The sequence below is a fragment of the Rattus norvegicus genome, chromosome 7 (assembly GCF_036323735.1).
Source record: "Rattus norvegicus strain BN/NHsdMcwi chromosome 7, GRCr8, whole genome shotgun sequence".
In the NCBI taxonomy this organism is placed as follows: domain Eukaryota; kingdom Metazoa; phylum Chordata; class Mammalia; order Rodentia; family Muridae; genus Rattus; species Rattus norvegicus.
The window spans coordinates 8,811,433-8,927,961 of record NC_086025.1 but is presented as its reverse complement, the minus strand read 5'-3'; the positions used below and the strand labels follow the sequence as shown (position 1 = coordinate 8,927,961).

The 116,529-nt window shown below is 53.4% G+C and overlaps 5 protein-coding genes across 23 annotated transcripts; all 5 read right to left on the bottom strand.

Annotated features, from left to right (window-relative positions):
- Positions 1-26,883: 26,883 nt before the first annotated feature.
- Celf5 (CUGBP, Elav-like family member 5) lies at positions 26,884-51,411 on the bottom strand. 15 transcript variants are annotated; one of them, NM_001135603.2, is given in 12 exon segments: positions 26,884-30,015; positions 30,393-30,495; positions 32,266-32,346; positions 33,713-33,775; positions 34,607-34,753; positions 34,832-34,973; positions 35,722-35,868; positions 36,953-37,032; positions 38,677-38,805; positions 39,351-39,402; positions 44,737-44,819; positions 51,154-51,377. In NM_001135603.2, coding segments are annotated over 12 exon segments (1,188 nt in total). In that variant the 5' UTR covers positions 51,299-51,377; the 3' UTR covers positions 26,884-29,999.
- A 3,851-nt stretch (positions 51,412-55,262) lies between these two features.
- Positions 55,263-65,638, bottom strand: Ncln (nicalin). 2 transcript variants are annotated; one of them, XM_006240943.3, is made up of 14 exons: positions 64,928-65,638; positions 62,239-62,429; positions 61,949-62,093; positions 61,719-61,813; positions 60,861-60,941; positions 60,069-60,172; positions 59,140-59,228; positions 58,716-59,034; positions 57,376-57,463; positions 57,254-57,292; positions 57,023-57,183; positions 56,685-56,738; positions 56,522-56,600; positions 55,263-56,440 (listed from the first exon to the last, which is right to left on the bottom strand). In XM_006240943.3, the coding sequence occupies exons 1-14, from the start codon at positions 65,109-65,111 to the stop codon at positions 56,381-56,383; spliced, it is 1,689 nt and encodes a 562-aa protein (XP_006241005.1). In that variant the 5' UTR covers positions 65,112-65,638; the 3' UTR covers positions 55,263-56,380. The 2 variants fall into 2 exon arrangements, with proteins under 2 accessions (XP_006241005.1, NP_001014104.1); NM_001014082.1 differs by having other exon boundaries at positions 57,023-57,186; positions 64,928-65,192.
- Positions 65,639-67,157: 1,519 nt separating this feature from the next.
- S1pr4 (sphingosine-1-phosphate receptor 4) lies at positions 67,158-69,434 on the bottom strand. The gene has a single exon (NM_001108075.1). It carries the CDS (start codon positions 69,119-69,121, stop codon positions 67,880-67,882), a length of 1,242 nt encoding a protein of 413 aa, NP_001101545.1. The 5' UTR covers positions 69,122-69,434; the 3' UTR covers positions 67,158-67,879.
- A 2,258-nt stretch (positions 69,435-71,692) lies between these two features.
- On the bottom strand, positions 71,693-92,566 carry Gna15 (G protein subunit alpha 15). 4 transcript variants are annotated; one of them, XM_006241021.5, is made up of 7 exons: positions 91,925-92,554; positions 83,682-83,866; positions 81,726-81,877; positions 81,305-81,433; positions 78,236-78,365; positions 77,276-77,429; positions 71,693-72,335 (listed from the first exon to the last, which is right to left on the bottom strand). In XM_006241021.5, the coding sequence occupies exons 1-7, from the start codon at positions 92,067-92,069 to the stop codon at positions 72,109-72,111; spliced, it is 1,122 nt and encodes a 373-aa protein (XP_006241083.1). In that variant the 5' UTR covers positions 92,070-92,554; the 3' UTR covers positions 71,693-72,108. The 4 variants fall into 4 exon arrangements, with proteins under 4 accessions (XP_006241083.1, NP_445994.2, XP_063120419.1 ...); NM_053542.2 differs by having other exon boundaries at positions 81,726-81,880; positions 91,925-92,338; XM_063264349.1 differs by lacking the exon at positions 71,693-72,335 and having other exon boundaries at positions 77,276-77,520; positions 81,726-81,880; positions 91,925-92,566.
- A 6,767-nt stretch (positions 92,567-99,333) lies between these two features.
- On the bottom strand, positions 99,334-113,677 carry Gna11 (G protein subunit alpha 11). The gene is made up of 7 exons (NM_031033.2): positions 113,310-113,677; positions 103,674-103,858; positions 102,030-102,184; positions 101,235-101,363; positions 100,092-100,221; positions 99,855-100,008; positions 99,334-99,751 (listed from the first exon to the last, which is right to left on the bottom strand). Exons 1-7 carry the CDS (start codon positions 113,443-113,445, stop codon positions 99,561-99,563), a joined length of 1,080 nt encoding a protein of 359 aa, NP_112295.2. The 5' UTR covers positions 113,446-113,677; the 3' UTR covers positions 99,334-99,560.
- Between the last annotated feature and the right edge of the window lie 2,852 nt (positions 113,678-116,529).

Here is a 116,529-nt window from a genome sequence, read left to right as displayed (position 1 = left end):
GATCATATAGTCCAGGCTAGCCCACTCACTGTGTAGGCAAAGCTGATCTTCAATTGAAGAACCTTCTGCCTGGGCCTCAAGGCTGGGGTGTCAAGTGTGAGACACCGCGTGAATATGTGTCTCGGGTGGGTGGATGAGCTATCACCACCTGCATCCCCTACCTGTGGCATCGCGACTCCCGCAGCCTCAGCTGACCCTGCAGTTATGGGCAAGGGCCCCCGGGGCATGGGCTGGTGCCATCAGACCCATTTCACAGACCGGAAAGGAGAGCTGCAGGTGCCGGGCCTCGGAGGAATATTTCCCGCGTGGCAGCAGCAGGTATTGGCTGCGAAGGGAGACCAGGCTCCGGGGTCACGTGTCTGTCACCCCAGCCTGAAGGATACGGAGCTCAGGGTCATCCTTGGCTACATAGTTGGAGGTCAGCCTGGGAAAAGTGATTCATAAATCAAAAGTGTGAGAATGAATGGATATGAACCAGGCACAGATGTCTGTCTACAGCGGGGATGGAGGGTTGGGGGTGGGAGGTGGGCTGAGCCTTACACGTGTGCTGCGGACGAGCCCCGCCCACTGCCTATCACTTGGGGGCGTGACCAGATGCCTCAGAACAGTCTATTGGCTGGGGTCCTTCTGTCAAGGTTTCTGATTGGCCAGACTGCAGCTCCGCCGTGTCTGACTAGCCGCCGGCGGCAGCTGCCCCTGACGCAGGCGATTCCATGTTTATTTTTGGCATTGCCCTCAGCTGCGCTTGTCTCTACTGTGTGACCCCGGGATTCACCCTTGTGGTCTCTGAGCCTCCCTGAGTGGGAGCTTGGGCGGACTCTGCGCTATAGGTGGGAAGGGTTGATCAAGTAATTCAAGCACCACTGCTTCTCTTTCAGATAGGGAAACTGAGGCTGGGTGGACTCCAGTGCTCAGTCTGCTCAGTGTGCAGGCAGATCACTCTGGCTTGCACATGGAGACTGGGCAGACCCCACACCCCCGAGGCCTTTTTGACCTCCTTTGTGAGACTCCCCCCATCCCTTTTCTGGAATTTTCCAAACTTCTGGGAAACTAGAAGAAGCTGGACAAGAGAAACTCAGTTGGACAGCTATTAGAACTTCCAGCTTTGGGAGTGCCTGAAGCGGGAGAGAAATTGTTACTTTTCTCATCTCCACACCTTTCTCTACAGCTGAGGAGCTGCTGAGCTGAGGCCAAGCTCATCTTTCTGACATGGCTGCCCGGAGGGCCTGGCACACACACAGGGGCGTGGGCACAGAGCCTCCCGGAACGGAAAGCTGCCCGCACACGCTGGGGCCTGGGCCGCCCAGTACCGCTGAGGAGTCCCGAGTCTCCTCACCCCAGGGAGAAACTGAGGCAAAAGACACAGGAGTTTTCTAGGTGGGGTGCTGACATGACGGCTAGAACGCTACAGGGCCTTCGCTCCCCTGACCCCAGCTGTTGCTCTGCCACTTGAAGGCTGGGCTCTGTGCCTCAGTATCCCCATGTATAACTGCGGCTATCCTGTCATCTGGTGGTCCTGGCAGATGACGCAGGACGCAGGACCCTGGTCACAGCCTGTGTTCTGGTTACTTGGTCAGTGCAGGGTAGAGGCCACTGGACACAGAACACAGGTGTGTGTGTGTGTGTGTGTGTGTGTGTGTGTATGAGTGTGTGTGTTTGTGTGTGTATGAGTGTGTGGGTATGTATGTATGAGTGTGTGTATGTATATGAGTGTGTGTTTATGTGTGTGTGAGTGTGTGGGTATGTATGTATGAGTGTGTGTATGTATGTGAGTGTATGAGTATGTGTATATGAGTGTGTGTGTATGTGTGTGTGTGGGTATGATTATGTATGAGTGTGTATGTGTGTGTATGAGTGTGTGTGTCTGCACTGAAGCTGGGGGAAGGCAGGCTGGGTGCTGGCACTGGGTGAGTGGTAATGACAGGAAGTCGAGGGAGGAGGGTGCTGACCCGCAGGGCGGGAGCTGGCACTCTGATTTCCGGCACTGGTGTGGCTAAGGCAATAGTAAGAGACACCATGACTTCCAAAGCTTCCAAAGAGGAAAACCTGAAGCTCCTGGGGGAATGTGGCTGTCAATGTGCCACCACCCCTGGAGACCACCCTGCACCAGGCAGAGAGGTGAAGGACAGGTGACACTCCAGGCAATGCTCAAGGCTCTGTCGGTGAGTTGCTTTGACATAAGTCTCAGTTTGTCCAGCTGGACAGTGGGACATTTAATCCCTGATACCTGAAAGGCTGTGCCCCCAGCCTGCACAGTGAGGGATTTCAGTCAGTGGCTCCACCCTTACCATGCCCCCAACCCCTCACTGGAAGATTCTAGGTGGGGTCCCACCTCTGATCACTCCCCCTCTCATCAACTCCCCCAGCCTTCTTTTTTATTTTTGAGACCTGTGCCTCTCATAGGCTCAGGCTGGCCTTAAACACATGACCTTCCTGCCTCAGCTTCTTGAGCAGCCAGGAGGAGCAGCCTGGTTTCACGGGGTTGCTTTCATCTCCCACGGGGCAAGCCCAGCACACACTCAGGGAGGAGCTGTGGCTCTTGAGGGCTCACACAGGGACCTCGGGGCATAGAAACACCCAGACTTCCTTAGTGGGACAGTCCCAGAGCTTCATGTCTGTCCCCATCTGCACTGTGGTGCCGGTACAACTTTGGGCCAGCTATAACTTCTGGTCCTCAACCAAAGAGCTTGGAGGTGTACAGGTGATCCTGCACCTGGGTGTCATGGGCCACGCCTGGCCCGAGGTGCACTTCTACCCAGGTGTCCTACCATGGGGTGGGGATGGGCGTTGTCACATCCTGGGGTTAAGTGAATTCTCACCGTGTGGCTTTTCCAGCTGCCTTGTTTGGACAAGCCTGGCATGCAATTGCTACTGAATGTGCGTCAGGAACATAGGTGGCCTCGACTCGGTGATCATCAGGGATGCAGTTGGTGCTAAATAATCACCTAACCACTCACACTTCAAGGAGGCTGGACTCAGGACTGTTAAACATGTTTTCTCTTTGAGGGAAACCGAGGCTTGGACATAACGGGCTGGAGGGGCTACGGGGCTACCGACGCCCTGCTTGGAACAGGGGAGTGGCCAGAGCATGGAGGGTGCCCTCCAGAGACCTGGCAGGGTCAATCAAACAGTGGCAGGCTGTGGACACTGCCCTAGAGGCGGGAACAAAGGACAGGGCTGGACTTCTGCAATGCACACAGCTCATCACAGAGGCAGATTCGTTTGGGGTTTCCTAGGCTGGGGGAGGGCAGGTTCCTGGGCCCTCCGCTGCTCCGGCAGCCTGCCCTCCCTCACCTTTGGCGATGTTTGTGCAGAAGGCTGAGCTGGGCTTGCCAGATTCCAAGTAGGAAGGCTGGGCACAGAAGCATGATGCTCTGGGAACTGTTTCTGGCGTCTTAGCATGCAGGGCCTTCAGAACAAACTTCTGGAGCTTTGAATCAACCCCAGCCGAAGTCCCTGAGAAATGAATTTGTGAGAGGCAGGCATGTGGGTAATGAATTTGAAGAACTTAGTGTGAGCATGGTGCTAAATGATTGCAGATAGGGTATATAGTTGGCACTAAATAATAGCACAACCCAGAAGCTTAAATTGAGGTGACAAACATGGCTACAGGGAACTCAACTGCTACAATGGCAGTTGAGTGACATCCCATTCAGTTACAGGTGTGAACGAGGAACCCTTGAATGTGTAGGGCAGAGTGTGGGGCGCCATGTGTAAAACTATAGTCCCCAGGGTATGCTCCAGCCAGAGTGCTGATAACTGTTGCTGGGTGAGACCACAGTGCCCAGGGTTTTGGTTACACATTTGTCTCCTTGTTGCTGCCAAGGAGCACTATGTATGTGTGTGTCCATTGGCAAAGGACAGGAAAGACACAGCTAACCCTTGAAGGGGGCAGTGGAACCAAAATCAGTGAGACCTTACCAACATAAACTGAGGTTTACCACAGAAGACGAAATGGACACTCAGTTTATTAATAAAGTTTTGTTGGTAAATGGCCACACCCACAGGTTCCATATATGGATGCCTGCTCTCTGCAAGAGCCCAAGTATGGTTGTCATGGAGACCATTTGGCCCACAATTATTCTTCCCTTTAAAAATGTTGCCTGGTGGTGTGGACCATGCCTTTAATCCCAGAACTCAGGAGGCAGGCAGAGGCAGAGGCAGGGGGCAAGGGGCAGGGGGAAGGGGACAGGGGGAAGGGGGCAGGGGCAGGTAAATCTCAAAGTTCAAGGCCAGCTTGGTCTACAGAGTGAGTTTCAGGACCTAGGGCTATACAGAGAAACCATGTCTGGAAAATCCCCCCTCCATGTTATTAAATGTGTGTGAATGTTTTCCCTACAGGCATGTTTGTGCTACATGCATGCAGAGGCTAGGAGAGGTGTTGGGTTCCCTGGAACTGGGCTTAAAGATGGTGATGAGCTATCATGTGGGGTCCGGGACTCAAACACAGATTCTTTGGAAGAAGAAGTGCTCTAAGCCATCTCCCACTGTCCTGATCACCTCCTTTAAGAGAGTTTTCTGACACTCAGCTTACAAGCAGCAGCAGGCTTCAGGAAGGACATCGTGTCAATGATTTAGGAGGATGAGGAAGGATGATTACCAATTCTACACTAACCTGGGAAAGAAGAAGAAAATGGAGGCATAATTCAGGAGTAAAGGCCCCACTTAGACTCCCTCATTGAGGGGCTGGGGGCGTAGTGGAGCTCATGTCTAATATGAGGGAGAACCTGGATTTATGCTTAGAATTGCAGAAAAAGTTAATTCCAATAAAAACTGTGCATGTGAATTAAACATTCACCTGAAGCCCCCTACAGTCACTTAAAATCACTCGCAGTCACCGACAGATACATACTGTCACTCACAGACACCGTCAGGCACATACAGATTCCTACAGAAACTTACAAACTACTACAGACACCTACAAACTCTTATAGAAATCTATAGACCCACACAGACACATATATATACTTAACTCCTACAGAAACCTGCAGAAACATACAGATTCCTACAAACACCCACACTTGCATATTGACATCTACACCCCCATTCAGACACCCACAGGCCCCTAAGACACCCACAGATTTCTATAGTAACTATAAATTCCTACAGAAACTCACAGACTCAGAAAGTCATCTACAGACACCTACAGACTCTGAAACACACATACGGATTTCTACAGACATCTAGAGATTCGTACAGACACTCACAGTCACTTAGCGTTGCCTGGAGTCACATACAACCACAGATACCTATAGACATAAACTCCCACAAAAACCCCGACTTTTGCTGTCCTACAGACACTCACAGATACCAGTCACCTACAGACTGCTACAGATACTTACAGACACCTAAAGAATCATCACAGAGGGGCTGGAGAGATGGTTCAGCGGTTAAGAGCACTGACTGCTCTTCCAGAGGTCCTGAGTTCAATTCCCAGCAGCCACATGGTGGCTCACAGCCAACTGTAATGGGATCTGATGCCCTTTTCTGGTGTGTCTGAAGACAGCTACAGTGTACTCATATATAATAAATAAATCTTAAAAAAAAAAAAGAATCCTGGGGCTGGGGATTTAGCTCAGTGGTAGAGCGCTTACCTAGGAAGCGCAAGGCCCTGGGTTCGGTCCCCAGCTCCGAAAAAAAAAAGAAAAAAAAAAGAATCCTACAGACACCTACAAATTCCTACAGTCACCCACCCACATATAGGTATGTACATTACTTCTGGACACCTACAGTCACCTACAGACTCTTTCGGACTCCACTGACACCCACAGATTTCTACAGACAACATTAGTCACTTACAGACAGCTATAGATTCCTAGACACTCCTCACAGACTTTTATAGTCACTTAGAGACACTTATCTACACTGACAGAATCCTACAGATACTCACAGAGTATTAGAGACACTACCATCACCTGCGTATACCCATAGATTCATAGAGACTCCCACAGACTACCGCAGACACCTACAGACACTACAATCACTCATGGTCACCTACAGTCACCTGTAGTTACCTATAGTCACAAACAGACACCTACAAACAGAGACACCTACAGACACCTTCAGACTCCTACTGACACCCTACAGACTGTTACAGACAGCTATAGTCCCCTAAAAATCCACCAGACAATTGCAGATTCCTACAGAAACACATAGACTCCTGCAGACACCTCCAGGCTCCTATAATAACCTCTACAGACACACAGACTCCTGCAAAACCCTCTCGAAGCCTCCAAACACACACAGAAGCTTGCAGACACCATAAGAAATCTACAGAAATGTACAGATACCTAAAGACACCTACAAATGCGTACAGACACCCACAGACGACTAAAGACACCTAAAACCTTGTACGGACACCCATATACTCCTTCAGATACCTACAGTTCCTCCTGACACAGACAATATCCTATACACGCATGAAGTGGAAACTTAAGGTTTCTTTGGAAAGTCAGTTGTGTCAAATGGTGGTTTGCTGGGTGCAAACACGTGAAGGAGTATTTTCCTGAAGCAGACACAGGAGAGAGGATGTTCTACTAAAGCAAGCACGTGAAAGGACGCGTGATGAAGGACTCTTCACTAACAACACACGTGTATTTATTAGTCTGCCTTACATTGCATGACTGAGCTCCCTTTGTTGAGACTCCATAGAGAGAAACACACACACACGTGCGCGCACACACACACACACACAAAACTGGTGGTGCGCTGAAGGTTTCTTGCCTTTACGGAGGAGTCAAGCCGATTGGCAGAGTATTGTATGAGTATGAGTCTGATACAGACTCATGTGGAGTTTTGTTGTTGTTTTTTAAAAGATATATATATATATATATATATATATATATACTGTAGCTGTCTTCAGACACACCAGAAGAGGGCATCAGGTCTCATTACAGATGGTTGTGAGCCACCATGTGGTTGCTGGGATTTGAACTCAGGACCTCTGGAAGAGCAGTCAGTGCTCTTAACTGCTGAGCCACCTCTCCAGCCCTTCATGTGGAGTTTTGCTAAGACAGATTTACATGCTGAGGCCAGACCCAGGGAGGACACATGAGGTTTAGAGATTGTGAGAGGGGCTTTGCTTGTAGGACTAGCTCTGCACTGCTTCTTGAACTCGTGTCTTCGCTGATCTTTGCTTCATTGAGAGAGGCACAGCCAAGAACTCCTCGTGTTCTTGGTAGTCCTAATCTCTCTTACTGATTCATGGCGATTGGGCTGAGCCCTGGCTGCTCCTGCTAGGTCATGCTACTGCTGCTGCTTTCCCAACTCTACTGAACTGGGCTGCTGGTGTATCTGTAAAGGATTTGCAAGTAGATCGAACTGCTTCTCCTGGCCTCTGAACTGAACTGCTGATTTCCTGACAGCAGAGATGGGATTTGCCCCCAAAGAACCATTTCTAAACAGGTCCACTTCCCCCATATCATAATAACCTTTCTTTTCCTCTACCTGGCGGGTGGTGGGCTAGAAAGGAGGTTGAAACATTTAAGAACATCATTAAAAGTAGGTTTTAAAAAATCTAAAACAACACACACATACACACACACAGACATCACAGACACAGACATGTACAGTCTCCCACAGACATCTGTAGATTCCTGAAGACACCTATAGACACCAGCCATCACATACATACACCGACAGATACTTACAGACTGCTACAGTTACCAGGGGTCACCTACTGTCATCTACAGGTACCGGCAGACACTAACAGTCATCTAAACTCCAACAGACAGCTACAGTCACTTACAGTCACTCATAGTCACCTACAGTCACCTGTGATCACCTACACTTACCTATAGTCACCCACAGACATCCATAGAAACAACCAGACATTCACAGAGTCTTATAGACATCAATAAACTCCTACACACATGTAAAGATTCTTACAGGTACCTGCAGACTTCTGCAGACACCTAAAGATGCCTAAGATATCCACAGACTCTGATAATTACATACAGACACCAACAGAACTAAAGACCCCTACAGGACCCTACAGATGTGTACATACACCTGGAGACTTCTACAGAAACAACAGACTCTTGCAGACCACTATAGACCTAGAGACCTTGAGCCAACTACAGGTCCCTACAGAGTCATACAGACTCTTACAGCCACCTACAGACCCCATTAGAAAGGTACAGATACCCACAGATGCCTAGAGACAACCTCAGACACCTATAGTCACCTTTAGACACCTAAGAACACCTATAGACTCTAGGGAAACATACAGTCACCGTCTTCCAATGTTATCTACAGTCATTCATGGTCACCTTCACGTACCTAAAGTCATCTACAGATATATATTCCCAAAGACATCCACAAACTTTTACAGGCACAGAGATCTACAAACACCCACAGACTCCTACAGTCACCTACATTCTACTGTGGCTATCTACAGCCTCCTACAGGCATGTACAGATTTCTGTAGAAACCCACAGACCTGTATAATTACCAGCAGACACCTATAGACACCTAGAAACACCTACAGATGTCTACAGGTCCCAAAGACCTACAGACACCTACAGATTCTTACAGTCACCAAGAGACTTTTACAGACACCATGAGATGCCTACAAACTCCAAAATTCAACTACAGACACCCATGGATATGTATAGACATCCCACACTCCTTACAGACACTTACAGACATGTACAATTATCTAGAGGTGTCTACAGACTCCACAGACCCCCCAAACTCCTACACACGCATATAGACTTGTACAGTCAACTACAGATTCCTACAGACTTTTACAGACCCCAAGGGATGCCTACAGATACCTACAAATTTCAAGACTAGTACAGATACCCATAGATGCCTACAGATTCCCACAAACAACTATAAAGTCCAACACACATAAGACACTAGTTATCATCTACAAACTCCTACAGTCACCCTTGGCCACAAACAAGCAACTACAAGTACTTACAGTCACACACAGACTTCTCCAGTCACCTACAGACTCCTAAAGACACTTACAATCACTTCTGGTCACCTGCAATTATCCACGATCACCTACCATTACCTTCAGTCAGCCACAGACACCTACAGATATCCACAGACACTTGCAGATGCCCACAGACACCTACAGACAGCTTTAGTCACCTACAGATGACTGTAAATTCCTACAGATTCCTATATATACTCACAGACTTTCATAGTCACGAGACAGGCGCTTTAACCAGCTAAGCAATGGAGCCACATAGACTTTCATAGTCACAAGAGACACATACAGACTTCTACATAATACCTACATAATGCTACAGACACCTATAGACTCTTACAGTCACCTATAGACACCAGTAGTCAACTACAGATCCTATTTATACCTACAGACACTTATAGTCACCCATTGTCATCTAGAGGCACCTACACATAACTTCAGCCAATCACAGACACCAGCAGTCATGCACAAACTCCTACAGATGCCTACAGGTATCTACACTCACCCAGAGACAATTATAGTTATCTACATACACCTATAGCCTCCTACAGACATCCATACCTTCCCACAGACAATCATAGATTCCTACAGTGACTATACATTCCTACAGACACCCAAAGTCTCCTACAGTTACTGATGAACACCTACAGTTTCCTACAGACACCCAAACTTTTAAACATCCTTATAGATACATACAGACACATACATACAGACATTCTCCTCCACATACCTACAAACACCAAAGTCATGTATAGACACCCACAGACACCAACCATCATGATCAGATGCTTACAGATTCCTAGGGTCACTTGTGGTCACCTACAATCAAATACAGTCACCTATAGGTACTTACAGTCACCCACAGATACCTACAGTTACTCAAAGTCATCCCATAAACACTTCAGACACCCTCAGACACCCTCAGACACTCAAAGACTTCTCCATGCACCTACAGTCTCTAGAGTCACCTACAGTCACCTTTAGACCACTATAGACACCTATGAATTCTAAAAGACACCTACAGATACTTATAGACTCCTATAGACACCAAAAGAAAACAGCCATCACCTACAGACTCCTACAGTCACCCATAGTCACCTACAGGCCTCTGTAGGTGCCTATAGTCATCCATGGACACCTAGAGTATCCTACAGACACCCAGAGTCACTTAGTGTCATTCCAGGTCACCGTGATCACCTACCTTTACCTTCAATGACCCACAGACTTCTACAGACCAGTATAAATTCTTACAGTACTGTAGACTTCTACAGAAGCCCACAGACTTGTATCATCACCTACAGATACCTACAGACTCCTACAGATGGCTAGGACATCTATAAACTCATACAAACAGACCTGCAATTTCCTACAGAATTTTGCAGACACCCAGAGATAAATACAGACACTTACAGACTCCAACAGACATCTACAGACAGACACCCACAGATGCATATAGACACCCACAGAATTCTACAATCAACTACAGTCACCTATAGTCTCCTACAAAACCCTATAAACACTCAAAGATGCATAAAGACATGTACAAACTCTAATAGATACACACTAAGAAAACCTACAGAGTCTGACAGACACCTAAAGGAACCTACAGACATCTATAGACTTCTACTGATTTTCAAACACACCCATAGATGGCTACAGACAATCACTGACTCAACACACTCCTACAAATACTCACGGTCTCCTGCAGAAACCTACAATCTTCTATAACCCCCCTTCAGATGCCCACAGACACCTACAGATTTCTTCAGATTCCTATATACACCTAAAGACTTTTGCAGAACTCCTACATGAACCTACAAACACATACAGACTCTTCTAGACTCCTACAGACACCTACAGGTTCCTATGGGCACCACAGATGCCTACAGATACTAAATTCACCTACAGACTCCTACTGAACCTACAGACATCAACAAACTCCTACAGACACACTTAGCCTCATACACACAGAAACTTCTACAAACAGCTACAGTCACCTACAGACAACTTTCAATTCTTACAGAATCCTACATAAATTCAGACTTCCACAGTTCTCTACAGACATATACAGATTCTTATAAACACTTATATAATCCTACAGACACCTATAGACTCCTACAGTCACCTACAGACACCCACAGACACCAGTAGTCAACTACAGATCCTACTGATACCTACAGACACATGGTTACTAGAGTCACTTACATGTACTTTTAGTCACTCAGACATCAACTATCACCCATAAAAACCTACAGTCTCCTACAGACACCACAGGACACCAGCAGTCACAAACAAAGTCTTACAGACTTCAACAGATACCTGTTGTCACTTACAGTCATTTATAGGTTACCCACAGACATCTAGAGTTACCTGCAGAATCATCCAAACTGTATACTGACAAATACACCTAGTGATTCTTACAGAAACCCACAAACACCATCAGATTCCTACAGAAATATAGACACTTACAGACACCTATAAACTCATACAGGCTCTTTCATAAACTCACAGATTCCCATAGTCACCTACAGACACCTATAGACACCTATATGATTCAATAGATGCCTAGAGACCCTACAGACTCTCTGTCTGCCCTCCTCTCTCTCTCTCTCTCTCTCTCTCTCTCTCTCTCTCTCTCTCTCTCTCTCACACACACACACACACACACATTGACATATATAGATCCACAGACACAAGCAGTCACCTATAAACTCCTAAAAATACCTATAGACTCCTACAGTCAGTCATAGTCACCTAGAATCCCCTACAGGTACCTATAGTTACCCAGACACTGTTACAGTCACTTACACCCTCCTATAGATGCCTACAGATACCTACAGTAAATATGCATCCCTACAAACACCCAAAGACTCCTACGTACTACCTTCAGACACTTACAAAGTCCTACAGATACATAAAGACACCTACAGACTCCTACGAACATCATAGACTCCTGTAGTCACCTACAGATACCTATAGACACCAGCCATCACATACAAATACCTATAGATACTTACAGACTGCTATAGACACTAGGGGAAACTCTAATCACCTACAGGTAATCACAGACACCTGTAGACTCCAACAGACACCTACAATCACTTACAGTCACCCACAGTCACTTATGATCACCCACAATTATATCTAGTTGCACATAGACACCTATAGAAACCTACAGACATCCACAGAGTTTTATACACAACCACAAACTGTAGCTGTCCTCAGACACACCAGAAGAGGGCATCAGATCCCATTACAGATGGTTGTGAGCCACCATGTGGGTGCTGGGAATTGAACTCAGGACTTCTGGAAGAGCAGTCAGTGCTCTTAACCATGAGCCATCTCTCCAGCTCACACAACCACAAACTACTACACACATCCTTCAGGTAAAGCTACCCACAGACTCCTGCAGACATCTATAGATTCTTTTTTTTTAAGATTTATTTATTTTATCTATATGTTAGTACACTGTAGTTCTCTTCAGACACTTCAGAAGAGAGCATCCCATTACAGATGGCTGTGAGCCACCATGTGGTTGCTGGGAATTGAACTCAGGACCTCTGGAAGAGCAGTCAGTGCTCTTAAACGCTGAGCCATCTCTCCAGCCCCATCTATAGATTCTTAAGATACCCACAGACTCTGATAATCACCTACACACACCAACAGACTCTGATAAACACCTAAAGACTCCTTCAGAAATATATAGGCCCCTATAGACCATTACATACACCTAGCGACTCCTACAAAAACATCAGACGCCTAAAAATGCAGACTCCTACAGACTGCTGTAGACCTTGAGACCTATAGACTACTACAGCCACATCCAGATTTATACAGACTCCTACAGTCACCTACAGACTCTACCAGAAAGGTACAGACACACACAGATGCCTACAGACAACTAAGATACATATATTCACCTTTAGACACCCACAGACACCTACAGACTGATAAAAATGCCTCCAGACACCTAAGGACACCTACAGACTCCAGAGACACCTATAATCACTTACAGTTACCTACAGTCACCTACAGGTACCTAAAGCCACCCACAGACACAAATTCCCACAGAAAACCACAAACTTCTACAGACACAGACAGACTCCTACAGTCACCTACATCCTTCTAGGGACATCTAAAACCTCTTACAGACATGTACAGATTCCTACAAAAACCCACAGACTTGTATAGTTACCGCCAGACACCTACAGATTTCTACAGACACCTAGAGACACCTGCAGATACCTATAGATCCCAAACTCCTACAGACTTCTATAGTCACCTAGAGACTTTTACAGATACCAACAGTTGCCCACAGACACCTACAGACTCTTACGGACATCCTACATACCTCCAAATTCCTACAGGTACCTAAAGATTTCTATAGTCACCTACAGACTCCTATAGAAATACCTACAGATATCTACAGACTCCAACAGAAAACTACGGCACCCACTTATACATACAGACATCTACAGACCCCGACACACGTACAATTATCTGCAGACCCCTACAGACACCTTAAATCTCCTCTTGACACCCATAGACTCCTACAGACAACTAGAAATCATAGAGCCGTCCACAGTTATCTACAGACTTTTACAGACAACTACAGACTCCCAGTGAACTTATTCAGTCAACAGACACCCACATGATCCTTCATATAGCTACAAACATCCAGTGACTCCTACGAATAACCACAGACTCATGGATACCTATAGACACATATAGACTATTATACACACCTATAGACTCCAACATATTCCTAAAGACAGGTACAGACACTAATGTACTCCTAGACAAATACAGACACCCACAGATACTAGTAGTCAACTACAAATTCATTCAGATACCTACAGACACCTACAGATTCCTACCGCATCTACAGACATCAATAGATTTCTAAATACACCTACAGACACCCACATACTTTTTCATAAATCTACAGACATGCACAGACTTTTACAGACAGCCAGAGACTCATACAGATATTTAAAGACCCTTACAGGGGCTGGAGAGATGGCTCAGTGGTTAAGAGCACGGACTGCTCTTCCAGAGGTCCTGAGTTCAATTCCCAGCAACCACATGGTAGCTCACAGCCATCTATAATGGGATCCAATGCCCTCTTCTAGTGTGTGAAGACAGCTACAGTGTACTCATATTCATAAAATAAATAAATTAGTAAAAGAAAAAAAAGACCTTTGCAGACTTTTACAAATACCTTCAAACTACAGAACTCTTACAGACATGCAGACACCTACAGAATCCTATAGACACCTATAGAAAACTATACACCTTAACTTTTACAGACTCCTACATATACTTACAGATACCTACATGTTAGGAAAGACAGGTACAGCCACCTATGTACACCTACAGGCACCCACAGGCACCAGTAGACAATTACAGACCTGTTCAGACTCCAACAGACTCTATAAGTTACTCGTGATCACCTACAGTCACCTATAGACTCTTACAGACCACTACTGTCATGGATAGACTCCAACAGACACCTTCAGACACTCAAAGGCATCTATAGGCGCTGACAAAATCCTACAAACACCTACAGCCTCCTATGTAGAGAGAATCTCTTATAAGCAACACCTGTCAATAAAAAAGCTGATAGCCAATGAGCTGAGGTAGGAACTAGGAGGTGGGACACTGGCTGGAACAGAGAGGATTCTGGGAACTAGCCTGAGAATAAAAGGAGATGCAGAGGGATTTGAGAGGGGACGAGGGCGGACAGATGTAAACCAGGAGTCAGATGAACTTAGGCAGGTGCTGAGGAGACTCCACCGAAGAGGCAGGCTGGGACCGAAGGGGAGGTAAATGACCAAATGGTAGACATAGAGCAGATTGAAGGGGTTAAATACGCTAGTCAGGGAATGAGCCAAAGCTCCTGCCTAGGCATTCGATAATTAATAATTAGTCTGAGAGTCATCATTCCAGGAGCAGGACTGGGAAGGAAAATAGTTAAAAATTATTTTAACAATTCTACAACCATGTGCAGACACCAAGAAACTCCTATGAAGTCTTACAGACACCAATAGTCTCTTAAAGACATCTGCACACTGATACACACACGTTCATGTAACTATAGACTTCTACAGTCACCTACAGGCAGCTACGGGCACCTGCACTCACCCATGGACATCCACAGTCACCTACAGACTCCTACAGATGTCTGCAGTCACTTACATAAGTCAACCACTCACAAGCCACTCATGATCATTGACCCTTGTTTTCAGTCACCCACAGTCATCTACTGACACCTACAAATGCCTACAGAGACGTACAGACACCCACAGCCTCCTAAGGCACCCAAAGACTCCTATACTTCTCTACAACTATGAATTTCTACAGACAACTTTAGATCCAGCTGAAACTCACCGAATCCTATAGCTACTTACAGATAACAATAGATTCTTTAGTCACCTATAGACACCCACAAACACCTACAGATGCTAGGAGTTAACTGTAGATCCCACTGATACATACAGACTCATGCAGTCATCCATGGTCACTAGAGCCTCTTACATGTGTCCTCAGTCACCCACAGACATCAACAGTCTCTTACAGGCTCCAACAGACACCTATAGCCACCTACAGAGCCATACAGAAATGTACAGACACCCACATATTCCTGCAGCCACCTGCAGATTCCTATATCACTCACAGATTCTTACAGATACTCAGAGACATTTATAGACATTCACAAATCCTGCAGAAAGTCAAAGATTCCTATGAACCTATATAGCCCCCTGCACATTCCTATAGACACCCACTGACTCCTATAATAACTTACACAGACCTACAGACTCCTACAAAGACCTACAAAACTCTCAGGACACTTAAGTATACCTAAAGATGCCTACAGAAACCCACAGACCTCATCAGATTCTTACCGAAATCGCCAGACATCTTCAGACACCTAGAAACTTGTACAGACTCTCACAAACTCACGGATTTCCATAGTCAATTGCAAACACATACAAACCCCTATAAATACCTTTATAATCCTACGATGCCTAAATACACAGACACAGACACACACACACACACACACACATACACACACTGATACACATACACACAAACACATATATCCACGGACACCAGCAATCACACACCAACTCCTAGAGAGTCATGTATAGACTCCTGTGGTCACTCATGGTCACGTACGGATACCTACAATTACCTTGAGACAGTTACAGTCGCCTACATACACATACAGCCTCCTGTAGACACCCACAGATTCTTATCTATGCATTCCCACAGCCACCCAAAGACTCGTGCAGTTACCTGTGTTTCCATATAGAGTCCTATAGACACATAGAGATACCTACAGACTCCTACAGACAGCTATAGACTCCTGTAGTCATCCATAGGCATCCATCGACACCCACTGTTACATACAGATGCCTACAGATACTCAGAGACTACTGCAGTCACCAGAGGTCAACTACAGTCACCCACAGACACCTACAGTCACCTATAGACTCCAACAGATACCTATGGTCATTTACAATCATTCAGTTACTGTGATCACCTGCACTTACCTATAGACACTCACAGACACCTATAGAACGCTACAGACAACACAGATTTTAGAGACACCCACAAATTCCTACAGACATTTAAAGATTCTTACAGACATGCACAGACTCCTGCAAACACCTATAAATTCTTAAGACACCCACAGCCTCTCATAATCAGCTACAGACACCAAGAGATTTCTATAAACACCTAGAGACCCCTATACCTAAACACACCTATGGACTCTTACAGACTACTATAGACCTAGGGAGTCACACAGATTCCTACAGACACCTACAGTCTTCATCAGAAAACTATAGATAACCGCAGATAACTACAAACTCTAGAGACACCTACAGTCACTTACAGTCACCCACAGTGATGTACAATTGTGTGGTTACCTACAGGTACCTAAAGTCACCAACAGACACAAATTCCCACAGAAACCCACAAACTTCTACAGACACAGACTCCTACGGTCACCTACATCCTCCTGGGGACATCTACAACCTCTTACAGACATGTACAGATTCCTACAGAAACCAGACTGCTACAGTTACAGACAGAGTATAGTTACTACAAACTCCTACAGTCACCCAGAGACTTTTGCAGACACCAAGAGATGCCCACCGACACCTACAGACTCCAACAGACAACTTCGGGTACCCATAGATGCTTACAGATACCTACAGAATACTACGAACATGTTCAGTCATCTACAGACTACTACAGGACCCAACAAAACACTCAAAGATGCATATAAACATGTATAAACTTCGACAGACACCTATGGATTTCTTCAATACCTAGAAACTGCAGGTACCTTACAGACACCTTCAGACACCCACTGACTTTTACACCCACCCATAGATGCCTACAGACAATCAAATATGTTTTTATACACACACATACATAGATATCTACAGACATCAACACACATCTATAGACTCCCACACAGTTCTTCTGATACCTACAGTCTCCTACTGGCACCTACAGTCTTCTATAGACAGTCACGGACACCTAAAGACTCCTACCAACTCCTGTGTACATCTAAGGACTTTTGCAGACTACTCCAAACACAGACAGACTTCTCTAGACACACACAAACTCCTGCAGACACCTAAATACTCCTACTGAAATTAAGGCAGCAACACACTCCTAAACACACCTACAGATACCCACATACTCCTTCATATACCTGCAAATAGCCACAGACTCCTACAGAATCTTACAGACTCACACCAACCTGTACAGACTCCTATAGACTCCTACAGTCACTCACAGACAGCCACGGGTACCAGTAGTCATCAACAGGCTTGTTCAAATACCTACAAACTTACTGTCACCCACCTACACTTACAGTCACCTTAACTCTTACAAACCCTGACAGTTACTCACAGTCACATGGGATCACCTAAGGCCATTCACCAACACCTACAAAAACCACAGCCACCTTCAGGTCCACAAATACTTCTACAGACACAGACAAAATCCTGCAGACACCTACAGGCTCCTACTACCATCTATAGCCACCGACAGACTCCTACAGACATCTATAGACTGTTCGAGACCCCTACAAATGCTAGCCGTTCCCTACAAACTCTGTTGTCATCCACGGTCTTCTATAGGTATCGACATACACCTATAGCCACCTACAGTCACTCTCCATCACCTACAGTCACCCACGACTACCTACCCTTACTTAAAGTCACCAAGAGACACCTTCAGACACTAATAGACACCCATAGAAACCAGCAGGCTCCTACATACACCTATGAACTCTTAACAACTTTTGCAGACACCCATAGATGCCTAGACACCTACAAGTTTCTACAGTAATTATAGATTTCTATAAGCACTCCCAGACCCATAGAGTCACCTACGGACACCTACATAGTCTAACAGTCATCTAGAGACCCCTACAGTCATCCACAGACATCTACAGTCACCACAAAACTTGTGTAAACTCTTCAGACACCTATAGTCACCTAGTCATCTGTGGTCACCTAGAGTCACCTACAGACTCTTACAGAGTCTGCAGTCATCAGCAAACACCTGCTATCCACCCCCCCAGTGCCCTGCACCCTGCCCTGCAGCCTCAGCCAACTGTGGCGACTTGCAGTCCTATTCTGCCCTCTACTGTTCACATCCAGCATTTCACCCACTGCTGCCAGCTTGAATGGACTGCAGTGTCCGGGATGAGACACAGCAGATCCTATCTATGCAGCTGCAGAGGCTGGAGCAAGGTGCCCGAGTTGAACATAAATTTAGTGTGAGACAGATATAACCTCTCAGTACCGTGTGGTGTGCAAAGGGCATGGGTTCAATTCCCAGCACCACCTGGCTTCACACTTCGATGTCTGGGGTTTGTGATGTATACAACACCCTAGGAACCTCTGTTTTTCTGTTGATTTTTTTTTTTTTTGTTTACTCTGATCTAAGGGGGTTTGGGCATCCTGAACTTGGCGTGGTCTGTGGCCTCCACCCACGCCAAGCTAGGAGCTCCCAGTTTGGGCAGTGAGTGGCTTGGAAGTCAGGACGTAGTCAAGGCTGACCTGCCTACCCCCTAGCCTCTGGGATGACACTGTGATCACGTGGTGCTCTCCCACTGAGCCCTGTCAGTATACAGACAGATACGGGTTTCATTCTCCAGGCTCGGGACAGGAAGGGTCCCCTGAGGAACTGACTCTCCACTTTGTACATCTGATTCCTCACGTGGACACAAGGCATCATGACTGTAGGGGCGGTGTGAGCAAAGGCTATGAGGTGAAGCCACAAACACAGGGCCCAGGTGGGTCTGCCCTCAGATTCCTGACAACATCCCTGTCTCTGACTCCTCAGAGGCCCAGGCTGCATCACCTGCATCCTCCACCGCAGATGCAACGCCTGTGTCCCACAAATTGGGTGGCATTGTGGGGGGAGCCCCAATCCCAGCTGCGCCAGCTGGGAACAATCCCAGGAACGGGTCATTAGGAGATGGGCTGGGGCGGCTGCTCCCGAGTACACAGACAGCATTTAATTTTCCACTGATTTCTCTGTGGTGGGTCTTGAGCCCAGTCGGGGGGGCAGTCACCCCAGAGAGTGCCCACAGCGGGCAGAGGGAGAAGGAGGAAGCCGGGAGAGGTAGACCTGGCATCAGGTGAAGCCTCTGATGCACTTCAACCTGGACCACACAGTCCATGGCATGAGAAGCAGAGACAGGAACAATCTAGGCATGGCTGCTGTTGTGAAATTCATCTGTCACTGCGGCTGCTACACAAAGGTCACAGGATATCTCGTGTCCTTCCAGCATGTGGGGCCTGGGACAGAACTTTCTGACTGGCAACCTTTTGATGAGGACAGACAACTGATTCCTTTTATCCTGAAAAGTATTTTTCTTTCCCCAAACAGGGCCTCTCTATGTAACTGTGGCTACCCTGACACTTGATATGGAGATGAAATTGACCTTGAACTCAAAGATCCACCTGCCTCTGCCTCCTGAACACTGGGATTAAAGGGGTGTCACTACCCAGCTAGTGTTGGGATTCTTTTCATGACAATGTCTAACAAGGTGAGCAAACCTTAGAAGCCAATAGGGAATAGCATATCACCCACCTAGCATCCACCCATCCATCCATCTGTCCATCTATCCACCCGTCCATCTGTCATCCATCCATCCATCCATCCGTCCATCTGTCATCCATCCACCCATCCACCCATCAACCCATTCATCCATCCATCCATCCATCCATCCATCTGCCCGTCCATCCATCCATCCATCCACCCATCCATCCATCCATCCATCCATCCACCCGTCCGTCCGTCCATCCACCCATCCATCCACCCACCCATCCATCCATCCATCCGTCCGTCCGTCCATCCATCCACCCATCCACCCATCCATCTGCCCGTCCATCCATCCATCCATCCATCCATCCGTCCGTCCGTCCATCCGTCCGTCCGTCCGTCCGTCCATCCATCCATCCGTCCGTCCGTCCGTCCGTCCGTCCATCCATCCATCCATCCACCCACCCACCCACCCACCCATCCATCCATCCATCCATCCATCCATCCATCTACCCACCCACCCACCCATCCATCCATCCATCCATCCATCCATCCATCCACCCATCCATCCACCCATCTGTCCGTCCGTCTGTCCATCCATCCATCTGGTTTGTTAATACTTCCATCTTCTTCTGTCCCTCAAAAGCCTGTGTTCAAATCCCTGTCTCCTGTTCTGTCTTTGTGGACAGCGAGCTTTCCTTCACAGATCCATTTCCATGTTTTCCGCATGTCGAGGGCTGGCATTCTCTGTGCCCAGCCTCTGGAGCTGTGGGTGTCAACAGTTCCGACGCTGCCCCCATGGCCCCGGCTTGGCCCTACTCTTCTTTCAACTGGGTGTCCCGCCTCCCTCTGCCCCCCAACATCCCGCCGGGCGCTCTGGGGAACATTCCGTGGTTTGCAGCAGACTGTCCGGCTCCGCGGAGCCTCAGATGTGGGCAGAGTGGGCGGCGGCCTGGCGGGCGCGGGCTGGGGAGACAGAGACCAGGGACCCTGCACTCCAGTTTGGCGCAGGAGGTGGTGGGTGGCGCAGAGCAGCAACGGAAGGCAGCAGGCACCCACTTGGTAACTAGGGAATGCCACCTGTCTGCCGTCCTCCGTGTCTCCCTGCGCCTACAGTCCTCCCTGCAACTCATCCAGCCCTGGCCTCTGCTCCCAAACCTCCTGTCTCTGCCCCAGGATGCGTATGCTGCAGCCTCACGGGTCTCCTTCCAGGCTCCATCCTGCCCCGGGGCCTTTGCAGCCGTGTCCCCTACCCCCGGCCACTGTCCTATTGCCCTCTTCTTCCAAAGCTGCCTTCCTCCACTCTGTCTCCCTCCTCATCCGTCGGGGCGCTCTGCTTCACCAGGACACATAATCAGTGCCTAATCAAGGCGACCGCTGCGGAAATCCTTCTGGAATTTAACCAAAATCCCTCCTGCCTGGTTTCTGTGACTGTTACACAGCTCCTGACTCACACTGTGGAGGCCCTTCATGGAGACCGCGTCACCCACCCATCCCCCACTCTAGTGGATGAGGAAACTGAGGCAGGGAGATTTCGCCACGATTGTTCTTGAACAAATCATTAGGACCATGGACAGTGTGGCCTGTCATGGCCTCCACTTTCGGTCGCCCCATGCGTAAAGCGCAATTGGTAAAAATTCTTGGAGCCAGAGAGACCCTAGGTCAGTGAAGTGCCCTGGGCGCGGCGCAGAGCAGGGTTCTGAGTCCCACAGCTCCTGTCAAAAGTAAGGTAGAATGGCAGGGACAGGAGGACCCGAAGGCCAATCAGCGAGCTCCAGGTAACAGCGGCCCTGCCTCACAGATAGTGTGTGGATAGTGGAGGGCGACCCCCAGGGTCAACCCCGCCTCAGCCTCCACAGGTTTGCAAGGGGCTGCACACACAGGAGTGCTGGTTGTCGCTGGGCTGCATTCCCCTCCTCTGGGAATATACCGTGCTCACCGTGAAGTTTTGTTCTTTACCGTGACTCCAGGGTCTTTGCACACACTGAGGAAAATGCTCCACTACCCACGCTCCAGACACCTCCAAAAAAAAATTTTTTTTTGAGACAGGGTCTCATTGTGTAGCTCAGGCTGTCCTGAACTGTCTCTGAAGACCAGGCTATCCCCAAGCTCACAAAGATCCACGTGCCTCCTTCTTTTGGAGCTGGGGCTGGATTTCTTCCACTGTCCACAGACCCTGCGGATTGGACTTGTGTATGCTCTGACTTCCGGCCTCTGATCTCAGACTTCCTCTCTGTCCCTCTCACTGTGTGACTCTTGTAGCTCAGTCTCTGGGCTTCTTCTAGAATCCCAGGTCCCACCCATTCATGGTCTGAAAACACCCTACTTCCCTCACAGACCCCCCCCCCAATATGCCACCACATCATCATAGCTAGCTGTGCCATCCTCCCTCAGAAGCAAGGGAACTTTCAAAAAGATACAGTGTGAGTCCCAGCTTGACCAGCAGTTCCACCTCCCACCTCCCTCAGGGTCACAACCCAAGTCCTTCTTGCAGCCACAGTCCTAGCCTGCCTGCTCCTTCCTCTCTCTGCCCAGTCACCAGGTTCTCCTCCATTACTGCCCTAGAACCTCTGCGCCAGGGACTTTTGTTGGGCTCTGGTTGTGCATTCTGCAGAGTTGCTTTAGCAACTCTTCTGGCAAATTCCATCATCCATTCATCTTAGCTCAGATCTCCCCTCCTCCTCAGGAGGCCATCCTGGCCCCCCCCACCCTCTCTGTGGTCCCCTGCCTTCCTCCACCCCAGCTTCCCCACCCACTGCGGTCCCCTGCCTTCCTCCACTCTAGTTTTCAACTATTACACACCATTAATTTAATTCCCCCTCCCCCCTCAGAGTTCTAGTCAAAAGAACTGGGGACAGATCATGAGACACAGTAGGTGTTCAATAAATGCTGACAGAGCACGGAACAGACAGCTCCACAGGGTGCCAGTTGCTGCAGATTTATTAGGGAAACTGCCTGACTGCCCTGGCTGGGTCACACATCAGTAGACTAGGGACCGCCATCCACAGCCAGGCCCATCATCCCACTCCAAGGCCCAATTGTCCCTGGGATCTTCAGAGCAGAATTAGAGACATCCCACAAGTCCCAGCCACAGATTTCATCGCTCCCCTCTTCCCAAACCTGTGACCCAGAGAGGGTGAGACAATGCAAGGACACACAGCAGTGTGTGACCCGGAACTGCATGGAGGTTATTTGAGAGCCATGGAGAGCAACAAGCAACCAAGTGGCTCTTGGGCAACTGGATGCCCAGGACATGCGGCTGAGGCTGCCCTCTCTTGTAGCCAAACTCACCCCCAACTACCTCCCCCGTCCCAGAAGCTTCCAGAAGGATTCCTAGTTTAGGCAACATCCATCCACAGACAGGAAAACAATCTCGCCACCTCCCTTCAGTCAGTCAACATTGCCGCAAGTGGGTACGCTTTCTGCCTGGACGCAGAGACACCCCGAGGTCAGATGGATCACACAGCTGGACCCTCAGCTCGGGTGGGGGTGGGGGTGGGGGTGGGGGTGAACCCTGGGATTCCTGGCCCCTAAGCGTGCCTAGCTCTGGTTGGGAGTCTGTCTGGTCCCAGAATGAGGCCTAGTGGTTTCCGCCACCTTGTCAGGTAGAAGACACAAAAGTAGCCCCGTCACCCCATCTGCCTGGGTCTCCCCACTTGTGAGCACGCAGAGGGGTCCCCACACCCTCTTGGACCACTCTACTGAGGCGGGCCCCTCCGCACTCACCATCCACCACATCTTCGCAGTCATGTCGTAGCACAGTTGCCATTTGACTGAAGTCTCCCCAGGCTTCCCGGACACTGGGGGCCCTGGGACCTCCATGTTGGGCCGAGATGCCTCCGAGTCACCGGAGGTCCCGGTGCTCGGCTCCCGTGGAGCCCAGTGAGTCAGAGGAGGAGGGTGCCTGGGACAAGGGGAGGGGGGGTATAGGGCCAGGGAGAGAGAGCTGGAGGGCGGGGACAGAGGCCACCCACAGCCCAGGAGGCGGCTGCAATCACAGCAGCCCTGGATTTGTGAATGACACCCCCCTCGCGCCCCCGGAAGCACCGCGGCTGTCCCCGCCTGCCAAGCTGGGGGCACATTAAGAACTCAGACCAAGGGCACCAAAGACTCTTCCACTTCCAGGGACCTCGGGTGAGAAGGGAAGGCTGAGGTGCCCATTCCTGAGTCTGGAGACAGCTTGAGGCTGTGTGAATGTAGGTGACCGCTTTGCCTCTCTGGGCTTCTGTATTTAAATGAGGAAGCTATGAACGAGTCCAGCGTGCGGTGGCACAAGTCTGTCATGTCAGTGCTTAGGAGGCTGAGGCAGGAGGATTGTTGTGAGTTTGGGGCTAGCCTGGGCTACACAGTGAAAACCTGCCTCAAAAACAAAAATGCCAAAAAAAAAAAAAAAAAAAGCATACAAAACCCCAAAACCATTAATGTTTTTGTTGTTTTGTATTTCCCTTCATTCTCCCAATAGCACATATGGAGAGAGCAGGAGGCAAAGTCCATCTCCTTAGTTTAGTATCACTGTGCATTCACGGAGCAGAACTTGTGTGCCCAAGACAGGGATAGGGGCTGTGCTGCAGGAGGGACTAAAGGTGGACTGCAGGAAGAACTTCCCAGGGAAAAAGACACCTGCTGACTGGAACTGGTGGTCTCTTCTGTGAAGGACACAGGTAGGGGGCATTGGGTGCTGGGCTGGGTGATCATCCCTTCTTCTGGATTCTCCTTCCTTTCAGTGCCTGACGGCTCCTATGCCTCCTTCAGAATCCCCAGCCCTGCCATTCTCTCTTGCAAGGACAGGCTGTGGAGGCTCGGAGAAATTCAGTCAGGAACCCAGGGCTGCATGGCTCCTCTGCCACAGAGCACCAGCTGTTGTTACTTCCTTTACGTCTCCCCCACTTTGTACCCATTTTACAGACAAGAGGGGGTAAAGTGAGGGCATCTGTGAGCCCTCCCTCTGCCTGACCAGGGTGAGGGTAGAGGGCGTTGGGAGAGTGATGGACTGTGCAGGCGCAGCCCCCACAGAGCCCAAGAGAAACCCGGGGGGGGGGGGAGGAGGCTCCTGGTGAAAATATGAGGACTAGGGGTTGGGGATTTAGCTCAGTGGTAGAGCGCTTGCCTAGCAAGCGCAAGGCCCTGGGTTCGATCCCCAACTCAAAAAAAAAAAAAAAAAAAAGAAAAGAAAAGAAAAGAAAAGAAAAAGAAAAAGAAAAGAAAGAAAGAAAGAAAATATGAGGACCAGAGTTTGAGTCCTCGGCGCTCACATCAAAATCTCGGTGACGTCAAAGCTGCTTCACAGCTGGGAGACGACAAAGCCCTGAGGATGCAGGGTCATGGCCACCAAGTAACCTTTCCTCTTATATACAGGTTATCTCCTGCATTTTGTCATAGTCAGGGACACCCAGAACATGAGTGCCCACTCAGGAAGTCAACACACTTCTACATAGCCCAGGCTGCTCTGAAAGTCCCTGGTCCAATTAATCGTCCCACCTCAGCCCGCCGAGACACTTTGTAGGTGGGTTGCTTATCTTTAAAAATAATTAATTCCCAGGCTGGAGAGATGGCTCAGCGGTTAAGAGCACCGACTGCTCCTCCAGAGGTCCTGAGTTCAAATCCCAGCAACCACATAGTGGCTCACAACCATCTGTAATGGGACCCGATGCCCTCTTCTGGGGTGTCTGAAGACAGCTACAGTGTGCTTATATATGATAAATGAATAAATCTTTTAAAAATAATTAATTCCCACTGGAAATGAATTTCTCTTAAATTTTAATTTCCTTTTGAAATTTCTCTTACAATTTACTTACTTTCTTTCCTGGAGTCTCCTCTTTTCTATTTTATTATCCTATCTTCAGACCGAATCAGAAGCTGCCGCCTAGGCTGGCCTGCATCTCCACATCCTCCTGCCTCCGCCTCTCCTGGGTGAGGTTTGCCTTTGCCCTTCTCTTCCATTTCCACAGCATCTGCTGAGAACCACCTGTGCAGCCCCATCCTGAGCACCAGCCTGGCCCTTGGGTTGGGAAGTGGGTGTTCCTGACAGCCCCGGAGAAGGGATGCCCGGATGCCTGCTGGAGATGCTGGAGACGCTGGGTGGAGAGACATACGTTGACTTTGCATATTTTGGGGAACCCCTTAAGAACTTTGGACAGGGGCTGGAGAGATGGCTCAGAGGTTAAGAGCACTGACTGCTCTTCCAGAGGTCAGGAGTTCAATTCCCAGCAACTACATGGTGGCTCACAACCATCTGAAATCAGGTCTGGTGCCCTCCTCTGGCCTGTAGTTGCATACATGCAGGCAGAAAGCTATATGATGTATACATAATAAATAAATAAATGTTAAAAAAAAAAAAGAACTGCCTGCTGGAGACGCTGGGTGGAGAGACACAGGTTGACTTTGCATATTTTGGGGAACCCCTTAAGAACTTTGGACAGGGGCTGGAGAGATGGCTCAGTGGTTAGGAGCACTGACTGCTCTTCCGGAGGTCCTGAGTTCAAATCCCAGTAACTACATGGTGGTTCACAACCATCTAGTTGAGATCTGATTCCCTCTTCTGGTGTGTCTGAAGAGAGCGACAGTGTACTTGCATACATAAAATAGTTAAAAAGAAAAAAAGAAAGAACTTTGGACATGATTTTTTTTTTTGTTTGGTTTTAGAGGATACAGGTTTCTGTGAAGTCCTGGCTTTCTTGGAACTGGCTCTGTAAACCAGGCTGGCCTCAAACTGAGAGATCCCCCTGCCTCTGCCTCCTGCGAAGTTAAGGACCTGTAACTATCACGCCCAGCTCAGAAAAGTGTGTGTTATTCATACATTGGGATGTTACTCAGTTCCACACAAGGAGCACGCCACGACGGGGAAACAAGGTGACAGATAATCCCTGTTAACAAGTAAAACTTTTATTAAATAAACTTTTAGGGTTTTTGTCTCTTCTTTTCCAGACCAAGGAGAAGTGATTTGATGTTGAGAAGCTCGCTCACGAATAGGAGGCGCGAGACTCAAACCCCACATCCCTCTCCACTCTTGGCTCCCCCTCTGCTCATCTCCAAAATTGAAGTTTGAAATTTCACGAAATTCATCGTAGCAGAAACTAAGCCCGTTGTACAAATCACGTAGGGTCTCTTGTGTGGAGTATAAAAATGGTATTTACAGCTCGTAAACATGAACTAGACAGTGCGCACGCCAGCGCACGCCAGCACGCACTCAGCGGGCAACTTGCGTGGGGGTGGGGGGACACAGCGACACCCCGGACACACACGTTCGCACACTACGTAATACAGTAAGTCTTACTGTGTTACGTTCAGAACAAGGGATCATCAAACCGGAGACGAGAAACAAGGTGGGCAGAATCAGGGTGGGTTTTTTTTTGGTTTTTTAACCCCCCTTTAGTTTAGGTCAGTCAACAAACATTTTGGTAGAAAAGAAAAGGGTTTTTTTTTTTTTTTTGCTTGTTTTTACATGTTTTTTAGACCTTAAAAAACTTTTATCTCTTTTGTTTGCTTTTGGACCAGTCGGAAGGGATCTGGACCCCCCCCCAGGACCCCCCTCCCCTGCTTGGTGGGATGTCCAAATTAACGACTCTGTGCTTTGTGGTGGGTGTGTGGGCAGGCTGGGTAATATACAAGAGGTGGGCTCTCTCACCAGGCTTCCCAAACCTCCAACTAGGAATCAAAGGCGGATTATCATGAGTCCCCACATCCCCTCCCTCTATGCCCTTCTCAGTGGTCTTGTTGGCACTCACTCAGAAAAAGACCACCGACATGATGATAGATAGATGATAGGTAGGTGATACGTAGAAAAGGAAAGTGTGGAGCCTGCGGGGTCAGCAACCGGGTCCGGTGTGGCCACATCTGACTCACGGTGACCTCGGGTATGAGACCTTCAGTTTACAGCTGGTGATTGGAGGACCGTGTGTGTGTGTGTGTGTGTGTGTGTGTGTGTGTGTGTGTGTGTGTGTGTGTGTGTGTGTGAGAGAGAGAGAGAGAGAGAGAGAGAGAGAGAGAGAGATCTGGGTGGGTGGGCAGTGGGGGACAGGAGTCTCCCCTGGCAGGAAGCTAAAGACACCTGGTCACCCAAGTAAGGCTATGAAAGTGGGAGGGGCAGGGCGGGGGCAGCAACCGTGGAGACCCCAAAAACTGGAGGTATATGGTGTTGGCGGGGTCCTGGTTTGGTGTCCAGTCAGGGCGGCGTCCAGCCGGCCTCAGCTGGTCTGTCCTTGGTCCCCCGCTGATTGGCCGGCTCAGAGCCACCTCCTTGACGGAGTTTGGCCACTGTGGTTCATTCTCCAAAAATATATAGTCTATGGTGCGCACATGTCTACGCACAGCTACGGGAATAGGAAGTGGGCGGGGGAGGGGAAACCTGGCTAAGGGGGATACTGGCTGACCAGGAAAGCCTCTGAGTCACGTGGGGGTGTCCCCAAGTTGAGGGGCATGTGGTTATTGGCAGTGTATAGGCCCCTCAAACCCGGGCTCAGACTCCTGTTCCCTGCCCCACAACACACCACGGAGTCTTCTGAACCTCAAGTGGCTTTTGGTGGCTTCGGAATTTGGGGGGCCACAAGTCGGGGACAGGTGGAGGAAGGGGGTCACTGGGAGAGCTGGTGTCCAAACTTGGCTGTAATTTACATAAAAGTCCTGGAGCGGTTGGAAGCGGGAACCGCTCAACCTGGGGAGGATAGGGGGACATTGAGGAGAAGCAAGGGGAGCGGGGCGCAGAACACAGTGCCCCACTTTGTCCTGGCAAGAAAACCCCAGTGTTTTCAAAACAACAGTTCCTGACAGTCACCATCAGTCTGGGGACATTTGCTCCTCACATGGACCTTCTCTCACCAGCCCAGAGCAGATGGCCTGCAGGACACTGGGTTGAAAGTGAAAATACGGCAGCAGTCCGGGGATTTCTACGTGATTGATGGGTTTCCTAATCGAAGCCAAAATAGATAAAGCCCAAAAGACCCAGGTAACGGACAAAAAACACCGAAGGATTAAAGACTGTCGATCTCTACCAGGCCCTGGGCTGGGTGATGAAAGAAAGAAAAAAAGGAAGAAAAAGTACTCCTGGGTGCTCTGTAGCCGCTGCTATTGGACAGCTGGGCTGTCACCTCCACGGCGCCGCCATTGTGCAGTTGTGTTCACCTTTTAAAATCAGTCCAGTCCCAAAGAAAGTGCTGAGAATGTTGAAGGGGAAATTGACTTTTGGGGGGTTTTTTGCTTGTTTGTTTGGGTATTTGGTTTTGTGTCGTTTGTTTTGTGAGATTATAACCGGCACTCTGGGTTTTGTTAACCCACTGGGCATGATATTAGAAGACAGGACTCTCAGGGTCCATGAGAGCTGGTGGGGACAGAGGTGGGGGACCACAAGGCTATGATGTGTCCCCATTTCCTCTGCTTCAGTCCTGGGCCATGCTTAACTGGGCATTCCAAGTTCAACTGTAGGGACACAGAGCTGGGTGTGTGCGGCACGTCCTTCTCTGGATTAGGGCTTCTCGGCTGGGGGAACAGCTTCACAGGATGGGATAGAAGCCCCGCCCATCACATCCTGCACCCCAGACCACAAGCCCCAAACCAGTTCACTAAAGTGAACTCCTATTCATCCTTCAAAACTTTCCCTGGGAAGGAAGTCACCTGTGTGGAACCTCCTAACTTTCTCTCACCCTAGTTTCCCCACCCTAATCCCACCCTCTCTGCCACCCAAGCCACAGGTGATGGGGGAGGGTTTGAACCCTCAGTTGGCCTTTTGGAGTGTCACTCCCGCCCCCAGGATTTGGAGAGTAAGCTTGGGATGGGAGGAGGGTTGAATGACGCCAGGGCTGGGCGGAGCACAGGGCCGCCTGGCGGCTCACCTGGGGCCACACCCACAGCGCAGAGGGGCTGTGGGCGTGGTCAGTACGGGTGTCCTGGGTCTTTGGGTCTCTTCAGCTGCACCTTCAGCCTCTTCATACCAATCTGAAAGCCGTTCATGGCCTGGATGGCCGCCTGCGCGCTGGCTGGGTGGTCAAAGCTCACGAATCCTGAGAGAACAAAGTGACAGGAGCTGGTGAGGGACGTGGTCCAGGCTTCCTGTAGATAACGCTGGTCTTGTACGGCTCTAAGGGTGGGGGCCTCACTCCCACTCCATCCAATCTGCTCAACTTTCCTTGTGGTGCGGGGGCCACAGCCTCCCTTTCTTCCTACAACACTGATGTGTCAGTGAAGAGTATTCCAGAACCTTCTACATACAGGGCAAGCTCTCTACCCTGACCACGCCCCAGCCCCTCACTGAGAAACTTTAGACCGGGTTCTACCCCTGGTCACGCCCCCAGATCCTAACTGGGGGATTCTAGGTGGGACTCCACCCCCTGACCACATCTCAGACCCTCAATGGGAGTCTCTAGGTATGTCCACTCACCGAAACACTTGCTCTGGTTGGTAGCCCGATCCATAAACACCTTGGAGGAGATGATATTGCCGAAGGGGAGGAACATCTGGGTCAGCTCCGTGTCTCCAAACTCCTGGGGGAGGTGGTAGATAAACAGGTTACAGCCTTCGGGACCTGTAGGTGGGGGAGAGAAAGACATAAAGCCCCCAAGGAGAGGAGGCGGACCCCCCCTGGGTTGGGGTCCAGTCCTTATCTCTGGCTGTGGATAGAGTGAGGAGCTTCTCAAGATACAAGGAGGGAATGGCTAGGAGCAAGGTTGGGCCATGCGAGCCTTGACCCAAGTCCACCCAGCCATCAGCTCACCACAGACCAAACCCAAATAGCATCTTCACCCCTGCTGGAACTCCACAAGCCAGAGCCTCCCTGACAACTCTAAGCCCCCAGGTGATTCCCAAAGCCCCACATTGCCTGCTGCCAGCTTCCTCCTGTGGGTAATGCACTGGAGTCAGGAGAACAGGGTGAAGTGATGGGGGCAAGGTGGGTGTGGCTCAGCAGTGACTCTGTGGGCCTTGTGTTGGTCTAAGAAACACATGACATTTAAAAAGATGCTGGGCCGGGTTGGAGGCTCACAGCCATCACTGCAGCACTTGGGAGGGCAAGTCGGGAGACTTGCTGTGATTATGAGCCCAGTGTAAGCTGCACAGTGAGATCTTGTCTTTAAAAAAAAGCCCAGAGAGAGACGAAGGGACGAATGCACTCAGCGGTTAACTGCTCCAAAGGTCCTGAGTTCAAATCCCAGCAACCACATGGTGGCTCACAACCATCTGTAATGGGATCCGATGCCCTCTTCTGGTGTCTGAAGACAGTGACAGTATACTCATAACAAAAATAAATAAATAGATAGATAAAGTATGAAAACAAACAAACAAAAAAGAATTCACTCCCATGAGGGAGCCAGGCCTGTCTATGTAATTAATTTGAGGGGGCGTGTATACCACTGTGTATGTGTGGAGGTCAGAGGACAATGAGCAGGGGTCCTTCACCATGGGGTTCTGGGGATCAAACTCAGGTTATCTTGCTTGGTGGTAGGTATCTTTACCCATCCTCCTGTCCTGGACTTGAAGGAGGGCCAACCTTCCCCAAGTGCCCACTGATGTCACCTGTGGTTAGGTTTCGGTCCTGGCTGTCAATATTTAGACAAGCATATCCTTCTGGTGGCCTCAGGTACAGTGTCCAGGGGACACAGTGCAGCCCAGTGTGAGACAATCCAGGGGCACTGGCTACCCTCAAAGTCAAGGACTCAGCTGTGAACCCAGCCCCTGCCCCCTGGAGTGTGAATCCCAGGTGAGGGCAGACTCTCCATAAGGGTGGCCTAAGGCTCCCCCTCCCATCTCTCCCCAGGCCCTCCAGGTCCATAGGTAGGTAAAAGTAGGGCTTCCTGCAGAGAAGGCCCGCCCACAGAACAGGAACTTCTCAATGACTCTATGTCACACAGGTGGGCCCAGGACATCTGAGCTCCAGATGGGGAAACTGAGGCAGGTTGTTAAGTACTCTCTGATCACTGTGCCCAGTCACAAGAGGATTTGAGTGGCCCTGGGTTGCAGGGCTCTGGACTCCTGCTTCCTCCCGCATGTCCTCCACAGGCTTGGCTTCACTGGGAAGGCCTCAGTTTACCCAAGATACCTCCTCAGACTCCAGATTCCTGCTTTCTCCCGCATAACCTCCACAGGCTTGGCTTCACTGTGAAGGCCTGTTTACCCAAGATGCCTTCTCGCACAAACGCGCACCAAAAAGGGGGTTTCCTCGCTTGTCCATAGGAGTTGGGAACCTCAAGGGCCGCAGTTCCATGGAGGGGCGAGGTCAGCAGTGCAGGTGAGGGTGGGGCTGGCAGGGGTCGCCTCACCTTCACGCTGCTGCTGCAGGAGGTGCGGAGGCTGCGGAACGCTGTGTGCCACGGGCGCGATGGCCGCGGTGGGATACATGGCTGTAGAGAGCAGAGGCCATGCTGAGCCACAGGACCAGAGCAGAGAGGGCTAGGCCAGGGCTGGGGCTGAAGACCTGGCCAACGGGGTGGGGCCGGGCTGTGGCTTTGCTGAGTGGCAGGACCAGGTCAGAGGATGAGGTCACGACCAAGGGGCGGGGCTTGGGCTGTGGCTGAGGGGCGGGGCTGTGGCTGAGGGGCGATGCCTAGAGGGTGGGGCCCAGCTGGGACTTGCGCTGGGTGGCAGGACCAGGACCGATAGTGAGGATAGTGAGGCTGGGACTAAGGGCCGGGAATGGCCGAGGGTGGGGGTGGGGGCTGTGGTAACGAGGGGCGGGGTAAGGGCTGAAGGATGGAGACAAGGGGCAGAACTTGGGCCTAGGGCCAGGTTTGGGTGGATCGAGGGGCACTGATGGTGCTGAGAGTGGGGTGGGGCCAGGGCCAGAGAGGTAAGACCAGGGCTGAGGGGCAAGACAGGAATGTAGGAGGGGCTGAGTGGGTCCAGACTTGGGGGCTAAGGGGTAGGCCCTGACCCTTGCTCCATGTCTCTGCCTCCCTCCATGCCTTTGCCCTTCATTCTGGCTCCCCATAAGCTGTGGCTCTGGCCCTGCTCCTTGTGCCCTGAGCCTATTCCTCAGGCCCTAACGCTGACCCTTATGCCCTAACCCTGCTCCTCAGCTCAGGCCCCACCCTTTTCTATCCCCACCACCACTCTGCCTTTACCTTGCCCCCAGACCCTGGTCTTGACCGGTTCCAACCTTGTCCCCTGTCCCTTGCCCTGCCCAGTCCCTGGCCCACCCCTCAGCGCTGCCCCTGCCCCACCATTCAGCCCTGCCTCTCTGGCCCTGGTCACACCCTTGAGCCCAAGAACCACCCTCCACCCCTCGGCGCTGGCCTCACCCAACCCTCAACTGGAGGGAGCAGGCACAGTGGAGGGCAGAACCACTTTTGGTCAAGAGGTGGGGCCAAAGTGGAGGACAGGTTCTGAGTGTAGTTGAGGCACCGCTGAGGGAAGGGTTATGAACTGAGGGCTGGGATTGGGGCGTGGCCACAGCAGGGAGGGCAGAGTGGAAAGGGCGTAGGGGTGGAGCTCCACAAGGGACTGAGGAATGAACTTAGTTAAGCAGGGCTCATGGGCAAGGCATTGGGTGGGCACAAGTCTCAAGAGGTGGGGTTAGATTCACAGTTGGGTGGGACAGAGCTACGGAAGGTACACAGCCAGAGGCAGCCCTGGCTTCGGAGGAGGTGGGCAGGCCCCTGAGGGACCTGGCAACGACACGTGGGGAGTCCCAGGTTTAAGGGACCTTGTACATTCCTTGGGAGGTCTCGTGGAGGGTGGGACATGTGGCCAGGACAGGGCTGCCTCTACCTGTGTACTGCTGGACTCCAGAGAAGGCAGGATGGAGGGTCTCTGCCACAGTGGGGCTCTGAGCTGCAGGACAGAGGATGAACTGAGTACTGACATCCACAACCACCCAGCTTCCCTTGTATGGTGACCCCCAGGCCAGCCAAGCCGAAGAAACTGCATCTCTGATGTGGCTCAGCCCGTCCAGGTACACACACCCCCACAGTAAACACCAGTAGCCAAGTGAACCTGTGTGACCATCATCTGACCCTGCTCCCCCACAGCACTCAGGAAAACCCTTCACTGAGAGTCATCTGCACCCCATCCCCTGCCCAGACTCCCTCATCCAGCTTGTGGGGACCCCTGGGTGTTCTGTGGTTCCCCCAGTTCCTGGTTTGGTCCGTTAGGACTCAAGGCCATCCTGCCTCACTTCGACAAAGCCAAGAATAAAGATTTGAGCCAGGCAGGTGCTCTGGCTGTTAGCTTAGCATTTGGGAAGTGGAAGCTGGAGGACTGCCCTTGGTGTGAGGCCAGCCTGGTCTCCAGAGAGAGTCTAAGGGCAGCCTGCGCACACAGGGGATTGAAGGCAAGTCTGAACTACACAATATGACCTCCATCTGTAACAGCAAACAAGACGTGTGAATCCTAGGCTCCTATCCAGCCTTTGATGTCACCTGTCCAATTGTCCAGCTTTAGAAACCAGCTAGAACTGGAATTTGAACCCAAAAACCAACCAATTCGCCAAGTGTGTGGTTGTGAGGTAACTTCCCTCCTCAGCCTCTTCCTGTGCCCACACCTTTCTAGCCACTCCTTGCCCTGCCCCGCACAGGTATAAGGCTGGGGGACCTAGGTGTGTCCCTCAGTTACCAGATCCATTCCAAACACTGTCCTAGGCTCTGGAGCACTTTCTCAAATTACCTGGGTAGGGCACAAGGCCATTGGCATACACGGTCTCCAGGGCAGGGTGGCTCCCGGGAAAGGGCAGAACACCTGGGAAGCCACTGGGAATGGATGTCATCAGGCCAGGGACGGCGGCAGTGCCCAGCAGTGGGGGTGAGTGTAGCCCTGTGGGGCGAGAGAGGGTCAGACACAGGGCCTAGAGGGTTCCCACTTGTCCTGAGACCTCCCAGAAGCTGCTCTCACCAGAGGCAGGCGCGATGGGTGTAGCAGGCAGACCATTAAGGCTGACAGTGCCAATCTGCTGAATGTGGCAGGGAGGGAAGGCCACACCGGGGCTCAGGTAGCTGCCAGAGGTGGACAACACTGTTGTCTGTTGCTGCATGAGCTGCGGACAGAGATGCTGTGAGTGGGACCAGTGCCGCGGATCAGGAACTGGGGTCAGGGAGGACCTCGAGAGACACCAGTTCAGTCAAGAAACCGGGCTCTGGGTTGGGGATTTAGCTCAGCGGTAGAGCGCTTGCCTAGCAAGCGCAAGGCCCTGGGTTCGATCCCCAGCTCCAGAAAAAAAAAAAAAAAAAAAAAAAAAAGAAACCGGGCTCAGCTCCAGATCAGCAGCATCTGGTTTGGGATCAGGGTCCGGTAGGCATTAGCATTTAGCTTCTGAAAAAAGGCTCAGTCTAGACTTAGGGCTCCATTAGAAACTGAGGCTCATACTTAGGTTAAAGTTCATTCTGGGATGAGGGGTCACTCAGGCAGTAGGGCTCAGCCTGAGATCCCAGGTTAGTGAAGGATATGGGGTCTGGTGTGGCACAAGATGACAGCCCAGCTTTGACTCAGAGCCAGGGTTAGAAACAGGGTTCAATATTTACATCCAGATTGGGGTCTGGACTAGGAAAGGAACATGGTGGCATTGGGATGTCAGGAGCTGGGATGATGTCAGCCTTGAGGGTGGAGCCAGAGTTGGGCTGAATGCAGATTTAGGAATGGTGGGATCTAGGCTCCAGCCAGTTGGGACACGAGCACTCTGCCCACCATCAGAGTGTGTCTGGGTCAGGCAGGGAGGGTGGCTGTGGTTAGAGCTGTCCATCAAGATCTGGGCTTTCGGGCTGTGCCCATGGGCTGGGGCCACTCACAGCCTGGGCGTAGGCACTGTAGGGGCTGAAGGGCAGGGTGAGGGATGGCGTCAGGATGCCCAGCTGGCCAACCATCTGCTGCATACGCCGTAGTGTCCGCTCTTTGTCCGTGTCGGCGAATTTGACCACCAGGCTGGAGGAAGCTCCCTGTAAGGAGAGCGTGTGGCATTGGGACAGGGGAGCCCGGACTCTAGTGCTCCTCATGGATGGGACTCCACAGCCAGAAGAGCCAGGACCACATGAGAAGTGATAGGGCTTTTCACCCTGGGCCTGGCCATGTGGTGACATGGCCGTTGTGTCTGGGAGGAAGCCACAGCCATACTGATAAGTGATAAGAGGAGTATAGAGGTTCAACTGTCATGTCTGGGACAAAGATTGGGGGTGGGGAAGTCCTAGCTGAAGCCATACCCTCAAGGCCGGGGGGGAATCCAAAGCCCAGAGAAGGATGGTGGTGGTGGGGCACCATGCAACCCACATCTGGGACCAGTGGGTTCCCTGTAAGGATGGTGTGTGGCCAGCGAATGGGGAGGACATGGCATTTGACAGTGGACCAATCGCCCATGCTGCTCAGGGGACTCAGTCAGGAGCTGGGGCTCAGAGTAAGCAGCATGTAAGTCGGGCTCAGTGAAGAGCTAAGGCCTGGGAGGCAGAGGTTAGCAGGACCAGGGCTCAGCCAGGTGCTTCCTGGGGACTCACATACCCCCGGCCTAGTTTGCACAAACCCCTTGCAATCTCTCCCTTCCAGATGCCCCCCTTGGGCAGACAGCCTGTGCCTCCATTCCAGTCATGAGAAAGCTGGCCCTGGGGGTAACCTGACCCAGCTCTACTATGTTAGGGAGACAACTACTGCTCTCAGCTAGGGACTCAGTTTATGTGCAGTAATGTGGACTTCCCGGGGTAAGATGACAGCCGTACGCACATGATGTTCTACCTAGGACCTTGGACACCTGTTCTCTACCTCCCTTGGCTAAACGGGTCCCCAGGACCCCTCATTATCTCCATACAGTCTACAGATGAGCTCACCCTCAGGTGAGAGCCTGAGCTCAGGCCCCTCTAGGTACAGCTCCAGGACAGCGTCCAGTCACACATGGCTCTGATCACAGTCTGGGCCGCACATCCGGCCTCCTGTCTGAAGCAGTCCATGATGGGAAGATGACAAAACCACCCATATCTCCCACACACCCTCAACTTGCACCCAGCCCCACTGTAGCTGAGCACAGGTCTCACTCACCGGCATTGTCTGGCTGCCATGTAAGGCGTGGATGGCAGCCTGGGCCTCTGTGTGGGAAGAGAACTTCACGAAGGCACAGCCTGGGAGGAAAGGGAGGAGGAGGTGAGGGACTGAAGGATACAGTGGATATAGTGGGAGCCAGGGGGAGAAGAAGCCCTCGATTGTTGAGTTCACATAGATATAGGCAGGACCAAGATGGCCTGAACTGACAGGACACACCTACATCTTCTAAGGCCAGAGACTTAGATGTCAGTCATGAATTCAGCTAAATAGAAAGTCAGTAATCCATCCACCCATCCACCCACCTGTCCATCCATCCATCTATCCACCCATCTACCTGTCCATCCATCTACCCATCCATCTACCTGTCCATCCATCCATCCACCCATCCATCCACCTGTCCATCCATCCATCCACCCACCCATCCACCCACCTGTCCATCCATCCACCCACCCACCCACCTGTCCATCCATCCATCCATCCATCCATCCATCCATCCATCCATCCACCCATCTACCTGTCCATCCATCCACCCATCCATCTACCTGTCCATCCATCCATCCACCCATCCATCCACCTGTCCATCCATCCACCCACCCATCCACCTGTCCATCCATCCCTCCATCCATCCACCCATTCACTCATCCACCCACCCATCCATCCACCTATCCATCCATTATCCATTCATCCACCCATCCATCCACCCAGCCACCCATCCATCCATCCACCCATCCATCCACCCATCCACGCATTCATCTACCCATCCACCACCCATCCACCCATCCACCCATCCACGCATTCATCCACCCATCCACCCACCCATCCACCCATCCACCCATCCACGCATTCATCCACCCATCCACCCACCCATCCACCCATCCACCCACCCATCCATCCATCCACCCACCCATCCACCCATCCACGCATTCATCCACCCATCCACCCACCCATCCATCCACCCACCCATCCACCCACCCACCCATCCAGACAACAGGAAGTCAGCTTAGCATCCAGGAACTGTTGAGACCCCAGTAACTACACACACTTCCAGAGGAGCCTGGGCTCCAAGAAGGTTCCATCAGAACAAGTAAGAAAAGGTTTAAATGGCCACTAGCCCTGACTTACAGAGCACAGATGGTGAACAGGGACCTGTGGAATCATGGAAGCTGGCCAAATGGGCAAACATACGCATTTATGTGGTGTTCACCAAGGCACCTCTAGCCAGGGTCATCCAACGTGGAGCCATATTTTATGCCTTCCAGTCATATAGATGGACAGAGACACATAAAGACTCAGAACTTGAGACACAGGGAAAAAGCTGAGAGGCTCGAGGACAGAAAGAACTCAGGCCATATTCCGGAGGGCCAATCTGCAGGGACACTCAGGAGCAGGGACACTCAGGAGGAGCCAGGGCTGACTCTGTCTCCCATAGACCTGATCTCTCCTCTTCCTCAGCAACCAGGCCTTCTCCTTCTTTCCCTTTCTTCCCTCCCCACACCCAAATCCCACCCACTAAAGGAATAGTGCACCAACACCTCTCCTCCAACCACAAACACCCACCCCACCTGCTCCACCCCTTCCCATTGGCCATGCCCACCTCCAGTCCCATCCCATTCCACAATTCGTGCAAGTTACTGCTCTGCACCTGTGCCACGCTCAACCCCGCCCTCGCTGCCACGCCCTAAGCCCCGCCCCAGGCCCTGCCCCAATCGCCTGCCAGTCACCTTTGCTGCTGCCATCGGGTCCTCGCAGCACTGTGCACTCGTCTATAACGCCAAAGGGCTGGAAGAGCCTGAGCACGTCTTCCTCCGACTGCTGCTTGTTGAGCATGCCCACGAACAGCTTCCGGTCCCCTGTGGGCGGAGCCCCGGCCCACGGCCCCGCTGAGCCCGCGCTGGTCCTGCAGACCCTCAGCCCTGGCCCGCGCTGCCCCAGGACCTTTGCTCAGGCTGCCCCGCTGCCCCTTCGCCCAGGAATGAGAGCCAGGTTGCTAGGGAAACCATACTCAGATGGCTGTCACTCACTGGGGTGAGAGGGAAGGAGGAATGGCAGCAGAGATGCTTGGGGGCGTCAGGGAAGAAGAGACAGGAGGTCGGGGACAGTCAGAAGCAGGAGACAGCGCAAGAAGGATGGGGGTCGGGGGAAACCCTGTCCCGATAGACATAAAGATGGAAAGTGACAGGACTGGAAAGGCTGATTTTACAGAGCTCCTACACATACATATAGGGTCCCAACAGCCTTGCCCACACCTCTCCCCGCACCCCAAGTCTGCAGCCTTCAGGCACCCGTGAGGGAACTGGAAAGGTGTGGGGTATCTGAAGTCTGGGGGAGCAGTCGGAGCCGGCCGGAGCCCCAACCCTGAGGCTGCAGAGGCTCACAGCCACGGGGAGGTTACTACTACCTCCACGGTTCTCACTGTCTGCCGGTTTCACCTGGATCGGCCGCGCCATCTGTGGAAAGGGGGACATGGTCAGGGTGGCAGAGAATATAGTGGGGCGCGGGCACCTGTTGTCCACCTTTGTCTCTGCACACACTCAAGTCCAGTGCAAGGGAGAACTGACCCGCAAACTCTTAGCTAGTTTTCAAAACCCAATCATAATTATTCCAACAGGACAAACTGTCTTTGAAAATGGCCTGATGTCCCTGAGTCTTTGGTGCAAATGTCACCTTGTGACTTGCTAGCCCACAGGATCACCAACAAATGAAATGGTAGGGGGTGGTAGGCCTCCCTTCCCCATGCCCCAAGGATGGGCTAACGGGGAGCAGGGGGTGGGGCAACTCATAAAAGACTGAGAGGCTTTAATTTTCCACTGGCCCTGGATGGGAGAATCCTGGGTGAATTCCTCTGTCTGCCTCCAGACAGGGGCCTTAATGTCACCACGTGGAAGAAAAATCTATCATGCTATGGGTAAAGAAGGAAGGGATCAAGAGCGTCCAAGAGTGGGATCTCCACCAGCGTCAGATCAGGCTAGCCCTCCACACGCAGTCCTGTGACATTCTGGTCTCCTGTGTTCTGTCCCTGAGCCAGAGAACTTGTCTCTGGTGCGGTGCCCCCCTGACAATGACAGTCCGACGACTGAGCCAGACGCCCCAACCTCATCCCCTCACACCTCGGCCTCTTCCCGCTCCTGAGAGTCCCTCAATGTCCTCACTCAGCTATGAACACCCCTCCAAGTTCATTCCCCATGCCCTCCACCCCCAAACCCCACCCCTACCCCTCGCCCTTCTCCACACCTCTCTCCACAGCCGTCCCCTCACCCTCACCCCTCTCCACACCCCTCCCCTCTCCTTCTGCTTCCTTTGGGCCCCTCCCCTTCCGGAATCCTCCTCCTCCCTCCCCAACTAGGAGAGCCCCTCCCCTCCTCTGAGACCCTCCCAGGGACTAGCACTACCTGCCCCCCTCCACAGCCGGCCAAATCCCCCCAAACCCGCCCACCCACACCCCATCCCCTCTGCACCTGGGTACCACACCACATCCCGGGATTGGGGGAGGCGATCTGAACCGAATAGTTCCGCTTCTGGGGTCAGGGCGCCTAGGAGGGGTGTGGGGCGAAGAGGCAGGGGAGGGGTCCCCCAGATCTAGCCTCTCATTCCCCCCGCGGCCCCACCCACACGCCCCCGCCAGCCATCCCCCCTCCTAGCTATCCTCTCTAGCACCTTGGGTAGATGAAGATGGGGTTGCCATGGCAACGCTGATTCACCCCGCGGAAGCTGGCAGTTGTTGCTACCATGGAAACCGCCTCTGTGGGGGCCCCCTCCGAGTTCAGATCTCGCCTCGCACAAAAGAGATTTAAATATAATCTTTCAGAGACGAAGAAGGGAGGGGGAGGGATGGAGGGAGGAAGGACACCGGCCCTGTCGCCATCACCCCATCACTGACCTCAGTCTCCCGCGCTCCCGGGATCCCCCCTCCACCCCACAGTGACAGAAAAGGGGCCACGGAGCGCCTTCCCCGCCCACACCACGTGCCTCCGCCACGCATCCGAGCTGGGTCTCTCCACCCTCCTGCCCCCCAATCTGTCCCGCCCAGGTGCCCACCCATCCCCCATGCTCCTTCTGCAACTCCCATCTCCGCCCCCTTCCCCCACCCCCTTTCTCCTCACATTCAGCGGACACCGACACTTCACATTTCCGGTTGTGTAAGATCTGAGGGGACCCTAGGGAGGATCCTTACTAGTGTTGCAAAGTGAGGTAACAAAAAAAAAAAGAAGTTGCCTATGACCATGGTGGAGAAAATTCTTTGGCGGGTTTTGAAGCAGCAGTAGGAGTTCCGTGGGGTGTCTGGGATCCATTTCATCTCTGAGCTAGGATGGGAATATCTGAGCTCTGTGTGTGTTACAGATGGGGAAACTGAGGCCCTTGGACAATCTCACCCTGTCTAGCCAGGGCTGTGCAGATTTCTCCTGCAGTTGCTAAGTTTTACCTTTGGAAGATTCCAGAACCAGGGAAGACACCAGTTGACCTCTCCCACGTGGACACGGTGAACCCCTTACCCATCCTGCACCTGCCATGGCTTCTTAGCACTCCAGCTGCTCTTACAGTCTCTCGCTGCAGCATCCAAAGCCTCCAGCAAGAGCCAGCTCCCAGGACCCCTCCTCCTACAGCCCTCTCTACCCTTTTCAAAGCTGATGCCTTTAGGAGTGTTTCCAAGGAAGGATGGCTCCTCCCACCTCTAATCTTCTGACCCTTTGCCAATAGACACCAGAGGACAAGATCTAACCAGAAATAACATGGCACCCTCAGCTTCAGACCTGGTGGATGAGCCCTTCCATTGAGCTGTGGAATACTACATAGCTGTGAAAAAGCATGGGAAGACTCTTTTAGTGGGGGGAGAGAAGTAAGAGAGGTTCCAGGAGCCACCTGCGTGGTGGCTGACTCCTTCACAAGTGTGTGGTGTATTGTGTGGACACTACAAGGTGTCTGGTCCACCTCGGTGTCCTCCACTGCTCTCTGCCTGGTTCTTTGAGGCCAAATCTCTCCCTGATCCTACTGATTTTTATGGAGGTCATGGTCCCCACATGTGAGACCCTTGCTTTCAGAGAGTAGATGCTTAGGTCTGGGGACCTCGGGCAGGTCACCTGCCCTCTCTGAGCCCTAGTCTTCCTGTCTGTTGGGCAGAGGAGGCACGGCTGGGGAAACTGAGGCCTGGAGCTGTGGCTCGACACCAACCACAGATCTCAACAAAGAAAGACCTGGAACGTCAAGGTTTCAGTGTCACCCTCAGCGGGCACCAGAGTCTAGAACATTCAGGATCTTCCTGGGCCATGTCAATTTCTCAGAATTAAATGATATCAGTGCCTCGCTTCCAAGTCCCAGCAGAGGACACTTCTCACCTGGCCCACGGAAGGGGCAGGGGCAGTGGGGGTAGGTCCTAACTGAGTGCTGCTAGGCCACGCCCACGCCCTGTTCCAGCCCACCCATGTTTCTTCCCCCCCCCCCCCCAGATGGGGACCGAACCCAGGGCCTTGCGCTTCCTAGGCAAGCGCTCTACCACTGAGCTAAATCCCCAGTCCCCCCACCCATGTTTCTAATAAAGTTTTATCAGCATAAGGCTGTGCCTACCCATCTCCATGTTGCCCCTGGCTGGTTCAGTTCTCGTGTGGCCTTAGTACTCGTTGTATGAACAATGGAGCCATAAGCGCAGAATCCTCCGTGTATGGGGAGGAGCGACGGGACAAACCTGGCCTATGGCGGAGCATGGAACGTTCTAGAATGGTGCAGAGCAGCCACGTGCGGGTCCCTGAGCGCAAGATGGAGCCCGAGTTTCAGTTCATCCTAAGGCCCATAAATGTGGGTTTGACATTGACACCTGGTCTTATTCTGGGAAAACTTGTGGCAAAATCAGGACTGTGACTGTCCTATGTCAGCGATGATTCCCATCAGTCTCTGGTTGCTGACAACCCGCCCTGCATGGAAGTGGAGGCAGGGGGATTGTGTGTTCAAATCAGCTTGGGTTACATGTAATAATCATCCTGCCAAAAATTATGAAAATGCAAGAAAACAGGCCACATTGGCAGGAGGGAGGGGGCGTGTGTCCTCCAGGCTGCTCGGTATTGACTGCGTACTAAAAACCTAGTATTAACATGGACATCAATGTTTCTGTCAAAAATTCCCAGCAACAGACAGGGATGGCCTCACATTTTTAAAAGTCAACGTTTTTCCAGAACATTCTCCACTTCTTCCTGTTCTAAGCAGAGTCTGTCCCTGGGCACTGGAAGCACATGGCTGGGTCATTCTCAGTGGGTTCTGGGCCCGAGTCCCTGGCTTCCACCTACTCCGTGCCAGGAGTCGCCCAGTGTGACAGCCACACTTGCCCCACAATGTCACTCACCATCCCCAGAGAGCACAGGGACCCGTGGACGGGACCCACTCTCAAGCTGTCAATCAATGAACCTCTTAGGTTCCTTTCTCAATGGGGCCACTCCCACCTGGTCTTCATACTCTGCGCCCCACATCTGCCCGCCACATGCCTAGTGCTTACACTGGCAACATGCCCAAGGCCACATGGTCTTCCTCCCTGACCTCACACACTGCTCACAGCTGACAGGAACTTACTGATACCTCCCTCACCAGAAAATCCCTCCACATCCATCCCTTCCTGAACACCACCAACCTATGTTTGGGGAAAGGGTCCTTGGTGCCCTGTTTGGGGGAGAGGAGAAGCCAGGCAGGGAGGGGTAAGGACAAAGATGAGGGCAGGGGTGGGGGCAGGGGTGAGGGTAGGGGTGGGGGTAGGGGTGGGGGCAGGGGTGAGGGTAGGGGTGAGGGCAGGGCTGAGGGTAGAGTGGGGGCAGGGGTGAGGGCAGGGGTGAGGGCAGGGGTGAGGGTAGGGTTGAGGGTAGAGTGGGGGCAGGGGTGGGGGCAGGGCTGAGGGTAGAGTGGGGGCAGAGATGAGGGCAGGGGTGGGGGCAGGGGTGAGGGTAGGGTTGGGGACAAGCATGAGGACAGAGATAACGGCAGGGCTAGGGACAGGGATGATGGCAGGGGTGGGGGCAGGGATAGGGGTGGTGTGGTGGCAAGGGAGGTGACAAGAGCAGGCACCATATCTCCACAGGAGCCTGGGGAACCACAGAACAAGGTGAGCATTGGAACAGGAATGATGCTCCTCAGAGCCACACCAATGCCAGCCCAGGTCCTTGAACCCCAGAACTATGAGACAGTTTTTCTTTATAATGCCTTGGGTGTGTTATTAGAGTCCTACCAAACACCAACTGTTTCTGGTGACATCTTCCCTGGCACCAGCCATGCACAGCTGCCTTCTCCCTCTTCTCCACCCTCACCTGTCAAGTTCTTTCAGGTATCAGAGACCAGAGTAGTCAAGTGACTATTTCAGGGTCACACAGTAAGAAGTGGATGGAGCAGAACAAAGCTGTTTTCTCTCTTCGGGGTGGTAAAAAAGGTCCACGTCCTTTGTGGCCAGAAAGCCCTGCCCAGCCTTTCTCCTCCTGTCCCTGTCCCCTAGGCTCCCTGCTCCTGTCCCTTCCCCAAACCCCCTCTCTGTCATCCCTTCTGCTCCAACCACAGGGGTCTCCTCGACATTCCCCCAATGCTGGGCTGCCCTACCCCAGGGCCTTTGCATAGCTGCCTGCCAGTGAGGCACATTTCAGACCAGGTCAACTTGTAGTGTGTACAGCCAGCCCTTCTGTGATGCACAGAGCCCAGCATACAGTATGCATACAAAAGATGCTCATGTTCATGGCCTTTTTATTCTACCCCCTTCTGTGTCCACTGAGCCCAAGTCTCCTACAGCTGAGAGTGTACCCTCTGCTCCACCGACCACTCACCCCTGGCAGGGTCTTCTGCTCGTGCAAGGCCGTCTGAGCTTTGATGGCAGAGTCCCTGGCGCAGTACGTGAGGAAGGCACAGCCTGGTGGGAGAATAACAGCTGGTGAGGAGATGGTCCCAACACCATGGACACAAGGACCCAAAGGTAGTGGGCAGCCCAGGGGCAGGGGTAGATGTCCATGGACACCATGGAGTATTACTCAGCCACAAACAGGACTGAGGCTCTGACACCCCCCCCCCCAGCATGAGGGGGCCTTGAGGCCACTTGAGCTAAGTGCAAAAAGCCACACAGTATGGACTCCAGGAGAAGTCCCAGAAAGCAGACACAGGAAGTGGATTTGTGGGTGCTGAGGACTGGAAGAGAGGATGGGGTACCCGAGTGTAGGGGGTCAGTGCTGGGGAGATGGTGGTGCACTCTTGCCATTTAAGCACTGGGGAAGTGTAGGCAGGAAGATCCCTTAGGCTCGGGGGTGAGAGATGTGGGTGGAGACTGAAAGGCAGCTGCTAAGCAAACCCTCTGGGCTGTGCACGCACGTGAATTACATGGGGAGGAGTCCCCTGTAACCTACCCAACCCGTTCAGGATATGGACCACACCCTCCAAGTTGAAAAGTCCAATTAGATGTGGTTGGGCCAGAACCGAAGACAGCAACCATGAAAATGTAACCAGTTAATGGATAAATGATTGACACATAGGGTGTGCTCTCCCACCCACAGCCATGAAAATGAAGCTGTATGTCCCGCCGCAGAACAAACAGATGGATGTCAGGGTCCTAAGCTCAGCCAAGGAGGCTGGACAGACAAGGAGTGTGGTCGGCACCGCGGAGTCCTTGAGGTCACTAGCATCAACAAATTCACACGTAGGAGGATGAATGGTGGTGGGCAGAGCGCAAAGGAGACCGATTTTCATCTTGGGAAGATGGGGACGCAGCCTAGAGCTCCACACTGGGCTGCGGCAGTAACAAAAGGAGCCGGCCTGGGGAGCCGGCTGCAGAAAAGAAGCCTGTAGCCCTGGCTGTCCTAGAACTCACTCTGTACCAGGTTCCCCTGAACTCAGAGATCCGCCTGCCTCTGCCTCCTGAGTGCTGGAATTAAAGATGTGCACCACCACACCCAGCTCTTTATGTATCTGAGATAGGTCCGCCCTTGCCTGACAATCACTCGACGCCATTGGTCCCAGCACCTGGAGGTACAGTCAGCAGAGTTCCAGGTCCTCCTCCCCTACATAGAGTTTATGATAGGCCTTGTCCGGAAAAATCCAAGAGGAGGAAGAAAAGGACAGAGGGAGGATGGAGGAGAGAGGGCAGGGCGGAAGATTGTCACAGAGAGCAAAGAGAGAATCGCCCTACCTCCTGCAGTTGCGAGCTCCCCCACCCTCAACCCCACTCCCACTGCAGGCCCTGGGCGAGGGAAACCCAGGCGCATTGGAAGATGCCGCTGTCCGCGGTGCTGAAGCGCGTCCGCCGCCCTGGTCTGGCCACCAGGGTCCCGACGGTCCCTGGCTGAACCTTAACACTGGGGCTGTCACCTCCCTTAGAAAACTTATCCCTCATGTCTGGGTGCCCGCTTTTAGACTCAGAGATAAACGACGTGTTAAGAGGTTCCTGGACACTCTTAAATCTGGGAACCTTGGAGAATGTGGAGAAAGTCCCACCATGCGGACAAAAAGACTGAGGTTCACAGTGGCCCCCGGTAACACTCAGATAAAGGCCAGCTCTCTTCCGCATGCATGTGCGCTGGGGCTGCCTGGCTTGGCTGGAAGTCCCCACCCCCACCCCTGCCACTCTCTTCGTGCCTAGATTTCAAGGGTGGCTTTCAAGTGCCCCTCATGCAGATGACCCTGGGGCAGACACAGACACTAAGAACTGAGGGTGTCCTGGAGACAAGTGGAAGGAGACTGGAGTTACAAGCAAGCAGAAGCCACAAAAGTCAGGGCACTGGGAAGCCATGGAGGGTGTATGAGCCTCTGAAGCTATCCAGGGAGAAATCTGAACGACCCCAAATTACTCACCCAGGCTAGAGGTGCCCCTGTGCACTTGCTTCTGGGGTGTGGTTAGACCTCGGCAGATACCACCAACTGGTCAGGAGTCTTAACACACACACACACACACACACACACACACACACACACACACACACACGGTAAACATAGAGAGGCACAGCAGCCTCACCGAGGACACACAGCAAGTTGGGAACATCTGCCTTTCAACCCAAGCAGGGATGGGGAGGGAGGGGATGGGGGAAGCTGGGGGTGATGAGTGCCTGAAGGATTTCTGAGATTCAGAAAATTCTGGAATGTTGAAGAGGCCATGTTTAAATTACTTTTCTTGGCCTATGGAGGGACCATGCTAGCAGGGGTGAGCAGGGTCCCTGCTGGAACCCACCAGGCACCAGGTAGCAGGCAGTTGTAAGCACCTGAGGGTGCTGGGAATCAAACTCAGGTCTTTGGGGGGAGCAGTATTCACTCTAAGCCTCTGAACCACCTCTCCAGCCTCCCACGCACCTTATTTTGGAAATGGGCCCCTGACCACCTCTGTAGCCAAAGCCAACATTGACTGATGATCCTCAGCCAACCAACACCAAGACACCCAGCTGGACACTCACCCCACAGCAAGAACAGTTTCCTGTGAGTCTATCTGACCCTGCCCTGTCATCAAACACGACAAGACGGGTGGCCTCCCCTCACACCCCTGACCCCACCCTCACCTCCAATCCATCCTTCCTGAAGCAGCAACCAGAGATGGCCATGAGCACTAAGACAGCATGACTCTCTACCCACGGTCATGCCTGTGGCCTCCCTCGGCTCCTCCAACACACACCCCTTCCTGCCCCAGGACCTTAGCACAGGCTGTGGTCAATCTGCAACATCATTCTCCAGATAAATCAAAAACCAATGCCTTCCTCAGCCCTTCCAAATCCTCAGCATCTGATGAGCCCTACCTCAAGCTCTCCAAGCTTTACCCAGGAAAACGTGTGCTCATAACCACATCTCCACCAGGCAGTTTTGCTGGGGATATCACCGTCCACCCACCCTCAGTCCATCCACCACTTATCTACCCATCCATCTGTCCATCAATCCACCCATCTGTCCATCTACCCATCCATCCATCCATCCATCCATCCATCCATCTACCCACCTGTCCACCCATCTGTCCATCCATCCATCCATCCATCCATCCATCCATCCATCTACCCACCTGTCCACCCATCATTCCATCCATCCATCCACCCATCATTCCACCCATCCATCTGTCCATCTACCCATCCATCCACCCATCCATCCATCTACCCACCTGTCCACCCATCTGTCCATCCATCCATCCATCCATCCATCCATCCATCCATCCACCCATCCATCCACCTACCCACCTGTCCACCCATCTGTCCATCCATCCATCCATCCATTCATCCATCCACCCACCTGTCCACCCATCTGTCCATCCATCCATCCATCCATCCATCCATCCATCCATCCATCCACCTACCCACCTGTCCACCCATCTGTCCATCCATCCATCCATCCATCCATCCATCCATCCATCCACCTACCCACCTGTCCACCCATCTGTCCATCCATCCATCCATCCATCCATCCATCCATCCATCCACCTACCCACCTGTCCACCCATCTGTCCGTCCATCCATCCATCCATCCATCCATCCATCTACCCACCTGTCCACCCATCTGCCCATCCATCCATCCACCCATCATTCCACCCATCCATCTGTCCATCTACCCATCCATCCACCCATCCATCCATCTACCCACCTGTCCACCCATCTGTCCATCCACCCATCCATCCATCCATCCACCCACCCATCTACCCACCTGTCCACCCATCTGTCCATCCATCCATCCATCCATCCATCCATCCATCCATCCACCCATCCATCCATCTACCCACCTGTCCACCCATCTGTCCATCCATCCATCCATCCATCCATCCATCCATCCATCCATCATTCCACCCATCCATCTGTCCATCCATCCATCCATCCATCCACCCATCTGCCCACCCACCCATCCATCTGTCCATCCTCTCCCATTCACCTCCATTCACTTTCCCCAGCACTTTCCGTGCAGCCTGTGTCCTGCCTCTGTCACACAGCAGTCGACTCCCTGCTGAGCTTTCCCAGGCCTTGCACCTCTGGGCTTTTGCAGTTGCTGTTCTCCGCCCCTGCCTGAGAAGCCCAGGCATCAGAGTGTAACCCACTCTGTGAGCCCAGGCCTTGTGCCCATAAGTTCATTAAAATCCCCTCTACCCTCTACTGTGGCTTCCCCTGAGAAGATCTTGGAAGCAGCTAGGGAAACTGAGGCACAAAGCACGATGCTCCCCCACTTGAAGCCATCATGGTGGCTCAAGCAAGCATCTGGCTGTGGCCCAGGACAACTGCTCCTTCCACACCTGTGGGTGGGTCCATGTGTCCCCAAGGCTGCTTGTCACTTGTAGGCTCCAAGTCACTTCCTCCTGCACCCAACAGCTGCTGCTGCTCCCATGGTAACAGCAGGCCAGGCCCCCAGAGCGAGCGGCTCCAAGGCAAATGCTGCCATTAACATGAAAATGCATATGGTCTGTAGGGCCAGAGAGACCTCAAGGGTTCTCCCTTAGAAACGGGAGAGAGGACCCCAATGTGAGCCCTGACTGAGGGAGCCCCCATTCTCTGGATGGCTCCAGGGAGGGTTACAGAGGGTCAATGTGCCCCATCTCTTCTCCATTCCCTGTTCCTTCTCTGCATCCACCCTGGGACTCCACCTCTGCTGTTATGGGCTATCTTGAAGATGTATCCCAGAAACAAAGCCATTGAAATGTTGACAGGAGGGCCCAGGTTTACCAGCTCCACTTATTCTGTCTTCATTTGCCTGAAGCCGAGAGAGGGGCAGCTATTGGCTGACAGTCACTCCATATTAACCCACACAAATCCACTTTTCTTGAACCAGGATGGTCAAGTAGCCCAGGCTAGCCTTCAACTTGCAACGTAGCCAAGGATGACCTTGAACTTTTGATCCTCCTGCCTAAGCACTCTAAGTTTCGGGGTGAGAGTCGAACACCAGTGTCCCTGTCCTCCAAATACAGACTTCTGTTCAGATCCTAAACCCCTCCTTTGCTGGCCTGGGCATCCCCCTTTCCCATTTGGGTGCGGCCTGGGAGGTTGTTGTTTCTCTAGTCCCCAGTGTCACAGCCAATGATACCCTCCGCTGCCCAAATTTCACCCCGCAAGCAACATCCCTAAATACCAAGGCTCCCAGATCCCCTACATCTACCAGAAAGACAATAACTCCATGTCCACACCAGCCCTCACAGTCCCTTCATGGGCCCCTCATCCACCACTGTTTCCTGTCTGGAATTCCCAAGGGAGATGACTCCCCCACCCCAGCACCCACCCCAGGCGCTAAGGCGCCTCCTGGGGTCCTGCCAAGGATGGAGATCCTGGTCTTAACCTTGGGCCCCTGTCAGGAGAGCTGGTCAAAGCCACTAGATTCAGACACTAGGGCTTGAGACAGAGCAGAGCAGGGCGACCCTGCGCCCCCCACCCCCATGCGTCCATGGGAGGGAGAGTCAGGTTTTTTTAGCCACCTGCCGGCGAGGCCACATCCCCCAAGATCTGGGCTCTGCCCAGAGGACCTCACGTTCGTTGTCTTAACCACAGCTCTGGCTCTCCCAGGTTCCACCTGAGCCCATGGTTGGTGTAAGGGGCCAGGAAGATGGCACCACCCAGGGAGGGTTTCCCTGGGACCCCGTATCACCTGGGCCCCAGCCTCATCTCCCTCCCCACACCCCCACGTCTTTGTAGTTACCGCTCAGACTCGGGTCCTGGACATGTGTCCTGGCTGCAGCCCGAGCTAGCCCGGCTTTGTGAGCAGGATTCCCAATCCCGAGGTGGGAAGTTCCAAGCTGGGCCAGGAAGACCAAAAGCAACAAGAAGGGTGGTGGGGGCTGGGAGGCTGGGGTCTCTGGCGCTCTAGGCACAGGTTAGGAGGGGTCTGGGAATGGGAATGGGAGGGAGAGGGGAAAAGAGAGGTAGATGCCCGGGGAGAGGAGGGAGACAGAGGGAGATGATGGAGAGCTGGAGAGCGATGGAGGAGGAGGGAGTGGGGAGGAGGGAGGAAGAGGGGGCGGAGGACAGGAGGGGGGCAGCTGGATCGCGAGCGGCACCCCCAGGGCGGAGGAGGGTGCAGGGGAAAGTGAGTGGGGGCTGGGATGTAGGGGTGCAGGAGGAAGGGTTTGGGGAGGAATCTAGAAGGCTCAGGTGCAAGGGAGGAGTGTAGGGGTTGGGGGGTGCAGGTGTAGAAAGAGAGGTACAGAAAGGGCTGGGGCTGCAGGGTGGTGGTGCCGGGGTGCAAGGGCGGGTTCGGGGTGCATAAGGCGGGGTGTAGGGGTACAGAGACGAGTGAGGGGTTCGGGACATGGTGCCCACCTTTGTGCACGCCGGTGTGCGGGTCTTTGAGCACTGTGAGCTCGTAGATGCGGCCGAACTGCTCAAATAGCGGCTTGAGGTCCTGTTCGTGCAAATGACGCGGGATTTGGCCCACGAAGAGCTTGATGGCGTCCAGGTCCTTCATGCCGTCGGGCCGCGCCCCGGGGCGCTCGGGCCCGCTGCCGCCCACCGGCCTGGCCCGGGCAGGAGCTGTGGTGCGGCCGCTTCGCTCCGTCAGCGGCCCCGCCCGCGCGCGACTGCGCCACAGCGTTCCTGGCGGCCGCCGCGGGTCCTGCAGGAGACGGGCGGGGCTGGCGCCGGGAAACTGAGGCCTCGAGGCTGGCAGAGAAATGGGGATTCCAGGGAAAAACTGAGGCCCAGAGGTCCTGGAGCTGTGGGGGTCTTCAGGCTGGACATGCCCATCAGAAAGACTGACGGGTCTCCCTGCTCTGGCCTTGGCATCCTTAGTGTGTCTGTCACCAACAATCATGAGATCTGCCTGGCAGCCAGGTGCGCTCAAGAGACTGAGGCAGGAGGATCGGGAGTTCTGGAGCAGCCTGGGCTACATCATAAGAGCCTGTGTCAAGATAAAACGAGTCAGCAAACAATGAGTAGCCATGGAAGGGAACTGTGGCTCTGAAAACAGGGAGGTGCATAATGAAAGCCAGCTTGTGACATAGACACAAAGGGCAGGGCAGGGTCAGGGCGGTTACAACAAAGTAGGGTAGAGAAGCCGACGAGGACAGAAGCAGACACCCAGGCTGGCCTTTGGAAGCAATCCTCCTGCCTCAGCTGCCTCCATCGTCAGAGTGGGATGGCAGGCCTGCGCTGCCTTGCCCTGCTCATATTTTTATTTTCAATTGAAGTTCCTAGTGCCATGGATGCCTGTTCCAACACGCTGGCCGTGCCTATGCTGGCCGTGCCTACGCTGGCTGTGCCTACGCCGTACATAGTGAAAATGGTGACATTTGCTGGGTGAGGCAGCACATGAACGAACTCTGTGAGTCTGAAGCCAGAGGCTACACATTGTATTTCAGGTCAGCTAGAGTTATGTCAAGAGACCTTGTCTCAAAACTAAATAGGTAATATTTTGTGCATAGCATTTCTGTGTTCATTTTAATTATTGCAAATAGTTAATATTTGCAATATTAAATAAAATACTCTGAATGTTGATGACTGAATTTGATGCTTTCTTTTTTTCCAGAGGAGGAAGAGGCAAAAGGATCAGGGTTCAAAAGCATCCTTGGGGGGCTGGGGATTTAGCTCAGTGGTAGAGCGCTTACCTAGGAAGCGCAAGGCCCTGGGTTCGGTCCCCAGCTCCGAAAAAAAAAAAAAAAAAAAAAAAAGAGAACCAAAAGCATCCTTGGCTACAGAGAGTTGAAGGGTAGCTTGGGGCACATAAGACAGTGTCTCAAATACATAAAAGAATTAAGGAGTCCTGTTCCTAAAATTTGTTTTTGTAAAAAGATTTACCTATGTGCAGCGTGTTGCCTGTCTGTGTACATGGCCAGAAGGGGGCGTCGGGTTCCCCGGAACTGGAGTTATACGTGGTTGTGAGCCGCCATTGTGGGTGCTAGGAACAGTACTGGGTCGTCTGTGGGAGCAACCAGTGCTGTAACAGCTGAGCAACCTCTCCAGCCTCTATAACAAAAAACAGAAACAAAAAACAAAAGACAAAACAAAAAAACCCCAAAAACAAAAAAACAGGAAATGAGGCCCAGAGCAGTTGATGCTTTGGGCAAGGTCACAAAGCAGGAGTGCAGGGATCTAATGCCAATTATGGAAGCCCAGATGTCTCCCATGATTTCCTCTGTCTGCTGCATGGACCACGCATCTATACCTCCATTTCTGCATGTGCTATCGACACTGGAGGGAGAACGGGCTAGCTCCTCATGGGCTTGGTTGACTGCCATCACTGTAATCCATAGGTAGCGCTAACTGCAGAGACACCATGTCCAGGCTGGAGCAGGGAGGGGTGAGGCCCAGGGTCCGGAGTCACATACAAGCATCCCATCCTCTGTACCCTGGGAGATGCTGGTCCTCAGATGAGCTGTTTCCATGGAGACCGGAGCAGGATGCTGGGAGCTCCATGGGCCTCTGAGCTGTGGGAATCATTAAAAAGCATCAAAAGGGGGACCAGGCTTCCCAGGAGCTGAGGATGGTGGTAGAAGGGAGTCCTGCCATCTGCCCCACAGCTGTCATCCCCCTGTCTCAGTATCAGCTCTGCAGTCACAGGTTTGAGCCACCATGCCCAGTTTTAAAGATATCTCAGTCCTCAAAACATGTGGACAAGAGGCCTGTGGAGCTGGCGCTGCTCCCCTCAACCCCGAGCACCATGTTAGTCCTAAAATAGCACCTGTCTGGGGGACTCCTTCCCCCACACCTCCAAGCCCCCGCAGGAACTGATGTCACCATAGCTATGCTGCAGGAGCCTGGCGGCTGCTAGTCCACAAGAGACAGAAAACCAGAACGGGGGGGGGGGCGTGAGGGTCTTAATCACCTTGCCTGGAGCCTTTGCGTATGCTCGGGTGAGTGGACTGCTTTAGAACTTGCTTCAGGCTCATTTGCCAACTTTCAGGGCCAATCCATTCTCCTGGGTGCTGAGCTGAGCCCCTGCTCTGCACACCGTCTATGGTGGGAGGTTGCCCCCACCCTGTTGTGACAAGTGCAGGTCCCCAGAGGGCGGTCTCCCCCAACAATGACCCCGACGCAAGAGCACTGAAGGTGTCCTAGATCCTACGAGTACCTAGGTGTCACCAGCCCCATCCCTTCCCTGGAGGTCATAGGCTGGGGCCAGCTGTGTCCACCACTCACCCCTGGGGCTCAGCACAGGTACCTGTGGATGCCAGGGAGAGGAGCGAGACTTACAATCTCTTCACTTTTTTTTTCCTTTTCTTTTTTTCGGAGCTGGGGACCGAACCCAGGGCCTTGCGCTTGCTAGGCAAGTGCTCTACCACTGAGCTAAATCCCCAACCCCATCTCTTCACTTTTGAAGTAGGGTCTTATGTCTCCCAGGCTGGCCAAGGATTACCCAGAACTGATGCACCGCCTTTAACCTCAAGTGGCAGGATGACATCACGTGCCACCATGCCCAGTCTATGTAGCCAGTGTGGTAGTGCAGGCCTGTCACTTCTGTTCTTAGAAAGCTGGGGTAGGAAGACTGCCATTATGACAGCCAAAACTGCAGTGACATCCTCCCTCAACAGTAGAGGAGCTAGTCCCCACCATGAGCCCAGGGACTTGAGTTGGGATCTCCAGCACCCGGGCATGTCACAGCTGAGCATGGCAGCCATACTAGTCACCTGAGTTATGGAGATCAGAGCAGGAACCTGACTTAGGGCACAGACAGAGGCCTTAACTCAAAAGGTAAGGCAAAGGGATGCTGAGAGGGCTCAGTGGGTAATGGTGCTTGCTGCCAAGCCTTATAACCCAAGTTCAATCTCCAGGTGAGGTCAGGAGAAACTGATCTTGTGCTAATCATCCACAAGCACACATGTGCCTGTAGGAGGTGGGGAGACCCTTGCAATCTGCAGCCTCTGAAGTCCCTATGCTGGGACAGGCTGGCTCTCAGTGCAGATCTACAACAGCCCCCCACGTTGGGCTCAGGAGCACAGCATCAAAACCTGTTATTGTACCAGTCCCAGGACCTGGGAACAGGCCATGCCTCTGCTTGAACCCAGACCCCCATTTTGCCAGGATCTGTGGTTATAGAGACAGAAGAACTCCTGGTGCAAATGCCTGTGGCCTACCTGGCCTGCTCCCTTTCAACAGTGGGAGATTAGCAATCCCGTCATGAGCTGGTGGACAGGCCCCAGCCTCACAGCGGCAATTCAACTTTTGTTTGCTGACTGACTTTACCAGACAGGCACTTGAGCAATGAGCAGGGCCCAGAATCCCAGGAGCAGCAGGGCCCTAGTGTAAGCTTGGGCCTTCAGCCCTGCCATGACCCCTGCCCCATGTGGCATGTCCCCAACCTCTTCCACTGAGAGCACGTGCAGTGCCAGTAAGCGATGTTCATTGGACAGCCCAGGAGAGATGGCAGGGCCTGAGGTGACACTCCACAGACCCAGAAGAGAAGCAAACAGCACATGTTCAGGACACCTACAGGCTCGGTCCTTCAATATGGCTTTTATTTTGTAACCCACCAACTGCAGACCCACGGCCACCCCAAGGGGCCAATCCATCCCCATGACCCATCGGGACAGAGGGAGGTGGCACATGCCCTGTGTACTTCTTCAGTGGCAGGTGGCACTGGCCTCAGACCCGTAACCAGCTGCCAGGTTAAGAGTAGTGAGGGGAACGAGAGTGCCCAGGGCCAGGGCAGGAGGCTGACCCCCCTCGTCCTATGACACGAGTGCCACCAGGGTGGCAGCCACCACTGCTGAACCGAGGCAGCCTACGGTGGGTGGGGGGAGCCAGGCCTCAGCAGGTGCTAGAGGGATGCAAGCAGCTGGTCTTCAGATGGCCTCCGCTGCCCCGCCTGACACCTCCTGGGTCATATTGCTATTGAATCAATTGAATCAATTCACTGTGGGGTCCCTGAGGTCAACCATCAGCACCGGTGTCCCCCTCCCAAGGCCATCCTGTTGGGGACATCCAGGGCTGTGCTAGGCCTGGTTGTCCCATCAGACACTATGACAGAGGACTGGACTTCCCAGAATGTATCTCAGGTAGGGAAACTGAGGCTGGGGGGGCAGTGTAGAAGGTGGGGAGACCTCAGAACTGCACACACTCCAGACCAGGGCCAACTCCTGCTCAGTCACCAGCACTGGGACTGAGCGAAGGGACGCTTGCAGGAGGGGCCAGAACCTCAGGTGGCTCAGATCCAGCTGGGGGACCAGGTGGGTTCAATGGTGGCAGAGGTGACAACAGGCGGGACAGGGGTATGAGGAGGAGCATCAGGGAGACATTGTCGGGTGCTGGCCAGTGCTGGGGCGAGGCAGGCTGACGGTGGCTGCCTCTGGGGAACTGCAGAGACAGGCTTCTGGGACCCAGCCACTGGGGAGGCCAACAGCAGTGTGCGGCCCTTCAGTGCATGTGGCCCGGGTCATCATTCCATCCCAGTGGGCTCGTCTGCAGGCGGGCGGGGCTCTCCTCCAGGGACAAAGAAATGGACAGGGAGAGGTGTCCCTGCATCCTAGTGACCCATCCAAACCCTCTGTGGTTCAGTCTGGCTGCTGTGGGTGCGTGGGCTAGGACCTCCTGGGCCACCTGTGCATGGCCACTGTCACTGTGCCTTGGCCTTGAGCAGCAGTCTCTGCACCGTCTTGTACAGCACATGGAAGTGCTGGTGGGAAGAACAATGCATGAGGGACACTGGAGAGCCAGCCCCCACCCACCCCAGACGCTTGCACAGTCGTTCACCTACCTGGACGGCTGTGTATGCCATGCCCAGGTACGCCCCAATGCACAAGGCCAGCAGCAGGTCAAAGATGGCTGGCTTGACCCTGAGGGACAGTCCATGGGGTCAAGGACGGGAGAATGGTCATCCCCACAGATGGTGGTGCCCTGGACTCTGGCCCACCACTCACCTGTAAGCGTTCATCACTTGCTTCAGCTGGTCATAGAAGACAAACTCAGGGTCCCTGTGGAGAGACAGCCCTGGTTCAGTGCCTCTCCCCCAGGCTCCTCCTCAGAGAACTCCCTGGCGCCACAGTGCTTGGGAGGTCCATGCAGGAACATGGCAAGCGTGACGTGAGGCTTGCCCAGACTACAGGTCAAGTGCTCAGTTCAGGAAGCTAAGAATATTTCTGAAATAGTCAAGAAGGGGACTAGGAACTCTCCTGGACTGACACCCATGCTGGCCCCTGGCCTGCTCCTATTTTGAGCCTGTGTCTCCCGTGCTGAGGGCCCGTGGCCGGCCGCTCACCGCTTGTCGGCCTTCACGTGGTGCTGCCGCACGTCCTTCAGGTAGCGGCTCAGGAAGTGCTCCAGTGTACTCAGGAACGTCCCGTCCTTGTCCAGCAGTTGGGCGGCCCGGGGCTGGTTGGTGAGCCAGTCCATGACTGAGTCTATCTGCTCCTGCTGGACCTGCTAGAGGGGTGCAAGCTGGGGTCACAGCATGGGTCCCTGTGGCCCCCCCCAATGCCCCACACTTTACCATCTGCTCCGTGAACACTGGCATGTCTGGGGGCGTCCCCTGTAGAGGGAAGGACAGGGAGGTGTGAGCTGGTCAGCAGGGCTGTACGGACTACCCAGACAGGGCCAGCCCAGGAGGCTCACCTTCTCTGTCAGGTTGTAGATGACCCTTGTTAGGGCCTCAGCGATGATCCTTGTGTTCCGAGTCAGGGTCTTGGAGTCCACCCGGGACCTTGGGGACACAGGGACAGGCTCCTCAGGCAAGGCAGTCAACCCTAGTGACTAGGCTCTGGGGACAGCAGCTAGGTAGCAAGGACTGGGCCTAAGAGTGTGCGTGAGCATGGCCTCCGCCCAGGACAGCCAAGGCCCAGTGAGGTGGAGGTGCTATAGGGAAGTGTGGGGGCAGCACCGCACCTGCAGGGCCCAGGACACCCCGCAGGGAATAGGGAACCCAGGACCCCTTGGCAGGTGGATGAGTGACCTTCCTTCAACCCAGCAACTAGCCCGAGTGGTGTCCTGGAGACCCTGCTCCTCACTGCTGACCTCCAGCTGTGGGATGGGCTCTTGGCCCTACAGCCTGCTCCTGACTCAGCTCCACCCCACCCAGGACAACTGCCCACACCCTGTTCCATGGGCAGCCCATGGAGAGCTCTAAAAGATGGCCCTGCTCCCCTACAAAGAAGGTCATTAGCTCATGCCCCACCCAGGAAGCTCACTCGCTCTGTGCGGGTGCTGTAAGGTGCCCCTTAAAAGGTTCTAGAAGGAAGCCCCAGCATAGGCCCCAGAATTGACCCCCACAGAAGATACCCAAGGGAGGGTTCTCCACCTCCCCTAAGAGACCCATGGAAGTTTCTAAAAGACAACCGTCCTCTGTGAGACTGTTACAGAAGAACGTCTCAGCAAGTTCTAGAAAGAGCCTTCTATGAAGATTCTAGAAAGTGCCACCCACAGGTTCTGAAGGGTGCTCCACCAAAGGTACCCCTACGGAAGGAAGGTTCTACAGCAATAGTTCTCAACCTTCCTTTAATATAGTTCTTCATGTTGTGACCCCCAAATATATTTTTTAAAGATTTATTTACTTTGTTTATATGAGTACACTGTCACTGTCTTCAGACACCCCAGAGGAGGGCATCAGATCCCATTACAGATGGCTGTGAGTCACCATGTGGTTGCTGGGAATTGAACTCGGGACCTCTGGAAGAGCAGTCAGAGCAGTCAGTGCTCTTAACCGCTGAGCCACCTCTCTCTACCCCACATTATTTTATGGCTACTTCAAAACTGTAATTTTTGCCTGTTATGAATCTTAACGTAAATATCTGATGTGCAGGATGTCTAATACGCAACCTCAGAGGGGGCTCAACCTAAAGGTTGAGAACCACTGTTACAGAAGCTGCCCCTGCCCAGAGAAGGCCTGGAAGGCAACGGGCAGGCAAGAGCCCCAGAGGCCTGGAGTCCCAGAGGGCCTGGAACAGTCTGCTGCTCACCGCACATCCATGATGCTGCTGCGGGGCCCTGCGCGGTGGTTCTCCAGATGGGACAGCGTGAAGGCGGGCAGCCTCCGGATGGCAAAGCGCTCATGCTCCCAGGCCAGCACGTCATCTGCTAGATTGATTTTCTTGTGTACCATGGAGAAGCTGACGTCAGGGAACTGGTGCGCAGCCACCATCTCCAGCTCGCGCAGGAAGACATGCTGCAGTGTCCCCTCCCGCGGAGGCTTGGACACATGCAGCCGCAGGTGGCTGCCACGTCCCACGGTGTCCAGGCATAGAACAAAGGCTACGTTGTCCTGCAGGAGGCTGGAGTCTGTAAGGTGAGGAAAGGGGTCAGAGGGGCATGGCCCCGCCCACCAAAGACAGACTCCGCCCACCAGCCCATCGTCTGGGACCTCCCACACCCAGCCGGGCTTGCCTGTGTGATCCAGGCTGTCCTCAAGCCAGCGCTTGGTGCCCTGGTAGTTGAACTTGCCCCCTCCAGATGCGAAGAACAGAAGGTTGTACCTGTGGGTGTGGGTGTCAAAAGGGTGACAGGACCAGGACAAAGGTTCCCAACTGAGACGGGAAGCCTCAGGTTTCTGCAGACCCACCACCAGGTGACAATCCCCCAACGCCAGGCCAGGGGCTCCACAATTTGGACAGCCACAAGTGTCCCCTGAGGGCCCTTCAGGGAGGCCTCTGAGAACCTTAAGTGGAGGAGCTCAGACTACCTCCACACTGCCCCAGCCCCAGATGCCAAGGGCCAGCGGACACACAAATGTGTGGACTTCACAGGTGCCTCACCTTCTCACCAGTCTGGGAACCAGAGCCAGGCCACTGAGCCCAGGTTGTCCATGGCCTGTACTGCTGACTGGCCACTGTCACACAGGGCTGCCAGGGCTGAGTGAGGCCACTGGTGCTGGCCGTAAGGGACAGACATGTCCATGGTGAGCAAGAACAAAGCTGCTTCATGACTTTTAAAAGAGTGACGGCCCTCAGTCCTGTGACCACTACGGGACCACCTTGTGACCATGAAGAGGCTGCCGGATACTGGCCGCCACCTCTCACTGTTGTAGGCTCCCGACTGTGGCCACCCTGTGTGCCCCAGCTCACAAATGCTGAGACCACTCTCCTGTGACCTGGGTGGTACCTCAGGACAGGTGTGACTGTCCCAACTGTGGGCATGGATGGGTGGAGGCCGGGGATGCTGCTCAGGTCCCTCCAGGGCTCAGGGTTCCCCAGAGATCACCCAGGAGTGTCCATAAAACAGAGGGGAGATTCTGGCTGCAGATGGTTTCATCCCCACTGACCAACAGCACCCTGGGGTGGGCTGGACCAGCCCCCACCCCCACCCCCGGAACTCACGCTGCATGAGTGCGCTTGTACGTGTAGAGGCGTGAGAAGAGGCGAGCCAGCTCCAGCAGTACAGAGATGCCACTCCCGTTCGAGTCTGCACCCAGTGACAGCCACTGTGGGCAGAGGGCCCATCAGTCATGGCTCCTGTAGGCCAGGCCCACCCACCTGGTGCAGAGCCACAGGGCACCAGGGGAGAAAGCATGCATGAAAGCCCACTGGACAAGCATGGCCACGCCTTTAACCCCAGCACGTGGGAGACTGAGGCAGGGGGATTTGTCTGAGCTCCAGGACAGCTAGAGCTGCAAAGAGAGACCATCTCAAACAAACAGTCATGGGAGGTTGGGGCAGCCTGCCCTTGGAGGCTCTGGGGACAGATGGACAAGGCAGGGCTTGGGGCCAAGTGTGGTAGTTTGAGTAAGAATGGCCCCCAATGCTCAGTCAGCAGTGACACTACCTGAGGAAGATTAGGTGTGGCCTTGTTAGAGGAAGTATGCCACTGGGCTGGGCTTTGAGTACCAAAAGCTCATGCCCAGCCCACTCTGTCCATCTGTCTCTGTCTGCCTCAGCTTGCACATCAGAATGTAGGGTCCAGCTCCCCACTGCCATCGCGGTTAACTGACTCACCCTTTTATAAGTGTTGTCACAGTCACGGCACCCATCTCCTCAGCAACACAACACTCAAGAGTAGGTGTAAAGTTCTGGGTCCCCGGCCACCCACATCACCCACCAAGATGGTGCCAGGCAGCCTCTGCCCTTCTGTGGTGCCCCTGACCTTTCCTGGCCCTGTGCCAGGGTACTTACTGGAGCTACCCCAAAGGCGTCGTAGTGAGCTACGATGACGATGGTGGGGAGGTCCTCCCCTCCCAGCCCTGTCAGCCGCCCCTGTAGAGAGACAGAGATGGATTCTAGATGCCCAAGGCAGTGGCTGTGATTCCTGAGGGTCACCCTGATGTGCTATAAGCCTTGACACCAAGAACAGGCAGTGGTAGCACCCGTAGGTGGACGGTCCCCTCAGCCCCGGTGGACCAGGGCACAGACTGAGGTCCAGGAAGGGACTGCACAGAGGTGACCACACCAAGTTCCCAGGACCCTCCATGACTAAGGACAGTCTGTCTACCTGCCATCACAGCACTCACCAGAATGCCATAGACAATCATGCAGTGCACACTAGGTCTGCACGGCTGCCCGTGGCACTGCAGTCTGGCTTGCTGTCCCCCTACTGTGACTGACTGACTTATCCCCTCAGAGGACCCCTGGTGACAGAACTAAAAAAGTAGGGCTTTCTTTTCTTCTCATGCTCTTGCCCTCTTTCTCTTCTCTGCTCTTGTGCCCTCTTTGTCCCTGTCCCTATTAAACTAGGGTCTCCTGTGTCTCAATGGTAGTCTTGAACTATGTAGTCAAGGATGGCCCTGCACCCCTCATCTTTTTGCCCCAGCCTCCCAAGTGTGTCTTAGCACACCAGGCTCATGTGACCCTGGGGAGTGAGCCCAGGACACTGAGCTGCTAAGTACTGCCCACTGAGGCACAGCCTCAGCCTGCAGTAACGTTCCTTTGTCATGCCACCTCCCACACGTGGCAGATGGGTGACTAGATGTCTGGGATCAGGGTGCTGCGGCCTGTGCAAAGGCCCTGGGGCGAACTAAGAAGGTGGGGGCTCACCTCCACACTGGTGATGAGCCAGTCACTCACTGCCTGGCTCTGGGCTCCACTGGTCACCATCTGGAAGCCATTGGCTGTGGCTGTGTGCAGCAGTACTGGGGACAGAAGGGGGGGTCACTTGGGTCTGTGTCTGGGGCCACAGCTGGGGTGGAACTGCAGACACAGAAGCCTAGGAAAGGCCCGTAGATGCAGGACGCAGCTACCCCACCTGCTCTGGAGGCTTGGCTCACCTTCGGCCGCAGAGGCAGAGCCCTGGGAGGCAGAGGCAGCCTGGGTCTGCTCATAGATGGACAGCAGGGCCTCATCCTCCACAGCAAAGTACACGGGGACCACAGTCTCCATGGCCAGCATCTCAGGCTCGATCTCCATGAATTGCTGTGGGGAGTGCAGGCATTCAGGGACTTGCAGCCACCCCCAGAATGCCCCCAACCTCAGCTTCCTTCCAGAAGGGGAAGGACACGCCCCCGTGTTTCTAAGATGCAACCTGAGGGACACACATGGGACTGAGACATGGGCTTACCCGTACAACATCCTGAGGCACCGCAGCCATGGCACGGGGCAGGATGATGACCACAGCACCTGCCGACTGCCGCAGGGCCTTCTGATAGTGCTCATAGGAAAAATCCAGGAGCCGCATGAGCACGCAGCGGCGGCTCAGCACATCCGCGTCCACTGTGCGCGCCTCTGTGTTGAGTACAGCATTCCGTGTGCCTGTGGGAGACACAGGGTGACAGTGTCATGACCTGGGGCCTGCACCCGTCACAGCAGCACAGTGAGTCCCCTGGGCCCCACTTACAGTTACACTGGGTGGCACAGAATACATTAGGTGTTTTATAAATGCTCAACTCTCACAAGAATGATGGCAGGCAGTACCCCTTAGATGCACATGGCCAGGAGGGGGCACAGACAGAGGGCTCACTGTGGAGGGAACTCCATTCTAGTGGGGTCTCCAGGGTGGTCACCTGAATGCTGACAGGACACCCTCCTACTCAGAGACCCGGGTGTCAAAGGCACAAGGTGGCTGAGTCTAGAACAGTTCATGTATGATCTTCCCAATCACATGGGGTTGAGACGCACCCCAGGGCAGCAGCCGGATGTGGACCTGCTGCCCAGACTTCCCTGTGGGCAGCATAGAAATGGCCATCTCCTGGGCACACAGGGAACCTGGGGCGCAGGCCCAACTGAGGCCCAGCCCCCACTTCCTAGGACCGCAGAATCCGTGGGAGCCAGGTGAGGGAACAACTGGAAACAACTTTCCCAAAAGTCAGCATGGGCCAAGCACCTCCCGGCAGGCAGACACCCTACTCCCTTCAGGGAGAGGTGACAGCTCTCCCTCCTTAACTTGTTCCTGGCCTCCAAGGGCGGCTCAGATAGCAGCGCTCCCTGCAGGTCCCTCCAATGTCCCGAGGGAACAGTGCTTTCTGGGAGTCCTAGAGACTGAAGCTGGATACGTGGCAAGATGGTGTTCCGTATCCAGCTTTGTTGTCTGTGGGGACGGGACACAGAGCCCCGGTGGGCAGTGCTGGCCAGCACCAGTCCCCAGGACTCCCCAAAACCATTGTGCTACTACCCACAGGAGGCCAGCTAGGGTCTCAGTTCCAACTGAGTGGTGCCAGCTCAGGGGTGTCATAAAGGCAGGTGGGCAATCAGCAGACTCCCCCCCAATGCTGGCTGCTTGGCTCGGTGGTGTCAGTGACCAATAAAACTTCATCCACAACCAGGGAGGCCAAGCCTCATCAGGTGGCTCCAGGACAGTGAGGTGACACTGGGCCTCAGGGTCACCGAGGCCCTGGGGAGGCTGACAGATGCTGAAGTTCTACTCCAAGCCTCAAGATAAGAAGGCCAGAGTCCACAGCGGGAGGGATGGCAGCCTGGGTCACAGTCACACTGCACAAGCCGCCTTTCCCACCAGTGCTGGTTATTTCTCAACAAGACGCAGGGGAAGCTGGGTAAGGAGAGTTGCGGTAAGGCTGTTGAGTAGCCAGGGGCTGAGGGGAGCTCACGGGACTTAACCCCAGGGTTTTTCAAGACCTGCTCTGGCTGGCTGCCCCATGCTGGGTCCTCCAGGGTACAAACAGGATGCAAGATCCCACTGGTTCATGTCCACCCAAGGATGTGCTAGAAAGCCACACGCCAGGCATTGCCCACTGTAAACGAGTCCACTCACACTACACGCCAGCCCATCCAAGATTCTGTGCATTTGAGAAGCAGATGTGAAAATTAGTGGTTTAGGAACTGCCCTCCGGATCACGGAATGCTCTGGAACAACCATAGGCTTAGTACCACTTGCTTCAAGTGGCTTCTATGATTCCCTCGGCCATCCGTGACACCCCACAGTTGGCAGTTTAGCAGGTGGCTCTTCAGAAGACGCCAGGTCACTAAGAACTGCAAGCAGATGCTGACGGCACTAGGAGCACCTGTTTACCTACTCTTGGTCCTGTGGACCTGGCCTAGAATAAGACCCTCACCCCAGGGTGCCCTAGGCACCAGGGCACTGTTTCAGGGCACTTTTCTAGGCCCTGCAAGGTGCTGAGCAGACCTCCACCCCTTAGAGCTCCCCAAGCTGGGGCAGCAACATGACCCTGCCATGGTAACAGTGCGCTTTAAAGAGAAATTAATGTAATTCTGGGTACAAGGGCCCGTGGGGTGCACATAGACAGGCTTGGGTCCACAGACCAGGCTGGCACACCCGCTCAAAAATGGGGGACTGGTCTTGTCATTCAAGCAGAGACTTAGCATCAAGGCTGAGAGGCAAGCCAACGAGCAGAAGGTTCTGGAAGGCTAGACACCATAATCTGGGAGCAGGAGGCTCTGCGAAGCCCAAAGCCTAGGTATGGGGACAGAGATCCTGGGGAACCTTGGCGAGGGGTGGGGAGCAGAGCAAAGGGGTGAAGGCGTGGTGCTGTGGAAGCCAAGGCCCCAGGGAACCCCAGGGGCAGACGCCAGCCTGAGAGAGGTCTGAGGCAACCGCTATCAGAGAGGGATCAGGGTGACTGGATCGAGGAGAGGTAAGAATCAGGGTGGCGATAATGGGATAGGGTGACAGGAGTCAGTGTTACAGCAGGGAAACTGAGGGGAAGGGCTGGGGAACACGATCAGTATGTCAGTAGGGGTAGCAGTCGGGGGTCCTCTGCATGACAGTAACTGGGGGGACTAGTGTGGCAGTAGGGGGATGGCAGTGTCAAGGGAGGAGGTCAGGGGTCGCGCACCGTATGGCTGGCCCTGCAGGTCGTACTGCTGCATGCGGTACACGGTGAACTCGTGCGCGGCGTCGGCGGCGGGCAGCGGCGGCGCCACGAGCAGCAGCACAGCGGGCAAGAAGACGATAAAGCCGAGCGGCAGGCACGACGCCTTCAGCACGTTCTCGAGCACCTCGCCCGCTTCCTCCAGCATCCCGGTGGGCGGCAGGCCGCAAAGGCGGCGGCGGCGGACGGCGACAAGGAACGACCGCGGTTCCGCGGACTCAGCTCAGCATGGGCGGCTGCTGAGGTCCTTCGGGCAGAACCACGGATAACCCGCGCCTGCCCTAGGGTCCTTCGGGCAGCGCTGCGGACGTCCCTGTCTGCCGCATCGCTTTTCGGGAAATGTAGTCTTTCTTGTGAGCGAACCTCGTTTTAAACGGCTCCGTGCGCGGTGGAACGCTGGGAGTTGTAGGCATACTAAGACTCGCGTTGCGGCCTCTCAGAAGCTGTGGCAGTCCTTGCGCGTGGAGCACCCTGGAAGTTGTAGTACCACTGTGCGGCTCCCAGACGAAGCTATGGCGGACAGTCTAACTCATCCAAGCCTCAAAATACAGATCATTTACAAAGCTATTTAAACCTATTCTCAGTAAAGGTTGTTTAAGCCCTATGTTTGGCGCAGTTAATGAAAAGGAAAATAAAAGACTTAAAAGTGCAGGACATGACCGTCCGACCCGGAAAGAGGTAGGAAAGGAAAGAGAAAGTGCCCATCCGGTACCTTGGTTTTCTGGGAATTGTAGTCCTATCGGGCAATCACAAAGGAATATGGGAACCGGAGTCGTTCTTTAGTTTCTAAAAGGAGGGGGGATTAAAATGTGCAAAAAAAGGAGACTTGAAAATGAAGGCTGAGGTCTTTGTCTTGAAGTTTCTACAGGATTTAAGTGAAGAAGAGGGGCAGGTAGTAAGGTAGTAAGGCAGGAATTGGCACAGGCTTTAATGGCAGTGAGGAGATCAAGATAACTGGAGTGGGACTAGGGCGACGATGGGAGGTCTTTAGTGTCCCTGTTCATATTTGGGACATATTTAACTTAACATTTTTGGTTTACCTATTGCAACTTCAATTTTAATTTCAGAGTACCCAATATTGCTGTGGATTTGACTAGTCCCCGTGTCTTGGGGTAAATTAGGTGTGAATTAAAATTCTGTGTCGGGCTGGAGAGATAGCTCAGCAGTTAAGAGCACTGACTGCTCTTCCAGAGGTCCTGAGTTCAAATCCCAGCAACCACACAGTGGCTCACAACCATCTGTAATGGAATCTTCTGGTGTGTCTGAAGACAGCTACAGTGTATTTATATACATTAAATAGATAAATCTTTAAATAATTCTATGTCACTCACACCTCTAGGGATACAATATTTGAGAAATAAATGACCGGGGCTGGAGAGATGGCTCAGCGTTTAAGAGCACCGACAGCTCTTCCAGAGGTCCTGAGTTCAATTCCCAGCAACCAGATGGTGACTCACAACCATCTGTAAAGAGATCCGATGCCCTCTTCTGGTGTATCTGAAGACAGCTACAATGTACTTATATATAATAAATGGATAAATTAAAAAAAAAAAAGAAATAAAAGACCAAACAGTGCCACCCACCCACCTCCAGGCACAGTTGGAAATTCATCATGCAAACTGGCATGAGCTGACTTTGAGTAAGGTGTGCAGTAGGTGACTGGTGAGTGCGGGCTATTAAGAAGCTTGTGGAGAGGGAGCTGGAGAGATGGCTCAGCGGTTAGGAGCACTGACTGCTCTTCCAGAGGTCCTGAGTTCAAATCCCAGCAACCACATGGTGGTTCACAACCATCTGTAATGAGATCTGATGCCCTCTTCTGGTGTGTCTGAAGACAGATACAGTGTACTTATATATAATAAATTAGTAACTCTTTAAAAAAAAAAAAAGAAGCTTGTGGAGAACTCAGGGATGGTGCCTTCTCTGAAGACCTTGCCCTAGGGTCCTTCTAGGTAAAAAAGCAGAGTCTAAGACTCAAACTTGTGGCCTTTTCCCCCAGGGTAAGCATTACTGCAAGGCATGGATGCCAGCTGTCTACTAAGGTCACAGACAATGAGAACTGAAAGTATAGAAAAGACAGTTGAGATGATGTGTGCCCAACACCTTGAACTTGTGTCATCTATAACGGTGACAATCACTAGCGTCCTAGAGTTACTGTCAGTGGGACTCGGTTACAATACACTGAGAAACTGAATGTGTGGGTTTCACTCATTTTAATGCATTTTACACAGTCCTGTGTGGTTCGCAGCTGTACTGTCACAAGGTAGAGTCCACAGCTTCCTGTCACAGCATATCTTGGTGATTCAGAACCGGAAGGGCGAGGCTGTAGGGTTACATGACCAGTTGAGATTGCCCCAGACCTCGGGTGGGTGGGTCTATCTCCCCACAGAGAGATAGAGAACCCGGAGGAGAGAGGCCATGGGGGCAGGTTGCTTGTCCCAATGGGGAAGTCACTGAGAAGAGGAATGGATGACAGACTGGGGTGCCCCCAGCCCCTCCTGTAGTTCTTACAACACATCAGGTTGTCTTCAAACAAATGGTGCAGGTGTACCCCATCCCAGCACACTCCCAAAGCACTGTGTGCCAGTGACACACCCCCAAAGCACTGTGACCAAGAGACATGTTACAGCATCCTGGTCACAGCACACATGTGTCTAAGAAATAACCGTAAGGCCCTGTCCCGTCCATGGCCTCGGACATGGACACCCCCTTTGCTGCCTGGGAGCCCCATCGAGGCCCAGACTCACTGGATCTGGATCTGGCCACTCCCTGCCAAACATTCATCATGGGGAGTTTCGTGGAAGGAACCCGGGGCCTGCAGGCATGTTCTCAATCACTGTCAGGCTAAGATCTTGTGTCCAGTCCCTTCTCACCTCTCCTGGGAGGGCCTGCTCGGTGGGCGACCGGCTGGTTCAAGCTCTAGGCGCTGCGGATGCTGGAAACGCTGGACAGCGGCTCTCGCATCTTGAAGCTGAGTGACCTCGAAGTCCGAAAACTGTCCCTGGGCCTCAGCGAGCTGTCAGTGGTGGATGCCCCAGAGTGGGCCTCGGTGATCCGGGTCAGGCAGTCTCCAGGGCCTCTCAGGCCTAACCTGAGGCAGCCGCAGCACAGGAAGGTCAGCACAGCGTGCTGCACCTCACGGCTGCGGAAGGAATAGATGAGAGGATTGATGGCTGAGTTGAGCACAGCTAGGGCCAGGATCCAGTCCATGCCGCGCAGGTACTCCTGGGCCCAGACATTAGATCCAAAGATGTCGGCCAGGAGCAGGCCAAACAGGGGACCCCAGCACACCACAAAAGCCACCAAGATCATCAGCACGGTGTTGAGTAGCCTGCGGGACTTGCGGCGGGCAGGAGGACGCGGGGACTTCTGCCCGTTGGCTCGGACCACCCTAAAGATGGCCCCGTAGAGGCTCAGGATAGTCACTAGGATTAGGGCGAAGACCACCACACAAAAGAGCACATAGCCCTTGGAGTAGAGGGGCAGCAGGCTAGAGCAGCGCTGGAAGGCGCACACACAGTTCCAGCCCAGCAGGGGCAGCAGGCCCAGGGTAGCTGCCAGCAGCCAGCACAGACCGATGCAGCCATACACACGGCTGGTCTTGGTGGCCCCGCTCTCAGCCACCCGCACCATGGTGGCGAAGCGCTCGCCGGCTGTGAAGAGGAGACTGAAGGTGGACGCAGCCAGGGCCATGAAGAGCAGGCCCTCCCGCAGGAACCAGTGCACAGGTGACAGCTGGAAGGTGCGAGTTCCTGACAGCAGCACGTTGACCACGTAGGCCAGGCCTGTGAGCAGGTCGCTCAGGGTGATGTTCAGGAGGCAGTAGTACACCCAGCGCCGTGAGCGCATGTGGATGGCGATGGCAGCCAGCACCATGGCGTTTTCCAGCACCACCAGGCAGCCCGCTGCCACCGACGGCCCCCGCAGCATCCCCAGCCCGCCATTGTCCTCAGGGCCCCCACGGCTAGCCAGCCTGCCGCTGTGATTGTAGTGCAGGACGATGAGCAGGCTGTGACCGCTAGCCGCCAGTCGGTGGCAGGACTCTGGGGTCACTAGCGTGGACCAGGTACTGATGTTCATGGCCTTCCCCGGGGATAGACTGAGAGCGGCCCCCGGCAGGGTGGAGTCACAGCCTGGCCTGGGTTTCCTGTTGTTTGACATTTCCTGTTATGCTCAAGGTGCCCCAGAGTGGGTGGGGGCGAGGCCAGGGCAGGGAGGGGCATCTGAGCAACCGTTGGAGTGACTCTGGGGGCTTGGAGAGGACGACTCCTCTGGGCACCCCACCCTGCCTGAATTGCTGTCCTTGGATGGGAGTCAGAGCACTAGATGGGATGTCACTATTGGACAATGGGCATCACCTGGCACCTGCTCCGGTCCCAAGAACCCCTCCGCCCACCTCCTTGTGCCTAACCGTTCCAAGCATGCTTATATACAGCAGGTACCTAATAAATGTTTGTCAACTGTACACAGGAAGTATGTCATAAATGCTTGTCACTTGTATACACCAGCCAAGCCTCAATAAATGTCACCCAAACACATAAAGTGCCAGCTGTGAATAACAGGTGCTTACTATCTTCTTAAGATTTTTGTTACATTTATTTATTTGTTTGTTTGTTTGTTTGTTTATTGTGTAGGAATCTTTCTGAGTCATGTCATGTGCTGAGGTCAAAGGGCAACTCTCAGGAATCCGCTCTCCCCTTCCACCATGTGGGTCCCAGAACCAAACTCGGGTTGGCAAGTTTGGTTTCAAGCACCTTTCTCCCTGGGCCGTGCATTCACGGGTGCCGAGTGTTTAGTGACCTAACACAGCAAGGGCTTGATCATCAGTGTTTGCTGTGTGTACACAGAAGGTGCTTAAAAACAGGTGGCGGGCTGGAGAGATGGTTCAGCGGTGAAGAGCACTGACTGCTCTCCCAGAGGTCCTGAGTTCAATTCCTGGCACCCACATGGTGGCTCACAACTATCTGTAATGGGATCCGATGCCATCTTCTGGTGTGTCTGAAGGCAGCTACAGTGTACTCATATATAATAAATAAATAAATCTTTAAAAACCAAACAAACAAAAAAACGTGGCACATCGGGCATAGCAGCACACACCTTTAATATCAGTACTTGGGAAGCAGAGGCAGGAGGATCTCTGTAAGTTCCAGGCCAGCCTAGGCTACATAATAGAGACACCCTGTCTAAGAAAACCCAAATAATTAATAATAATAAAGTGTGCCACCAATTCATAGTAGGTGCCTAAAGTCACCCATCGAAAAAAGTCACCCACACATGCCAGGTGCTTAACGAGATTTCGTTGCCTGTACCGGGGGTGCTTCATAATGTTTGTCAACCCATGGCAAAAACAGCAGGTGCCTAATCCATGTGCAAGGACCCCTATAGCTCCCCTGGCAGCGCCGACTCAGCGTCACCACACGGGGTTGCCCTGTGCTCTGATCCCAGCCTCAGCCTGGGACTGTCCTGAACCCCGATCCCTGCACTGAGCCCCAGTCCTACCAGAGCACAGCTCTGTCCAGGGCCCCTCTGCACTGACTCCCCAAGCTTATACCCTATACTGAGCCTTGATCCCAGGGTGAGCCCTGAGCCTCACTGATGTGATCACAGACACAGTGTAGTGCTGACACACACAAGCTGAAGTTCCAAGCTGAAGACCAACTCCAGCCAAGTCCATGACTGGGTCTCATGTAGTGAGTTCAAGCACTGGGGTACTGAGCACAGTACAGCTCTCTGCCCTTCGAATCTGTAGCTGAGTTTCAAATGCACCCTGAAGATAGCACCGGGGCCCGCCTACAAGGCAATTCTCTGGGGTGCTACAGGTAGATAAAAAAATGTTGGCCGACACAAAACAGCAGTAGTGTCCAGCTTAGAACTCCCACCCCCAGCACCCAGACCAAGCCATGCTCTGTCCCAGGGTGGAGTACTATGCAACAGTGTAAAAAGACATGGCCCAGGGAAGGAGCTCACTCAGTAAAGTGCAGCTGACCCTGTATCTGGATTCCAGGACCCTGAAGACAGTCACATCTCTAACTCCAGTGCTCAGAAGGCATGGGAAGGTTGTGGGTGACGGGGTGATGTGGACACAAAATATGAGAGCAGATGACTCAGTTCTATGCCCTCAGTGTCTCTTGTGATGTCCTCAGAGGTCCGGCGTCTTCTTCAGTCTCTCCCTGGGTCTCTCACCAAACCTGGGGCTTGCTGATGATCGAGACAGCTGTCAATTCCTGCATTTTACCCTCTTAACCCCCCTCACTCCAGTCCCTGTCCAGATTTGACATTGTCTCTTTGAGTCAGCACCCTGTTCATGTCCCCTGCCTTGCTGTGAGAACGCTGAGCTGTAATTTAGGACATGAAACTTGCAATCCTCCTGCCTCAGCACCCGAGAGCTGAGATGATATTTCTCTCTTCCTTTCTGCATGTTTGTTTTTAAATTATATTTATTTATCTGCGCGGGTAGGTGTGTCACCACCATGCATGCCTGAGGAGATGGAGGACTTCTCACGAGACTCAGTTCCCTCTGTCTGCAGAGCAGGTCCGTGGGACTGAACTCCAGTTCAGTCCACTTGGCTTAGTGACAAGGCGCCTTCACCAGCCATCTCACCGACCTAAGTTTCCCCATTGGTAAGATAGAGTGAGACCCACGGAGGTCGTGGGAGAACGGAACGCACAGCGATATGGGGCAACGCTGAAGTGTTGTGGGCCGGAATTTGAGGACAGAGGGCTCCTCACAGATACGATATATCAAAAGTCAATCTTTAATTGGAGTCTACCTCAGTCCAACCAATGGGTAGACAGCAAGTAGAACTTCCTTCCTTGCACATTTCACTTACCCAGCATGAGGCCCACAGGAGGACTTGGACAGGATCCCTGGGAAGTCACAAGCCCCGGACAGTTCTATCCGGTTTTGTTTGTTTGTTTTTGGCCCAGGATCCCGGAACTCACAGAGATCCTCCTGCCTCTGCCTCCGAGCGCTGGGGTTAAAGGTCCTTTCTCTAACAGCTAGGAGAGTGAGGGGATAAATTACAGAGGGGCTGGGCTTGGAGGCCCCGTGGGGAGCAGACTCTGGACTGACTTCCTTGGCCTGCAGTTCCGAGAGTGGCCACCAGGGGGCGCAGTGTCCTCGCCACCACCGCTTCGGGTTCCCCGTGTCACAACAGGTTGATCTCGTCCAGGTACCGGGCCAGCACTGAGTCCCGCACGTCCTTGAACACGCTGCGGACGCTGTGCGTGTCCGTGGCACAGGTGAAGTGTGCGAAGAGGCGGCGCGCGCGGGATCCCTTCCTGCCACCGTCGTGGGGCTCTGCACAGCTCGCGTACACGCGCGCGTACATGTCCAAGATGAAGCGCTTGGCGGCCTCTGCGTCCCTCCGGGGTCCTGCAGAGAGGGCGTGGGGTTGGATGGGCTCCTTTTTGTAGCCCAGACTGGCCTCAAACTCCCTACGTAGCCTGAGATCACCCTGATTCCCTTATATAACCCAGGCTGGTCTCCAGGTCAGTCTGTAGCCCTGGCTGACTTTGAACTCCTGACCACCTTGCCTCCACCTCCCCAGAGCAGGATGGTGGATCAGCAGCATCCAACCGGGTTTGTGTGGTGCTGGGGATTCAACTTAGAGCTTTGTGACGTTCTGGGGATCCTTCACTAGGGTAGGGAGGGGTGCGCAGAGCCACTCGGGCCATCCTTCCTGAGGGCAGGTGCCATGTTTGTCAGGCCAGCCAATGGGAAGGAGAAGATGTACCGTGTAAGAGTTGCTCATGTGACCTGAAATGGCCTGGTGGGGCTCAGTTTGAGAACTTGAGTGCTAAAATGGGATGGGGGCTGCTCGCAGTGGGAACTCTGTGAGCGTCCAGAGATCTGGGTGTTCAGCACATGTGCTCCTCACTACGCACTGTCCATCTCCTTAGGGAAACGTGGAGGTCATACAGGGCCGAGTGGGAGTGAACTCTGGCTGCAAACAGTGTGGGCTCGAATCCTGCCTGCTTTCAGGGTGGTGGCTCACTTGCTGCCAAGCCTGAATTCGAATCCCCAGCACCCAGGAAAAACAGGAGTGTGCCTGTGCATGAGCCTATAACCTCAGTTCTGGGAGTAGGGGTACGGAAGCAGGCAAAGATCGACAGAACAGGACTCAGGCAGCCTCCACCTGTCCCCCACCCCTGTCCCCAATCTGTTCCTCACTGGTTCAACTGCCAGCCAGTGACTGCCCCTCTCTGTGCCTCAGTTTCTCCATTTCTACAATGGACACACCCTACTCTATGGGCTTGCTTTATTTTTCTTTTAATCTGACCAAAGTGCCGTGAGTTTTCTTTTGTATTTACTCGGTATGTGCGTGGTTGTGGGTGCATTGATGTGTGTGCATACTCAGGTGCAGGGGCAGAGGGCCACCTGGGCTGTAGCTCTTTTCTGAGTCAGAGCCTCACTGAACTTGGTACTAGGTGGTCTGTCTGGTGATGCCTCCTGAATCTGCCCAACACCGTGCTCACTGAGCTATTTATGCCACTGGGAATTCAAACCCAGGTCCCCATGCTTGCGTGCCACACCCTTTATTCACTGAGCTAGGGAAATGCCTCTTCAGATTCAATCTTTTGTTTCCACATGACAGGGTTTCTCTGTGTAGCCCTGGCTGTTCTGGAATTCACTCTGTAGACTAGGCTGCCTTGAGCTCACAGATCATCTTACCTCTGTCTACTGGGTGCTGGGATTAGAGGTGTGTCCCACCACTGCCTGGGTTTTAATTTTTTTCCTGGCAATATTGGGAATAGAAACCAGGGTCTCTCACTTGCTAGGTAAGCACCTTAAGCATCCTCAGGTATTTTAGTCTTTTAAAGCAAATAACTATGAAAAAAATGTCGGCTTGGGCTCCAGTTCCGGTGACATGGCTAAACGCACCAAGAAGGTTGCAATCCTCAGGAAATACAGGACCTGCTATGGTGAAAAAAATTGCGGGGTTGGGGATTTAGCTCAGTGGTAGAGCGCTTGCCTAGGAAGCACAAGGCCCTGGGTTCGGTCCCCAGCTCCGAAAAAAAAGAACCAAAAAAAAAAAAATTGCACGCCAAGTACACCTGCTCCTCTGCAACAGGACCAAGATGAAGAGACAAGCCGTTGGCATCTGGCACTGTGGTCCCTGCATGGAAACAGTGACCAGTGGGGCCTGGACCTACAATACCACCTCTGCAGAGACAGTGAAGTCTGCCATCAGAAGACCGAAGGAACTGAGAGATCAGTAGAAGCCCTACCATCTGAGGCTTGCCAGCCCGAAATAAATGGGTTAATTTACACCACAAAAGAAAAGAAAAAATCATCACAGGATATAAAACACCTGGAGGAAATTTCAGTGGTAAATAAGGTTTCTGGAATCTGTCCATGGTGTTTGAATGAGAGCTATCCCCACAGGCCAATGTGTTAGAATACTTGGTTCCTAGTTGGTGGACCTGTTTGGGAAGGATAAGGAGTAAGGAGGTGCGGCCTTCTTGTAGGAGGTGTGGCCTGGTTGGAAGGGTGTGGCCTTGGGGTTGGGGATTTAGCTCAGTGGTAGAGCGCTTGCCTAGCAAGTGCAAGGCCCTGAGTTCGGTCCCCAGCTCCGAAAAAAAGAAAAAAGAAAAAGAAAAAAGAAAAAAGAAGGGGTTGGGGATTTAGCTCAGTGGTAGAGTGCTTGCCTAGCAAGTGCAAGGCCCTGGGTTCGGTCCCCAGCTCCAAAAAAAAAAAAAAAAAAAAAAGAAAAAGAAAAAGAAAAAGAAAAAGAAAAAGAAAAAGAAAAAGAAAAAAGAAGGGTGTGGCCTTGTATAGGAGGTGTGGTATTGTTGTAGGAGGTGTGGTATTATTGTAGAAGGTGTGGCCTTGTTGGAAGAAGAGATGTGTCATTGGGGATTCAGAAGCCATCAGTCGCCAGGCTGTCTCATTCTTTCTTTGCCTGCTCCTGAGGATCTGGATGTGAAGCTCTCCACAACTGCTCAACACCATGTTTGTCCTCTTCCTGCCATGATGATTACAAACTAACCCTCTGAGTTTCAGAGATAAACAAACTAGTTTCAGAGGTAAACAAACCAGTGAGAAAATGCTTCCTTTACAAGAGTTGCTGTGGTCGTGGGATAGAACAGTCAGTGAGGTACTGTGCAAGCCTGATGTTGTAAACAGTCCTTCCAAACTACCTGTTTCCTCCTCCCAGCCTCTCTACGCCACAGCCTGGTTCTCGAGATGTCTCAGCTAAGTCAGGGTTGGGAGTGACCAGAACTTCACTTGGGGTGAGAGCATGACAGATTTTAGCTCTCAGCTACAATGAAGTCAGTGGTCAAATTCCCATACCAGGGGTCACCAGGGTTGAATTTGAGTGACCTTTGACCTAGTGTCAAGCATGGACCACAGCTGAGGTGGACTGCCATAAAAGTCTCCAGAATCTCATCTGCCCAGCATTGCAGATCATTGCCTGGTTCACAGTGGGTGTCTCATGTTCACCAGTATTGGATTTCGGGTCTCCTAAGTTGGCATGAAACTCATTTCTGTTTGTTTAGGGCCCTAGGCACAGTCCTCTGTCCCAAGAGCCACAAGAAATGAGAGAACTTAGCTCCAAGCTGGCTGGCACGGCCTCCTGCCGCCCTCCACATTAGGTAAAGCAGCTTCCTCTCGTGTTGAACCTGCCTCGCTTGGTCAACCGACTGTGACACAAACATTCCTGAGACTTGATCATGAGAGGCAGTCTCCACATGGTGGAAAGTCTGGCCACCCAGAGGCAGCCACTGTGACAATTCTGGGTATGGACAATGAGGTCCAGAATGGGGGAGGACAGCAAGATAGGGAAAGATACCTCAGTGCACATAGCACTGGACTGCTGGGAGGTGGCACCTTGTGTCTTTCTGGTCCCAGTCACCAGGCAGTCTTACCTAGCTCAGCTTATCCCAAATCCCTGACCATCGTGCTAGGCCGGGTGGTGTACGCCTGTGGTCCAGTGCACAGGAGGAAGATCTGGGTTCTAGGCCAGCCTGGTCTACAGAGTTGAAGGCCAGTCAGAGCTATGCAGTGAGACCCTGCCTCAAAAAGGAGAGAGAGAGAGAGAGAGAGAGAGAGAGAGAGAGAGACCCAAATTCCTGACCATGAGACCTTGAGCCAGGCAAACCAGCTGGTCCAAGCCCGGATGGTGTCCTCAGCAACAGAGAGAGGATCCTTCTAGCACTCTATGTTCCCAGGGCTCCAAACGCTACCTCCCTTCCAAGACAGATCTGAGGGAAGGTAAACGGCAGTCCCGCCTAGCTGCTTCAACCTGCCTTTCTTTGTGGAAGGTGAGTTTTCAATACTATTTATGTGTGTCATATGTTTCTGCATCAATATACAGCTGAGTGTGGGTAGTCACGGTGCACCCCTTCAATCCCAACATTGGGGGCAGAGACTGGTGGATCTCTGAATTTGAGACCAGCCTGGACTGAGTTCCAGGACAGCCAAGGCTACAGAGATCCTGTCTCAAAAAAATAAAAAAACAAAAAAAGGTTACACAAATGAGATAAAATAGAGACTACTAAAAAAGGGTTGATGAAGCTATGACAACTATAGTATAGGACATGTGGGGATTTCCTGTACAGAGAAGCCCCACCTAGAATCCCCCAGTGAGAGGCTGGGGGTGTGGTCAGGGTGAAGCTCTGCCTAGGACTCCCCAGTGAGACACTGAGGTTGTGGTTAGGGCGGAACCCCGCCTAGAATTCCCTCATTGAGGGGCTGGGGGCGTGGTCAGGAGTGAAGCCCTGCCTAGAATCCCCCAGTGGGAGGCTGGGGGTGTGGTCAGGGTGGAACCCCGCCTAGAATTCCCTCATTGAGGGGCTGGGGGCGTGGTCAGGAGTGAAGCCCTGCCTAGAATCCCCCAGTGAGAGGCTGGAGGTGTGTTCAGGGTAGAATCCCTGCCTAGAATCCCCCAGTGGGAGGCTGGGGGTGTGGTCAGGATGGAACCCCACCTAGAATCCACAGGGCGGGGCCTGGGGGCGTGGTCAGGATGGAACCCCGCCTAGAATCCCTCATTGAGGGGCTAGGTACCATGTCAGGGTGGAGCCACTGCCTATTATGTTCAAGGTCATGCAGTTCCACCCCTATGGTGAAAACAGAAACCGATTTTTATAGAATCTTTTCTCGTTCAGTGGCATCTGCTAAGAGGATCATCTTAATTTCCACTCCACAGAGGAAGAAACTGAAGCTCATGACTTATATCAGAAGCAGCAGAAGAGTCCTATTCTCTTTGAAGCTTCTGCTGATTCCATGTAAGGGCTGAGCCTTGGAGAAGGTTCTCCCCGGGAAACTACCTTTGGGAGGTGAAAGCTATAAAATGTTCTGGAACAACTTACCCTGGAAGCTGGGGAAGTATGAGGCTAGGTGGGAGGTGTGGATTTTATCCTCCAGGATGTCTGTCTTGTTGAGGAAGAGGATGACCGAGGTGCTCTTGAACCAGGGCAGCTCTAGGATCGTGCTAAACAGAGCGAGACTCTCCTTCATACGGTTCTGAGTGGGAGACAGAGGTGGGTGGTGACCCTAGCAGGATGTCCTCTCCCAGGGGATGATGCAGCCTCCTGTCTGGGTGAGACCTTAGACCCTGTGTGCACAACATCCTGTGTTGAGCTACGTTCTTCTGAAATCAGTGTCTGATTGGATGCTAGAGCAGATCACCTGCATAGAGCTAAGATGTGACTGGCAACGACCAGTCAGCAGAGAGCCGTCTAACCCAGTGACTGTAAGGAGGAGGTACACGGGCTGAGCGCCTACAGCCAAGGACACCAGACACTGAGAGGAACCTGGGACTCAAGTGGTTCAGCCCCTTCCTCACTCCGACCTCACTCTCCAACTCCCAGGACTAAATAAGAATCGGGGGTGTCCCTGCTTCAGACTGAGCTGTGTCTGCTTGGTCACAATCTCAGCACTAGGTAGGCCAAGCCAGGAGGACTGAGAATGTGAGCAAACCCGTGTGTGTGTGTGTGTGTGTGTGTGTGTGTGTGTGTGTTATATTGAACCACCCTTGCAATGGGGACACCAAACCACTCTCCTAAAAGATGTTGAGCCGCACCATGGCCACCAGCAACAGGACTGAGGGCACAGTGACCCCCCAGAGGTTGTGTCACGTTATGTGACTTGAGATGTAATTTGGCTACAGCTGTGCATTGGTGAGGCCAGCAGAGGAGGGGACCCCTGTGTGTGCCGAGGTGAGCTTGGGGACCCCACAGAAAAGATGGAGGGTTAAGATCAGAGCTGCGTGGGATCTCACCGGCCCTCCTTAGCCCCTGGGCGCTGCGCCTGAGGCAGCAGTTCCTCACCTCCTGACTGTTCTCCTCCAGACACTGGTCATACTCGCTCAGAGACGCCAGGTAGATGAGGGCAATCACGTTCTCGAAACAGTGGATCCATTTCTTACGTTCTGACTTCTGGCCGCCAACATCCACGATGCTGAGGACAAAGGAAGAGACTCACAATGGAGAGGTCCCTGCTCACCGGCACACACAGCCGCACAGAGGTGTGAGGCCTACTGTGGTCAGACAGAAGACCACACTGCACAGCTGTGCCACCTGCTGTATGCTGGCCACATTACGGAAGCTGGGGCAGTACAGAACAAGCAAAAGGCTAGCCTGAGCTATGGAATGAGATTCCTTCTCTCTCCCTTCCCTCCTCAATCTCTCTTTCTCCCCTCTGTCTCTGTCTCTGTTTGTCTCTCTGTCTCTGTCTCCCTGTCTCTCTCCTCTCTGTCTCTGTCTTTGTCTCTGTCCTTTCTCTCTCTCTCTCTCTCTCTCTCTCTCTCTCTCTCTCTCTCTCTCTCTCGTGTGTGTGTGTGTGTGTGTGTGTGTGTGTGTGTGTGTGTGTTAATAAGAATATAAACCCCAGGGCTGAGGAGTTGGGCAAGGAGGTGTGGTTCTGGATTCTTGGCATGAAACTGTAGTCATAGCAACGGGAAAGGGAGCTGAGACTGGGGGGTGCTAAGGAAGGGCTGAAGAGGCTCTAGGCTCAGTGAGAGATGCTGGCCCATGAACCTGAGGTGAAAGTTGATGTTCACACACATACAGCACAAAAATCACAGGAAGGTTGTTCATTCACTCAGATAAGCATGGTCTTTAAGACATCAAGACTGGGGCTGGAGAGATGGCTCAGCGGTTAAGAGCACCCGACTGCTCTTCCAGAGGTCATGAGTTCAATTCCCAGCAACCACATGGTGGCTCACAACCATCTGTAAAGAGATCCGATGCCCTCTTCTGGTGTATCTGAAGACAGCTACAGTGTACTTATATATAATAAATAAATAAATCTTTAAAAAAAAAAAAAGACATCAAGACTGAAGTCACGTCATTAGGGCTGAAGAAACAGGCGGCTGAGCTGTTAGGGCACCAGCTGCTCCCCCAGAGGACCCAGGTTCAATTCCAGCACCCACATGGCGGGGGGGGGGGGGTCACAACTATCTAGACCTTTAGTTCCTGGGAGATCCACTGCCCCCTCTGGCCTCTTCAGCCACCTGCATTCACATGCACAATCCCAGACCATGCACATACAATTAAAATTTTAATTAATTAACCAGTATCAGATACATGCAAGGCATAAGGATATTAGAGTATAGGACACAGGGCCCGACAGAAATTCTGTTCACAATTCCTCAGGCTCAGTTTTCCCATCAGTAGAATGGGCCACTGTGTCCTCTGCTGGTTCCCCTGTGTGGCAAAGCTGAACGAGAAGAGCACCCCGTTCCCTTCCTCCATCACAACAAAAGCATGGACGTCACCCTTCCTGTGGCTTCTTAGAAACTGGGTCACTGATATGGATCTTGGTGTCACCTTCCTGAGTATAGCTGTGACAAAGTGTAGATGACACAAAGTCCTCAGCGAGAGGAGGGAAGCTGAGGCAAGCTCAGCAGCCGGACTTGAGGGGGAGAGAGAGAGAGTTCCTCTATCTACACGTAGGAAGCTCTGCAGTCACAGGTCTCAAAGGCTCACACATCCCCTTTGCACAACAAGCAACGTCACACAGAAGCAGGACCAGGCCCGTGGGGCACGCCTTTAATTCCAGCACTCATGAGACAGAAGCAGGAACATCTCTCTCATTCAAGGTCAACCTGGGCTACATAGAAAAAAATCTGTCTCAAAAAGAAAAAAATGGGACATGCAGACAGACAGGCCTGGTGACAGACTTTTGATATCACTGTCTCAAACCTCACTCTAGGTCACAGAGAGTCACCAGAGCATTTGTGAGTTTCTATGCCAGACCACAAAGTGCTCAGGCAGCTCTCCAAGAAAGATCACACGTTAGCTCTGTGTCCCATGTGCTTCCAAGCTGGACACCATTCCTCAGCACATGCAAACCATGTGCAATAATGGTCCTCCCATCCATCCATCCATCCATCCATCCATCCATCCATCCATCCATCCATCCATCTTCCCACACACCCACCCACCCACCCATCCATCCACCCACCCATCTACCCATCCATCCATCCACCCATCCATCCACCCATCCACCTACCCATCCACCCATCCTCCCATCCCCCACCCACCCATCCATCCACCCATCCACCCACCCATCCACCCACCCATCCACCCATCCTCCCATCCCCCACCCACCCACCCATCCATCCACCCTCCACTTTTGTTCTCCCTCAGCATATCCACGCCCCTCCACAAGTATCTATGCCCTTGTCTCATGGCCACCACCCTGTTTCCCAGCAATGTTCTGCCTGTGGATCTCAGCACATCAGTGGCAAACCCTGGGGATCACCTGGTTTGGATGGTGTGAGATCTATTCCAAAGCACTTGGAGGATCCAGACTAAACTTCCCCAGGAATGTGCTGTGACCGGTATAACCCAGCATCTCCTGCACCCATCCTTAGCCACTCTATATTACAGGTGGCCCTAGCAGTGATCCCATAGTCCTCTCTCCCTGTATCCTTCTTCACCCCTGCCATTTGTCCAGTCTCTTGGCACTACCTGCTCCTACCATTTAAATGGGGTTCCCAAACGTCTTTCTCTTCTTTAGTCTCCTCACTGCAGGTGGCTTCTTTGCTTGCCCTCTCCCCTGGCTATTAACCACTCCAGAACTCACTCTATTCCCGCAGCCCAGAGCCATCCCTCCATTCCTGTGATGACCGTACAATCTGTCTTCACTTCCCCAGCAGCATCCTTTTGAAGACTAGAACTAAAGAACTCCTCTTCATCCTCCAATACCCTAATAACAATGTCCTTTCTCCAGGAATATCTGTTCTCCAGTTGTGGTACCTCACTCTGCCTGTCAAGGTTTCAGGCTAGTCCACAGAAGGGTCAATGTCAACTTTTCTTTCCCTGAAGGGCAGGACCAGGAAACCCAGCTCTTACACAAGGACTCCCCAGGCCAGGCCTCTGCTGAGTGCTCACCGCAGTTTGGTTTTCTGCACGGAAAAGCAGTACTCATTGATGCCAGTGGTGGGCATGCGACTGCGCAGCACGTCCTGCGCAGTGGGGATGTAGTCGTCCTCGGCGATGCGCTCCAGGTGTGACAGGTAGCTGTTGGGGGAGACTGTGTGAGACTGTGAGGAGGAAGCTAGGTGAAGCCTTTTCTGTGTTCCCTTCCCACCCCACCCCCCACCTCCCGCGCTCCACGTTCTGAAACTCTGCCTCAACTCTGGCCACGCCCCTTGCAGACCACTTCTCTCCCTGGGCCCCTCCCTTCCCCTGGGTGTCCCTTCCTTGGCCACATCCCGAGGCCAGGCCCCTGAGACCTTCCCCACATGACCACTGGCCACGCGTCCCCGTGCTCCGATTCTATGACCCCTCCACCCACCAATCCTAGACTCACTACACCGCGGAGTCCAGCAGGTGGAATTCACGCCTCCGCTCGTAGCATGCGCGGATGCCCGCGTCCCGCCACAGGTACTGCATGGCCACTGCATATGGCTTCTCGAACGAGCTCACTTTATAGGGGTCCTGGGTCATCACCAGGCTGGCGTGCTGCTGTGTAGGGAAGGGGAAAGGTTCGCAGCCTGCGGGAACTGTAGGTCCCACTGCCATCCCTAAAACACACCCTTCTCTCCCTTTCTCCATCCTAGTGCCATTTTGACAGATCCTACAGGGCTAACCGGCCGCATCCCTTCATACACGGGCCTACACAAGGAAAGGCAGCATCTGAGGGGTGGTACTAGAGAACTACTATTCATCATTCTGTGCCTTTACTTACAAATACCCCTCCTCCAGTAAGACCTCTCCCAGAGCTCTGCTGTCTCTAGGCTCCTCCAAGGAGAAGTCTTGACTCCAGATGGGCTGTGGGTGTCAAGGACCATGCATGAGGCTTCCCACCAGTGAAGTAAGAGACTGAAGTTGTCCCCACTTTATGGAGTGAGGCACAGAGAAAAGCAAGGGCCTCCTGGGAGGGGGAGGCAGGCATCCCTGCCAGACCCTGCTGTCTCTGTTCAGTCTCCCACACACTTGCCTTGCTCACACCCCCATGATGCACTGTGCATACTAGTGCCTACGTTCACACTCATGTGTTCACGCATGCACTTTCCTGTGCTGTGTGCGTGTGCATGTCTGTATGTGTACAGGCAGGATGTGCAAGGAGGCAAACCTTTTCCCTCCGGACCCTGGGGACCTAGGCAGCCTGGGGGATCTTAAAGGCAAGTCTCCTGTTGTCTCTGCAGGGCTTGGGGTGGAAGATCGTCCCAGCTGAGCCTGTTCTCACCCCCCAGGGGGGCTGGGGCCATATCTGAGTACACAGCCACTCCCTGGCACCTGGTACTTGCAACTGGTCCTTAAATGTGGCCTCTAGGAAGGACTGGAGTCTAAGGGCTGAGGAAGGCTAGTGGCAGGGCCCATCCCTATATGGTTATGCTCCCCGAGGCTTGTTAGGTGGAAGGAGCACCCACAGCCGTCAGTATGTTCTGTAAGGTGACCCAAGAAACTCTCTGAAACCCAAGCGACCATTTGGCAGATGGTGTCTCTGTCCTTTGGCACCTTGGGAAGGAGAGGGAGTTGTCCATGTCTCCACGGGGGTGGGGATTTTACTAAGGCTGTCATGAGGGTATCATGAGGCTGGGGAACATATGGGTGACCCTGGTCAGAAGAGCTAGAAATGGTCCGTGTCCCCAAGGGCCTGTCAGAAAGCTTGTAGTTGGCTGTGAACCGAACCTTGCAACCCCAAGTGAAGCAGGACCCTGGGGATCTCTGCATGTTTGGAGATGGAGCCATGAAAGAGACCTCATCAGGACGTCCTAAACCAACAGCATTGAGACCTTAGAGAAAAGGAAGACCATGTCTGGGGAGTCGGCTCAGTGGCTAAAATGTATGCTCTGCAAACGACCTGAATTCCAGCCCCACATCAATCTGTTCCCAAGTGTAACTCTAGCCCTGGGATCCAGCGGCCTCTTCTGGCCGCTATGGGTTCTCAACGTGTGGCTACTAACCCCTTTGGGGTCAACAACCCTTCTTTTTTTTTCTTTTCTTTTCTTTTTTTTTCTGGAGCTGGGGACCGAACCCAGGGCCTTGCGCTTCCTAGGCAAGGGCTCTACCACTGAGCTAAATCCCCAACCCCCCTGGCCGCTATGGGAACTGCACTCACATGCACAGACACAGTTTAAAATAAAATAAATAGTAAAATAAATAGATAAATAAAAAGAAATCAACTGCTCCAGTAAGCTTGTTTCTGGCATAAAGGGGAGCCTGACTGGTGGTTCTTTGGATGTTCCTGGGATCCCGTGCTGGGACTTTTCATCCACCTCTGGAAATGGCAAACAGCACGGGGGACTTGGTTCTCTCTCACCTTGCTGTCCGGCCTGCTGAAGGGGATCTGCAGCCTGTCCATTGCTTCAATCATGGCCTGCATGGAGACGAAGATGTTCTGGTAGACGAGCAGCCGGAAGGCTCTGCGGTCCTCCTCAGAGTAGCCGGCGCCGTGAATGATGCGCATTTGCTTGATGAACGTGCTTTTCCCGCTCTCACCGGGCCCTGGGGACAAACAGCGTGCTTAGGGGTAAGGGCTACACGTGGTGCTCACGGTGAACACAGCGCTCACAGTGCTCATGGCACCAGCAGCAATCACGGTGTACCCAATGCCTACGGCACACAAGGTGCACACGGTGATCACGCTGCCCACGCCACCCACGGTGCCCACAGAGTCCATGGAATCTTGGGCTGCTCAGTATGGAACAGCATTTTAGTTACTCCTCTCCTTGCTATGCCAAAATGCCCAACACAGCTGCTTTAGAGAGGACGGTTGTGTGGCCCAGGGCTGCAGGGCACAGCCCCCCGTGGGGCAGAAGCAGAGGTGACTGCTACCCTCTCATCTAGTCCCGACCCCAACTCTGTGGGGTCTTCACCCTCAGCTACAGATATTTACACAAGCCCTGTCAGGCTCTGCTAGAGGCCGACCTGGTCTAGATTGTTTTCCCTTACAGTGTGGGTGGAGCTTAGAAGATTCTAGATCAGACCAGCTGACCACCACTATGAAGCAACATGGGTCCCTGTTCTCGTCAGGGTTTCTATTGCTGTGGTGAAACCCCATGACCAAAAGCGAGTTGTGGAGGAAAGGGTTTATTGGCTTACACTTCCACCTCACAGTTCCTCATCAAAGGAAGTCAGGGCAGGAACACGCACAGTGCAGGTTGAGCTGGTGCAGAGGTTGTGGAGGGTGCTTCCTTGACTGGCTCAGTCAGCTTCTTATAGAACCCAGGACCATCCACAATGATCAGGTCCTTCCGCACTGATCGCTAATTATGAAAATGCCAGCTGGTTGGTGGTAGCACATGCCTTTATTCCCAGCAAGGGAATACCTCTGTGACTTTGAGTCCAGCCTTGTCTACATAGTGAGTTTGGGGTCAGCCTGGCTACATAGAAAAACTGTGTCTTAAAAAAAGAAGAGGAGGGTTGGGGATTTAGCTCAGTGGTAGAGCGCTTGCCTAGCGAGTGCAAAGCCCTGGGTTCGATCCCCAGCTCCGAAAAAAAGAAAAGAGAGAAAAAAAAAGGAGAGGAGGAGGAGAAAGAGGAGGAAGAGGAAGAAGAGGAGGAAAGAAAGAACAATGGTAACATAAAAAAGAAGATATGCCTGCCCTCGACCTCTGACCTCAACATGAACACACACCACCACACAAGTACAAATATGGAAAGAAATCAAAATGAGAAAGTGGGGGGTCACGTGGAAATCACATCACATCTCCCTGCCCGTGGCATTGTGTGGCTGAACTGAGCTCTGAATAGAACTCAGCAGCTACACGGGCAAGGCAGATGTGCTTGAGCTGTACTCCTGGCTACCAATAAATAAAGTTTAGTCAGAACCTGGCCCATGGGTTTGCTCTTGTGCTGTAAGGGCAGCCGTAAGAACAGGGCCTGTAAAGGTTCCTGCCACCAGGGTGCCACAGGGTGGGAGATGCCCACTTACCTGCAGCCCGGTCCAGTGGTACTGAAACCACTCAAGTGTTTCCATAGTGGTTTGCTTTGCCAGACCCATTCCAGGAAGAAGACACTTTAGGACCATTCTCTCAGGTTTGATCATTTTACTTTGCATGTATGTGTGCTGCCTACGTGTGTGCCTCCGTCACATGTGTGCAAAGCCTGTATTGTTCCAAGAGGGCTTTGGGTTCCCTGAAGTCGGCATTGCAGACAATTGTGAGCGAGCTGTGGTTGTTGGGACTTCAACCCTGGTCCGCTTCGAGAGCAGCCAGTGCTTGTGAGTGCCGAACTGTCTCTCCGGCCGCTCCGCTGGGGTGGAAGTACTCGCTGTAGCCCAGGCCTGGAGCTCATAATCCACCCGCCTCATCTTCCAAGGGCTGGCATGGCAGGCATGCCCAAAAGGAAGAGGACCGTTAGTGAGGGAACAGAATAGAATTCTCATCACCAGGGCAGTCATAAGTGAAGCCGTGGCTCTATGGTGTGTAATGATTATATTACAGTCTTCCTTTGGGGTCCAGGGCCTGGAGCTCAGACCGCACCTCCCTGCTGTCTGACTCTGATGCTGAGAGCATGTCTGATCCTGAGGTGGCGTCCACTCTCTCACCTACAAAATGGACCAAAGCAACAAACCCGCTGTGGTAGAAACCAAGAGACTAGCCCCAGCTTGTTAACTGTCCGTCCCTTGGGTACACTGCACACAGCCTTTCCAAGGAAGGGAAGTGGAGACCAACTGCTTGGGGCTCCCCAGAATGAGGGTCAGGGGCTCACCCAAAAGGAAGTGAGAAAAGTTACAAGAACAGAAAAAGGAACAAGGTCCAGGGCTCACCTGCCGTGCGTGTGGCTCTGCGTTTCATCTCTAATACCACATAAACCTGGCACAGAGGCCATAGCCTGCCATTTCAACACTCAGAGATGGGGACAGGAAGATTAGAGTTCAGAGCCATCCTTGGCTACACAGTAAATTTAAAACCAGCTTGGGCTACATGATAAAAAGAAAGGACGGGAGAGGAACAGACTAGGGCCCTGTGGTCCTTCTGATGACAGGAGCCTCAGGGGACTGGGAGGCAGCCAGACAGCGGTACTGTCTGAAAATCTGAGGGTCACGTGGACAGGACAGGTAGAGGCATGGCTCCTCTCTGGGACTCAGTTCCCCAAGGTTCTCAGAAAGTCTTTGTTATTAATGATATTTTCAGGAAGACAGGGGTGCTGCTGTGAGGGATAGAGGAAGCTGTGTGTGGAGCAGAGCCTGCGGATGCTGGAGGGGGTGTTCCCTCAGTAGGGTTTGCACACTAAACAGGGCTCCACCCCTAACCACGCCCACAGCCCCTGCCTAGGGGTGCTGGGTGGGGCTGCACCTCTGAGTCATACCCCTAGCCCTCTGTTACTCTTCAGACAGGGTCTCACTGAGTTCCCAGAATGGCCTGGAACTCACAAGCCTCCTTGGTCAGCTCCGAGAAGCCTGGGTCACAGGTGTAAGCCACGGATCCAGTTGACTTGTACATTATGATGTGGTTCATGTTCCTGTACCCAGCTTTAGTCATGATGGTGATAGCGTATGTTTCCCTTTGTTCTGAGATACTGAGATCCTGGCTGAGATACTGAATGTCTTTGCCCAGTCGTCACAGATGATCAGCAATTTCTAAGAAGGCACAAGGACTCAGAAAGGTCATGATACCAGTCTCAGAGGAAGACCAGGGTGTCGGCCTACACAGCCTCTACCACTGATGCCTGTGGGAAGGCCTGTAGGAAGGGATGCTGTGGGAAGGGACAACAGGACAGGACATGGCCTGTGACTTCCTTGTCATTCCTAAATACTCACACCCCACTTCTGACTGAAGGGCAGAGAACAGTTACAAGCTCCACCCACACACTTTATTGTAGTTCAATGACATAAGTTTTTAGATTTTGCTATTAATCTGTTTTTCACTTTATTTTTTGTATATGGCATTTTGCCTCTTTGTGCACGTGCATGCAGTACCTGCAGAGGCCAGAAGGGGCGCCAGGTTCCCTGGAACGGAGTCAAAACAAGTGGCTGTGAGTCCAGGTGCGAGCTGGGGAAACCGGTGCTGTAACCGCTGAGCCACTTCTCCAATCCCAGTGATATTACTTCCCTCCCATAGTGGTGGTCAACACTGGCACAGGAGGATTGGTACTTTGAAGTCACTTTGGGCAACGTGGCAGAAAATAAAATAAAATATAGAGCTTGGGGATTGGAGATGAATCTCAGCGCTTACACCACTGGCTGCTCTGCAGAGGACCCAGGTTTGGTCCCAGCGCCCGCTTAGCAGCACGACCATTTGTGACTCTAGCTCCAGGGGATCCTATTTTGTCCTCAGGCCCTTCATGTTCTGCTTACACATGTTGCATAGACAAACACCCAGGCAAATAAAATGAAAGTAAAATAACCCTTTTGAAAGGTTACTTAAGCTGGGCATGGTGGCACACAGCTTTAGTCCCAGCACTCACTCGGGAGGCAGAGGCAGGAGGATCGCTGGGTGTTTGAGGCCAGCCTGGTCTACAGAGTGAGTTCCAGGTCAGCCAGGTCTACAGAGAGAAACTCTGTTATGAAAAACCAAAAGAAGTCAGTTAAAATAATCTGGTCTGGACCAGCCATGGTAGGACACGCCTTAAATACTAGCAGCCTGAGAGTTAGAGATACAGGCGTCCTGGGGCTGTTTGCAGGGCCCTAGGGAATCCATGAAGCAGTCACAAAACAAGGAAACAAAGGACTAAAACAGGTGCCCTGTGTGGACTGTGGCCTCCATACACGAGACAGAAACACCCGAACACAGCCTGTGACACATCACTATTCTGAAGCATACAGAGCCAATGCGCCTACGGGCAACTGTGGTATTTATCTCTTTCCAGAAACTTCCACAGGGGGTTCGGCTGTGGCAACAGCTCTCTCCACCTGGCCAGGCTGCCCAACCCAGACAGGAAGTGTCTGCTTCCTTCTGGAGAAGGCAGGAGGAAGTGCAACCAGGCTGGGGACAGCATGTGGGGGTAGTCATGCTCGACTCGGGTGGCATGAGGATCCAGAATTTCCCTCACACCCCAGGAAATGGAGCATGTGAGGGGCAAGGCTACCACAGCTGGTTCAGATTAGTTGCAGACCCCAGGCAGATACTGACACCTTCCCATGCCTGTTTCCATAGTTGTCACTGGTTGCTGGACAGAAGCACACGAGGAATACAAGACTGTGGGACTAAACCATGAGCCGTGTGGCTTCAGGCGAGTTGCTTTACCTCTCTGGCCTTGTTCAGCAAAGGCCACTTATGCCTTCATTCTGACTTTTTTTTTTTGCTCTTGGTAACATGCAAGCTGCTTCATTCTTAGCAGAGACATGTCCCTCTTATCCCCACCCAGGCTCACCCCAGCCAGCTTCCTCAAAATCCTTGCCCACTCCAGCAAAGAAATTGTATACTTTTGGATTCAATTCCTGTTTTCAAATGGACTGAAAAGCATCCACAAAGAAGGGACAGCCAAGGTCTGCAATGAAACCTTGTCACTGCTCAGAGGACAAACACTGGCCCAGCTGACTTGGAAGAAGGTGAAAAGGTGCAAAGAGGTGAAAAATGATTACAGTGAAACCGTAAGAGAAAGCCAGGGAAAGGCTGGGAAAGACTAGGGAGAATCTGTCCAGAAAATGGACTAATTCATTTATCAACCTGCTCATCCACCCATGTATCATGTATCCATTTATCCATATAGCAACACATAAATTGAAATATCCACCTACCTATCCGTCTTTCTGTCTGTCCATTTACCCACCCATCCATCTACCCACAAACCCACCCACCCATCTACCCACCCATCCACCCATCCATCCATCTACTTATCCATCCATTCACCCATCCATCCATCCATCCACCCATCCATCTACTCATCCATCCACCCACCCACCCACCCATCCATTCACCCATCCATCTACTCATCCATCCATCCACCCACCCATCCATCTACTCATCCATCCACCCACCCACCCATCCATCCACCCATCCATCTACTCATCCATCCATTCACCCATCCATCCATCCATCCATCCATCCATCCACCCATCCATCCATCTACTCATCCATCCACCCATCCATCCATCCATCCATCCATCCATCCATCCATCCATCCAGTCATCCATCTTTTACGGTGTGTTTACTGAGCTCCACCCATGTGTGTTCTTCTGCATGAAGAAGACAGACTCAATCCCTGCCCTTTTGTTGTCTGCTGTGTAATTAGAGACACAATTAGTTGAGCAAGTAGAGGACTTTGGATACCGATCTAAATAAGGAGGAAGAAGACTATCTGGGAATTGGCGATTTGGACAACCGGACAACACTGTTGTCCTAAGATCTAAGCCCTGTGCTCAGACTGCCGTGGAGCAAAGAGCCAGGGCTTGCAATGTCCAGGGTACAGAGGCTGAGAGCTCAGAGGAGGCAAGCGCAAAGGCTGTGCGGTGGAGCCAGGGATGCTAGACATCGCAGACATACTGCTGCAGTGAGGAAACATAGGCTTGATGGATCAAGGCAGAGGAAGAGGGAGAAATGGCTTATATGAAGCAGATTCAGTCGCTGTGAATCTTGACCCAGGAAGAGGGGCTCAGGCAGTGTGGACTTCTTTTTTTTTTTTTTTTTTTTTTGGTTCTTTTTTTCGGAGCTGGGGACCGAACCCAGGGCCTTGCGCTTCCTAGGCAAGCGCTCTACCACTGAGCTAAATCCCCAGCCCCCAGTGTGGACTTCTTAAATGCTCCCATTTCTCGTTCTCTTTCTGTTACTGGAGGCATGGATCAAAGGCCTCACTGGCACCGTGCAAGGGCTCCCCAAAGATGCCGTCCACAGCCCTTACTAGGGGCCTCTAGGAAGGGGCTTCATCCCTGAACAGTGCTTCCAGGACTCAGAATACACTCCTCTGAACTATCAGAGGTGTGATGGGGGCCATGCATGTGGAAGTCACAGGTCTATTTTAGTGAGTCTCTTTTCTCTCCTCTCTCTCTCTCTTTTAAAGGATTTATTTATTTTATGTATGTAAGTACACTGTCACTTTCTTCAGACACACCAGAAGAGGGCATCGGATCCCATTACAGATGGTTGAGATGTGGGCGTTGGGAATTGAACTCAGTCTTCTGCAAGAACAATGCTCTTAAGCCCTGAGTCATCTCTCCAGCCCCTCTTTTCTCTTTTCATCGTTGCTAGTTCAAGCTTTGAACCCAGGTCACAGGTCTCTTCAGCAAGCCCCTCTCCCCTGAGCCATCTTATCTCCCTCAAAAATTCAAATCCTTCATTCGAACCTTCTTGGGCTCCCACAGATTCTTTGTCAAAGTGACCAAACATTGAAAGACAGGAGAATTAGGTGATTCTCTGTGGAGCCAGGAAGCCAAATGTGTGTATGGAGGATTCTGAGGGAGAGTCATGGGGGCTCCCGTCTGAGGGGTGAAGTTGGGGTGGAATGTGGCTTTATGCTATACCAGAACTATTTTAAAAGGAAGAAAAACTTCCCATTTCAGAAATAGGAATTAAAAAGCACTTATTGAGCTGTAATTATTTCATCCGCATATGGGCCTTGTTTCGTTCCTCTTTGATGACATCATCATCATCATCATTATCATCATCATCATCATCATCATCATCATCATCATTTAGACTGGCTCTCAGTACATAGCTCAGGTGGCTTTGAACTTGTGGCAATTCTGATGTCTCAGTTATCAGCCTTAAATTCCTTCTGTAGCTCAGGGTGACCCTAAACTCCTGATTTTCCTGCCTCCGTCTCCTGAATGCTTGGTGACAGATTTATACCTCTGACATCTGGCTCATGTGGCCTTGTGATGGAAGCCAGCATCTCCCTAATACTCAGGGGTCTTTCTGCCTGCTGAACCCCAGTTCCTGTTCTACCCCCTCCCCACTTTTATCGATTTCTGATACAATGTCTCACATGGTCTAAACTGGCCTCTAATTCACAACCCTCCGGCCTCAGTGTCCCAAGTACTACTAACTGATAGACAGGAAACACTTCGGTCGGTTCAAGAGTTTAGAATTGGGCTGGAGAGATGGCTCAGTGGCTAAGAGCACCGACTGCTCTTCCAGAGGTCCTGAGTTCAAATCCCAGCAACCACATGGTGGCTCACAACCATCCATAATGGGATCTGATGCTTTCTTCTGGTGTGTCTGAGGACAGTTGCAGTGTACTCATACACATAAAATAAATAAATAAATCTTAGAAAAAAAGAGTTTAGAATTATGAATGAATGGACGAATGAATGAACGAATGAACGAACGAACAAACGTTCATAAGCCCAGAACAAGGCCCTTGGTGGACATGACCCAGTGACTAGCAGCTTGGAGCCCCGGTTCAGGCAGTCGGAGGAAGAGGCTTAGCCCCTCCCTGGGCCAGGCTGAACCGAGGCTCACCTTCATTCCCTTCCCGTGACACATACGGGTGTGTTAATACGGCAGCGCTCGCCAGGGACACCTCCCCGCAGCCGGATGCATGGCTCAGCCATGAATGAGAGAGCCAGCTTCCTAAAACCTTGCTCACCCGTCTAGAATTTGGGTCTGCAAGCGAGCCACTGCTACCTCGGGAGTCGTCGACCCAGTCCGCTCTCGCCTCGGTGCTGCATCCCACACTCACCCAACAGCAGGAGTTTCAATTCCCCGCGCTCTTGTTTCTTCTGTTCCAACAAAATCTTGTTGATCTCCTGGTCGATTCTGGCGGCAGTCTTCTCCTCTTCCGTCAGGCACCAGGGACAGCAGCCCCAAGTCAGGGACCGGGCCATGGTGGGCGCCTCACAGGCCACCAGGCGACATTGCTCCTGCAGCCTGCACAGCCCCAGCTACCGGATTCTTTCTTCTCTGGATGGAGTGGGGGGTGGAGGTCCCTCCAGGACCCCCGTGTCCCTGCCCAGGGCCTGTGGGAGCCCAGGCAAAGGCTTCAAGAGGCCTGGGTGCTGGAAACAGGGCGGGGACCTAGGTGCTGCTTCCCGCCCCCTCCAACTTGCCCAGACCTGGCCGTGCCCGCCAGACAGGTCGGTGGTGGAAGCTCCAGTGGCTGGAGAGGGAGGGGTGGCTGCCTCCTGGGGAGCACAGTCCTCGTGGTGTCTCACTTGAGCCTCCTTCCTCCTTCCCTAGGAGAGTGGCCTCACCCCTGGGCTTCTGACACTGCTGGCCCCAGCTGCCCCCTTCTCTGGGCCAAGTAGGAAGCGACCAGTGGGCACAGCTATTGCTAAGGGCTGATTTCAGAACTGCTGAGGTGGGAGGGAAGTCTCTGCTTCCGTGTCTGTCTGGGCTCCCTCAGCACACGCACCAATGTGACAGACAACTGAGGAGACTGAAGCATGGAGTAAAGGCAGGGGCTCCCCCAAGACCTAGGGAGGAGACAGAGGGTCACGTCTGGCCCCTTGGGTCCTAGAGGAAGAAGCAGAGGAATCAGTGCGAGAGGGACTGATGTGTTTCTGGAGCACCTACTGTACAACAGGAGGGCTTCTATTTTGCGCCACAGAGGACTAAACAGAAATGTTTTAAAAGTTGGTGACAGTGAGCTGTATCAGTGGGCATCCCTGGGGCTCATGTGGTGGGAGGGAGAGCCAATTCTGCCTTCCAACTAAACCCCAAACCAAGCAGAACAAAACAACTCTCAGGATGCCAGACGGTGATGAGTTCTAGAAGTGAAGCAGAGCTGTTGAAAGGCTGGAGGGGAGGCTTTAATAGGGAGTTGGAGAGTAAAGGTGACAGACACTAAAGGACTCTGAGAGTTGAATCTTTGGGCTGAGCCTCTCAGACCCCAGACTACTCAAACTAAAAGTTCTAGACCCTTCTGGCTCATGTATCTCTAGCTGTCGGAGATTAGCAGAGCCCGGAGCCTCTTCATGGATTGGTAGGGTTCGGAAAGGGTGTTTGATCCCAGGAACACACAACTTCCTAGTCTTTGTCCTCCTCTACTCCGGGTCGGTGGCAGGACGTTGACAGGTTGGCAGGCCCACGCCTGCTTCAGGCTGACTTCAGTTGACTGTTGATTCATATTGCTGCAGATGGGAAGTGAGATAGGGGCGGGGCGGGGTCACTGAGGCCAGGGGGAGCTTCCCTGCCCACTGAGACTTATGCTGCCACCATGGGGAGCAAGGTGGAGGGGGTTTGGGGGAGCTTCAGAACCAGCCTGGTCTTGCAGTAGCTGGAGAATAGTACCCTGCCTGGTCCTTTTGGGACCAGACACAAGGCCCTCAAGATACCCCAGTGGGGACCAAAGCCTCACTCTGATACCGTCTGTGCCCCCCCCTCTGCGGGGGTCCAGGGGTTTCAGCAGGTGGATCCTGTGAGCCATGGACCAGCCTGTGTCACACAGTGAGACCCTGTCTGAATTTTTACACCGTCTTCTTCTGCCCAGTCGGTTTCCTGTACCTCTGTGAAGACATTGTATCAGTTGCTAACAGGAACCTGTTGTCTATTTTTTTCTAATGTGCTGGGCTTTTTTTCTTTTTCTTTTCTTTTTTGTTTGTCTGTTTGTTAGTTTATAAGTACATTGTAGCTGTCTTCAGACACACCAGAAGAGGGCATTCAATCTCATTAGAGATGGCTATGAGCCACCAAGTGGTCACTGGAACTCAGGACCTCTGGAAGAGCAGTCAGTGTTCTTAACCACTGAGCCATCTCTCCAGCCCTTTCTTTTCTTTTCCTTTCTTCTCCTTCCTTCCTTCCTTCCTTCCTTTCTCTCTCTCTCTCTCTCTCTCTCTCTCTCTCTCTCTCTCTCTCTCTCTCTTTCTTTCTTTCTTTTTCAAGACAGGGTTTCTCTGTGTAGTCCTGGCTGCTCTGGAATTCACTCTGTAGACCGGGCTAGCTTTGAACTCACAGAGATCCCCTTGCCTCTGCCTTTCGAGTACTGGGATTTGAGGTGTGCACCACCATTGTCACTGCTGGTCTTTTTTCTTAAATTTGTCTAATTACATTTGTCTATTTGTTGTGTGTGGCTGCACATGCCAGGAACGTGTGCACGTCCCATGTTCTTTGAGTTGATTATTACCCTTCCAGCATGTGGATTCCAAGGATCAGACTCAGGTGGTCAGGCTTGTCCACAAGCTTCCACACCCACTGAGCCTTCTTCTCACTCTTACATTGTTTCTTTCTAAAAAACAAACAGGCACACAAACAAACTAGATGCACTTGCTTAGTCCCAGCACTTGGGAGGCAGAGGCAAGCAGATCTCTGAGTTAGGGGCCAGCCTGGTCTACAGAGCGAGTTCCAGGACAGCCAGGGCTACACAGAGAAACCATGCATCCTAAAACATAAACACACACACACACACACACACACACACACACACACACACACACACACACACATATTTATACATATATATCTTTGGTGTACTCGGGTGCTTTGCCAGCATGTGCATTTATGCACATGTACGCGGAGTACTCATAGAGACCAGAACAGAGCATTGGGTCCCCTGAAGAAGGAATCACAGGTGTGGGCGCTGGAATCGAACCCCTGTCTTCTGGAAGTGTAGTCAGGTGACAACATGACTGGTGCTGAGCAGCGCGGCCGCAGGCACACATCTGAACTTGTTCCTTGCTTTCGGTTTATGCCACAGCTGTTCCTGGATGGCATCTGGCCTCACAGCTGCACTCGAACTCAGGACCCTCCTTCCCAGGCTGCGGTGACTGCGGTCAGAGGTGCCTGGTTGCAGCTGTGTCGGTCTTCTGGCGACACCTGCTGGACATTGGTGGAATAACAGGCAACTACACTGCCGAGGAGACCAACGACCATCCTTCCTGACCCTCTGCCAGCACCTTGTCCAATCTCAGCCACTTCTGTTTGGTCCCTGACTGGCTCTGACTGTCACTCCGCGTCCTCCCTGCAGTCCTCGGACCTGCCTGTCAGGCCCTTCCTCTGCTCCAGCTACACACGTCTCCAAGCCCACGTCAATACCCAGAACCCACATGGTAGAAGAGAATGGAGTCTTGCAAGTTCTCCTCTAATGTCCACTGGTGTCCCAAGGCACCATTCTGCTGGCTTCATGCCTACGTGACATAAGTTAGAGTCATCTTAGTCAGTGACCAACGGGGGAGGGCACAGCCCACTGTGGGTGGTGCTGTCCCTGGGCTGGCGGTCCTGGGTTCTATAAGGAGCAGGCTGAGCAAGCAAGCACGGGGAGCGAGTCAGGGAGCAGCGCCCTCCACGGCCTCTGCATCAGCTCCTGCCTCTGGGTTCCTGCCCTGTGTGAGTCCCTGTCCTGACTTCCTTCAGTGATGGAATGTGATCCGGGAAGTGTAAGCTGAATAAACCCTTTCCTCCCTGGCTTGCCTCTGGTCACGGGTTTAACACAACAATAGAAACAAAGTTCCGAATGACTGATGTAAGGGAAGCCCATCTCACACCCTGGATCCCATCTTTCACCCCCCCTTCAGTAAAGGCTGTTTTATGGGGACCCCACTGCTAGGCACACAGTGTTTCCCCACGCTCACGTCACTGGAGACCCTGAAGTCATTGAGTGGGTTTGGAGCCGCCCTCCATAGCTGGTGGAATGGTGTGATGCCATGGGAAGTGACCATTTGTGGTAATACAGAATTACTGTGTCACCCAGCCAGTCTTCTTAAGGGGTGGATTCCAGGACACCGACAGCCAAAGGCTCAATAGACCAAGCTTCTGTTGACTGGCTTCCCAGCAGCCAAGAACTGGAAGTCACCCTAATGCTGTAGAGATGAAGATACCACAACCTACCCAGTGGAAGAAGGAATGTTTTTTTTTTTAAAGATTTATTCGGGCTGGGGATTTAGCTCAGTGGTAGAGCGCTTACCTAGGAAGCGCAAGGCCCTGGGTTCGGTCCCCAGCTCCGAAAAAAAAAGAACCAAAAAAAAAAAAAAGATTTATTCATTTATTATATATAAGTACACTGTAGCTGTCTTCAGACACACCAGAAGAGGGCGTTAGACCCCATTACAGATGGTTGTGAGCCACCATGTGGTTGCTGGGATTTGAACTCAGGACCTCTGGAAGAGCAGTCGGGTGCTCTTAACCGCTGAGCCATCTCTCCAGCCCAGGAATGTTTTTTTTAAAAAAAAAAGATTTATTGGGGGTTGGGGATTTAGCTCAGTGGTAGAGTGCTTGCCTAGCAAGCGGAAGGCCCTGGGTTCGGTCCTCGGCTCCGGAAAAAAAAAAAAAAAGAAAAAAAAAAGATTTATTTATTATGTATACAGCATTCTGCCTGCATGTATGCCTGCAGGCCAGAAGAGGGCACCAGATCCCATTTATAGATGGTTGTGAGCCACCATGTGGTTGCTGGGAATTGAATGCAAGACCTCTAGAAGAGCAGTCGGTGCTCTTAACCACTGAGCCATCTCTCCAGCTCGGAGGGAATAATATACAACCATGAAAAGGAAAAGGGCATTCTGAGCCCTGCTCCAGGGCGAATGAACCTGGACATGGGCCAGTGATGCCCAGGGTCCCACACGAAGGAGACTGCTGATTGCTTAGACCCACAGAGACAGGAGGTGGGAGTGTGGGTGCTGAATGGGGACAGACTTCACTACCGAGATGGAATGTTCTGAAGCTGGTGCTGGGGACTGGTGGACAGCTGTAGGACTGAACTTCATGCCACTGAGCACTTTTTTTTCACTTTTTGTGTGTGTGCCTGTGGAGACCATCGGTATCTTCAATTGTTCTCCACCTTGATCTTTGAGACAAACTCTGAACTTAGTTCATGGACTGGCCAAATTGGCGACCAGCAAGCTCTGTGGGCCTGCGTGTCTGTGTGTCCTCAGTGCTGGGGCCTCAGGACCACTCCAAAGGACAGGGTTGAACCCAGGTCTTTCTGTTTGGGTGGCAAGCACCCTACCCACTCATGCCGTTTCCCCAGGTCGGCCTTCCCCACCCCCCAGCAACGGTGGCAGCTGGGGATGGAGAATCGCTGGCCTAAAGTCCTGTAGCAGGAGTTGGGGACCGGGCAAGGGCTCCCCCCTCCTGGTGAGCAGCACAGGGGACCTAATGTTTCACGGCAGAGGCACACTGGTTGATCAGGTGATGCTTGGGTGACGGTCAGAGGTGCCTCGGGTTTAAGCTTGCTCTGACCCCACTTCCCACACCCACACTTTAATAACAGTCCCAAGGGAGCCAGAGTTTAGGAACAAAATTTATTCCGATTTAAAACAGAATTCAAGAGAAAGATATGAAAAGGTGGCTTCAGCAAGACCCTCTGGGTTAAGGGGTCAGGACCCTGACCTGCTGCTCACACCTTGGCGCCCAGGGCCAAGGGCCTGTAGAAGCCTGGCACTCAGTCGGGTGCCTGAGCCTCCCCTCACACAGGAACATGCTTCACAAAGGACAAGGGTTAAAAACAGTGTTTTAAGTGTTCTCTTAAATAGGCTGAAGTTTGAAATCAGGACTGTGTAATATACAAGGGTCACAGCAGCTGCTGTCAGCCACCACAGGCCCGGCCTGGGCTCCCTGGACCGGGTGCTGGATGGTGGTTGGCACTCCCAGTGCACCAAGGTGGACACAAAAAACCAGCCTGTCCCCTGCAATTGGGCCATCCCTTGGTGAGGATCGAGTCAGAAGTAGGGAGGCTGGGGTCCCCACCCTGACCTGTATGGCACAGTCCCAAGGGCCCCTGACCCAGTTCCCCTGGGCAGAACCGGCCACCCACCACTCGGGTGAGCTGGTTGCTGCCCCAGAGCTTTGGCTGTGGCCACCATGGCCCAGCGCACTTGGCACACACTGCTCAAAAATGGGTAACACTTTGCTGGCCTGGGGTGCTCCAGCCCTCAGACACCTGTATAGTCCCAATTTCTCTTCCCACTGTGTAGCACAGATGCCTGCTGTGAGGCCCTGGGTTCCCCAAGGAGAAGTCTGTGGGTGGCCAGGAGGACCCTGACAGCCTTCAGCTCTGCAGTGGGTGGGATGGCACAAAACTGGACCCTCAACTGCAGACAGGAGAGGGGCCTGGTGTGGGAAGGCGGGGGGAATCCATGGGCTGGAGGCCAGGAATATGGGTGATCATCATAGCCACCCATCATATCCTAGGGCTGTCATGTCCACTGGTCCTTTGTTCCCTTCTGCCTGGGAGAGCAATGTAGCCACCTGCCCAGACTGGCATGTGTCTGAGTGGACACTCTGGGGCCTGGAGCCCAGCTTGGCAGGCAGGACAAAGGCATGGCTGGATATCCAAGCCCAGAGCGCACGTGCAAAAGTAAAGAAAAATCTGACGGACAGACAGACAGACAGACACACACTGTAGTGTTTATGAGCAGCAGGGGCTGCCTGTGCCCTCTCTGGCTGTGGCCATCACCTGCTATACGCTGGCCCTCTGGAATCTGACAGACAAACAGACAGACAAACACTGTAGTGTCTATGAGCAGCAGGGGCTGCCTGTGTCCTCTCTGGCCGCAGCCATCACCTGTTACACGCTGGCCCTCTGGTTTAGGATGCACCAGGCATGGTGCAGTGACTAAGGCCAGGGACCAGTGTGTGGGGTGAGGCCACTACCCGTGTCTGGGTACGGACCTGAGAATACTTGGAAGAGGCCCCTGTGTACCCTGCTCTGACTGGGCTGTGTGGGGTGGGCCTTGCTGAGCCACATAGACTTGGGCAGCCCCTCCAGCCACCCAACTCTACGTAGCCCCTCAGGGTTCCCAGGGCCTTTCCTAGGCAAGCCAGCGAGCAGTGGGTGTTTGGGGACTTAATTCCCCCATCCCCACTTCACCAAAGGCCAGGCCCTGCCTGTAGCAGGGGTACACGGGGGTTATGGTCACTAGACCCTGCAGTGTATCACCTGCCTGCCAAGTCAGAGTGGAGAATATTTCTCTTTTCTTCAAAAACAAAAACAAAACACAAACGATTAGGCACTTCCCAGGGTGGGCATGGGGCTGCCCACCCCCACTTCTTGGAGTCTAGGGAGCAGAGAGGGTGCAGACCCTGAGGGCGTATGGGACATCAATAACTTAGAAAAGGGGTGGTCCGTGGTCCCCAAGCCTCCAGCCTCCTGGGGGAGGAGTTGAACTCGGGACCATGGGCTGGGGCTGCAGTGGCCCTGATCTCAGTAGCCCGTGGCTGTGGGGGAGGGCACACTGTCGGTCACGTCTTTTTTCTTTTTGTTGTTTTTTGTTTTCTAGGAAAAAAAAAAAAACCCTCAAGCCACATGGAATCAAGGCCAAAAAGAGGCCACTCTGCCCTTGAGGGACAGGGACAGAAGTGAGCAGGAAGAGAGGCGAGCCCCAGTCCCCTGTGCCCAGGTCCCTTGATTGGGTGACCGATGCTGGCCCTGGCGGTGCCGCAGTCGGTCACACCAGATTGTACTCCTTCAGGTTCAGCTGCAGGATGGTGTCCTTCACGGCAGCAAACACGAAGCGGATGTTTTCGGTGTCCGTGGCGCAGGTGAAGTGCGAGTAGATGATCTTGTCGCTGTCGGGGTTCAGATCCACAAACATCTTCAGGATGAACTCGCGGGCGGCCTGTGCGTCCCTCTGTGGCCCTGCATGCAGGAAGAGGAGTGGTTTGGTGAGTGGCCTCCAGGGCACCCACCCTGGTGGCATCCAGGCCTTGGGGTGAGAGTGGGGACCTGGGACAGTGCTCACCATCGAACTCGGGGAAGTAGTCGACCAAGTGTGAGTGCAGGATCTTGTCTTCCAGAAGGTCCTTCTTGTTGAGGAAGAGGATCACAGACGAGTGCTGGAACCAGGGGTAGGTGATGATTGTGCGGAACAGGGCCTTGCTCTCCTCCATGCGGTTCTAGAGCAGACACAGTGCGTGAGGGGCCACTCATGCCCTGCCTGCCCCAGCCCTGCCAGCCCCCGAGTGTGTCCCTGCCTCACCTCGTTGTCCGACTCCACCAGGACCTGGTCATACTCGCTTAATGCCACCAAGAACATGATGGACGTGACATTCTCAAAGCAATGGATCCACTTCCTGCGCTCTGACCTCTGCCCGCCCACATCCACCATCCTAGGGAGAGATGGCAAGCCACTCTAGACACTGCCTGCAACCTGTCCCCATCCCTAAGGGCCCGGGTGGCTGCAGGCCAGGATGACCTGGCTGGTGTTTCTGTAAATGCTCAAGGGCCTTGTACAGACAGAGGGCAGTGTTTGCCTATTCACCTCCACATCGCTCCTGACCACACACTACTGCGCAGGTCGGGGCGCATGACATTTCCCTACCACTCGTGTTGCTGGCATCAAGTGCGAGGACAGTGAAAGCCTCTGCCTGTGACTTCCTTGCTAGTGGCCTGAGGACCACGAGGCTGCTCACCTGGTCACACACTGCCAAGACTTGAGGTCACAGGCCACGTGGTCCCAAACTATGCCCCACAGTCTCTGCCCTCCCTGGAGTAGCTGTGGCGACCAAGGGGAGAACACCCGGCTGGGAGGTTGGGGGCATGGACACTCTTCTGGGGAGATGTGGCATCAGTGCTGAGGGAGCACGTGTCTGAGAGGCCACCCAGGGAAGCGAGGAAAAGGGAGTGATGGACGTGGAAGGCTCACACGCATGGCCGCCTGGGAAAGGCTGTGAACAGGAACAGGTTTCTGCCCTGGGGTCAGCATCACAAAAAAGATTAAGGAAAGAGGGCGTAGAGATGGTACAACATGCCTTTAGGCCAAAGACTGGAGGACAGTGGCCACCACTAGACACTGGGGAGGGCGAGGGGGAGCTGGGGCAACCGTCATCTAATCTGCCCTGACCTCCTCCTGTCTGACCCTGGCCCTCTTGAGTCCATGGGAGAAACTTCTCAGTGGGAGCAAAGCACACCCGTCCCGATCCCCCATGCATCTGCAGGGTTTGTCTTGTGTTCTTCAGGTTCACAGGGGTCCCAGGGAGGGGCCCTGACAGGTTCCTCAACAGAGTCCATAAAGCCCCACTCTAAGTCTCAGGGTCCCTGCTGCCGCCCACCCTCTGTCACAGTGGAGCCTGCACACTCTTCCCGCCAGCTCCCTGAGGCCTCACAGAGCTCAGACCATCACCTGAAGATGATGTTCTCCAGGTCAAACGGGTACTCGATGATGCCAGTTGTGGGCACACGTACCCGCAGCACATCCTGCTGGGTGGGCAGGTAGCCTACTGTAGCGATGCGGTCCACGTCCGTCAAGTAGCTACAATGTAGAGGTATCTGCTCAGGAGCCCACTGGGGCCAGTGGGCACCTGGGACATGGCACAGCACCCCACACCCACAGACAGACAGGGACTTGGCACTGGAAGGGCTGAGGGCCTGGCTGTGTACTGGCTGTGGTGAAAGCACACTGTCTCCATTGGCCTGGAGTTACCGGTGGCTCAAATAGATCGCAGGAAGAGATTCAGTGCTAAAGACAGCTGGAGAGTGAGGCCCACTACAGCCAGAGCCACGGCGTGGGGACACCTCAGAAGGCTCAATTCACGGTCACTACTGATGCAGGTGCCTTTCTCAGTCCTGAGTGCCCTATCAGCTGGGACTCTCTGGAACAACTCCTCGATCACAGGCTCCCCTGAGCTGTGACTGTCTCCTAGATGTCCTCAAGTCTCCACTGCCCCGGTTGGCCCTCCGGTCAGGCCAGGACTGGGCTCTTTTCCCAGCCAGGCATGAGACAGATGAGAAGCCTGAGTGTTGCCCCTGCTCTCTAAGCCTCGCTTTGGTCTCTCTGAGGCCAGCATGTAGGCAGTGAGTGGTCAGGCCAGCCCTGCCCTGTGTGTGATGAGTCTGTGGAAAGGCTTTGGGCTAGGTCATGGCCACTCTGACCCCATCCATGTCTCTTGTGTTAGCCATGCATGCCAGCCCCACTCACTACTTAGCCGAGTCAGAGAGCTGGAACTCTCGCCTGCGATCGTAGCACTCCTGGACACCAGGGTCACTCCACAGTGTCTTGATGGCGTTCACATACTGATGCTCAAAAGTCGTGACCTTCTCCACATCAACCTCCCGGATCAGGAGTGCATTGGCCTGAGGGAGAGTAGGACTGTGAACTCCTGGGGGACCCTGGTCAAGCAAGGAGCCTACAGAGCCGGCAGGGCAGTGAGGGGAGCCATGGTCTCTAGAAGACAAAGCCTCTGACCGCTCAGTGTGGGTGGGTGTGAGGGCTGGGAGAGATGATCATAGATTTGCATTTCCATTTCTCTACTTTTCTGATTTTGAAACAAGGTCTTGTGTAGCCCAGGCTGACCTAAGGATGTAGCCAAGGATGACCTTGAACTTACCCTGCAACCTCTATCACCCATGTGCTGGGATTTATTTGTGCTGGGAATGGAACCCCAGGCTTCATGCAAGCCAGGCAAATGCTCTACCCACAAGAACCCAGTCCGCCCCTGAACCTGCTCCTTGGAGGCCCAGAAAGGGGAGTTGCTGCACAGGGCACACATAAGCTGAGGTCGACTCCCTTTCCTGAAAGCACCAGAAGGTGGCCCTTCCACATCTCTAGGTCAGAGGAGCCGGTAAATACACAGCCCCCAAGAGCCTGACTGTGGGTCCCTCCTCTGTAGCCTTGTTAAGGTGGCCTCTGTCCTGGGCTACTAGCAGACATGGCTCCCAGTCTGATAAGGTCTGTGGCTCTACACCATTCACACAGTACCCAACATGCACTGGGCTGCCTGGGCCTTGCTGAGCCCTGGCGGGGCAGCTCCCACACACCTGCCTGTCTCTAAGTGGGAAGAGCCCTACCTTCCCAGGCCCCACCCACCTCCCCCGCACCAACAGGACATGAGGCTAAAAGGGGCCACACAGCATCCACTGTCAGGACACTGCAGACCCCAGGGCAGGGCAAGTGTGAGCCAAGGTGCCCCATACATCCACACCCAGAACCACAGGACTCCAATTTGACACGGGGACTCCTCAGGTCCCCATGATCTGAGTAAAGTTCTTACGACAATCCCTGGCCCTTGGGAGACGGAGGCAGGGGGATGGAAAGTTCCAGGCCAGACTGGAGCTTGAAGATCCTGAGCAAGAAGACCCTGTTTCTAAAGCAGAAGGGTGAGGAAGTGCCAGCTCAGGCCTAAGAGTGCCAGAACCCTGAGCCTCATCATATGTACATACATACATACATACATACATACATACATACATATGTACATATATACATACGTACATATGTACATAATAAGAACATACAGCCTGGTGGGGAAGGATTAAGAAAAAGTGGGGGAGGGGAAATACTAAGTTCGAAATACATGAAATTCTCAAAGAATAAATAGCTCTATTTCAAAATACTACTTCAGCAGCAGCAGCAGCAACAACAGCAACAGTGAAGCCCAATGGGCACGGGTCTGCAGGAGGCCAGGCGATAATGACACCCACAGCTAGTTGGCACCCTCCCATTAGTGGTCCTTAGCTGTACTCCCAGCTTCTCCCCTACTAGGCCCCGCCCTCTGGGGGGACGGGCCCTTCCTGCAGACCCCGCCCAGCAGGCCCCGCCCCTTAGCCCCAGCCCGGCCCTCACCTTGTTCTGCTCATACTTGTAGCGGATCTTGAGCGTGTCCATAGCGCGCACCACAGCCTGCATGGCGGTGAAGATGTTCTGGTACACCAGCTTTGTGAAGCCGCGTTTGTCCTCCTCCGAGTAGCCGGCGCCATGGATGATGCGCATCTGCTTGATGAAGGTGCTCTTCCCGCTCTCGCCAGTGCCTGCAGACCATTTATGTGCCTTCACCTCAAGCCCCAAACGCCTGCCCACCTACTATGGGCACTATAAACCAGCCACCCTCAAACGTACTGCAAGCTTGCCCACCCAAGGGATCCTGCTTGCCTCCCACCTGACAACACGGGGTGCAGCTCAGGGTGCTGCCTGCTCCCCAGCTGCCGCAGACAGGCCCTGAGTCTGAGCCCGTCCATGGCTGAAAGCACAGTAGCCCCTCAGATACCAGCAGCACCAGGCGTCTTGCCATCAGTCTCTGTGTCAGCCGTGATGGTCCCCTGAGGTCAGTTGATATTTCCCTCTGACACCGTGCAGCCACCACATACAGTCTGCATAGAGGGTGCTCACTTGGTCACCCTAACCCTGCTCTCGGACCCTACCTACACCTCCTACACCTGAGGGAAATGCCCAGGGCTACACCAAGAGAGGTTGCTGGGCCTTAGGCAGTGGGCCTGAGGCCATGCTTACAGCCACCTGCTGTGCATGTGGCTCTCCCAAGACCCCACACAGAAACTGCAGAGTGGGCAGACACTCCCTAGGCCTGTGGCTCTGAAGCTGCTTCTCTACAGGCTACACACGCTGGTCCCAAATGTTGGGGACATGAGAGACATCCAAATCTGAAAGGGTCCCAAATTCCAAAACTCTAGGTGTTAGGTCAGCAATCAACAATACTGTCTTGTGGCCAGCCTGGTCTACGCGGAGGTTCAGGCTAGCTAGGACTATATAGTGAGACCCTGTCTTTTAAGAAAAGAAAGAAAAAACTCTCCAGCACGAGTGCCCCTGCCTACGGCACACATTCACATCTGTGTACACAGCTGACAGCTGAGGGCTGCATCGGCATGGGGGCCCAAGCACACAAGAAACCTGAGAGATGAGGGTGGGGTGCCCACCTGTAAGTCAGTGCTTAGGGCATATAGGGACTCCACAGCTGACCTAGCTGAACGAGCACGATTGTGCTCAGTAAAGTGAGGAACAGCTAACCTCTGGCCTCCACATAATATGCACACACGCATCTGTAGGGACACAAACATGATAAATGCTCACATGCCAAAAATAAAATACAAGTATAAAGTAGGACTAGGGCTGTCGTTCACAGGCAGAACCCCCACCTAGAATCGCCCAGTGAGGGGGCTGGGGGCGTGGTCAGGGTGGAGCCCCGCCCAGAATCCCCGCAGTGAGGGTTAAGGGGCGTGGTCAGGAGTGGAGCCCCGCCCAGAATCCCCGCAGTGAGGGTTAAGGGGCGTGGTCAGGAGTGGAGCCCCGCCCAGAATCCCCGCAGTGAGGGGCTAAGGGGGCGTGGTCAGGAGTAGAGCCTGACCTAGAATCTCCCCGCGCCCTGCATAGTCCTCCTTAGAGTTTATATCTCTTTTGGAGTTACAGCTTTTAAATATTAAAACCCAAGGCTCAAGAGATGGCTCAGGGGTAAGGCTTGCTCCTCTTGCAGAGGACCTGGGTTGGGTTCCCATCTCCCAAGTCAGGCAGCTGGAATTATAGCTCCAGAATGTCTGTCACCCTGTTCTGGCCACCACAGGTACTGTACTCATGTGCACAACCCAACACATACAAGGTTTAAAAAGTTAAATAAAGCGTGAAAAATTACTAAAACGTCCATGCTTGTGTGAGTTGTGCTCAGAGAGACAACATGGGCGTCACACCTCTCTCATCAGTGAGCCCTCGCCTACAGTCAGCAGGTCCCAGTGTCCTGCCCTTGGCCCACTGAGCTCAGCCAACCACATTGCCAGAGGATGCAGCAGGCAGGCAAGCAGTTGCCAAAAGACGAGGAGCCACAATACAGGGTAGAGAAGGGGGACCTACAACAACAGGCGCAGACCAAGGAAGGCCGGGAGCTCAGGCTGCTAGTCAACAAGCTAGGCCTGCCTAGCCTGGGCTTCAGGCCACCCTGGGGCACTTGACTACAACCAAACAGCATGTGTCAGGGACAAGGTGCAACTCAGATTAGTATCCGGCTGGGCCATGCCACCGTGTGTGGCCATGTCTCTGGAAGCCAAGTCTGCCACTGTTATGTCTGGTCAGCCAGCTCTGGGGCTGGACACAGGCTCAGGATCCCCATGCACCACACCCGAGTCATGCCTAGGACCCAACATGATACCCAGTGTCCATGGGCAGAGACAGGAGTGACGTTAAGGAGCCAAAAGGGCCGGCGTCCCTCTTCCTGGCTCTCACCACAGATACCCCATCCCTTGCCTGCTTAGGGTGGAGTCACAGTTCATCTGTGGGCTGGCAGCAGGCAGTACTAAGGACCCTGGGGTATCAATGGATCACAAAGCAACAGTTAAAGAACACCCAGCTGGTGCCTTTCCTGAGGATGCTGGGCATGGTGTTCCTAGGAGGTCTGACCGCACTAATCTGTTTCACAGCTCCGAGTCCACAGACTGACACCAGCACTATACACGCATGCTCTGGACAGCCACTGAAGCCATGTACCCTGCAGTCCTCAGCAGGGTCTGTGCTGGGTGTCGTGATGTTGGAGTTCTGCAGGCATCTTCCTGCAGGTGTTCCCTGAAAGTCAGAGGTACCCATGGAGGAGGACAAGGCTGAAGCTGGTACATCACACAGCAAGCCCACTGCACCACTAACAGGGGCCATGCTGTGCTAGCACCAAGTAGACGGCGAGAAAGGGTGGCCACCAGCCAGACTAAAATAGGTTGATCAGAGTTCCCACCTAGAGCGAGAGGACACAGAGGGACTGAGCCTCCACCCTAGGAGGATGGCAGGACAAGGAAGAAGATGCTGTAAAGGAGGGGCAGTCAGACCAGTGGATAAACAGATGGTTGGAAGAAGGGATAAATGAATACATGTGAGGGGGCAGAAGAATTGATGCGTGGATGGGTGAGTGTGTGGGTAGATGGGTGGGTGGGTGGTGAGTGGGTGGTGGGTGGGTGGATGGGTGAGTGTGTGGGTAGATGGGTGGGTGGATGGGTGAGTGGGAGGGTGGGTGGTTAGATGGGTGAGTGGGTGGTGAGTGGGTAGTGTGTGGGTGGGTGGATGGGTGAGTGTGTGGGTAGATTGGTGGGTGGGTGGGTAGGTGGGAGGGTGAGTGGATAGATGGGTGGGTGGATGGGTGAGTGGGTGGGTAGATTGGTGGGTGGGTAGGTGGGAGGGTAGATAGATGGGTGGATGGGTGGGTGGTTAGATGGGTGAGTGGGTGGTTAGATGAGTGGGTGGATAGATGGGTGGTGGATGGGTGAGTGGGTGGGTAGGTGGGAGGGTAGATGGATGGGTGGGTGGGTGGTTAGATAGATGGGTGGGTGGTTGGGTGAATGGGTGGGTTATTGGGTGGGTGGATAGGTGGTGGGTGGATGGGTGGATGGATGGATGAATAGATAGATGAATGGGTATGTGGGTGGGTGGATATATGCTAGCTGTGTAGGTGGGTGAATGAGGTTGGATGCATGTAGACTGGAGCTGTGTTGCCCTGTCCTGGCACTCACATCTGGACTCAGTGTTTTAATGCAGGCGGTATGGGAGTCAGCGCTGCCCCACAAGGTGGCCAGATGGCTGCAGGTGGCAGAACCTGCAGTGTAGTGAGGGAAGGTGAGACGGGAAGCCCTCCTGACCTGGGGAGCAGGCTCGGACCTGGAGGAGGCAGAGCTACACTTGTATCTACCAAGCTCACCCCCTCCCATGTGAGCCTCAGACACTCAGACCCCAACTTAAAATAAGAGTCAGGGGAGGAAGTGTCACCTCTGGGCTGGTGTAGAGCCCAAGCTACCACAGCACCCACAGACTCAGTTACAGAACTGTCACTGAGGTCCACTTCAGGGAACTGAGTCAAGGAGCAGTGAAGTGGCTGGCTGACAGGCCTGCGCACACCTGTGTGCTGCGGCTGTAAGGCCTGGTCCTGTCTCGTGACAGCCCTGGGTAGTCAAAGTCACAGCTACCCAGTGGCAGTTGCCACCAGCAGTCACAGGCCACATACATTAGCCTCTGGACTTACCACCATGATCTTATCTCCAGGCTGGTAGCAAAGTCTCCCAGGGAGCCCAAGGTGTGGACACTGATGGCCTCAGAGGGCCACAGGCCACACTAGTGGCTGATAGATAGGACGTGTATCACCTACTGTACAGCAGCCAAAGTGAGCCTTCTACACCTCACTGAGTAGCTGCACTCGGTGCACTGGGCTACCTCAGGCCTTTATGAAACTCCACAGAACCAGAGACGCCTGCTGTGACCTTGCCTTGCCTCCACACATCATTCGGCACAGGCACCAGGCTCCGCGACTCAGTCCATAGCTGACACTGGTTGACAGCAAAGGTTTGCTTGTCCACCTGGTGGAAGGTTTCGTTCAAGATCCTTTTTGGACAGGATTTCACTCTGTAGCCCAGGCTGACCCAGAACTCACAGGTCTACCTGGCTCTGCCTCCTCAGTGCTGGGATCAAAGGCATGCACCACACCCAGGCAGTCTGAAGGTTCAGCCTCCCTGATTTACACCTCTGGAGGGAAGGTGTGGAGCAAACCTGCACTGTGTGTGGGAAGTGTGAAACCAGCGTGTAAGCCGCAGCTGAGAGGTAGAGTACCCACTGGGCACCGAGTCCCAGCTCCAGCACTCCATACACCCGGCTCAGGGGAGAACCTGTCACCCCAGCACCGGCTCCAGGTGGACGCAGGAGACTCAAACTCAAGGTCACCACCAGCTACATAGTGGCTGTGAGCCAGCTCAGGCTACAAGGCAGAAAACAAAACCCTGTTCCTCCTCTAGGCAAGGCCCAGAACCCCTGCAAAGGGCCGGGTCCCCTCCCCTGTAACACTCAATGATGCTTGTCAGGCTCCTGAGTCCACACAGTGCTGTGCCAGTCCCCTGTGTCCACCACATGGCCCTTCCGGACACCTGTGGGCACAAACCAGGTTACTAGGGTGAGTGCAGACCTTGGTATGTCAGCCCTCATTACAGAGCTGTGCTGACACCCATGACAAGGGCTGTCCCCACCAGCCATAGTGTCACTGCCATGCCAGGCCTGGGGTCAGCGCTGTCAATGGTGGGCAGGCCCAACTCTGAAGACAGCTACCCATGGCAGGGGACCACTGCTGACCATGTGGAGCCATGACCTGGAGGATGGCCATGAAGCAACATCACCCTGTCCCCTAGAGTGACCACATTCTGTCACTCAGCCACCCTCAGACCTTGTGGTGACCCAGAAGCCAGTGTGGTCAGTCCCCTGCAGAGGGGGAGTCTGGGGACACCGGCACCACACTGTAATAAAGACAGAGAACCCTTGCAGTTGGCAGCATGACACCCTGAGCACAGATCTAGGGACACTGCTATGGGTACTGGTGTGGAGTCTCCAAGAACACGCCAGAGTGCAGGGCACACTGTAGTGGGTGCCACGCTGCCTTACACACAGCCCATAGCATGTCCCATCCCTCTGGCTGAGGGCCTGTGGGGTTGCCCAGGTTGTCCCTTGTACACAGCAGGCAGTTGATTCCATTGGCCAAAGGGCAGCCCATAAGAACAGCACAGCCCACAGTGTGGGTGCCCTGTGCCAAGCAGGGGCCACAGCATGGGGACAATGGGCGCCTTGATTCCAGCCCAGAAGCATGTTGAGGACAGGTGTGACCATCACACTGGGGGGGGGGGGGGGAGTCCTGGCACAGTGGGTAGAGGGTGGAGATGCTGCACAATGGCCTGCAGGGAACAATCAGGAGCAATGTGCCCAGCACTCACACTAAGAAGAGGCCCGTGTGTGATGGCGCAGCCACCAAGGAAACAGCAAAAACATCCCCAGCAATGAGTGGACACAGGCGCCCCAGCTCTAAAGCCACCTAGCCCTAGGGAAACTGAGGCATGGACCTGCAAACATGGTGGCTACATGGGACAGCGGGGATGCTGAATGGTGAAGCCCCGCCCTGTTCACACTTGGTCATCTACATGCTGTGCACTGTACAGGGCCACGGAATGCAACTCGGCTCCTGCAGACACTCAGCCCTGCCCTGCCTCGGCTGTTATCCCCAGCCTGCTGTCCGTCCCTCCATGACATCTGACTATCCCGGGAACTCCGGGGGACATTGAGTGGCTCCTGAAGGCACCAAGTCAGTGGCCGACAAAGGGCTGACCTCGCTCTCTGTATTCACCATGCCCCTAGGGCCACACAGCCTGTCCGTGGCAGAGCCACCGGTACTGTGTGCCAGCTGGAGCAAGAGGGTCCTCTGTAGAGAAAAAGGCAAACCCATGCAGGTCACCACTGCTCCAGCCACCTTAGACTCAGGATAGGCCTCACCAGAGTAGGGACAGCACTGTACTGGTGGAAACTCCAAGTCCTTAGAGATACAACCTGTTCCCTCCTTTGGAGACAGGGTCTTATGTTGCCCAGGCTGGGCTCAAACTCCCTATATAGCCTGAGATGATCTTGAACTCCTGATCTTCCTGCCTGCACCCCGGCCTGCACCCTAAACACCTGGTTTGTGTGGTGCTGGGGATGGAATACGTCTTGCTAGGAATCAGTTAAGGACCTCATAGGGAGGGGCGGTGCATCCTTGGCCTCTAGGGATGACCTGAAGCCACCAGGGTCTGGAGACAGAAGCAACAAGCAGGGAGCCAGCTGAGGCCTCCTTCCCAGGGCAGAAGTCAGGCCCAACCCTTGGGCCACCCCCGCCGGATCCCCGGCCTTTGGCCGCCCAGCCCACGGGCTCGGGACAGGAAGCTGGGAGCCAACCTCCTGCTTTATTTAGAAAGCCGGGCCCAGCCCTGCCCAGCCTAAGGGACAGGGATTTCCAAGCGAGAGTTCTGGGAGCCTGGCCCCCCAGTGACAGCACTGCTCTGCTCTAGCCTGGAGCCATACAGGGAGGCAGAGGCCCCTAGGGTCTGCAGAGTCTGAGCCACTGGGACGTCTGAACAGCTGTACTGAGTGTGGAGCTGGAATCTGTGTCAGCCGGAAAGGCCGCTCCTGCTAGTCCCATACCATCAATGCTCACTACTTGAGCCACCTGAGTGTCACCCTATACCATCACTGCTCACTACTTGAGCCACCTGAGTGTCACCCTACAGGAAAGGGGCACAAAGTCCTGTGTAGCCTCAGCTCTGAGAACTTGCACTGGCCTCCAGTTAGTTCTGCAGGTTATTTTATATCAGTTACCACCATGGATGGCTCAAGGTGGGGTGTCTAAGCCTGGGTACACTGAGTGATGTCTAGGGATGCAGCTCATTACCCTGCAGTGACCAGGACGCCCACCCTGAGAACAAGCCAGTAGTCAACTGTTTGCCTGGCTGAACACTCTCTCCAGGACACACAGGGACTGGCAGAACAGGACAGAACACAAAACTCCCAGACTGGACCGTTCCTCACAGATGCAGTCCCAGTATGAGGGTGGTGGCTTCAAACCTGGACAAAGAGGTCAGAATCCTGTACACAGAGTGGGGCTCTCCCCGAAGGGACCACTCAGGGTATGTGGCGGGAACCCTGCCTGCTCCGGAGGGCAGGCTCCAGGACAGCAATCCTGGCCTGCTTCCACCTCAGGCAGTGGGGCACAGGGTCTCCACCCTATCCAGACAGCTGATGTGAAATGAGGGACAGTGCGACCGTGAGGCTGCAGGCAGGAGGTTGGAGCAGGTCTCACAGAACCGCCACCCCCAATACCTGGAACAAACAAACTGCCAGAGAACCAAGGTCATGGTCACCTCCTCCAGGAAGCCCTCACAGCAAGACCTGAGCAGTGCCCAAAGCTCACTCCTGTCTCCCTTTATCCTTCTGCTCTTATAAAGTAATTCCCAGACTCCTGTGGAAGGGTGTGACTGCAGACAGGTGCCCTGAGGGCACAGGTGGCAGCTAAGAATCCAATCACCTAGGGTAGAGGCATGGTGCTGTGTGCAGGTCAATGCAAGGCCCTTTAGCTGCTGGTCAGCTTAGCCTGGTCACAGCACAGAGGGCCAGGGAGCACTCCTGAATCCGAGGGGACTTCAAAGCCAGCTTTGGAGACAGAACAGAGCTGGGATGACACATCATTGGGCTCAGTCACCCAATGTCACCCTTACCTGGCAGCTTCTACCACTGAGCCCACCAGAAAGCTGCTGAACCTCTACAAAGGTCAGCTAGGGCCACACTGTGCCCCCTAGATGGCTACCTTGGGGCTACTGCTGTTTGCTCTGGACTGCTCTGTCCTCTTCTTATCCCTCCCTTCCTGGAAATCTGCATAGATTTTGAGGAATCCCACCATGTTGGGGAGAAGGAACCAAGGCCCCATGACCCTGAGAACCACATGGGCCACAGCAACAGAAGAGAACATGTGCTGACCCCTCCCATGGGACAGTTCAACTGTCACTGCCCTCCATCCCTTCTAGTCAAAGGCTCCCACAGTCCTTTCCTCAGGTTCTCCAAGGCCACCCTTTGTCTTGGGTCCCTGGACTGCAGCTCACCAGGGAACTGGGAGGGGCAGGCAGAGCTGCCCAGTCTGTTTTGTAAACCCCCGCAGGGCCCAGGCCACCCTGCCCTCATTTTGGGCTCTTATTTAGGGTGACAACAAGAGGACCTTGGCTCCCTGGCTCCCAGCAACAGGTGGGCCTTGAGGAGTCAGAACTCCAGGGAGTGACAGACATATGTTGAGTTCCCTGGGGTGGGTGGGCTGGGGAGACGACCCCCAGGAGGCAGGACAGGGGAAGGGAGCCTGCAAGGCTGACTGCTGTCAACCTACTGAGCTCAGGCGCAACAGAAGCCCAAAGAAGAAAAGCCACCCACTCTCCTGCACCCAGCTCCAATGTGGAAGAATTCAGAGGCTCTATGGAAGGAACACAGAGGGAGACTGGGGAGTACCCAGGAAAAGAACAAGCCAAGAGCAAAGCAGGACCCTTTGGAGGTTGAGAAGAGGGTGTAACCCTTGGGAACTGTCTTGGGGAACCTGGAAGCCAAAGGGGTATCATGGGGGGCAAGACAGCTTAAAGGGTTCACCCGAGGCGATCTAGGGACAATGGAAATGAGAGTCTACTTAGTGCAGCAGGGCCAGGGGCAAGCTCTGTACAAGAATTCTCAGGAGTGACAGAAAGCAAGTCTCCCAGGGCCCTGGGGTCCGACGTGGCCAACTGGCCTCGGATATCAGAGGCAGGAGGCTGACCCCGAATGAATCCAAGGCCTGGATAACAGAGGCTGGCCACAAAGGGTCGCACAGGCTAAGCCCAGGAGACCACATGGAAGAAGCTGGCCACCACAGGCCCAAGCCACCTGCACCGCTCAGGGTGCAGCAATCCCGGAAGGGCTGACCGCTGCAGGACGCGCTGACCAGTTGCCCCGAGGACACCCGGGGTGGCCCGACCGGCCGTGGGCTGTGGTCTGGAAGGGTCGCGCCCCGCTGTCACCGCGCGCTACTAGCCGGAGACCAGAGACCGCGGCGGGTACAGCGCCCTGCGCGCGCGGAGACCCCGGCAAGGCCCGGATGCCCCGTGCACCCACCGGGTCCCAGTGACAGAGGTCCCACAGCTCGGAGACGTAGCTCACCGAGAAGCAGCAGCTTGAGCTCGCGCCGGGCGTCGCGCTTGTCTCGCCGCAGCTGTTTCTCGATCTCCGCGTTGATGCGCTTCGACTCCTTCACCTCGTCGCTCAGGCAACACGCCATCATGGACTCCAGAGTCATCGTCGCGGTCCCCCGGCCGCCGCCGGCACGGCCCTGCCTCGTCCCAGTTCCCCGAAGGCCTGGCCCGGCCCCAGAGGCGCGTCCACCGTCCGCGCCGTGCAGCGCAGCTGCCGCCGCTGCCGCCACCCGCAGCCGTCGCCACCGAGCGCCGGCGCCCGACGACCTGAAGCGCTGCCACGGGCCCCGCGACGGGCAGGCGGCGCGGCCAATGGGAGGGGCCGCAAGGCTGCGCGCGCGCGCGCCGCAGGGACAGGACTCTAGAATCACCCGGAGGCGGAGCCTCGCTACTCGGGGGCGGGGTCTGGAGGGCGCAGCGCAGGCGCACCTTGGGTTGCGTCGACGTGGGAAGGGGTTGAGCGGCCCGCAGCTGGGCGCGGACGCCGAGCATTGTGGGAATGGGGAGGACTCGGCCGCCCGATTTCGGTTCCTTTCGGGAAGCGAAGCTCTTCTCGGCTCGGGGAAGTGCCGCTCGGCTACACTCGGCTCTTTTCGGCACGGGGAGGCACCGCTCGGTTGCTCTCGGTTGCGCTCGGCTCCTCTCGGCTCCTCTCGGTTCCTCTCGGCTCCCCGAAGCTGTGCAGGGAACGCGAGGCGAGAAGAGAGTCTGCAATTTTCGCCTGGAGGGAGCGCCCACAGAAGCCATCACCGCCTGTGGATGTGAGAAAACGCCCTGACTAGGGTCGCTCATCTATTCCTTTTTAAAATTTTAAATATTATTTATTTAATGTATATGGCTGTCTTCAGACACACCAGAATAGGGAATCAGATCCCATTACAGATGGTTGTGAGCCACCACGTGGTTGCTGGGAATTGAACTCAGGCCCTTTGGAAGAGGACAGTCAGAGCTCTTAACCACTGAGCCATCTCTCTAGCCCTCGCTCATCCATTCTTAAGCAGGCCTGTCCTACTGTATACAGTGCAGCACTCGCCGAATATCACGCAAGTAACAAGTATGAACAAAACGCTTGCTGGAGAGTATGCGTTGATGCGGCAGCCTGCTGTAGCTCAGGTATTAATATCACATCTACTGTATACCAGGCTTCAAGGGAACACGCATATGAAACTGTCACCTTCAGTATAGGGTATATAAACTGGGTGTTTTTCACATATTACTACGTGTGCCAAACATGAATGCTGTGCCTGCTGTATACCAGACATTATATGTAGTTTGTATATAGATAGTTATGGAGCCCCTGCTGTCAATCAGGCTCCTGGCAGCTGAGGAATAAGCATTAACAGTCTGCCTGCTGTATACCAAGCACCAGCCTCTGCTGCTATACATGTGAACGCCATGTGTGATGTTTGCTGTTTTACAGTGCTGGGGTGGAACCTGGGACACCCCCCCCCCCCCAGCTCAGGCAGGTAAGCTCCCTGTTGGGGGGGCCAATCTGAGTCCCCTAAGGGTGAACTAACTCACAAACCTGAGAAGTGTTTTCCCACCTTCCAGTCAGTGCTCAGTCGGTGCATTAATAACAAAGGCAACTTAAAAGCCAGGGCTGTGCTGCATGTGTTCCTGTCCCCGTCCCTGCCTGACCGCCCAGCCTTGAGATAAGGCTGCGAGGGGAGGGTCAAAGTCTCCGTTTACTAGTTGATTGGGGTTATAGCGTTATCCACCGAAACTCTCCTATCTGGGCCTCTGTCCCCACCCCAGGAGTTCACGGCACAGACAAGGGGCCCCCGTGTGGCCCAGTGAGGTCAAAGTTCCTCTTTCAGCTCAGGGCCACAACCCCATGAGCCTTGACCATACCAGTGCTGAGGTCACAGGCATGTGCCATCGTGCCCGATCACATTTATCTTTGTGTGCATACCTAGTTCCCTTTTCTTAAAATAATTTAATCTTATTTTATGCGCACTGATGTTTTCCCTGCATTCATGTCTGTGAGGGCGCCGCATCCTTGGAGCTGGAGTTAGGGGCAGCTGTGACCCCCTCGTGGATGCTGGGAACTGAACCTGGGTCCTCTACAGGGACAGAGGGTACTGTAACCACTGAGCCATCCTGACCCTCCAGCCCCTATGATCTGCTCTGTTTGGGTTCATGGGTTAGAGATCATCACTTGGTAAATTGTCACCAAGAAAGGGTTCCAAGTATCCAGACAGTGGTTCATGCCTTTAATCCCGGCACCCTGGAGGCAGAGGCAGTTGGATCTCTTGTGAGTTTCAGGACAGCTAGGGCTACACAGAGAAACCCTGTCAGAAAGAGGGGCAGGGAGAAGCTCAGCTCCTAAGAGAGCTTTCTAGGCGAGCATGGGGACCTGAGTTCAAATACAACACCTACAGATGGCTGTGCATGCTGGTGACCCCACTCCCTCCCCCTGCACTGAGGCAGAGACTGGTAAATCCGGGTGCGCATGGCCTAGCAAACTGGAGTTGATGAGATACCCTGGCCCAGGGCGAAGAAGCAGGGAGCCACAATGGAGGATAACTGATGGCCTCCACGTGGGTGAGCACACCCACAGCCAAGTGCCTGTGTCACCGAGGAAGGATACACTGGGGCTCTGGAAAGCAGGCTAACCTGGACGGCAGCTTCCTCCTGCCTCAGCCGGTTTGGGCAGTCGATTCCTGCACTCCAAACTGACCCAGGATAATTCCTGTTCTCAATGACAGTGACACCCAGCCTGAAGCATGGGGACTCTCCAAGCCATTAAAGAATGGAAAATCACTGGGCATGGTGGCTCGGGTCTTTTTCCCCCAACACCATTTTTCTTATTATTTGGGAATTTCATATTCATCTACCCTGATCACACTCACTTCCCCGCCCTCCCAGGTCTACCCCCAACCTTGTAACCTTCCAAAACAGAAAAGGAAAAATGAAAAACCTACAAACCCAGTTAGTGTTGCCCATCTACGCACCCACTCCCCAAGTCCAGCTCCTTAAAGAAACTGAGTCCATCCCCACCTGCATTCTGCCTGTCAACGGTGGGGAGCTACACTTCAGCATCCTTAGCAAGTCTTCTGTTTTTCTTTTGTTTTCTTTTTTTCGGAGCTGGGGATCGAACCCAGGGCCTTGCGCTTGCTAGGCAAGCGCTCTACCACTGAGCTAAATCCCCAACCCCCCCCCCCCCTTAGCAATTCTTAAGAGGTCTG

Bases quoted from the DNA above. Each gene is read 5' to 3' on its own strand.
- S1pr4 (NM_001108075.1), bottom strand. From the start codon at position 69,121: ATGTCAAACAACAGGAAACCCAGGCCAGGCTGTGACTCCACCCTGCCG.
- Celf5 (XM_039079023.2), bottom strand. From the start codon at position 51,298: ATGAAGGACCTGGACGCCATCAAGCTCTTCGTGGGCCAAATCCCGCGT. The intron at 38,806-39,350 runs GTAGTAACCTCC...CTCCGCCCACAG, and splicing joins CAGTGAGAACCGTGGAGGTA to GGGACCGGAAGCTGTTCGTG. The intron at 37,033-38,676 runs GTGACTGGCAGG...CTTTCCTCCCAG, and splicing joins ACCCGATGGCAGCAGCAAAG to GCTGTGCCTTCGTGAAGTTC.
- Gna11 (NM_031033.2), bottom strand. From the start codon at position 113,445: ATGACTCTGGAGTCCATGATGGCGTGTTGCCTGAGCGACGAGGTGAAG. The intron at 103,859-113,309 runs GTGAGCTACGTC...AATGGTCTGCAG, and splicing joins GCTCAAGCTGCTGCTTCTCG to GCACTGGCGAGAGCGGGAAG. The intron at 99,752-99,854 runs GTGAGCACTGTC...TCCTGCATGCAG, and splicing joins CTACTTCCCCGAGTTCGATG to GGCCACAGAGGGACGCACAG.
- Gna15 (NM_053542.2), bottom strand. From the start codon at position 92,069: ATGGCCCGGTCCCTGACTTGGGGCTGCTGTCCCTGGTGCCTGACGGAA. The intron at 81,881-83,681 runs GTGAGAGAGAAC...TTCCCTACACAG, and splicing joins TCAGCAGGCCGGACAGCAAG to CAGCACGCCAGCCTGGTGAT. The intron at 78,366-81,304 runs GTGAGCACTCAG...CTTTGTCCTCAG, and splicing joins GTGCAGAAAACCAAACTGCG to CATCGTGGATGTTGGCGGCC.
- Ncln (NM_001014082.1), bottom strand. From the start codon at position 65,111: ATGCTGGAGGAAGCGGGCGAGGTGCTCGAGAACGTGCTGAAGGCGTCG. The intron at 57,464-58,715 runs GTGAGCAGCAGA...TGTGTCCCCAAG, and splicing joins AGCAGCATCATGGATGTGCG to GTCCCGGGTGGACTCCAAGA. The intron at 56,601-56,684 runs GTGAGTGGTGGG...ACTGTCCCTCAG, and splicing joins CAAGTGATGAACGCTTACAG to GGTCAAGCCAGCCATCTTTG.